Raw genomic sequence first — 125281 nt, 5'->3', positions numbered from 1 at the left:
TAGCTGTGACTCCTACAGTATCCATCCCATGTCCTCCAAGACCTCAACACCATCATTTTAAAAGTCTTCATGAGCCATTTCTATTAAAGAATTATGCCAAGGTTTAGATTTTTTTTTTCTCTCTAAGTCTATGTAACTGGTGGATGAGTAATAAATGCTAGACTGACACATAAAAAGCTAAATAATAAGAGGTCAAAATTACTGTAAGCTCTGCCGTAGCGGCTCATTGGTTTTCAGAGATGAGGGAAAGCTCAGGTTGAGCGAAGAAAATAAAATCTCAATCACAGCTGGAACTCCTGAGGCATCTGCCAGTTAGACATCACCAGTATCTGGAGGGCAGCCAATCTGACAGACGTGGATATGTGCATACAGAAAGTCAAGGTCAAGACAAAAAACTTGGAGGCAGCTGGTGAACTCAGCGGAGGAGTGGTGGAACAGTGAACCCAAAAGCTCCACAGGACGGGTTCCCGCTGATTGCTACGGTGACAATGTTGCCGCAGGTGCAGGACCAAAAAGAGTAAAGCCATTGAAGAACTTCTGGGACTAAACTGAGGTCAACTGTGAGTGAAAAGAGTATGATGGTATCACAGGAATTATTCCAATAGGACTTTGCTCTTTCATTAAGTCTTAGCTGAAGCTAAAGGCATTTAGAGACAGTTACATTCATCATCTATTAATCTCCTGATTATTTCTCAGGTAATCATTTGGTCAATCTGAAAACAGTGACAAATGCCCATCACAATATCCTAGAGCCCAAGGTGACATCAATAATAACTTGTTTTGTCCAACCAACTGTCTCCAACACAAAATATTCAATTTACTATGATGTAACACGTATTTGAGAACCTGGAGCCATGACATGATTTATAATATTTACTGATTATAAAAATATTTGTCCATTAATTTTCTTTTGATTAATTAATTACAGCTTTAACTGAAATTATCTAAAATTTTACACCATTTTCTCAGGATATAATATTAAAGGTAAATATATCATCTGACAATCGGTGCTCTAAACAGACTCTCACATCTTCAAAATCATTTTTCTATGACCCCAGATTTGGTGTGATTAAAAATATTGTATATTTGTAACTTTTTTTTACATTTTGTCATACAACAGGTGTCCAACCTAGCTGTCTTGAAAGTAATATGTGTCTTTTTGCCAAACAAAACTATACGAACTATACAACACATACTTCCTGATGCTGTATTAAGTGACTCCAAATTGAATTTTCTAGAACAAGTAACATTCTCTGGGTATAAATAACAGAATTGACTGACTGAATCACACTGATGTACAGTCTACGAACAAGTAGTTTTCAAAATCAAATGAACTTGATACAGTAATTCCACTATCCACTCAAATCCATGTTGGAAAATCCTGCACTTCTCTTTTTGTAACATTACATGACAGATAACATAGTCTTACAGTGGGAGAGTCAGTGATGCAGCTTAAAATGTAGAGCCAGGGATAAGATTGCTTACATATCCATAAAGTGATACAGCACATACCATCTGTTCACTAATGCAGCTTAACAACCCCAAATGTAGAGCTAGTGAAAACACAGTTGTCATAATCCTAGAGATAATAAAGCTACAGTATTTGAATGTTAAAATCCTGTGATATTCCTCTATACCACCCCAATGAAAGACAAATTAAAAGGGCCAAATTCCTCATTGGTGTTTTTACCACAAAGGTATATCACCGGCCAGCTCAGGTTCCCATTGTTGCATTTGTGTTTACACTCCCCATGTCTCTGGCTAATTCTGTACATCTCTGCTTATTCTATGTCTTCTGATGTATTTGTTTGTTTGTTTGCTTGTTATTCCTGTACGTGGGAGTTTAGCCAGGTGTGCATCTGTATCAGTCAGGAGCTGAGAGAGAACGTTTGCGCTCATGTTCAAAAGGAGTCACAGGAGTAAAATAAGACTGTGAAGCAGGGAGGGACAAGGAGGGAAACACAGCCAGCATTAATAAATCTGCAGACATCTCCTTGCTGCTCGAGTATCAGATCACAGGTTCCTTATTTGACTGTCCAGTGCCATTTGAGGCCATTCCCAGTGGCTGTAATCTTGGTTTTATCAGATGTCTTGCAATACATAATCCAATCAAAATTAGCCAGACCGCAAACAAAAAGATGTCACGTGTCTATTCTGTAACAAGGCCTGCCCCAATATCTGTAACACAGACCGACCGAGTTACTAACAGCTGAGATGGCTTGACTCAGCTTGTCTCCTGTAAGCTGATGGTCATCAACACGAACCCCCAGCATTCATTATATATACAGCCGTAACCATAACAATCAACTCTGACCTCCAGTCTGAAGGTGTGGCTGGAATGGTAGAGTAAAAGAAAAGACCAACACACTGACTATGAAATCCACACCTGGCACATTTTAAACACCTACTAATACCATCAACTAATACCATACCAATTTACTTAAGTAAAAGTACAAAAGTATCTGCATCAAAATGTACTTAAAGTACCAAAAGTAAAAGTATGCATTATGCAGAATGACCCATTTCAGAAAAGATGTATATTATATAACTGGATTGTAATTATTGATGCATTCATGTGTGCACATAACTTGAATAATGTAGCTGGTAAAGGTGGGGCTAATTTTGAGTACTTTATATACTGCTGGGTAGCTTTTATCTATAATAACTGATTGAAAATGCAAAGAAATCATGTGATCATAAACCAACCTATCATAACAGCAACATGTAACTAATAAAACTGCAGAATATTACCAAGAACTTAATATTTGAAAGGTAAAGAAAATGGATTAGCATCCTAAAAATCACAGGTTAAAGGAGTATTCCAGCAATTTTGTACTGCCCTTCCATTAATTTACAGAAGAACTTAAAAAGAATTGTCACAATTGATGCAGCACAGGCCGAAATATCCTGACTTTTAGTCCCTAACATGGTTGGTTGGTTGGTTGGTTGGTTGACCACCTTGGTCCAGCCTGAAATATCTATCTGGCAGAGTGTCATGAAAATCTGTACAGACATTCATGGTCCCTTCAGGATGGATTGTAATGACTTTGGTAAATCCCCTGACTTTTCATCTAGCACCACCTGCAGGTTAAAGTTTTAATGGTCCAATACTTTTATTTATGACCAAATACCTGCAAAACTAATGACATTGCCATCGGTCTCAATAGCATGCTAACATGCTAAACATCAGATGTTAGTATCATCATTTGGGGCAAGTTAGCATGCAAACGTCAGCATTTAACTCTAAGTACTCTTTTTAACAAAGGTTTTCCAGCAAAAAATTGATGTCTCGAAGCGCAACGTTAGTTTTTCAGACTTGAAAAAGCTCCTGAAAACCCTCAGGAAATGTTATACAACTGTTTTCACAAGTACTCCTCTTGAATATTGTCTGGTATGTAAAATCTGTGGAGTCACCCAGTAATAATCCCACTGACTTCCCTCTCACCACTCATCCATCAACCTGCACTTTGAATTCTTCCTGCAGACCCCTTTGTGGGGTCTCATGTCAACCTTAATGGACAAAATAATCCCCTCTTAAAACCATCCTCCCATCCCGGTAGTTACATGAGCCCCTCACTCCTCACTCTGAGTGCTCCGACCCCCTCAAGCTCTCCAATGTCTGCATCTGCCTTTAAGTGGATTTGTTCAGTCTCCTCCTATGCTCTGTCTTTCAGCCCCTCTCTCCACAGCAGAGGACATCTGATACATGATGCAGATGATGGTAATGTGGCTGGTGCTCATGTAAAAATAAAATCCCCATCACTCTCTTACACAGGCAAGACTATTACCAACTATTATGGAAATGGCTGACAGTAAATCATAGTCACACACGACTGAATGTTAAGTACAGTGATGTATTTAAAATAGTTTGGAAAGACTCAGTTGCTCTCGATTTCTGATGGAGCAAAAATAGAAACATTCATTAGTATTTTTTGCCTGGACTCGCAGGCTAAAACTTAAACATCCAAAACATAATTAGATGCGGAGAGAGGGGCTTTCTAAATTTGGCATGTGTGCATGAGAGGAGTGTACAGGACTGGACAAGATGATGGTCAGCTTGCCGACAGACCCACTGGCAATCACTCTCCCTCAAGAGTCTATTCACCTTGCTGGAACACAGTCACACACCTATGACTGAGCAGCTCGAGCCATTCAAGGTTAGGATTTGACTGGTACTCCAATTTTCTGCATTTTAAGCCATTTTTAGCTCGGAGGATGGCAATGTCGGTCTGCCAGCTGGTAGGTCAGTGGGTCGGTCCACCACTTTGGTCCCGACTGAAACACTCTTAACAACTGTTGGATGTGTAGCCATGACATTTTGTGCAGATATTCAATAATGAATATTACTGACTCAGGTGATCCTCTGACTTCTCCCTTTGTCTCCACTGACAGGTCAAAGTTTTAGCTTATGAACTTAGATGGTGATCATGGTAAATATTACACCTGCTTAGCAGCAGCATGTTAGTATTGTTGCTGTAAGCATGATAGGATCATAGATGCGGTTAGCATACTGTTAGTTAGACTCTTGGTCCAGTTGTTTCCTTGTTTTTGAGTTTGCAGCGTTACCTTTCTCATATCGAGTAATGAGCAAGGTTTTTATTTAATAATTATTTAATTTTGGTTAATGGTAATTTTGTCACTGACAAACTCTATTGACAAAGGCATTCTCCCTTCTCCTCACTACTGTCTGCTCTCTTGTTGTGATGTTTCCAGATATGAAAGCTGAATATTGCTGACATTATTCATCCTGCTCCAGGGAAAATAACATAGGTGACACACTTTGAACCTCAAAAAGCAAATAAAAAATATTGAGGAGTCGCCCTTGGGGAAATGTATTTGTTTACTTAGTTTATATTTTGTGGCGTCAGCATTCCCGTCTTCCTTCCCGGGAATTAAATGTGTGAACGGAAGAATAAAAGGCCTTCAACTCTTTTTTTTTTTTATAACTGACATTAAAGTGTACTAATCTGACAATCCAATAATATAATAAGTGGATATTTTCTTCTCTTTTTTGTGTGTTTGATGAAGCAAACAGGCTCACATAAAACTGTAGAGCTATCTTGTCGAACAGCCCTAGGGGTAAAAGCTAAGAATAGGTCCTTCTCTCTCTTCTCTCCAGATAAAAATAATGACCTCCCCTGTTTAATTTACTCCACCATAATAAATGTAAGATAATCTCATCCTCCTTGCCCATCTATCCACACCTCCTTTTCTTTGCAAATGTCCCACTCTGTTCTCAGCCATAATGGCACGAGTATTTTCAGCACTGTGGTGAAACATGGATGGATGATGAAGACATTTACCCCTATGATTGCTCATGCTTCTCATTCATCAGTTATCCCTCACTGTAATGTAATGTGATCCTTTATTGCTCTCTGTAGGGAAATTTCCTTTTAACTTTGTCTCTGCAAAAGAAAAAGTGCACAATCTGCTGCAGATCAGGTAGGGATTTGGTGTTGTGTTCAAGGACACCAGTAGGGATACTGCCTGTTGGTCCTCCTGTTGATAACTGGTCTCCCAACTGCAATTATTCCCATCAATACTAGCAAAAAAACATGCATCTACACATCATCTTGAGGTTCTTTCTCCCAAAAGTCAAATGCATCTGTCCTCACTGTTAGATAATTTCTACGAGGACTGTATGATTCCTAATGAGCTTGGTCAGATGGTTATCTGTTGGCAGTGGTGGAAGAAATACTCAGATCTTTTACTTAAGCACCAATACAACAATGTAAGAATACTCCATTGCAAGTAAAAATCCTTCATTAATTCTAAATCCTATTTAAGTAAAAGTTAAGAAGTATTATCAGCTAAATGTATTTAAAGTATCGAAGGTAAAAGTCAGAAAAATGTGTCCTTTGACTGATATATGACTGTATAGGACATTTTGATAGTGTCCCTACTGATGCATCAATATGTAAGTAGTGTTTGACTGTTGTCAGTGGTGGAGGTTCTTTTAATTGCCTTATATACAGTTGGTATTTCAGTGGTTCCCAACCTAGGGGTAGGTCACCCTGCAAAGGATCACAAGATAAAGCTGAGAGGTCGTTAGAAGATTAATGAAAAAGAAGAAGAGGACGAAGAAGAAGAAACAAAGTTCAGCCACATGATTTGCGTCCATTTTTTGGGACCTTTTTCTCATCATGTTTTTGTTGTTGGCTAATATAACCTCTCTGGGCTTTGAAAATTTATATAATAAAACTGAGAAATTTAGAGGGGAAATGTTTATTTGTTGGACCCACTAACAAGAAACATGACAAGGGGCCCCAGTCAGACACACCTTTATTGTAGGGGGTCACAAGCCAAAAAGGTTGGGAACCACTACACTTTGACAACACATTGTATTTTATAAGCTTATCATATGTTTTTGCAAAATAACTAGTACCTAAAGCTAGCAAGTAGTGGAGTAGAAGTATCAAGTACAAGAAAATGGAAATATTCCCGCGAAGTACCGAATACCCCAAATTGTACTCAAGTACAGCACTTGTGTACTTAGTTAATTTCCAACACTGTATGGCGGCTACTAACTTTCCTAACTACCCTCTTTCACAACAAACAGTCCCAGAGTTCTCACATCGCACATGTCTCAGCAGTTACAAATACATTAATTATTGAATAAATGAGAGACCAGAGCACTAGACTCTGGTCACTCGTCATCTATCTCCACAGTATCCCGCCGTCTTGGGTGAAGAGCAGATCAGCAGTGGTTTGCCCCTGAAAGTTCACCCTGACTGTGGCTAGAAGTGATGAGCAGTCTAGCAGCTGATGGATGGAGGGTACTCTGATTGCCTGGCCCGACCAAGCATAAATATTGTCCCTTACTTTGCCCCTTCAGGACAGCCTGCCAGTGCCAAGGTTTACTGAGATATGTTGAGGAAGTGATGTCAGGCTGGCTAGGCCACAATCAGCATGTGATTATACATACATGACTCTGTTCTGAAAAAATGTTCTTCTAGTCCTTTATTTTTCTTTTTTATTTACTATATTTTATTATATTTGGATAGGCCAGTGTTGGTATTTAACAATTAGGTAACCAAGAGTTTCAACAACATTGTAACTTGATTATCTGATCACCTCTAAAAAACTCTGGAAACTTAAATTTTTGACTTTAACCAAACGCAAACCCAAATCCTAACCCTGACCCTGGCCCACGTTAATCCTGACCCTAGTCCTTAACTTAGACCAGATATCAAATACCTGATGAACACTTATCACAGTATTATATCCCTGCAAAGCAGAAAGACTTAACTGAAAGGCTAATTTTTGCTTATATATAATATAGGACCACATTATCAAGTTCAAATGATTCACTGAGCACATTTTGTAACAAAAGAAAGAAAGAAAACATGCAATGCAGTAGCTGTAGCGCAATTATCTAACAAACAAATGGATGGAAATCCCATTTTCCAAAACATTTTGTCCGTATCGTGGTACTGAGACAGGATCGTGTAGCGCTGGGACTGACCCCTTCTAACAGGGCTGGCGGCAGGCCGATGTCTTGCCCGGACTCAGGCAGCTGATTCACTTTCCAAGGTGTCACTGATACACTTCACCCCCTTCAGCAGGAGTGTCTTAACTGCCAAGGGGCCTCGGTATCCTCAGTCAATGACAGCCAGAAGGACAAAAAACGGTCACCTGAACATCAGATATCAACCGTTTTGTAATTCAATCTAAATAGAGACATTCCAAGTATCCGTATCATTATCTTAGAAAGTCATGAATATCTGTTCACGTGTGTATCACCGCTTATCACTCATGAATTCCCCGATCATATTTGTTCACATTCAAGTTCTTAAATCTTAAGGGGTATATTTGTGACTAAATAAACAATGTGAATAAACATAATAGTAGTTTAAATGGGTATTAGAGGAACTACAAAAATATTTTTGACCAAAGCAATGCATTAATAAACCTGAAGGTTTGTGATTCCATTTAAATATCCTCTTAGCAGGCCAAGTGTCCACATCCACTGACTGTTACATGATCATTTCAAAGTCAGTGTTCTCACAGATACCTCAGTAAAACATTTTTAAAAAAAACCAAACTTGTTGGGGAAGACACTTTAAAGGCCCTATCAAATACTTGAGATCAAAAAATGATCTCCTCTCTTTCCTCTTTAATCAATAAATGTATGACTTGCTTGTGTGAAGTTGAATCACCTGCATATGCAATGAATACAAAGAGCCTCATATCTATTTAGAGAGGAAAGTGTGTGAATATGATCTTCACAGCTTCCCTGAACTATTGATTTCCAGATCATATGTCATTCAGACTATGGATTACCACTGAGTGAATATGATTCCTCAAATGAAAAGTACATACCTCCAGTCAAGACTGTAATTTGAAAGATGATAAATTTATGCACTACTCTGACTATAAATTTTGAAAAAATCCTTTATATGGAACCCTGAAATGGAATATTAACTTTTCATTATATTCAGGATATTTGGTATGCAAGTAAGATGGTTAATGGAATATCATATTATATCTATTATTACATTATTTAAATAAATTATTTCTTTATGACATACTTATATAAAGAGAAGAACGCAACAATAATAAGTTATGACTTATAGTTAGTATATATAGATAAAGTTATACTTATATAGCCTATATACAGCACTTTAGTTTGTTTTTAATTTTCTTTTATCTTGTTTTTATGTGCCACCTTTTTCTGTCTTCTAGTGCTTTTGCCCTATTTTTAGAGATCCCATATTAAATGTTTTTATGTCCTTTTTATACCCTGTCTCTAAAACATCAATATCATTTACTGCATGGACTCAGTGATTCCTGTGATCACTCTATAGTTTTCCATTCCAGGCACACATCGTGATCAGCAGCCACAGCTAACTCCTCTGACTGAGTGACTTGGCTCTGTTTGGCCTGTTGTGTCTGTCTGGCTGTGGCTCACTCCATTACAATTCTAAATTACTAATTAATGGTGCTGGGACAGGTGACACCGGCTCCTCAAGATCCATTTACACCCTGATCCCCACAAGGCTCTGACCGGACTCCACTGCACTTCTTCCTCTCTCATCCACCTCCATCCTTTCCTCTCCTCCCTTATCCCCTCATCTCTTATTCATTCTGTGGCGGAGTACTGTTTAAGGAGTAGGTCCGTGTATAGACAGATGGACAGATTGAGAGACAGGTGGACTAGACAAATAGAGGTGCAGACTGCATCTGGGATGGGATGGAGAGCAAAATAGAAAGAGTGAGGTGGGTGAGTGGGTTACTATCTTTACTGGTCTTTTGCAGTAGTTTACTCGGAGGAGAGACAGATGAACCCTGATCTCCACCTGCCTGCGAGCACAGCACACCCACACTCCTCTCTGGAGAGTTTTATATTGGGTCAGATAGATAGTAGACCCCATACGTGTGTGTCTGTGTGTTTGTGCGTAAACCACATTATTCGCAGTTACCATTCTCACCCGCGGTTTACCACGGTACGTCACCTTGCATCCATCACCGGGGAAAGCAGCAGAATAAGAGTGTGTGTGTGCCTCCAGCCAGTTATGACCATACACAGCTCCTTGCATCCTTTTTCGCAGCTAACTTATATCTCTAAGTCTCTGAGTCCAGAGGGAATGAAAGAAATGTTCACTTTTATTAAACTTAGTCTGCAGCTTGAACTCTTTTTTTGTCTTCTGCAAACTGTGGGAAGCATAACGCAGTTTGACATAATAGTTAGAGAGACCACTTTGTTATTGAAAGAACATGATTTCAGAATGGGTTTCTGAATGTTGAAGCTGGAAAGGAGAATTGGAAGTACAAAATTATTTCACGCCTTAATGCAGTGTAATAACACAACACCTAAAACTACAACCTCAAATATTATTTGAATAAGTCGAACATCTCTTTCACACTGTCACAGCACAGAATTGCACATTTTAAGCATTATTAGCACAGAGGTGATCTGCTAAGAATGTGAACGTGTACTCAAACACCCATGTGAGTTCTTTCAATAAAGGTACCGCAAAATTTTATAAGCTACAGTATTTTATCGTGCTGCATCTTGACACAGTATTCTCTCTGTGTGATACTCTGCCGGAGAGATCATCAAAGTGAAGGTAATGTTTCTGATGTACTGACACAATGTGTTGAGTCATATTGGGAGATCTAAGCTTACACTTCTGCGCATAGTGATACCCTCAAGCCTTGAAGACTGTTTCTGCAGTCTTTATGTGGCGTTTGCATGCTTGTGACCTTTATTTGCGCCGTATTGGATCGAATGAGTACGAGTAAGTCCAGCATGTGTCAGTCATGTGCCAGCTGGAGGGAGGACGAATTAGATACCAGATTGGCTGTCGAAACAAGGTTAATGAATGAAGAATGACGCAGCAAGGATGAAGGAGGTAACCAAAATGTGAGAGTGGATTGCAGGAGCAGTTTGTAGTGGACATATAATTCTACGCACAGCGCACTCAAAATGTAATCATGCATACATACTGCGCAGTACCGTGCACACACCAAAACAGCATGCCGCTGCTAATGTAGCATGTGCACCAGAGCTGTCGGAAATAACTACGCAACTGTGGATAGGAGGAAAACTCCACTGCCGAGGTTATTGGCAAGTGGTCGAACACCCACGAGTTTATGCCCACAAACACACACACACACACACACACACGCACGCGCACACTGTAGTCAGGAGATAGGGATGGGCAGTCTTGAGTAAATCAATTACGAGGTTCAGTGTCAAGTTGAAGGCCATGAGGAGGGCACCATAACAATATCCCAGGAACAGCCTGTGAATAGCCAGCACCACTAAATCAGCTCTCTGCACCGACAGATAGAGCGGACATCCGCGGAGTAAGCGCAGGGGTCCTGAGAGGAGAAGAGGAGGACTGAACAGATGTCCTTGTTTGTTTGGAGGAAGAAATACTATCCCATATGCCTTAATGGGCAAAACAACCTGACGTTAATATGGCCCTTTGTGCTTATCAGGGAAACCAGCAGTAGGGCTGTTCTCCATCATTCTTTATCTCTTTCCATCTTGTTGTCTCTCTGTCTCAGTTTCTGGTTCTCTCCCTCTCCCAGTGACTATATTTACAACCCCACCATAGCCATTTCTGTCCATCCGTCCCTGATGGAGTGCTACAAAAACACCAGGCCTAAATATCTTTTATGTTTCCTATTGTCCTCTAAAGGAATAGTTTGTCATTAAGGGAAATATGCTTATTTGCTGTCTTGCTGAGAGCTAGATGAGAAGGTCGTTACCATTCTCACATCCACATCAACTGCATTCCTATTTCTTTATGATATGAAAAGCGTCATTGAGTAAATTGTGAAGAATGAATATACTGTACGTACACGACAGTGCCAAAAGTATGAGGAAACTCTTGTCCAGAAAGAAACTGTTTTTGGTCCGGGGCCGTTTTTCATGGTTTGGGATCTTTAGCTCTATTTATGGGAAATTTCAGTGTTACAGCAAATACACTGGGGAAAGTCCTTCGTGTTTCAACATGAAAATGTACAAACCTAGGTTCATAAGGAATTGTATTTCCCAGTTTGGTGGAATCGAACGGGATGAATTGAGACCTAGAGAGGTTGTTGCCCAACATTAGTTCCCAACCTCACCAGGGCTGCTGTGGCTTCATTCACACTCATGCAGTGAGAAAAAGAGAAAAGGGTTTTAGTAAGAATGTTCAATAACTAATGACAGCTTACTGTTACTCTGCAGCTGCTCCAATGAAATACACCCCAGATCATTTGATTTGAACTGGGTTTGTCGATAGGCCACTGTTGCCAGGTCAGATTGAAAGCTATTTTCGTATCCAATGTCTATTAAAAATGGAACCACACTTGACCACGCTCGACAGTGAGGAATGGATATTGTTACTATTTGGCATTTCTTTCTTTTAACTATTTCCCGTGGTGCTTTACTCTTCTGTGCTATCCAAGGTCCTGAATCTCTCTGTCTTTGTCCTAAATAGACTTTCTTCCCTTCCACTTTTATTATTTTTATTTCCCTTCCTTTCTTCTCTTTCCGTCTTTCTCTCTGCACTCAGAACTAACTGCACTATGCTGCCATTTGGAGCTGTCCATGGTGCTCAACCTTTCGCGGTCATCCAACTTTTGCCCTGTCCCCTTCTTTAGATCTTTTTTCTTCCTTGGCCCATGTTGTACTTGATGTCAGTTAAGAAAAAACTAAATTTTCTTCGTCTTTTCTTACTTCCTTCCTTTCATCTTTCCATTTGTCACCCACTTCTTTCCTTTCCTCGTTTTGAACACAGAACAAGGCAAGTTTGTGCAAAGCGAAGTTTTGAACTGAATTGCTGAACTCAGTCAGTTTGACTATGAGCAGACTTTCTTTCTATCTCTCTCGCTCTCTTTCTTGCTGACTATTAGAATATTTTATCAAAGTAATACATTCTCAATGCTTCTCCCTTGTTCATGTGTCCTCTACTAAACACTTTGTTTATCACAGAATTATGTTGGTTGGTGGAGGAATAGTTGGAATATTGTCACGGTTTCCACTTAAGAAAAGCAATGTACTTTAGCAATGTACTTTGCCCTCATACTAAAGCTTCAAGCCACCTTATTCCTTAATTAGAGTATAATTCACTTCACCCTCATTACTTCCAGACTTAAATGTAAAACTCAATTGCTTCATCTCCTTGTTTCCAGCTGAGTTATGAACAGACAGATCAGTCCCACATGGCAGTCAGGCTCCATACCCCAATGCAAATCTCTGAGTTATGCGTTTGAGCATATTGATTTGTTTGCCAACTCTATACCGTGGACGTGGGGAGCGTGAGCAACACGCTGAAAGCAAATTTCCCTTCTTTGGAAAAGGGACGAGTCGGAAAGAACTGACCAAGGCCCCAATGATCAGGCTCCACTCCCTGCCTAATTACAGCTGCTGATTTGCAGCAAAAATAAAATGCTGTAAATTAAGGCCGCAATAATGGAGACTTGATGTGGAAAGGAAACAACCAATCCTTTTGGAGTTAAGTTATCCTGCAACAATCTGATCATGATAAATTAGGTCATTTGTGTTCATACTGGGGGAAGTGGGCTTCACAATTACATTTAACACAACAGTGAACACTTTTTGAGAGAGGCATCCTTTTTCCAAAGACAGAATGATGCCAGGATAACTCAAGAGTATCTCCTCAGGCAACACCAAGAGAACACTACAATCACTTCACTCGGAATAACTTTCAAGTATTCGTATATCCATATTACCTTCTCAAAAATTGGGATGAATTAAAAGAACTTGCGTTGCAGCGTGTCTCCCTCCCTCTCCCCCTCTTCCTCCCCCTCCTCTCTCTCTCTCTCTCTCTCTCAGTGACAGGCGTCAAAAATACCACCAAGGGAGCGCGGATCGGCAGCTTTTTCACGCAGCCACAATAGGCGGTTGTCCACAGTTCCCATGCGTAAATATCCCAAAGAAAACTCATCTTTTCACCAGACAGAGACGCGGGGCGCCGAGGTGACAATGGATAGAGCGTTTTTTGTGTTCTGATGGTTCAAAGTAACCGATGCCGGACTGATCCGACTTTACACACCTGGGAGGATTGTAGTCGGTCGCCCTTCATTGACACATACCTGCTTCGAGACTAAAATGAGGGAGAAGATGTGGATATTTCACTGTCCCGACCATTCAACGCGTCTCTTTCCTACTTGGAATCAGTGGTGCTTTTATTACGCTGCTGTGGTGTGTTTGTTGATTTCGCCCGTCAGGACGGATGATGAGTGCCCGTCGTCCTGCGTCTGTGCCAGAGACTCGGGGACGGTGACCTGCCGTGATGGAGAGGACACGGAGGTACCGGGAGACATACCGGAGTGGACGTCCACCTTGATACTCAAGGGGAGAAACATCTCAACTTTACGGCGTGGTGCGTTCATGACCAACGGCACGGAGTTGAAAATGACGACACTCTCGCTGTCCTATAACGAGATACAGACTATCGAGCCTTACGCCTTCCTGGGGCTCCCCGGATTGCACTTGCTGGATCTGAGCCACAATCAATTGGAGTCTATCTCAGCCAGGGCTTTCCACGGATTACCCGAGCTGCGCTCTCTGTACCTGAACGACTCTATTTTGCCTCCGGCCACGGCACAGCTCTCGAATGCGCTCAGCGCACAAAGTTTGCGCAACCTCCACAGACTGGAGTTGGCGGGAAACAGACTGAAGTCTATACCCCTGGTGAGATTAGATATCTACAACCTTCACGCGTTAGTGCTGGTAAATAACTCCATAGAGAGCATCGGGTGGGTAAACGTGACCAATCTGTACCAGGAAAGGCGCATACGCGTCTACTTGTCTTTGAACCCGTTTCGGTGCAACTGTGAACTGGAGGCGTTTTACCACTGGTTGAAGAACTCATCCCAGTGCCCGGATGCGGGGCGTCTTCTGTGCAGCGAGCCGGAGGCCAAGAGGGGGATTCCCGTGGAGAAGCTCCGAGGAGAGGACGTGGATTGTATGAACGAGAATCTTGAGGCGGTTTCATACGTCTTCCTCGGCATAGTGTTGGCTCTGATCGGGGTGGTGTTTCTGATGGTACTCTACCTCAACCGGGGAGGCATCAAACGGTGGCTCAACAACATCAGAGAGGCGTGCCGAGACCACATGGAGGTCTACCATTACCGCTACGAGCAGGACTCAGACCCGAGGCTGGCCAACGTGGCTGTTTAAACCTACTGAAACATCAGGCCAGCGCTGTGTGGTGGGGGGAAGCAGCGTTTCAGGAGGGATGGCGAGCTGGAGAAGTACTTTATCAAAAAGACTGCACCCATCCCCTGGCAGTGTCCTCTCACAATGAAAATCTGTAGTTTTTAAAAAGCAGTTTCATCCTTTTCAGTAGCTGGCCTATGAACCACAAGTGTTACACCCCCACCCCCCTCTCACTCTGGGACATGCACAGAGCCAAAGACAGTTAAATGACTATAAGAGACTATTAAGTGTTCATCTTGCACAACTGAATACTTAAACTGCTAAGCAGTACTGTAAATATTGTATATGAGTATCTCCTCAAGACAGGAACTCTTTTCATGCATCATGTCAACTTACTCAGTCTACAGCATCTCGTCAGTAACTTAGTGTTATTTATCCTATTAATCAAGAGACAAATATACAGTAAAGGCGGGTAGAATTTCTGATTTGAAATCCTGGAACTAAACAGTGAATCAGTGGTATTACTGAAAACTGCAATCTGTTTAATAGTCTACATTCAGGAAAACCCTGCAGGGAGAACAAGGTATTTCCACTTATAATCTACTGAGGGAATGCGTACTGCAAAGTGAGAGAGAGAGAGAGAGAAGCGAGAGGGCGGGAGGCTGGTGCAGCTGACATGTTTCTTGGAGTGCCATGTTCGTGCAAGCAGGCGATGCTGGAGTAAACGGTCATATTTCATCACCAACCACACGGGATAAGATAACAACCTTGTCAATATGAACAGTCCTTGATCTCTAAAATACACGCGTGTTTTATTGGACACGTCAGTTTATCGGACCTATCCAAAAGAGGAAGAGGCAAAATCTAACCATGCATGCGATTGTTGTAGGCGTAGGAGACCAACCAAAACATTAATAAAAGGTCAAACAAAAATGGTGAGTTAGCAGTGTTCTTTATGTCAGTGCATTTTATCATCACTGTCAGGAAATGTTGACTTCACGCAGTACTGTGCCAGACATTAAACAGGGGAAATGTTTCCCTGTTGTGTTTTATAAAAATAAAATTGTAAATTTGCTTGAAGCGTGTGTGTGTGAGTGCGTCTGCTCTCTGTGACTCATTCTCTGAACTACAGTAAGATGTCACATCGTCACCACCTTGGGGTTGCCAGAAAAAGGTAAAGACTATCTCATCCGCTCCCTTTTTGAAGCACCAAAGAGTGAAAGACTGGCAGAGCCTGGCAGTGTTAATCTCATCAGGACTGTGGATAATAAACCATGGAGAAAGACGATCGAACTGTGAAGTCAGTATCTCTCTGTGGCCCAGAGCTCATCAACTGTGTTAACTAAGGGGGCTACATTACGATCACAAGGATTTTGGAACCAAGGTCAAACACAAAATCCAGAGGAAAAAAATAGGAGAGTAGGCGTTGTGTGTGTCTGTGAGAGAGAATTCAAGTCCTGTATGTAACCTCATAGTAGCACAGTTCAACTGATGTAAGGCAAGGACTAGATGAAGTGAGAACAATTTTTTTTTTACGACTTTTGTTTCCTAAAAAAGTAATAGTTTGCCAGTCTTCTCATCTAACAGTGGAGGGCAGGAGAGTGATTGCTCGAGCAAGACTATCCAGAATCAGTCTGATTTCACCTTCTGTCACTGTCCTGTGAATCGCAATTAACATGATTAGATATATCAGATTTAAGACAATGAGGCGAGAAATTCATCATCATCTACAGTAGACTTTATGTACAGTTGTGAGACAAAGAGTGTGATGATGATTAACGCTAGACACCTCCAGCCACAAAGTCAGATCAAATAAATCAATAGACAAATACTTCCTCCTGGAATACTACCTACAAATAGGTATTTCTGTTCTTATCACCACATTACAATCTGAGATATTTGGAGATTTAAGCATAATCATCAGTTAATGGCATCAAAACTGTCATGCTGGACATGGAGCTAGAAGAGATAAACCCAATCATATGGGAAGCAGTGTTCAAGGATAAAAAGCATGTTGACTTGACTCATTTTGACATCATAAACTCATTGTAAAGTCATAAATGACTGAGATGAAAGGAGAAAATTTTAAGCAGGGCACCGTACAGTCCTACGATAGTGTTTTATGAGTTTAAGAGATACACAGCAAAGAGGTCCATTAACAAAGGAACAAAAAGAAAAACACCCACTTGTGCGTGACAGGGAGATGTAAAGTAAAATAAGTCACAAAAGACAGAGTATCTACAAGCATGGGACTGAAAAAAATACAAACATACAAATTACACATGACTGTGAATGAGAAATATGCTGTGACAGTGGCTGTAAAAGTTGGAGGAGTGTTTGTGCGCATATGCGTTTGTATGCTGTACACGCCTGTCCCAGGTAACAAGAGTCTACAGCCATGCTAGCAGCTCTGTGAGACTGCTAGCATGCAATGCTTGGAACTAAATGCTAATGCCAATATTCCAACACTCACAGCAACAATGCAAACATGCTTATGTCCAGCAGATACAATGTTTACCATGTTCACTATCTTAGTTTGGCATGTTAGCATGCTAACACTTGCCATTTTAGCGCTAAACACAAAGTAAAGCTGATGCTGATGTAAGTGCCATTACTTATGCAGGTATATGACCATAAACCAAAATACTGGACAAATTACAATTTTTGGCCTGATGGCCGTGCTAGAGGAAAAGTTGATGGATCACCGAAGTGATTAAAAATTCCTCCTGAAAACCACAAGAATCAGCTTTACAACAGTGGTGGAGGAAAGGTCAAGGGATTACCAACATCCCTAAGATTCAACCTTTGGAAACCATGAATGTTCCAACCAACAGTAGTAGAAATATTTCAGTCTAAACCAAAGTGGTGGACCGACTGGCCGACCAACATTGCCATACCTGGAGCCACGCCACTAGTGCAGCTAAAACTGTCTGGAGGCGTTATTTATATAGTCCAATGTTGATGTGCAGCTGCCTATAAATGCCTGCAATGTGGCACATACAGTAATGTGACTGTGTCAAAAATATTCTTGTTGAGGTCATTCTTAGAGTTTTGGGTTCATCTTAGAAATGGGCCCAGGTCAGAAATTCACCAAATAGCGACGCGACACATTATTCTCACCTGATATTACCAGATACCTGATAAATTCATGGGATGAAAACCCGAGACATATAGATGATAATTTTTTATCTCATCTTACCGCATCATATCTGCTCTTTTAAGAATTGATTTGGCTTCATGGTTCTGTACTTTACTTAATATCTCACAATAGAAGCCTCCAAGTTTCCAGAAACACAAACACACTTCAGTCGAACCACAAGCACTCGACTGATTTGGGGTCACATCTTCCAGACTATTCTCTCCTGTCTCCTTCTTTATTGCTCTCACAATTTTAATGTCAAAGAATGCATCATCTCTTAGGCAATTCTGCATTTGTTCAATGAACTGGACAATACTGTACATAAATCAATGATGTTTAATGATCTTTTCTTTGTTAACATAACAATTTTACTCCTGCCTGTCTTTGACTGCATCTCTTCCACCTTTCCTCTGTGTCATATTTATCTGTTCAACCAAGGGCTCTTTCTATATTTTGGGATTCTGGAATATAAATAAAGAAGTAGAGACAACACAATGTTCTGTTGCTGGTCAAAAAAAAAAAAAACTGAATTTTTTCTTTCAAAGTATTCAGGCTTCAACTCTGCTCCCATGCACTTCAACTTTTCATTGCTCCATTTCTATTGTCTTCTTCCATTTTACTACATTCTCCTTACAAATATGGCATTCGTCAAAGACTTCCTCCCTGCCCTACACAGCCCTCCCTCCCTCTCTCCCTCCCTCTGTCAATTCCCCTCTCTCACTCCTCTTCATCCAGGTAAATGACTTTATCCAGCTGAGTGACTTTGTTAGGACGTGGGGACAGGGCTTAAGCTGAGCCCAGCTAAAGGGAAGAACGGCAAAAGAAAGATAAAGAAAAGGGGAGTAGAGAAAAGATTCATTAGAGTTCTTGAGTCCAGGCACCAAATGTCCTTGCCGTATGCAAAACGATGACTCATCGTCTTGCTACGTATATGAATGTGTGCGAGCCCAAATCCCAACTACAAACTAGCGGAACTGTCTGAAGTGAACGCGAAAATATAATCTTCATTGTTGAACAACTGCAGAGAATTTAATCATATCTGAGCATCTTAACGTCAGGACACTTTTTAAACGGCCTCTTTCTTTCCTCCAGAGGAACACTTTCACCGTGATGTGCTGTAGGCGCGTCTCACAGCCCATCAGCCTCTGATTTAATAGTGTGGTTACCTTTACACATGCAGCACCAGGTGTTGGAGACTGAGGTTGCAGTGAAGCCACTATGCGTGCAGTCACACATAATGTTTACGCCTTTCCTCGGGTGAAATTGATGTCCTGGGATGCTGGATGTAAGAAGTTCATGATGTGACATATGGAAATGGGTTCGCTCGTTTGTAGTGTGCTGATTACTGGTTATTGATTGCTGGATGTGCCTCTACTGCTGTCTGAAGATAAGAGATGAGGTTTGGCACTTTAAGAGAGGAGAAGGAGAGACACTGCTGTGGGCAGGAGGAGGTAAAAAGTCAAATCTGTCTGGTTAGAAACTGCTTGAGTGAAACTTTCCCAAATGTCCAGTACCAGAGGAGGGTTAAATTTTTCAGAGCACAATTCCAGCAGTGAAACCTTACATTTAATGTGAGCTCAACGGCGATAGAAAAACTAAGTGACCTCTCTATTTGAAGGGAACTGTATAGAATGAATTGATTTGCTTGTGCTTCAATGTCCCCCACAAAACCAGGGAGTAGAATTTTCTTCTGCATCTCAAAATACACTCTTTCCCTTTAAAACATAAATCTTTAACACAATGCCACCGCAATCAGAAATTTACTGCAGTTCTGTTTCATTGTTAACAGAAAATGGTTATGGAGAGAAGGAGATAGCAGCTGTTACTCTGAATGAAAAAGGGGTCAATGGAGGACAGTACATGGTGCACAAAGACTGAATCATTTGATGTTGTCTTTTGCTTCTCCTCTGGGTATTACGGTACGTACTGTAGCACTGTAGGTCACACAGGCGTCCACTTACAGAGTGCAGGAGCAGCGTCTACAGGGCACAGAGGACCGAAGATTAGGCGTACCTCCCCCTTGATCACCTTGAGAGTGATTAAAACCAATTTCGAAAAGTAAGGAATACATTTTTGCAGACGGGTTAGTTTCAAGACTATAGTATTCAGTTTTCTTTGTCAGAGAATGGTCAGCCATTTGAAAATTACCAAGTGTACTTTAAATTAAGCAGCAGCTTTCAAGAACAACCTTAATGACCGATTATTAGTGTGCACCCCCAACAAATTTCTTTCCAGTTTTAACTGTAAGAGCGGAGGCCGGGGGCTCCTAATAGGTTCTTAGATTAATTATCTTAAATTTGAACACTTAAGGGCTTTTTTTGTTATAGGAAAGGTCATTAACCAGCATTCAGTAGTAATGTCATCACAAATGGAGCTCATTAGAAAGACTCCCAGGAGTGAAAAATGCACAAGTGAATCTTTTGTCTGGGGTCACTGTGTCCTGTTTGATGAGAAATGCACCCTCGGGGAATACTATGCATTTGGCATGTCATAGTATTATTTTGTTGACTTACTTCATACATGCAAAACTCCCACACAGTAAGATCCACAGTCCAACAGAAACTATCATAAAAGTATTGCATAAGACTGAAATAATATACATCTCAGTATGGGAGATAATTATGAAAGCATGCCGCAATCCCAGTTTACACCTGCACTACTCCGGTCAATATTTCCATTTTCTGTCCACTGCAAATCATGGGAACCAATGTATTTGATTCACATCAGGTTTTGAAGAGGATGAAGTCTGGTTTTTGATTCATCCCGGGCTGTGTATATACACAGTAAACTGGTCGATTGGCCTTTGACCGAGAGAACAGATTCTGTCTTGACAAGCTATGCAAGTGCCTCAGATCTATAAACTAATTAAGACCACTGACTTGCCTGTCAATTTCCAATTAGAAATAGTCAGCCCTGTATAGGATGAGGTGACGAGAAAGATACAGAGACTGAATTCTAGCCTCAATCTCTCACTGCAGGACAAACCTTAATTCCTCAGATTTCACATGTTAATTTCAATCATGTTCTTTCCAGCAAGGGCACAGGTGCACATTTTGGGTTAGGCAATTTGGTTGCAAGAATCCCAAACATCACAAATGATGATGCACAGGATACAGTCCAGGCACCGTGGCAGTTATCAAAATGTGTCTTTCAGAAGTCAAATATCCTCTAGAGCACTGTCTCCCAACCTTTTTGGATTGTGACCCCTGAAAACAAAGCAATGCCAACTAATGATCCAAGTCGTCACCAGTCTATGGGTTTTCGATGAGGTCATGTAGAAAGTAAATTTTTCCCCCAGCTTTATTTGAATCGTTTGTAAATTACTGAGAGCTAAAACTATTCAGTAATCTAAGAGAATAATAAAAAAATAAAAAATTAGAGGAATGTCAGGGGAAATAAATTGTATCGCATGAATGTTTCTTTCTGCTGTCTCATCCTGTTGATTGTTTTGTGACTCCCAAGTTGGGAACCACAGAACTGGACCTTACTATGGCCAACTGTGGGAGCCTCTCTATGCATTACAGACAAACCCGGTAATGACTTTATAGTACTGCCATTTCATAAAAGCCTGATCCACAGCAGTTTTTACAAGTTGTTGCCCACGGTACTGGATACTCCCCAGCAGCTGCCTCAGTGCTAAGAGGTATATAGTTCAGCTTTTGCTGTCTGGACTGTCCTGTCAAGGACAAGAAGGAAGTATAGCCGGAAATCACTCCGTCAGTATCTGAATGATTAATTAGATGACTTAGGTGCACTATTATTGTGCAACGCTCATCAGCAAATTTTAACAACAGAAAAACGCACACTTTTTGTGGCTCAGTCTGAAACCTGCATGATATCTGAAAATCAGTAAAGATGGTAGAAACGCTAAAAAAGATATTGGCATGCACTTGATTATTATTCTATGTCCAACTTATTTTATAGCACTTAAGCTAGACGGCTGCCATTCATTTATGAATACAGGTCACTTATTAAACAGTGACCTTAAAGCACAATCTGTACAATCTCCAGTTTAAGAAAATATTCTGGTTCAGGTGAGGAGAGATCCTCATCTAAACTGATGTCGAAAACACCCATTAAGGGTAGTGTCTTGGCCTTAACATACTGTTTCTGTATTGTACAGTAAGTACACACAACATTCATAGGCTTGGGTTTCTAAGTAGAAATATACTCTATATATCAGACAAACAGTTCTACATTTCTTACTCAGATTGTACATCCTTTACTCAATTTTTGTGTTACATTTGACAAAAGCACACCACTGCGACTTCAGTTTAATTACAGCAACACAAAAATATATTTCAATACATTGTTCTGTTCTTTTTATCACTGAACCATTTCAGGCATTTAGATGCCGTATGCCTAATTATTCATCCTAATTACTTTTAGGTGTTTAGGGCTCATTAAATCTCATTCTCATCAATCACACCACCATCTACTGTAGCTCTGCTAATTAGCTGCCAGTGAGTCGGAGCAGTATTTGTCTGCAGTGGGCTGCTTCTCATTCAAATGGCTGTGAAAAGATGCAGTCTCAGCAGTTTGAATATTTCATGCTGTCCTTCGCTCAAGAGAAGCTGCTGATCCTCTGATCAGTCACAACATTGGCCCGTTACCTCAGAGAAAACGGCATCTGCTCTGACAACCTGTCTGTCAATTTCTGTGCATTCGAAGAGCTCAGATATCTCAGTACAGTCTCAAGTCCAACCTGAATTTCAACATGTAACCACAAATTTTGTTGATAATAACAGAAGACTGAGCACTCCTGGATCCCGTACATGCTATTACCCTAGACTGATGCATGCAGGTCCAACATTACATCCTGTGGGCCGTAGTTTACTTTGTTCAGAAGACTGCAACCTTATTATATCAGTCAGTGTGCATATGAATGCACACTAACGTTTTGCACCCCCTCATGGCCCTTACCGTTAAAATCTGCCAGCTAGTGCCCTCGTGTGGCCATCTGGCTAAAAAGCAGCTGCACAAAGTCAACTGGCATGTGTTTCAACTTCCACGTCAAGGTGAGTGCCAAGCGAGCTCGCTATTGCAGTTAATCTGTCCTCATACCACACACTGCCTGGCTCACAACCTGTTCACTTATCCCAGTTTTTAGGGCCCTGACATGGACAATAAAAAGCGTTGATAGGATCATCTCACCAATTGGGTAATTTTCCAATTTGTAGTAACTCATTATGCTTACTTCTTTATGTAATAGCTATTATTTCTGTGTTTACTGTTCTGTAGCATTATGTACAACGACACACAATCAGTTAATTCATTAATTAATTGAGCCAGTACAGTGTGATAGTGTTATTATTGTTATAAGTGTAAATTATCCCCGTTGTATTTTTTCAGACTGACAGAGCCATGCTGAACATCTATGCAGAGAAATCCAATCACCCATGGTGGCCACATGGTGGTGCTATCGCAAAATTTCTATTCCTGTATTACATTTTAAGGCTACAACAGGTGTGGTCCCACCACCTATTGTGCAGTGTGTACTGTATACAATGGGGGCAAAAGAGACTAAAAAAGAGAATCTACATCTGTCTGACGGTCTCAACAAAAGCTGAACATTACAACCTGGAAGCTGCCAAGGAGTACCTGAGTCTGAACTGTTGGCCACCGAAGCAGTTTGAGGGTTAAGGTCTTGCTCGAGGACACAGTAGTGGTTCGCTGTGCCATTGTATTGCTGCAACAAATCAATCATTTTCAACTCCTACTTATTAAAGAATTTAACATTCTCATGTATTAGCAGCTATGCTCCCAATTCAAGTGTTTTCTTCATGCTTAACAGCCATGTAAGCCTGACTCATTCGTCGCTGTACACACCCTAAATCTGACATCAGTACGTCATGGCTTCGGTCATTCACCGATCACATGTTGTTAACCAAGAAATTGCATCACTAGCCATCTGTAGTGGGTTGTGTAGCCAAGTGACATTCAATTAACTATAATTAAATAATGCCCCCTGTAGTTATTTTTTTTTAATCTATTGCTAATAGATGTTTTATGACATTTGTAGTTTAAATTATGCATCAATTGACTTGTGACCTGGAAGAACTGTATGAAACAGCGACCTGATGATTTCTTATTGTATAAACAGTACATCCATACATATAATGAATGTAGAGACTACCTTTGTGTCTGTGTAATAATGTCCTGCTCCTGAAAACAACTTCCTGATTCCATATCTATGTTACTTAAGATCTTTCTGTACAAAAAGCATAACGAAAGCATAAGAAAAGATTTTTATTGGGAGATTCAATACCGTGTTCAGGTCTAAACTGTAAAAAGTTTGTTTGTTACAGGCAAGATCATTAACCAGCATGCTCTGGAGACTAGATCATAAGTGAATCATAAATGAGAATGCCTCCACAACTCAAAAAGGCAGGAGTGCGCTGTGTTTTCTGAGGGCACCTGTCCAGTGGTAAAGGTTGTATCAGGGAACACTAGGGAATTCCATCATATTGTGTTGTCATAAAAGCAAACTCTACACAAGTTCCAAAGTTTCTAAGTTATACAGTAAATTACATACATGTCTCTGTCGGGTGATAATTATGAAGTCAAAAAATAAGTTGCACACTGGCTTAGCTGTAAAAGCTGAAAAGCTGTGTAGTACTTTATGGTACTACGTAGCTTTTCTGCAATATTCAAGTTCATTTAATAACTGTATTGTGAAGAATCCAAGATGCGATGCTGGGTGAGGTTTCCTGTGAAGTTTCATGTGAGAGTTGACTGGCTGACGGACTTCTGAACAGACAAGGGCTGCTAATTTGAAAGGAAAAAATGTTCCTCCAGTGGTGTCTTATAGTGAACATATTACGTGGTTAATTGCATGTAGATGTTTGTCAGTCATCAGCCTAAAATCTCTGGTTGTATTCGGCCATCGGACGACATCTTGCAAATCAATGAGCAGAGGACGGCTTTATGACAATACTGAATTTACAAGATGTTGATATCAGGGCAGTCAAGGAAGTGTCTTGATATGTCAGATATTTAATTCACTTCGAAAGCCAAAACCATTCTCATTTGGTTATTTTATCTGTAAATGGTTTCTCTATTGCTTTTCCGTAAGATCGCCCATCCCCACCTGGAACTACCAAGACTATGGCTGTCTTTTCATCTGTTGACATTAAGATGGATATCATGTCCTTGTATTGTTTTTCAGATGGAACAAAAAACAGAAATAGGTAACATATCCACAGGTAAAACCTCTAATGACAGAGGTATATTGATGTACGGTACATCTTTTAGGCCGAGGATACACACTTGATAAACACCATAAAGCCGGCATAGCAAACGCTGCTTGTAGAGGAGTTAGTGTAGAATGGAAGGTAAAAAGTGCGTTGGAGCTGACGTGGCTGAGTGACACCTGCGCTGACCATCATGTCCCCAGAGAAAGTTAACTATATTATAAGTTTCATACATCAATTTGACACCTGCTCTCCGTATTGAGGATACAAGTGCTCATTTTACATAAATTGCCTTGGAGTGGAAAGAATCATAAATCAACGTCAGGACTAGAGATATGAAGATCAGGCAGTTTAGGCACAGCCATAAATCATAGACAGGGTTAGTTAGCAGAAGCAGAAGTTTGTTAAAATGTTATTCTCACATAAAAAGTTATCGATTTGGGGTAAAACATTAGATTTTGACAATGAGAACATGCCCTTCTCTTTGAATTCCTCCTATCAAGCCCGCGGCCAACTGTTTGACAAAAACCTGTGCTCTAAGTCGCTACCCTGCTCCTGCTCTTATTAATGCAATGAGGTTTTCTCTGTCTTACATTATCAGGAGCCTGCTATCCAGTCATCTATTTTCAACCAATGACCTACATAAATCAAAGCCTAGGCTAATCAGTTCGCTCCTGCTCCGCATTACAAATTAGCCAAGGTCAGTCTACTATTTAAAAATAGATGGGCTTGAACATACAATACATTTGCATTGCTGGGAACCCCGATGACATTAATTGTATCATTATTTATTGCCTTGTCTTAGATGCACTTATTAAATTTTGTCTTGTCTAGTAGTCTGACACTTTCATGAGATTCCCCCTTGGAATTAACAACTTCATTTTATTATCAAAAAAAATACATGATGACCCAACTCCTAAGAGTCTCTCTAATGAGTCCCAGTTGTGATGGCATCACCGGGGAATGACGCTTAATGACTTTGCCCATAAACAAACAAACCCGCTACTGTTGAACCTTTCGCCTAATTAATCTCTTCCCTCATTTATTAGAAGTGGAATTGTGGGGATGCCAATATATCAAAGAGACAATACATTTTGAGGAAACCTCCTTCAAAACGAGTGGCCAACCTTTCTCTAAACCCTAACAACCTGAAAGCTTAATGTTACAGTTGTCCATAAACAGTTAAAATAAATGCGTAACCAGTCTTTTCGTGTTATGTAAACATGAAGCAATATTAAAACAGTAGTTTAGCGCATTTCATTCACTTAACTTTAGTGCCGGTTTAGCATTTCAGGATATTTCTCATGGCTACTAAGTCATAATTTCACCTATTCACATGAAAAATCCCCAACATCTTCTCGTAGCAGTTTATACGTTGTTAAGGATAAACCCATATTAGCGTTAAGTAAATAGCCCGTTTATCTTATACCTTTTTTTCTTATCTGCTCTGTTCTCATGGATCCTATCTTATCACTAATTTTTCCCATTTTCAAATTCTCCTCAACACCCACCCACCTTTTTCACAACGGTCTGCCAACTTAAAACTAAAGAGCTACTTTCAATTGCTAGACCCTTGTGATGAATTTGAACAAAGACGTTTTCAAGAATTTATTGCACTGTTTGACTCCCGGACTGCTCTGAAAGTATGGAGACACCATACTATTAAGGTGTGAGCTGTATACTCTGCCATACCTGAAGTATTACCGAATATGACCACAAATGACTGAAAACACAGCAGCTGAATCCGTCATACATATACATACAGATGCATTTTGTTCACATTCAAGTAACCTCATAGTACCAGTAGTCTGTGAAAGTTCTACAAAGTGATAGTGTCCTGTGGAAAGAACAGTGGCTGGTACACAGTTACTGACTACCAAAAAGAGCTCGTTTAACTTAACATGTCATGGGGCATTAAATATACACTACGCAGGAAACCAGAAAATGAGTAGGGATGCACAGATCCAATATGCTGGACAAGTGTCTGTCCCAATATTGACCTGTATTGAGCAGATCAATTATCAGCCAGTTGAACCTGATCCACATTAAACACAGGTTGTTGTTTTTTTTTTTTGTTAATGTCAGTAAAAATTCTGTCTTTCTGCTATCACTGACACTCATTCAGTCACGACGGGCCACTGCCTCACTTTTTAGCCGCACAGCAAACTCTGGACACATATTACGTTATATAAAAAAATTCTCAATGAATTCCGCACAGCGAGGTCTACAGATTTTAAATTTAGTTGACGGGAAGCACTGGTATCGGATCAGTTCTCTGTATTGGCATTTTTCCTGAACCAAGATATCGAAATTGGCTTAGAGAAAAAGTTGGACTGGTGCATTCCTAAACATTATCTCTCACAAACCCAGCATCCCACCTGGATTGTTCCTGGCTTCTCATATGTTTACTCTCGTGGTGATCACACCAATCTCTGAACATGAGGTGAGTCCTTGAGGTCTAATTGAACAGTTGGTATCACATCAGTGCTGGCGCCAAAAAATATTTTTTGCCATTTTTATTTCATGCTGTGGACTTTTCTGAAAGCTCATTTACACCTCGCTTTTAATGCCTAACATTTACTGATTGATTCTGATCCCCCAGAACATCGGTACTGACTCCCCTTGACTTTTTCGGGTTGTTTGGAAGCATTTTCCATTTTTTGCTGCTGCACACAAGTAATTTCCAGATTACGTTGATTTTGATGCCTCTGCAGTGCACAGTTTGCGTCCAGTGCCGATGCAGCAAGTAAACGTGAAAACCATCTTAAGTTTAATGGCACCTAAAGTTTATTGTTTGTCACTCTTAATCCACTAATTATAAAAAAGCGACTTCAAAAAGGGCGTCAGGGGTATGTAGGGGCTGAGCTTGCAGCCCTAAAGAGAAGAGGTGACTACTAGACAATTAGGAGGTTTACTTGGGCTTTTCAAGAACACTAATGACTCATTAATATCAGAGTACACCCCTTCCCATTACACCCCAGTTTTAATTGCAAGAGTGCAAAACCTCCTAATGGATGCAGATGAGATTAATTAGGCTTAAGTCTGAACAATAAAAGGTTTGTTTGTTACAGGCAAGGTCATTAAGCAGTATCCTTTGGTAATGATATCAGAAATAGGGCTCATTAGCAGAGTTCCCCAGAGTCAAGGAGGCAGCAGAGAATCCTTTTGTCTGGGGTCACCGTATCCTGTTTGGTGATTAAAGCCCCCCAGGGAATACTATTCACCATCAATGTCATTATATTTTGTTAAGTCACTTTATCCACTCCAAGTTTATAACAAATTGTGCATGTTTTTTGAAGAGACTGATGAAATTGTTATTTTTTGTGCGTGAGAACAGCCTTGTCTAACTGTACGTACCAATCATTGAGCTCTCTACCGTATGTTTTCCATTATTAAACACTGTATCGTCACAGTCAAATAATATTGTATTTTTATTAGTCACGGTTGAATATGGGAGACCAAGGACACTTATGGAATAAGTGTATTAGCAGGTGACCTTGCTGTCGTGAAAATAAAATCACAGCTTTGATCATTTATTGATTGCCTAGTTGTGCAATCTATTGTGTGTCAAGATTTAATGAAGCCCCTACAAAAAAAACAAAACAAATGAAGTCTTACTGTATAGTCTGAAGAAAAATAACTTGTTATTTCAGAAGAAGGGAAAGGCTGGCGCTGCACAGCAGTCGCAATTTCCCATCTATTTCCCTCCAGTTGTGAGATTACAAGACCTGCTGATACATACAGGTGAAACTACGCTTAATCAGCAAAAGCTTTGTTTGTTATGGGCAGGGTCACCAGCATTCACCGATGATGAAATCTCAAACTGGGTTAATTAGAAGGCCCCTAAAGTTTCAGGTGCAAGGGAAAATCTTTTTGTCTGGGGTTAATTACGTCATGTTTGATGATTAATTCGGATTGGATGTTTTCCTGCTGTTGAGATAAAGAGCTGTGAGACGCTAAGATTCACAAAAACAATAATTAGATGTTCGTTTTATCTGCAAGATAAATTGGAAGGCGATACACTAATCTCAATGGATACATGTTTAATTTTCAGTAATAGGATACTGCTCATTACTGTATTGTTCATCCTCATTATTCTTAATTAGAAAGCTGGATGTTATCTCTGGAGATTAATGAAGAAGATATGTTTTCCCATGTACACAGGTCACACATGCAGTCAGTCAGTGGCTGCTACTGGTGTCAGCATCATATGGAGCCACATTGTGTATAATGATCTTCAACTAAACAGGTGCGCCAAGAGTGCACTGTGTTCTGTCCTGTCTTTTTGTCTTAATCGTAATAATACTTTATAGTCATCACTCAGGATGGGAAAATATGTTTTCAATAACAAGTTTATATGTGGTTGTTTGAAGTATGTGATTGGAAAGACAAATGCGATAGGTGATGTGTTGTTTTCCTCTTGTTCAGCCTGGAGAGATTTTACACACCATGGTCCAGGGGCCGACGCAGCCTGTGCAGTTCAACTATGTCTTTTCTCAGGACTGTTTTAAACGACTCTGTCATCATTCATCCTCCAGGCTTCTATATCATCGGATTTCAGACGTTTCCCTACATCAGTGTCTACATCATCTTTCTAGCCTTTGTCTATGTGGTTACAGTGCTGTTCAATATTTTACTGATATACATAATTGCCCTTGACAACAGCTTACACACTCCGAAATTTTTGGCTGTTGTCAACCTCGCAATAATTGATGTCATCTTGAACACAAGCACTATTCCCAGCATGATTAAGACATTCCTCTTTAAGGACAACTTTGTTCCATTCAACCTCTGTCTGTTACAAATGTATGTCCACTACGCCTTTGTATCTCTGGAGTCATATTCGCTCGCTATACTCGCCTATGACAGGTTGATTGCAATATGTTTCCCTCTGCATCAGAACTTATTCAACACACTGCCGATCGTGTCTTGTATTGTAGGTGTGACTTGGGTTTACAATCTGGGATTACTAGCCTATAGCACGGCAATCATGACTCGACTGTCTTTTTGCAATTCTCTGAGAGTGTTCAGCTATTTCTGTGACTATGCACCTGTGTTTAGACTCGCCTGTAATGATTACTCACTGCAGTGGTCTGTTGCATCAGCTTCAATTGGCAATCTGATTGGCCCCTTTACTTTTATTATTCTGTCCTATGTCAGCATCATGGTGACCGTGTTCAGGATGAAATCAGTAAGCAGTAGGATGAAAGCTCTCACCACTTGCATTGAGCACGTCATCCTTGTCGGTGTATTTTATATTCCTTTATTTAGCATTTACTTAATAGGACTGTTTATACGATCCATTGACCCAGACCAGCGCGTGCTGAGCCTGTCGCTGGCCTCTTGCATCCCCCCCTGCATTAATCCCATTGTATATTCCTTGAAAACAAAAGAGATCAAAAATAGAGCCCTGGCACTGGTGTGGAGAATGAAAACTAACCCTGTGAAAACAATGAAATGAGAACAATCCTTTTCCATCCTGAAGCGATCTGTGGAGGGTTTTAACATGAAACTGTCAAGACTGTGTTTGTGTGCGTGGGCTTGTTTTACTATATTTGTGGGGTCCGAACAACTGTATGATGTGGGGTGCAACAGCCAACCCCACAAGTTTAAATGGCTGTTTGAGGGTTGAGACTTGGTTGTAGGGTTCAGGTTAGAATTAGTGTTAGGTTAGGGTAAGGGACTAAGGGATGCATTATGTCAATGACAGGTCCCCACACAACAAGGATGTGTGTGTGTGTGTGTGTGTGTGTGTGTATGTGCATATGCATACACATACACATACACATACACATCAGCGTCAGCATTTAAAAATGACCAAGTTTCCACACATTTGCAGAGTCATGTTATTTATTCCTTATTATTCAATATGTTTTTCTTAATATTTATTTGTTGATATTCTGACATTATTTTAACAATCAGCAAACTCAACAAGTGAAAAAAATACATGTCCTAAGACCTTTTTAACCATACACTGCTGACTTATTTACACATTAAGTATACTTGTTTGTATTTGAATGTAACTCTATGATATTTACATGTTTGACTGCTCTCTGGACCTAATCTGTTACCAGCAAACTTCTCTCTGAAAAGATCCTTGACTTTCTTTAACTGTATCTCAGAAATGCATTTTGTAGAGGGCACAGCTCTCCATATGAAAACACAGGTTGACTTAAATGTTCTGTTCTTCTTGTCTAATAAAACATAATGTCTAGTTATTGAGTTTACCTGAGGTACTTGCAGAGCTTTTAAGTCAGTGTGCAAGTTGTTCCTCATTAAAAATGCATTTTGTAGTCATACTGTAGTAAGTTTAGCTAAGCTAGTTCCAATGGTTCATTACACCACAAAGAGGGCACAGCTCTCCATATGGAAATACAGGTTGACATATGTTTTGTTCTAATGTGGTTCTGTTTTGTAAAATTAGATAGAAAAACTACAATGGCACTCAGTATAGTGCATACCTCCGTTCTACTGAGTGCCTCTGTCTACCTCCAGCAGATCTGGATTATCATCTGGATCAGCACCAAATTGCAGAAACTCACTCAAACTCAGCAGCATAAATAAATCAGATTCTTTACATCTAGATCCGTATATTATTTCCCGAGAAACTGACACCAAGTGTGGTGCAAATCAGCTCAGTTCTTTTAGCATAATCCTGCTGACAAATGAACAAACAAATGAACAAACAGACACGGATGAAACCATAACTTCCTTGGCAGGGACAATGAAGACTTGCAGAAGGGAAAGGGGTACGTAGAGAAATTAACTGTTTTGGGGCTCAGATATGAACAGAATGCTGCATGATTGAAAGGAGCAGCATGTTGGACAAAATAAAACAATGACAAATATTAATTGAAATGAGACCCGTAATTTAAGCCCAGCTTTAAAGATCTGTAGTCACAAGGGGAGACTTGCCAGCGACTGTACAGTAACCAGTGGAAAGCTGAGTTTGAAGTCTGAATGGAAGTTAATGTTTGCAAAGTCTTTAAGACGGCCTACAATTCATAAAACAAAGCAGGACCGGTTGGTTAGAGCTTAAACATCTCATTTGATTGAACAAAGGATAGTCAGAGGACACTTGGTGAAGTGTCAGGGCAAAGACTTCTGGACTTTGTCTTTTGGCTCTTTGGAAGCAGGTGTAATTTGAATGAAATGACAGCCTCAAATACATTTGGACAAAATAATTTTGTAAAATGATAAAACTGAAATCTTGTCACTGTGCAGTTCCACTGAATGTCAGTAAACAATTACACTGAATTGTCACCTAGTCCCATTTGTACTCTTTGTTAGTGGACCCGTAGAGAGGCCTACTTTTATTTATTTATTCTTCTTTAGGCATTCCTGTCTGGTCGGAAACCTGTGGTCCAGTCCATTTTGTTTTTCTCTCGTGCGGCATAAATTGCACAGAACTGAGGACCATCCACATTGTACTCACTGGTTAATTTGAACAGTGAGGTTTGTTTTCATAAAATGTAGAGGAGGCAGAAATCATTATTGCATTGGTTTCTGTAATGACAAAGATGTTATGAGAGACTCTAGACAAGTGCAAAAACTTATACCACATTTTCTGAACTGTGTTTTTACAAAGTGAATGAACAGTCACAAACACATACTGTATGGTGACTTGTCTATTGCGTAATGTTCCCTGAGGATGCATTTATCATTAAACACGCCATTGTGAGCCAAAACAAAATGGCTCTAATGAGCTTGATTTGTGTTGCCATCAACACAGAATTTTGGTTAATGACTTTGTCTTTAACAAACAAACCTTTTACTGTATAAACTTCAGGCTAATTATTCTCAGTTGTAAATTTTAGGGATAAAAATAATTAAAAACGGAGGGGAATAAGGTGGGGGTGTATATCGAGTGTTTGTGTGAGGATGTCATTTTAAAACCGGTTGTAGTTAAAAATATAGGCCAATGATTTTGATGCTTGAACCGTCAAAGTACCATGTCTTCATGCTTCACCTATTAAACTTTATTTTCTGCATTATATTTTATTTTACTAAGCTTCCGTGTATCTCTAAATTATCGGTCAAATAAAAATGTAATGTTTGGTTTGAATGTAGGACAAGCTTGATCAGAATAAATAAACAGAATAAATAAACTACTTGTTTACTTGTTGTCGCTGCCCCGGGTGCCACCAAAAATCCTGAAAACGCCCCTGGTCAGCACCAAACCAACACCTATATCATGTTGGTATTTGTTTACCAATTCTTTATTTAAAGGCACACTCAAACAAAATCAGAATGGTCACCCTACCTCCAAAATTTGAAACACAAAATGAGGATGAGAAGACATCACTCCCAAATCGATTGACAGTTCTTTTAATACATGGACTTAAGAGCAGAAACGATTTTATTTCCAATAGACAACGCTAATCATTTAAATGTTTATTTAAAAGAATAACATTGGCCAGTATTTTTAATTACAATCAATTTATAAATGGTGATGTTTACCATATAGATAAAATCATGAGTCAAACAATTTTTAGTATGTATGTGGATATAGTTTAAATTTCTGTCCTAGTGCTGAGTGGGTTTCAGTGCTATTTATTATACTTTGAATGTTTTCCTGCTGTTGAGATAAAAAGCTGTGAGATGCTAAGATTCACAAAAACAATAATTAGATGTTCGTTTTATCTGCAAGATAAGTTGGAAGGCGATACACTAATCTCAATGGATACATGTTTAATTTTCAGTAATAGGATACTGCTCATTACTGTATTGTTCATCCTCATTATTCTTAATTAGAAAGCTGGATGTTATCTCTGGAGATTAATGAAGAAGATATGTTTTCCCATGTACACAGGTCACACATGCAGTCAGTCAGTGGCCGCTACTGGTGTCAGCATCATATGGAGCCACATTGTGTATAATGATCTTCAACTAAACAGGTGCGCCAAGAGTGCACTGTGTTCTGTCCTGTCTTTTTGACTTAATCGTAATAATACTTTATAGTCATCAATCAGGATGGGAAAATATGTTTTCAATAACGAGTTTATATGTATTAACCTTATATTAACCTTCTGTATTTCGCTCACAAAAATTTAAGTGTTGTTAATATGTAAATCACATTACCACCCGTCCTACGCTCACACACCCCGCTCCGCTCACAACATCATCTTATGTTTTGCTGTACTCCGCCATAGAAATTGACTGATAGATGAGACTGATTGGCTATTAATGTTCACCTGAGTCACCTGAAGGGCTTTTTAAGTCTGAGACCTGGTTAGATCAATGAAATAAATTTGAACCTTGGAGATTAGGGCTATAGTTTATTTATTCTGATCAAGCTTGTCCTACATTCAAACCAAACATTACATTTTTATTTGACCGATAATTTAGAGATACATGGAAGCTTAATAAAATAAAATATAATGCAGAAAATAAAATTTAATAGGTGAAGCATGAAGACATGGTACTTTGACGGTTCAAGCATCAAAATCATTGGCCTATATTTTTAACTACAACCGGTTTTAAAATGACATCCTCACACAAACACTCGATATACACCCCCACCCTTTTCCCCTCCGTTTTTAATTATTTTTATCCCTAAAATGTACGACTGAGATTAATTAGCCTGAAGTTTATACAGTAAAAGGTTTGTTTGTTAAGACAAAGTCATTAACCGAAATTCTGTGTTGATGGCAACACAAATCAAGCTCATTAGAGCCATTTTGTTTTGGCTCACAATGGCGTGTTTAATGATAAATGCATCCTCAGGGAACATTACGCAATAGACAAGTCACCATACAGTATGTGTTTGTGACTGTTCATTCACTTTGTAAAAACACAGTTCAGAAAATGTGGTATAAGTTTTAGCACTTGTCTAGAGTCTCTCATAACATCTTTGTCATTACAGAAACCAATGCAATAATGATTTCTGCCTCCTCTACATTTTATTAAAACAAACCTCACTGTTCAAATTAACCAGTGAGTACAATGTGGATGCTCCTCAGTTCTGTGCAATTTATGTCGCACGAGAGAAAAACAAAATGGACTGGACCACAGGTTTCCGACCAGACAGGAATGCCTAAAGAAGAATAAATAAATAAAAGTAGGCCTCTCTACGGGTCCACTAACAAAGAGTACAAATGGGACTAGGTGACAATTCAGTGTAATTGTTTACTGACATTCAGTGGAACTGCACAGTGACAAGATTTCAGTTTTATCATTTTACAAAATTATTTTGTCCAAATGTATTTGAGGCTGTCATTTCTTTCAAATTACACCTGCTTCCAAAGAGCCAAAAGACAAAGTCCAGAAGTCTTTGCCTTGACACTTCACCAAGTGTCCTCTGACTATCCTTTGTTCAATCAAATGAGATGTTTAAGCTCTAACCAACCGGTCCTGCTTTGTTTTATGAATTGTAGGCCTTCTTAAAGACTTTGCAAACATTAACTTCCATTCAGACTTTAAACTCAGCTTTCCACTGGTTACTGTACAATCGCTGTTAGCCTTTTAGGCAAGTCTCCCCTTGTGACTACAGATCTTTAAAGCTGGCCTTAAATTACGGGTCTCATTTCAATTAATATTTGTCATTGTTTTATTTCGTCCAACATGCTGCTCCTTTCAATCATGGACAGATGTACAGTAACAGCTGTCATTTATGTGTGTGTACAGTGACAAGATTTCAGTTTTATCATTTTACCAAATTATTTTGTCCAAGTTTATGAATTTGATCATATTTTGATTAAAAGTTCATAAAATGTGTTCCAGATTTGTTTTTTTAGAGGTTTGTCTCGTAAAAGGCATGCAAGTGTTGGAAAGTAACTAAATACATTTACTGATGTACAGTACTTAAGTACATTTCTGAGCTACTTGTAATTTTCTTAAGTATCTTAATGTTTTGCTACTTTATACTTAAGACTTCATACTCTTGCATTTCAGAGGGAAATACTGTCATTTTTATGGCATTACATTTATTAACAGCTATAGTTACTTGTTACTGTGCATATTAAAAATGTATATTGATATTTGAAACATATTTTTTTTAATAATAATGGTTAATAATTGTATTACTCAACCATAGGCATATTCCATGGCTCAAGAATTGCAAATGTCCACAACAATTACAGACCATCAGCAACTAAGCTATACGCTGTAGCAGCAAGCATAGTGTAATTATTTCACACTTATCGTTAAATCTGAACATTTGTCTTCATCAAAAATTATTTAGACTGAGTTCTTGTCAGTCTTTCTGACACTTTTACCTGTCAAAGCAACATGTCTGTCTCGATGACCTAGTTGCTCATTAATGTTGTATTTGATGAGATGTTTCACTAAAGAAAACTACTGCATTATTACTCTAAAAGACAGATCGATGCATCATAGAAGACGTTTTCATAGCAGCTTTGACGTGTCACCATGCAGCTAAGCCTATGAGATCATCCTGACGTCATAAACAACTATTTTCATAATTATTCTATTTACGACTTGAATACACCACGAAATGTTCTTAATAGGCTATAGGCATGTGTATTCTACAGGCTACATTAACATGTGAACATCGGACACATTTTACAGGTATGCACTGCAGAACATCACACAATACACTAAGCTGTCAGTAAGAGAGGGAACATGGACCACAAAATTGTAATGCCTGCCCTCTAGTGGCTTTCATGTGTAGACCTTGAGTGCAAGCACATACCAATGTGTTTGACTCAGGTGGATGGTGTGACAGCTACAGCTGGTCTACACAGCATTTCGACTTGGAAAGAATTTAAAACTGCACTCCAGGATAAGTATGAACAATAAGTTCAATGAAAGTCAGAGCAACATTGCACAAAACATAAACATGTCAGAAAATCCATGAGTGACTCTTTCTCAGTCTTGGATCTTAAAGTGACTTTTCCTAATCCTGTTTGAGATGCAGAATTGAAAGGGGCACAACCACACTTTGCACCATATTGTGTTATTCAACTGAATTCCTGCAAAGAACTTTCCTTTGGTTTTATTTTATAATGGCTTCGAAGTTCCTTATATTTTTTGTGTTTTTTATATTTATTATTTTTAGCCCACCAACCTTTAAACCGGGTTCTTGTATGTTAATAATCTGATAAACTCCTCACATTTCATTGACTCGTTTACGCCTGAGAGATTTGCTCGTTACAGAAACAAATTTGTTGTATTTTACTGGAAAAGACTGGGAAATGAAGGCCACCCCCACACAAATATTACTGCTGTTCCAGATACTATCCTTTTGCGGATAAAAAATAATGAAGATAGCACAATTACCGGGATTATAACACCTGCCGGTACAACTTTTAAAATTTTGTTGGCAATTTAGAAATACTGCGACCTTTTATATATATATATATATATATATATATATATACATTGTTTGGTGTGAAATTCCATAAGTCAAAGCTTCTCTTCAGCCACTTGATCTTAAAGGTGTATATTTCACTGATGGGTCGGCTACAATTAACGCACTAGACGATTTCCTCATCATTTGTCTTCTCGCCATGCAGCGGAACTGATGCCTGCATGGGCGGAGGTTTTTCACGGCTACACTTTCGTCCTCCGCTCAAATGTGTCCTCCAGGTAACGCTTACAACACTGACTGTGTGGTTGATTATGACCAGTCCGGAGTCGTGAGGGTCATGGAAACTTAATTGCAGTACCTCGACGGACAGATTCGGCCGGAGAGAATACGCAGGTGAGGAAAACGGAGAGAAACGTGAACATTTGTTGTTGGCTGGACCCATTCCCGATAATATTAGGTAACGTCTACGGAGTGTATGTAGCGGCCGAATGAAGCTTGACACAGATCGTGGCATGTAAGTATTGCAAAGTGACTATGATTAACTGTATAGCAGTTAAATGTATTGGACTAAGTGCAACGTAGTGCGGTTAAAGTGTCTAGTTGGATAAAATTTAAATGCACAAACAAAATATGACCAGATTCAAAGTGTACTTATACAGCACAGTACGTTCCACCACTGCCGTTGCATAAAGATGCGGGACACATTTATATTGTACGGATGATATAATTATTAATGAGAACAATAAATGCTTTTTTTGCAAAAGCATTTCCTGATATGTAATTAAAAAGGGCCATTTGAGACTTAAAACAAAAACCAACCATAACGGATAAGAAAATAGAATTACAACACGAAAATACCCAAAAAAAGAGCAGTACCTAATGTATCTAAATCCCTCTCAAAAATTTCAAAAAGGCTGTTTAAAGAAAGTGTGTTAAATTACTAAAGATTTTACTGCCAGAGATTTAGAGATATATTTCACTGCTTAGAGGGCAGCAAAGGCATGCTGAAGGAGCAGCTACGACTTTGTGCGGTCGCTGAGGACTCTATCAGTCGTCATATACAACATCTTGTGTTTTCCTCAGCAGAGAGTCAGCACGGTGCACTGAAACGGGATGGCGTCCCCTTCACCCCATGACCGCAGCCGGAAAGATGATGAGGACGACCCAGTTGAACGGATGATATCCCGCACCGGCTGCGCCGAGCAACATTATGCTGTCCAAGAGTGCATGGCTGAATACCAGGATTGGCGAGAATGCCGGAACCAGGTCCAGACTTTCAAAGACTGCATGATGAATTTCCAGAATGCCCGGAAAGAACAGCTGATGAAGCAGCAGACAACTTCCACTGAGTCTGCGCCCAGCTGAACTCACCAAATCACGCACACACTGGCTGGGGTGCGTTCAGGACCTGCTTCACATGGTTGAGGTGGAAAGACTGCACCTAATAATTTGTGATGAAAATAAAATATAAGCAGCTACATAAAATCCTGGCTTTAATTTTCCAGTGTGTGGTGGAGAAGGGACCAATAATGTGATTTGTCGGTCAACGTAAATGTATCACAGACTTTTCATATCAGTTTATACGTTGGCTCATAAGTATCAAGAAATTGAAGTACAGAAATGATACAGACATGTTTAAGGAAGTAAATTTTTCAATTGTACATCCCACTTAGTGCATATTTTGATAACTACTGTTTAAAAACAAATGTGAGGGTTCCATAAGGGTCAATAATGTTTGTTTACGGTTAAAAAACCAAAAAACTGATCTGCTTTAGAAATCGAGTATGTGTCATTTGGAGTGTATTGGTGGCGTCAGATTAACACTTCTTTCACAGATGTTTCAAAGAAGCGCAGAACACTTAGACATGCAGTTAACCTACATCTCTACTGTATTTCTAAGGTGAAATGTCATGGATGGGAAAAAAACCCCAAAAACTAAAGAAAACACTTCCACTGCTTGCTTGATAGCCTGAGGCTTGAGCGTACGTGCTCAGTTCAGGAGTGTTTGCTTATTTATTAATGTTCGGTCAGTTGTTCTGAGTTTGATTAACTTTAATATATTTATGGCCTCCAGTACTGCCTCTAAACCCCAGCATTTCTTCCTGGCTCAGTAACTCAACACTATGAATCTTCTTGTTAGTTTATTTGCATCTCTTTTAGCTGAAGAATAGTCTCCCAAGAGGCCAACCCTCACAGTTTCAAATCATCAACAGTCTTTTGTGTTTCAAATTTAAAACATTAACACTGAACTTGAAGACCTATTGGAAATTGGGGTTCCTGTGTGGCATAATAACTAAATCTGCGAATTTATCTTCACAATCAATTCACTTTGTTTCCATTTAGTCGGGCAATAAAGCATATGTCATAAATATAAAGGAATAAATAAGTAAAGATATTTAAATAAACTATGTTGTGTACACCATTTGTGTTATGGGGTGTAATAGTGTCAGTGAGAAATATTTAATCAACAATTCACATTTTACACTACATCAAACAAAAGCAGGTACAGTATCAGATCTCAAAGAAATCTTGAGTTGATTGTAGGATTTAGGGAGGATACGGATTGGCCGTACTGTTCAGTAAGAGTTTCACTGACTCCGTTCAAGTACCAGTGAATGCCCTTATACTGGTTTGCATGTATATGGCTCAGTGAGTGGAGAGATCAGATTAAAATCATCTATCACATCAAAAACTCAACTTCTAAAATATTGTCTGAGCAACAAACGTGCTTAAATAATGTCTCCCGTTACCAAAATGTAACTTCTCTATTTTTATTTTATAAAAACACTGTGATCGGTCTGTGAGCTGCAATGCAGGAAATCAAAGTGCTACCATGAACAACATAGCTCAACGACTCCAAAACACAGTAGGTATCATCAATTCAATAAAGGTTTTATTTGTGAAAAATGTCAAGGTTCCTCTCAAAGCCCAGAGGACATCACAGTGTGAATGGAAGTCAGTGATTAAAAAGACCTCTAGAAGGCCTACAGTGTTTAAACTTATGAACTTTGGGACAACAAAAAAATATATGCAGAATCAGTTTGATATAAGAGCGTCTTAGAACGTAGACTTGTCACCTCATTAAACATAAGCGTTGGCGGAGTGGAGAGGACTTTACTTTGCAGCCCTTCGTTTGTTAGTATGTTTGCTTTAAATAACAAATTTTAATTTTAATTTTTAGGTTTTTATTGTTAATCTTGTTAATAGGTCCAAGAGAGATTAATTAGTCTCAAATTCAAACTGTAAAAGGTCTTTTTGTCCCAGCAAAGGTCATTAGCCAGCATTCTCTGGCGATGGCTTTACAAATTGAGCCCCATAGAACCATGGCCTGTTTAATGACGGTACCTTTAGGGAACACAAAGTACCTCACTGTGTACAAAATAACACAAATGACATTTTGTAATTTCTTTAAGTTATATAGCATAAGAAATAGACGTGTCACAAAAGCACCTCTCTGTCCGGCGTATATTCATCAGCGACGTATCTATTCAGTCTACACAAGCCTCTGCCTCTTCTGAGCTCGCTGCCACTTAACCACATTCAGATCGATCAGCGATTTTATTGCAACGTTAGGAATCCTGGAAAGTACCGTAACAGTTGTTGCACTCCGTCTGCTGTCACAAGGGGTCACAGTTTGGATGAAGAAAGTTAGAATTTTTTCACTGAGCTTAGGTTACACAGAGTTTGGTGTCTGGGATGCTGCGTGTGTTTGTCTGTCCATCCCTCATGGAGGTCAAGTGCTTGGCTTCTTTCTCCCTGTGACACACAGACGAGAACTGAGAATACACATGGTGACCATTCTCTGTTCCTAAATTTGGAGTGACAAGCTTCATAAATGTCTTTTCAATCCCATTCTCAGAATAACGGTGTAGACCATCAGTGTAGGGATGGCCGCATATACTCGACACCAAAGTATAACAAAGTAATTTTGTCATATTTGTAAAATTAAAGTATTAGATTAGATTTGAGGTTTATGAGCCTGACTCAGCTGTCACTGAAACATTTTGTATGATGAGATATTATCACAGCTGACCTACTTTATTTTATTTTGCTAAGGTAGCATGGTCCCTAAATCATCATTCAGAACAATAATTAGATATTTATTTTGAACACGAGGGAAGTTCAAGTCAGAGTAAGCTATAACCCTGCTCTCCATGGATCAAATTAATGTCATTAATAGGGTACTGCAAAATGACTTTCTCTGTGACAGAAGGAAGCTGTATCTCTGGAGATCAATGAGGAAAGTATATCTCCCACTGCCCACGACTCAGACATGCCTGCTGCGTTTGGATGCAGCATCGAACAAAGCTGCTGCTAAACAACCCTTGACAGAGCATCAGGTATGTGACAGTTACAGATTTGTTTTATTTTTACTTAGCACATGTACACGTTTGACCTTACTGCGCATATATTTTATATACTGCTAATTTACACTTGCTCATCAAACTTGCATGATAATTACACGTGGTTTACAGCATTGATAGAGGTCTGTTGTACAATATGATATGATTTGTTCTTCAGACTGGAGAGCTTTTATGCAGAGACTGACCTCCAACACGCAGCCTGTGCAGTTCAACTATGTCTTTTCTCAGGACTGTTTTAAACGACTCTGTCGTCATTCATCCTCCAGGCTTCTATATCATCGGATTTCAGACGTTTCCCTACATCAGTGTCTACTTCGTCTTTCTAGCGTTTGTTTATGTTGTTACAGTGCTGTTCAATGGTTTGGTGATCTGCATAATTGCTTTTAATCATTGTTTGCACACTCCAAAATTTTTGGCTGTTGTCAACCTCGCAGTAATTGATGTAATCCTAAACACGTGTACTATTCCCAGCATGATTAAGATATTTTTCATTAAGGACAATTTCATCCCATTCAACTTGTGTTTGGTACAAATGTTTTTCTACTACACTTTTGGGACTTTGGAGTCATATGCACTTGCTATACTTGCATATGATCGGTTGATCGCAATATGTTTCCCTCTGCGTCAAAACACAATCAACACAATGCAAAACATGTCTTGTATTGTCGGCCTGACTTGGTGTTTTTCTCTGGGAATCACTGCATTTGCAACAAGTATAATGACTCGACTGTCTTTTTGCAAATCTCTGAGAGTGTTCAGCTATTTCTGTGACTATGCACCTGTGTTTAGACTCGCCTGTAATGATTACTCACTGCAGTGGTCTACAGCATCTCTTCTCACTATTTTGCTCCTTGTAGGACCCTTTACTTTTATTCTTCTGACCTATGTCAGCATCCTGCTGACAGTGTTCAGGATGAAATCATTGAACAATCGGTTGAAAGCACTGGCCACTTGTGTTGAGCATCTGATTCTTGTGGCCATATTTTACATTCCTCTCATTGCCATCTTTACTATCGGGTTTTATCTGCGACTCATTGATCCAGACCAGCGTGTGCTGAGCCTGTCGCTGGCCTCTTGCATCCCCCCCTGCGTTAATCCTATTGTATATTCACTGAAAACCAAAGAGATCAAAATCAGATTCCTGGCACTAGTAAGAAAAAATAAAATTAGCACAGACCAACATAAGCGCCTTGGAGAGCTGTTCAAATGAAAGAAAAATGTACTTCCAAAATGTTTGTGTAGAGGAAAGAGCAGAAAAAGGTTTAATTTTAGGAAAGTAACAGAGCGCTGGAACTGGTCAGAAAAAATCTAATTGGCACACAACACTGCCATTTCATACTTTAATAATTTATCCACTAGCCGCCTACGGTTTTAGTCATTTCCGATATTTCAAAATAAAATGCCCTGACTAAAAAAAGGGCTTTTACGGTAGGCCAAACTTACAAATATAAACAAATTACTGCATTACTTTACATTTTTTTCCTTTGAAGGCTTCACATAATAAATGTCTCCACATTCAAGGTCTGTGTGCTTTATTTCTTTTCAAATTTTAAATTCTTGCTAAAATGATCTCTCATTGAAATTGAGCTGGATACACTTTTACTGTACATGAAATTAGGCTTTTTTTGTGGCTGCTGAACATCAAGACTGATGTGTGAGCCAGAGCCAGGTCCAGATTGTCTGAGGCTGATTGACGACTTTCCACAATACATAGAACAAGCAGCTGATGAAGCAGCAGCCAGCCTTTTCAACAGAGCACACAGTTGACGAGGCAAAACACTCTATGTGGAGTACATAGTGTTTTGAGACGTCTTTCGGCTGAAAAGATTGGTCTCTTCACCCACAGACAGTATTTGATATAATTCCTCCAAATTATGTTTAACAAGTATAATCAGCTATATAAACCCTGGCTTGGATAGTTAAGAGCATGGGGTCTCAGGAACATTTGAGGTATCAAGTGAACACCTATGTTGACAGATGTTTGATAGCCTGCACTGCCACGTGTCCAGAAGCAGGTCCAGACTTTCAAATGATGCACGATGAATTTAAAGAAAAGAGAAAAAACAAATGAAGCAGTTGCCCACCTCCACATATGAAGCACATCATACATGATATGTTTTTGTAGAAAAGCCTACGACTACTTTTAACCATTTTCAGTGTCTGATATGAATATTTTGCATAAAATAAAACCCTGGCCTGAACTAATATGAGTGTGGGGGAGGTGGAACATTGGGGATATCAAGATGCCACTTTCTTCCACAGAAGAAGGCCCATCACTTTGCAGTTGCAGTTGTCCCATACCATGCCTAAAATATTTCAAGCTGCACCATGACAGAAGCTAAATTAAACACTTTCCCTGCAGGCTAGATGACCGGCTCAGAAGATAATACGTTTATTCTTGTTGAGTAGGTGCTTACTTCTGAATGTTGATCCATTCAGTCAGTTTTTTTTAGCACCCAGAATGACCCCAAAACCCCAAAATTTCCCCCGAGCTTACTACTGATGTTTTGAAACTCAACTGTGAACCAAGAGTTTTAAAGCATCAACACAACCCTCTGAGGAGAGAACGGATCGAAATTAATAACTCTGACTAGGATTTTAAGAGTTGAATCATGAGATCCGGTCCTACATCAGTGAGCCTCCCATCCTTCAACCTTGCTGGGGTTTTTTTTTTCTGTATCTGAAACAATCCTACACCCTAAAACCTTTCAAATCCAAGAACTAAAATTAATTTTTTGAATCTAATTTATTTTTTAATTTTGACTAAAAGGGCAGAAGCTAAGCACTTGCACTGCATATGGAATGGGGGGTGGTCAAACATGAGTGCTTAATTACTATGACACAGATCACAGCCATTATCAAAGCATGACTCCCAATTTTATTTTCATTAGTCTCACAACATATGCAACCAAAACCGTCTCGTTTTCAAAAACAGATATGGAAGAGGCAGGACATGCCATTCTACAGCCCTTTTAACACAGAATATTACTGATTACCTTTAAGCCTCCTACCAAAACTGAATGTATAGACAGGGGACTAAAAACTAAATAGCTACTGGTATACCTAGCTACTAATGTAAATAGACACATATTAGACATTGTGACACAGCAAGCCATCTTACTGTATCTCTGCTTTGGTTGCTATTTTATAATCCAGTAAAGTACAAGTACAAAACCACCAGATGGTGCAGACCCACCAGAACAGCAGACTCTTCCATCACTTCATCACTTTTGGTCAAGACTGTTTACATAATGTAAACACATCAGTCATTAGTATACCAACAGTGAAATTTGCAAAAATATTGCACGTATTGATGTGTTTACTTTTTCCCATCCTAGTGGAACTGATGGAATATAAAAGTATGATGTGATTGTCCTCTTACACCATCCAAAAAACAAAGTAAAACAGCTGCACCTTTGTCTCCACAGAGTGATATTAGCAAAGACTAAACACAATAATTATAGGTAAGATTTAAAAAAAGTAAAGGTAAGATAAGAAAAAAACTGATCCTGTGCAGGGAAATCAAAGTACCACAATGGCACAGCAGTACAATATAGGGACACATCAGACAGTATGGATTTATTAAAAGGGATAGATGTTTAACATGAATAATTAATTAATTAATTTTTCGCTGTGGATTTCGGTGATGATGTAGATGAAAAATGTACCTATGTATGATACTCACATGCCCATATGTATATGGACATGTGAGTATTCTATCAACATTTTATTCTATCAAGAATTTTATTTAAATAAATGTCTGCTAAGCCACTATCTGTCGTCGAATTTAGTTAACACAATGGTGACTGAGGGTATGACCCCTTGACGAAAGTATTGCAATATTTATTTATTTGCAGTATTACCAACTGGGTGTCTGTGGCAACGTTCCTGGAAAAAAAATGCTGTATTAAGTCACCGCTAGTGCAAACTGAACATTTCCTACTGCTGCAGCTTCACATTAAAAGCATCGAACTGGTACAAGCGGGTTGACTTTTATTATGGAGTAGTCACAGGAAATGCAAAGTGTTTGTCAGTGAGCTCAGCTCTTATTGTTCATCAAAAATGCGTCTTCAAAACGTACAAGACAACAGTCATTTTCAGGCATTTTGTGACAGCAGATCGATTGAAATATTGCAGGGAATAATGGAACAAGAAGTGAAGAGTATGATGTGATTGTCCCCTCACAACATCCAAAAAACAAATAAAACAGCTGCACCTTTCTCTCCACAGAGTGATATTAGCAAAGACTAGACACAATAATTATAAGTAAGATTTAAAAAAAAGGTAAGATAAGAAAAAAAAAACCCTGATCCTGTGCAGGGAAATCAAAGTACCACAATGGCACAGCAGTATATACTATATACTGTATACTATGGATATACTATACACCGATCAGCCACAACATTAAAACTGGTAACTGGTTGAAATGTTGTGGCTGGTCGATGTATATAGCAATAGATAAGTTGAAGTACTGTAAAATATAAAAACAAGTAGTTACTGTTCTTGGAGACACTCGCTGAGAGAGTTTGAGGAGTTCATTGTGTCACACCTGTTCTTTAAGATTACGGCAATAAAAGTCTTTTCAGAAAAGAACTGCATATGGTTTGATTCTTTTTCCTTAATTATTGTTATCTCACTCAGTGTATATTAGCAACATATGGAAATCCCAGATTTCATATTACATGGGAGATCATAGTACAACTAATGCATTATAATGAAACAATTTCCTTTGATATTCAGATTTAACAAAATACATTAAATAACACTCCTAATGTGTCAACACAGCAGTGGTAGAGTTCACCTTTTTGGAGAAGGTCGTGTTGCTAGGCCTATTTTGTTTGCAAACTTTCCTGATAGAGTTCAGCACTTCTTCTGTCTTTAAAGAGTATACAATAGGATTGAGCAAAGCTGGTATGGTGTGTGTCAAAGAGGAGTTTATGATCCTGGCATTGGGATGGATGTAGGAGGACACTGCAGCTATGTTGGTGCTCACAATTGGTATGAAGAAAATAGCCACAAGGATCAGGTGAGAAGTACAAGTTTTCAATGCTTTGAGTCGTTCTTCTGCTGATGCAATCCTGCTCAGTGCTATGGAAATGCAAACATATGTGAATGCTATCAAAATAAGAGGAAAACAGAGTACTATGATGAATGCAATCCAAGCCAGTATGTTATTAAAAGACGTGTCATTACAGGCAAGACTGAATACTGGTGCATGATCACAGAAAAAGCTTTTTATCACCACAGATCCACAGAAGGAGAGGCGGTCTATGAATCCAACAGTTAATGCAAATAAACTGGATAAAAAAACCACGCAAAAAGCAGCATTGCAGCAACAGCTGGTTTAGTCACAATACTATGGTACCTTAAAGGGAAGCAAATTGCTACAAATCTGTCATATGCCATAGTGACAAGTGTCCATGACTGCATACTTCCAAAGTACAAAACAAAGAACATATAACTTAAGCAAGCCTCATAGACAATGTATCTCCTGTCAAACAAAAATGTGTCCAAGAGTTTTGGGATGAGAGCAGTGCTTCCACACAAATCTGTCAAAGCCAGGTTGAACACAATCATGTATTTAGGTGTATGAAGAGTCTTGACCATGTAGATAACTGAGAGAAGGAGGCCATTCCCAAGAACAGTCATGATATAGACAAAACACAGGAAGACATAGTAATACTTAACATGAGGGATGTTGGAAAACCCACTGAGATAGAACTTTGCAGGTCGAACAAATGTGGCATTATACATGGTAGCAGCTTTCTCTTCTGGGTCCATTATGAATGTATGTTTCCCTAGATGTAAAAAGAAAAATTAACACAATATTTGATAAATGATGACACTGCTGCTTAATAGAAACTGTTGTAGCCAAACTCACCTCAGCAAATGTCAAGTGTGAAGTGCACTAAAGTGAGTTGTCTGTGAGAGCACTGTCATTTATATTTTATCCCTGTCACTTTGGGACAGTAGAAATGCAGGTGGCTGCGTCACATGTTCATGAATTAGATGCTGATCTACTTCAGTGTGTTACTGTCTCATAGTTTATGTCGTCGATGTGCTGATGCAATCGATTCACTCAACTGCTGACTAGAGGATACTTCATTATCAGTAAATAAAACTACCAAACCCAACAAAAATTCTAAACCATGATTAGTGATAAAAAATAGGATGAAAAATAAATAGATCATAAATTCTCAGGTGCTATGGTTTTTCAAAAGTGCTTCTATACTGTAGGTTCTTTAAAAACAGTCTGATAAGATCTAAAATCTTTGAAAATCGGAATTAATTTTTCACAGGGGCCCATATGTATATGGACATGTGAGTATTCTATCAACATAGACTCAAAAGAAATGTGATCTTATCCTTTAAAGTGGAAATCTCTAAGAATTTTATTTAAATAAATGTCTGCTAAGCCACTATCTATCGTCGAATTTAGTTAACACAATGGTGACTGAGGGTATGACCCATTGACGAAAGTATTGACATATTTATTTATTTGCAGTATTACCAACTGGGTGTCTGTGGCAACGTTCCTGGAAAAAAAAATGCTGTATTAATTACTGCTAGTGCAAACTGAACATTTCCTACTGCTGCAGCTTCACATTAAAAGCATCGAACTGGTACAAGCGGGTTGACTTTTATTATGGAGTAGTCACAGGAAATGCAAAGTGTTTGTCAGTGAGCTCAGCTCTTATCGTTAATCAAAAATGCGTCTTCAAAACGTACAAGACAACAGTCATTTTCAGGCATTTTGTGACAGCAGATCAGTTTGAAATATTGCAGGGAATAATGGAACAAGAAGTGAAAAGTATGATGTGATTGTCCCCTCACAACATCCAAAGAACAAAGTAAAACAGCTGCACCTTTGTCTCCACAGAGTGATATTAGCAAAGACTAGACACAATAATTATAGGTAAGATTTAAAAAAAAGGTAAGATAAGAAAAAAAAAACCAACTGATCCTGCGCAGGGAAATCAAAGTACCACAATGGCACAGCAGTACAATATAGGGACACATCAGACAGTATGGATTTATTAAAAGGGATAGATGTTTAACATGAATAAAAAACATTGGACACAAATGCTACTGAACTGAATCAACACTTCTCTCAAATAGTGCAAGCTTCACAAAGTAAGACACACACACACACACACACACAGATCAGTATTTGCACAGTATATACACATTGCATGTACATATACACACATATACATATATATATATATATATATACATATATGCTGGATATACTATACACCGATCAGCCACAACAGTAAAACTGGTAACTGGTTGAAATGTTGTGGCTGGTCGATGTATATAGCAATAGATAAGTTGAAGTACTGTAAAATATAAAAACAAGTAGTTACTGTTCTTGGAGACACTCGCTGAGAGAGTTTGAGGAGTTCATTGTGTCACACCTGTTCTTTAAGATTACGGCAATAAAAGTCTTTTCAGAAAAGAGCTGCAGATGGTTTGATTCTTTTTCCTTAATTATTGTTATCTCACTCAGTGTATATTAGCAACATATGGAAATCCCAGATTTCATATTACATGGGAGATCATAGTACAACTAATGCATTATAATTAAACAATTTCCTTTGATATTCAGATTTAACAAAATACATTAAATAACACTCCTAATGTGTCAACACAGCATTGATAAAGATTTCACCTTTTTTTCCACAAGTTTATATTTCTTAGCCTATTTCTTTTCCAAAGCTCCCTGATAGAGTTCAGCACTTCTTCTGTCTTTAAAGAGTATACAATAGGATTGAGCAAAGCTGGTATGGTGTGTGTCAAAGAGGAGTTTATGATCCTGGCATTAGGATGGATGTAGGAGGACACTGCAGCTATGTTGGTGCCCACAATTGGTATGAAGAAAATAGCCACAAGGATCAGGTGAGAAGTACAAGTTTTCAATGCTTTGAGTCGTTCTTCTGCTGATGCAATCCTGCTCAGTGCTATGGAAATGCAAACATATGTGAATGCTATCAAAATAAGAGGAAAACAGAGTATTACGATGAATGAAATCCATGCCATTATGTCATTTAAAGACGTGTCATTACAGGCAAGACTGTATATTGGTGCATGATCACAGAAAAAGCTTTTTATCACCACAGATCCACAGAAGGAGAGGCGAGCTAAGAATACAACACTTAATACAAATAAAATGGATAAAAAAAACCACGCAAAAAGCAGCATTGCAGCAACAGCTGGTTTAGTCACAATACTATGGTACCTTAAAGGGAAGCAAATTGCTACAAATCTGTCATATGCCATAGTGACAAGTGTCCATGACTGCATACTTCCAAAGTACAAAACAAAGAACATATAACTTAAGCAAGCCTCATAGACAATGTATCTCCTGTCAAACAAAAATGTGTCCAAGAGTTTTGGGATGAGAGCAGTGCTTCCACACAAATCTGTCAAAGCCAGGTTGAACACAATCATGTATTTAGGTGTATGAAGAGTCTTGACCATGTAGATAACTGAGAGAAGGAGGCCATTCCCAAGAACAGTCATGATATAGACAAAACACAGGAAGACATAGTAATACTTAACATGAGGGATGTTGGAAAACCCACTGAGATAGAACTTTGCAGGTCGAACAAATGTGGCATTATACATGGTAGCAGCTTTCTCTTCTGGGTCCATTATGAATGTATGTTTCCCTAGATGTAAAAAGAAAAAATAACACAATATTTGATAAATGATGACACTGCTGCTTAATAGAAACTGTTGTAGCCAAACTCACCTCAGCAAATGTCAAGTGTGAAGTGCACTAAAGTGAGTTGTCTGTGAGAGCACTGTCATTTATATTTTATCCCTGTCACTTTGGGACAGTAGAAATGCAGGTGGCTGCGTCACATGTTCATGAATTAGATGCTGATTTACTTCATTGTGTAACTGTCTCATAGTTTATGTCATCGATGTGCTGATGCAATCGATTCACTCAACTGCTGACTAGAGGATACTTCATTATCAGTAAATAAAACTACCATGCCCAACAAAAATTCTAAACCATGATTAGTGATAAAAAATAGGATGAAAAATAAATAGATCATAAATTCTCAGGTGCTATGGTTTTTCAAAAGTGCTTCTATACTGTAGGTTCTTTAAAAACAGTCTGATAAGATCTAAAATCTTTGAAAATCGGAATTAATTTTTCACAGGGGCCCATATGTATATGGACATGTGAGTATTCTATCAACATAGACTCAAAAGAAATGTGATCTTATCCTTTAAAGTGGCAATCTCTAAGAATTTTATTTAAATAAATGTCTGCTAAGCCACTATCTATCGTCGAATTTAGTTAACACAATGGTGACTGAGGGTATGACCCATTGACGAAAGTATTGCCATATTTATTTATTTGCAGTATTACCAACTGGGTGTCTGTGGCAACGTTCCTGGAAAAAAAAAATGCTGTATTAATTACTGCTAGTGCAAACTGAACATTTCCTACTGCTGCAGCTTCACATTAAAAGCATCGAACTGGTACAAGCGGGTTGACTTTTATTATGGAGTAGTCACAGGAAATGCAAAGTGTTTGTCAGTGAGCTCAGCTCTTATCGTTAATCAAAAATGCGTCTTCAAAACGTACAAGACAACAGTCATTTTCAGGCATTTTGTGACAGCAGATCAGTTTGAAATATTGCAGGGAATAATGGAACAAGAAGTGAAAAGTATGATGTGATTGTCCCCTCACAACATCCAAAGAACAAAGTAAAACAGCTGCACCTTTGTCTCCACAGAGTGATATTAGCAAAGACTTGACACAATAATTATAGGTAAGATTTAAAAAAAAAGGTAAGATAAGAAAAAAAAAACCAACTGATCCTGCGCAGGGAAATCAAAGTACCACAATGGCACAGCAGTACAATATAGGGACACATCAGTCAGTATGGATTTATTAAAAGGGATAGATGTTTAACATGAATAAAAAACATTGGACACAAATGCTACTGAACTGAATCAACACTTCTCTCAAATAGTGCAGGCTTCAATAAGTAACAGTAGTACTTGATGTGGGAATGTTGCACTGGCTGGATGTTGTACTGTGTTTCATAATATTTTCAAGAATCTTGTTTGGTGGAATAACTATTATTCATGCCTAAACGTGTCACAGACTGATTTTTATGTATTCATCCATATTGGGTGTAAAAAAATTTAGACCTAAATGAAACGGTCAGGAGCTGTGGATGACTGACTGATGATACAGTATGGTGATTAAATGATTGTATGACACACACACACACACACACACACACACACACACACACACACACACACACACACACACACACACACACACACACACACAGATCAGTATTTTTGCACAGTATATACACATTGCATGTACATATACACACACATATATATATATATATACACACACATACATGCTGGATATACTATACACCGATCAGCCACAACATTAAAACTGGTATGTGGTTGTAATGTTGTGGCTGGTCGATGTATATAGCAATAGATAAGTTGAAGTACTGTAAAATATAAAAACAAGTAGTTACTGTTCTTGGAGACACTCGCTGAGAGAGTTTGAGGAGTTCATTGTGTCACACCTGTTCTTTAAGATTACGGCAATAAAAGTCTTTTCAGAAAAGAACTGCATATGGTTTGATTCTTTTTCCTTAATTATTGTTATCTCACTCAGTGTATATTAGCAACATATGGAAATCCCAGATTTCATATTACATGGGAGATCATAGTACAACTAATGCATTATAATTAAACAATTTCCTTTGATATTCAGATTTAACAAAATACATTAAATAACACTCCTAATGTGTCAACACAGCAGTGGTAGAGTTCACCTTTTTGGAGAAGGTTTATATTTCTTAGCCTATTTTGTTTGCAAACTTTCCTGATAGAGTTCAGCACTTCTTCTGTCTTTAAAGAGTATACAATAGGATTGAGCAAAGCTGGTATGGTGTGTGTCAAAGAGGAGTTTATGATCCTGGCATTAGGATGGATGTAGGAGGACACTGCAGCTATGTTGGTGCTCACAATTGGTATGAAGAAAATAGCCACAAGGATCAGGTGAGAAGTACAAGTTTTCAATGCTTTGAGTCGTTCTTCTGCTGATGCAATCCTGCTCAGTGCTATGGAAATGCAAACATATGTGAATGCTATCAAAATAAGAGGAAAACAGAGTACTATGATGAATGCAATCCAAGCCAGTATGTTATTAAAAGACGTGTCATTACAGGCAAGACTGAATACTGGTGCATGATCACAGAAAAAGCTTTTTATCACCACAGATCCACAGAAGGAGAGGCGGTCTATGAATCCAACAGTTAATGCAAATAAACTGGATAAAAAAAACCACGCAAAAAGCAGCATTGCAGCAACAGCTGGTTTAGTCACAATACTATGGTACCTTAAAGGGAAGCAAATTGCTACAAATCTGTCATATGCCATAGTGACAAGTGTCCATGACTGCATACTTCCAAAGTACAAAACAAAGAACATATAACTTAAGCAAGCCTCATAGACAATGTATCTCCTGTCAAACAAAAATGTGTCCAAGAGTTTTGGGATGAGAGCAGTGCTTCCACACAAATCTGTCAAAGCCAGGTTGAACACAATCATGTATTTAGGTGTATGAAGAGTCTTGACCATGTAGATAACTGAGAGAAGGAGGCCATTCCCAAGAACAGTCATGATATAGACAAAACACAGGAAGACATAGTAATACTTAACATGAGGGATGTTGGAAAACCCACTGAGATAGAACTTTGCAGGGCGAACAAATGTGGCATTATACATGGTAGCAGCTTTCTCTTCTGGGTCCATTATGAATGTCTGTTTCCCTAGATGTACAAAGAAAAAATAACACAATATATGATAAATGATGACACTGCTGCTTAATAGAAACTGTTGTAGCCAAACTCACCTCAGCAAATGTCAAGTGTGAAGTGCACTAAAGTGAGTTGTCTGTGAGAGCACTGTTATTTATATTTTATCCCTGTCACTTTGGGACAGTAGAAATGCAGGTGGCTGCGTCACATGTTCATGAATTAGATGCTGATTTACTTCAGTGTGTTACTGTCTCATAGTTTATGTCGTCGATGTGCTGATGCAATCGATTCACTCAACTGCTGACTAGAGGATACTTCATTATCAGTAAATAAAACTACCAAACCCAACAAAAATTCTAAACCATGATTAGTGATAAAAATAGGATGAAAAATAAATAGATCATAAATTCTCAGGTGCTATGGTTTTCAAAAGTGCTTCTATACTGTAGGTTCTTAAAAACAGTCTGATAAGATCTAAAATCTTTGAAAATCGGAATTAATTTTTCACAGGGCCCATATGTATATGGACATGTGAGTATTCTATCAACATAGACTCAAAAGAAATGTGATCTTATCCTTTAAAGTGGAAATCTCTAAGAATTTTATTTAAATAAATGTCTGCTAAGCCACTATCTATCGTCGAATTTAGCTAACACAATGGTGACTGAGGGTATGACCCATTGACGAAAGTATTGCCATATTTATTTATTTGCAGTATTACCAACTGGGTGTCTGTGGCAACGTTCCTGAAAAAAAAAATGCTGTATTAAGTCACCGCTAGTGCAAACTGAACATTTCCTACTGCTGCAGCTTCACATTAAAAGCATCAAACTGGTACAAGCGGGTTGACTTTTATTATGGAGTAGTCACAGGAAATGCAAAGTGTTTGTCAGTGAGCTCAGCTCTTATCGTTAATCAAAAATGCGTCTTCAAAACGTACAAGACAACAGTCATTTTCAGGCATTTTGTGACAGCAGATCAGTTTGAAATATTGCAGGGAATAATGGAACAAGAAGTGAAAAGTATGATGTGATTGTCCCCTCACAACATCCAAAGAACAAAGTAAAACAGCTGCAACTTTGTCTCCACAGAGTGATATTAGCAAAGACTAGACACAATAATTATAAGTAAGATTTAAAAAAAAAGGTAAGATAAGAAAAAAAAAAAAAACTGATCCTGTGCAGGGAAATCAAAGTACCACAATGGCACAGCAGTACAATATAGGGACACATCAGACAGTATGGATTTATTAAAAGGGATAGATGTTTAACATGAATAAAAAACATTGGACACAAATGCTATTGAACTGAATCAACACTTCTCTCAAATAGTGCAAGCTTCAATAAGTAACAGTAGTATTTGATGTGGGAATGTTGCACTGGCTGGATGTTGTACTGTGTTTCATAATATTGCGGTCACCGTTCTTTCAAGAATCTTGTTTGGGTGGAATAACTATTATTCATGCCACCTAGGATGATTAAACGTGTCACAGACTGATAGCTTGTTTTATGTATTCATCCATATTGGGTGTAGCAAAAATTTAGACCTAAATGAAACGGTCAGGAGCTGTGGATGACTGACTGATGATACAGTATGGTGATTAAAATGATTTGGATTGATTCAGCCAGTGCTGAAGTTACATTTTAGGATGGTGTTTATTTTATTGGATAAATGAGGAGAATGTTTGGTGAGAACACTCTTTCTGACTCTTGACTTTTACATGCTTAATTTTATGACAGTATGAATAATGGTATGATTTCCAATGTTTGAAAACCGATGAAAGCAAGCTGAAGCGTTGGCTATTTGCTCTTATCTACTGTAACACTGAAACACACTCTCACACACACACACACACACACACACACACACACACACACACACACACACACAGATCAGTATTTGCACAGTATATACACATTGCATGTACATATACACACACATATATATATATATATATATATATATATATATATATATATACATATATATATATATATATATATATATATATATACATATATATATATATATATACATATATATATATATATATATATATATATATATATATATATATATATATATATATATATATACACACACACATACATGCTGGATATACTATACACCGATCAGCCACAACATTAAAACTGGTAACTGGTTGTAATGTTGTGGCTGGTCGATGTATATAGCAATAGATAAGTTGAAGTACTGTAAAATATAAAAACAAGTAGTTACTGTTCTTGGAGACACTCGCTGAGAGAGTTTGAGGAGTTCATTGTGTCACACCTGTTCTTTAAGATTACGGCAATAAAAGTCTTTTCAGAAAAGAACTGCATATGGTTTGATTCTTTTTCCTTAATTATTGTTATCTCACTCAGTGTATATTAGCAACATATGGAAATCCCAGATTTCATATTACATGGGAGATCATAGTACAACTAATGCATTATAATTAAACAATTTCCTTTGATATTCAGATTTAACAAAATACATTAAATAACACTCCTAATGTGTCAACACAGCAGTGGTAGAGTTCACCTTTTTGGAGAAGGTCGTGTTGCTAGGCCTATTTTGTTTGCAAACTTTCCTGATAGAGTTCAGCACTTCTTCTGTCTTTAAAGAGTATACAATAGGATTGAGCAAAGCTGGTATGGTGTGTGTCAAAGAGGAGTTTATGATCCTGGCATTAGGATGGATGTAGGAGGACACTGCAGCTATGTTGGTGCTCACAATTGGTATGAAGAAAACAGCTACAAGGATCAGGTGAGAAGTACAAGTTTTCAATGCTTTGAGTCGTTCTTCTGCTGATGCAATCCTGCTCAGTGCTATGGAAATGCAAACATATGTGAATGCTATCAAAATAAGAGGAAAACAGAGTACTATGATGAATGCAATCCAAGCCAGTATGTTATTAAAAGACGTGTCATTACAGGCAAGACTGAATACTGGTGCATGATCACAGAAAAAGCTTTTTATCACCACAGATCCACAGAAGGAGAGGCGGTCTATGAATCCAACAGTTAATGCAAATAAAATGGATAAAAAAAACCACGCAAAAAGCAGCATTGCAGCAACAGCTGGTTTAGTCACAATACTATGGTACCTTAAAGGGAAGCAAATTGCTACAAATCTGTCATATGCCATAGTGACAAGTGTCCATGACTGCATACTTCCAAAGTACAAAACAAAGAACATATAACTTAAGCAAGCCTCATAGACAATGTATCTCCTGTCAAACAAAAATGTGTCCAAGAGTTTTGGGATGAGAGCAGTGCTTCCACACAAATCTGTCAAAGCCAGGTTGAACACAATCATGTATTTAGGTGTATGAAGAGTCTTGACCATGTAGATAACTGAGAGAAGGAGGCCATTCCCAAGAACAGTCATGATATAGACAAAACACAGGAAGACATAGTAATACTTAACATGAGGGATGTTGGAAAACCCACTGAGATAGAACTTTGCAGGTCGAACAAATGTGGCATTATACATGGTAGCAGCTTTTCTGGGTCCATTATGAATGTCTGTTTCCCTAGATGTAAAAAGAAAAATTAACACAATATTTGATAAATGATGACACTGCTGCTTAATAGAAACTGTTGTAGCCAAACTCACCTCAGCAAATGTCAAGTGTGAAGTGCACTAAAGTGAGTTGTCTGTGAGAGCACTGTCATTTATATTTTATCCCTGTCACTTTGGGACAGTAGAAATGCAGGTGGCTGCGTCACATGTTCATGAATTAGATGCTGATCTACTTCAGTGTGTTACTGTCTCATAGTTTATATGTCCGATGTGCTGATGCAATCGATTCACTCAACTGCTGACTAGAGGATACTTCATTATCAGTAAATAAAACTACCAAACCCAACAAAAATTCTAAACCATGATTAGTGATAAAAAATAGGATGAAAAATAAATAGATCATAAATTCTCAGGTGCTATGGTTTTTCAAAAGTGCTTCTATACTGTAGGTTCTTTAAAAACAGTCTGATAAGATCTAAAATCTTTGAAAATCGGAATTAATTTTTCACAGGGGCCCATATGTATATGGACATGTGAGTATTCTATCAACATAGACTCAAAAGAAATGTGATCTTATCCTTTAAAGTGGAAATCTCTAAGAATTTTATTTAAATAAATGTCTGCTAAGCCACTATCTATCGTCGAATTTAGTTAACACAATGGTGACTGAGGGTATGACCCATTGACGAAAGTATTGCCATATTTATTTATTTGCAGTATTACCAACTGGGTGTCTGTGGCAACGTTCCTGGAAAAAAAAAATGCTGTATTAATTACTGCTAGTGCAAACTGAACATTTCCTACTGCTGCAGCTTTACATTAAAAGCATCGAACTGGTACAAGCGGGTTGACTTTTATTATGGAGTAGTCACAGGAAATGCAAAGTGTTTGTCAGTGAGCTCAGCTCTTATCGTTAATCAAAAATGCGTCTTCAAAACGTACAAGACAACAGTCATTTTCAGGCATTTTGTGACAGCAGATCAGTTTGAAATATTGCAGGGAATAATGGAACAAGAAGTGAAAAGTATGATGTGATTGTCCCCTCACAACATCCAAAGAACAAAGTAAAACAGCTGCACCTTTGTCTCCACAGAGTGATATTAGCAAAGACTTGACACAATAATTATAGGTAAGATTTAAAAAAAAGGTAAGATAAGAAAAAAAAAACCAACTGATCCTGCGCAGGGAAATCAAAGTACCACAATGGCACAGCAGTACAATATAGGGACACATCAGTCAGTATGGATTTATTAAAAGGGATAGATGTTTAACATGAATAAAAAACATTGGACACAAATGCTACTGAACTGAATCAACACTTCTCTCAAATAGTGCAGGCTTCACAAAGTAAGACACACACACACACAAACAGATCAGTATTTGCACAGTATATACACATTGCATGTACATATACACACATATACATATATATATATATATATATACATATATACATATATGCTGGATATACTATACACCGATCAGCCACAACATTAAAACTGGTATGTGGTTGTAATGTTGTGGCTGGTCGATGTATATAGCAATAGATAAGTTGAAGTACTGTAAAATATAAAAACAAGTAGTTACTGTTCTTGGAGACACTCGCTGAGAGAGTTTGAGGAGTTCATTGTGTCACACCTGTTCTTTAAGATTACGGCAATAAAAGTCTTTTCAGAAAAGAGCTGCAGATGGTTTGATTCTTTTTCCTTAATTATTGTTATCTCACTCAGTGTATATTAGCAACATATGGAAATCCCAGATTTCATATTACATGGGAGATCATAGTACAACTAATGCATTATAATTAAACAATTTCCTTTGATATTCAGATTTAACAAAATACATTAAATAACACTCCTAATGTGTCAACACAGCATTGATAAAGATTTCACCTTTTTTTCCACAAGTTTATATTTCTTAGCCTATTTCTTTTCCAAAGCTCCCTGATAGAGTTCAGCACTTCTTCTGTCTTTAAAGAGTATACAATAGGATTGAGCAAAGCTGGTATGGTGTGTGTCAAAGAGGAGTTTATGATCCTGGCATTAGGATGGATGTAGGAGGACACTGCAGCTATGTTGGTGCCCACAATTGGTATGAAGAAAATAGCCACAAGGATCAGGTGAGAAGTACAAGTTTTCAATGCTTTGAGTCGTTCTTCTGCTGATGCAATCCTGCTCAGTGCTATGGAAATGCAAACATATGTGAATGCTATCAAAATAAGAGGAAAACAGAGTATTACGATGAATGAAATCCATGCCATTATGTCATTTAAAGACGTGTCATTACAGGCAAGACTGTATATTGGTCCATGATCACAGAAAAAGCTTTTTATCACCACAGATCCACAGAAGGAGAGGCGGGCTATGAATCCAACAGTTAATGCTACCACAATGGATAAAAAAAACCACGCAAAAAGCAGCATTGCAGCAACAGCTGGTTTAGTCACAATACTATGGTACCTTAAAGGGAAGCAAATTGCTACAAATCTGTCATATGCCATAGTGACAAGTGTCCATGACTGCATACTTCCAAAGTACAAAACAAAGAACATATAACTTAAGCAAGCCTCATAGACAATGTATCTCCTGTCAAACAAAAATGTGTCCAAGAGTTTTGGGATGAGAGTGGTGCTTCCACAAAAATCTGTCAAAGCCAGGTTTACCACAATCATGTATTTAGGTGTATGAAGAGTCTTGACCATGTAGATAACTGAGAGAAGGAAGCCATTCCCAAGAACAGTCATGATATAGACAAAACACAGGAAGACATAGTAATACTTAACATGAGGGATGTTGGAAAACCCACTGAGATAGAACTTTGCAGGTCGAACAAATGTGGCATTATACATGGTAGCAGCTTTCTCTTCTGGGTCCATTATGAATGTCTGTTTCCCTAGATGTACAAAGAAAAAATAACACAATATATGATAAATGATGACACTGCTGCTTAATAGAAACTGTTGTAGCCAAACTCACCTCAGCAAATGTCAAGTGTGAAGTGCACTAAAGTGAGTTGTCTGTGAGAGCACTGTCATTTATATTTTATCCCTGTTACTTTGGGACAGTAGAAATGCAGGTGGCTGCGTCACATGTTCATGAATTAGATGCTGATCTACTTCATTGTGTAACTGTCTCATTGTTTATGTCATCGATGTGATGATGCAATCGATTCACTTAACTACTGACTAGAGGATACTTCATTATCTGTTAATGGCGCAATGTAGACACAGGACAAAAATACAATACCCATTAAAAATTCTAAACCTTAATTAGTGACTTTTTTAGGATTAAAAATAAATAAACCATAAAATCTCAGGTGGTATGGTTTCAAAATTGTGTTTGGTTGGCTGATAACAGAAATGGGGAATGTACATATGGGACTGTGTGTATTGCATTAAAACAGACTCAAAAGAAATCTGAACTTATCCTTTAATAATAAAGTACAATTATAAAGCACTAGATGGTGCAGTACTTGCAGAACTATATACTCTTCCATGCTTTACTTTCAGCCTGTGGGTCTAGAGCACAGCTGTTGGTCAAGTTTGTTTACATCATATTCACCAGCAAAAATTCACCATGCTCAAGTCTGCAGAGACAAAAATTCACAAACAATGTGTAACAGCTTGGGTCCGTGTTTCTTGGTTAAGGTAGCTTGGAGAACGTAGAAGAAGACAAGATTCAAAAACGCACAGCCAATTGCACAGACTGTTTATTACTAACATATTCACCAACCTTACCAAGCCCGGTTGTACGGCTACTATCTTATCACACATGAATAAAACAGAGGCCACACATAACCCAAGTATTACACTTGAGTCGAGAGGCAAAAGGAGATAGGAGGTCAGCAGTATTCATCCGTCCGTGGTAGGTTAAGCACTCTACTAACTAAACGAAATACGAGGCGCTGATTGATAATGTTGCTTCTCTTGTACCTAGGCAACACGGTATGTCTTAAAGGTACATTCAGAATTTCGACTGTAACAAATGTATGGCACCAAAATCACCTTCTCCACAAGAGATATGGGTGTAACAGGATATGCCGTTCTGCAGGAAAAAACTACAACTAGGAATTCGCCATCAAGTTTCTCTGGCCCCGATCCGAGTCCCCTAAATATTGGTTATCAGTCCAAATGGCACTCGTATTTACTTAAATGTAAATTAGATATGTATCTAACACACTGAAATAACAACTGCTTAATGTGATGCACGTTGTTTTTCACAAATTACTTGATCAAAAATACTGAAGGGTCTGGCTCAAAAATATTCCGTAAGCTTAAAATATTGATATGATATGAATTAAAGTGTAACTAGGAGAATGTTACTCCTGAAATACAGAGAAGACACGTCACTCTGTTGGATTTGTTTGAACTACAGACACTCTATGTCAACCTGACAACTGTACATTGGTGTAACAGAGTGCAATCTCTTCCCTCACAAACAATCTTTGCCTGAGTATACACACCAGCTTGTAGAGAACACACATACCAGACAACAGAAGAAGAAGTTTAAGTTTGGCCTCACAAGTTACTCATTGAGCTAACCTTAATTAGCAGCATCCGATCTGCCACCAGATGGTGTTTGTCATTTTAATTGGTAAAAAGCAATGGTTAGCGCCAGCTAAAAATGAAAAGCTGCTCAGGACATCTCTAACTATGACAGTCTTTTAATACAAAACATTACCTAAAATAGAACTCCATCATTTTTACTCAACAAGATTTACTCATCATTTAGTCAGAGTGTGAAATCAGTTTTTTAATGTCTTCGGTGGCAATGGGGGGAGCTTTTTAAAGTCTGAGAAAATAACTTTGATGTCATCAGGGTTCTTTTCATGAGTAAAGTAACCTTTAGACTGTGCAAAAACTATGATTGTGTAGGTTTATTTCACTGTGTGAAATGGTCTAATAAATCTCGGCTGCAATCCGTGTCAGGGTGTGCATTAGGCCTATCAGTTTGAGGCGTGTGTGTAAATAGGAACAAGACTAGGTCAAAGCCTAGTTTTTTAGTTCTTCTACAGAAAGTGGCTAAGGTTTGTCCAGAAAGTCAGATTATATTTGTTGCTAGGTGCTTTTGAGAAGAAAAGTCACTCAAAGAGTGTGAAAAGTTGGTAAATCTAGTGACAAAGGCAGTAAATTGGCAACATTACCTGTAAACGCCCTCTGATGATCCAATAGAAACCTGCACCACTCTTTGTTTTGAAAATGTAGCATAAGAAACAAGCTTTACCTCAGCTTCGCAAAGTTTTCTTCTTTGTCAGAGTCCCACAAATGTCTTTTTTGTTTCGCATTGTTTTGGTTTGTGTCTGTGAATGTATGTATTCTTTTCTCTAAACTTTATTCAAGATTCCCCCCTGCACTTCTCTGGTGCAGCAGGCTTAAATCTATAGTATGTAACTGTTTCTAATATTTTTAGTTGAATTATGCTCCAAAACCTATCTTAGTGTATAAAGGTGCTTTCAAAGACTGTTGGTGCCTGGCAGCATTGCAGAGAAATTCCCTTCAAAATTTTTTGAAAGAGCCTCGCTGTTGTAACCAATCAGAGAAGGCCAAAGTCATGGGCGGGAGCTCACAGCTGTTAATTGATACATGAGCGTGCTTCCCGTCTACTACTCCTTTCGCACAGAGGCTTCAAGCTAGTATTAGCTGCAGGAAGACGTCACTATGGCTGACTCACAGGCTATCAAGCACCTGCATTAGCAGAGACAAACTAGCAGAAGTCTACAAAGAGGCTCCCGTTATCACTATTATTAAGTCCCAACTTCTCACTTGATCACTGGAAGACTTGTCTGGAGGTGTCTGTCAACACAAGAACTCCTATGCATTTTTTTCCAGAATCTATGGGTTTCTCCAGTGGGCTAAGCTCCACTTGACCAAGGGAAGCATGGGCAGCAGTTGATGCTTGTGACTCTTAGGGCTCCGTTTTTCTGAATCTGGATGCATTGCAAAGAGTGCAGTCAAATGCACCCTCAGGGGCATTTTTGTGACTGGGCATGCTTGGTGCAATTGGAAACGGGGTGGGATCAAAAAGAATACATTATTATACATTATAGGAGAGTGTGTTTTGACAATCGTGGCTAGTCACCTTCACTACTTTTATCCCCTTTAAACAAAGGACTCTTCCCATCTGCATTGTCTGGAATGTACAGAATTTCAAAAATATGAACACAACGCAGAGCAGATGATTTGTCTTTTAGGCTGAATTTACTTTTGAATTCACTTTGGACACCTTGAATATCTCACAATCATAATGTTTTCTGTGTGTAATAATGCACTGTTTTAAATATCATACAATGCAACATCATCATCTGCCATAAAATACCACCGTAGTGCCATATGTAAAGTTAAAGTAGAATAGAGTAGAATCTATATCATATCATGTCGGGGATCCACAGCGACAAATTGACCTGTATTGTCATTAAAAATGTGAAGCTCCAGGTTTTACTTTGGCCAGACTTGTTAAAAGGAAGATGAGGCACACGCTGTTGCCCCAGTTACCTTGTATGTTGGTTGGAGACACCGGAGGAGGAGGAGGAAGGAGCGGACGGTCCGGATGGAGATATTAGCAGAGACAGCAGTATTAATTGATCTAGGATTTTCCATGAGACTATGTCAAGTTTTTCCACTGTGTCAGTCTCCAGCACGCTTGATGATTTACTGCAAAAACTGTCTTGTGCATGTAAGCACAGACGTTTCCGTGGTTATTTTGCAACATTCATCTGCTTGTTGCACAGTGCGCAACGTCACTTCTGTTAGAGACTGCAGATGGAGCAGATACTCTCTGCCTTCAGATGGCTGTAAACAGACTTGCCAGTGTGTCTTCCTACTAACTTTCATGGATGACAGAGCTGGTAAGAATCACTCATTAATCTGTATTCTGCCTGGCTGGCATTAATGCCATAATACATCTTTTTTTGTGTACATTATGGTACAAAAGCGTAATTGGAAAGGAGAGCAAAACATGACTGACGGGGGTTGTGTGATTTTATGGGAGGTTTACAGGGATGTGATGCACCAAATAAAGTAACAAAAATACTATAGAAAAAAAATGTGCTGAGGAGTTGACCTAGTCTTAGCAGGTGAGCCGCAGACTGAATAAAATACACTCATTCTTGGCATCCGCCGCACCTGTCCTCCCACCAGGGGGCACGGCGAGTACCAGAGATACAGAACTGGCGTAGCAAGGAAATAACCTCAGTGCAATGCAGGAAAATACCAGTTCACCGGTGTGCCACTGTGTTTCATGTCGTGCATCAGGATGAAATTAAGCCCTTAAATTCATGCTTCAACCCGCTGTACCATCTTGGAATGAAAGCGCATGTATGCTTGTGTGTATGTTACTATGTGTGATTCCAAGTGTTGGATAAAGTTGAAACAAAGGCTTTTTGAAAACAGGACAATGAGGAGTGTGACTACTTTCCAAGATTAAAAAGAAAAGACAGGTTAAAAAAGATTAAATGTGATCAAATAGAAAGTCTGCCCTATTTTGATAGCGAAATATTCTACAATTTACTATATTTGGAGCTCCCTGCCTTTGCAATTTTATCATATTCCAATAATAAAGTTGATCTGTCTTAACATAATTCATTTTGAAATAAAAAAAATAAATTTGTAGTTTAAAATTGTTTTTCTTGTAGATAGATCAGTAGATGACGGGCAAAAGGTCTTTTGTACAAATTCTGAAACACAAAACATGTTTTTTAATCAGATTTCATAAACACTAGACAGCATAACTTTGTCCAGTTATCATACGATAATAGTACATGCAATATCATGAGAAAAGAAAATATTTAAGATTCTATAGTAGTACCATCACAATGCTATGCATGACCAAACAAACTACTAAGGGAAAGAGAAAAACAGACTTCTGGGTTTGTAAAATGTGAGATTAAAATTAAATGAATTTCCTCACATTAAGGACAGTTAGTCATCGTAACAAATTACTCTTTGGTCACAATAAACCAGAGTGCTAATACATCATAAGAATATCATGTATCTGCTTATGGGTTATTGTGTATCTTGTATTATAGCTGATTAATTTTGAAAGCATTTGTTCTTTAAAAGCAAAAGTCAGTGCAATTGATGCGGTTTGAGCATAAGAAAAAATGACTACTATTACTGTTTATATGATGCTGATGCAAAATTTTAAATTACTGTTAATAAATGAATCTACTTCACCGTTTTACAGTGGATGGTACCATGTGGTACAAAACTTAAGGGCTAAATATTTTTGTTGCAATTTTGGATTGGCCTTTTATTTTAAACAACTTCTTCAAAGATACTTTGATTTCTTGTGTCTGCAGAACATAAATGATTGGGTTTAACATGGGAGGGATGACAGCAGTCAGAGATAGGTTTATGATCCTGGCATTTGGATGTATTGTTCTCCCAAAGCAATAAACAAATATGACAGGAAGGAAATAGATTGCCACTAATGACAGATGAGCTGTACAGGTTTTAAAGGCCTTAACTCTTTCCTGAACTGTGGAAATATTTGACAAAGTATAGACAATACAGCAGTAACTTACCAAGATAAATACCAGTGGAAGCCAAAGAATAAGAATTGGTGACAAACCAGCAATTGCACGGTTGGGGGTAACATCATTGCAGCCAAGCCGGTAAATTGGGCCATGATCACAGTAATAGCTGTTAATAACCACAGACTGACAGTACGAAAGTCTTGTGAGAAGGCCAACTGCAATGAGTGTAATAGTAATGACAAACACCCAGAACGAGCCAATCAAAGACAACATGAAACTGTGAGTCACTTTCAATTGATAGTGCAGTGGAAAGATGATGGCCACCAGTCTGTCATAGGAGAGTGCAACCAGATTAAGAGCCTGCATCGAAAAGCAGGTGAAGCAGAAAAACATGAATGTCAAGCAGTCGTTGTAGGGAATGTAGCGATGGTTAAACAGAAAGATGTCAAGAACCTTCGGCACCAGTGCAGAGCTACCAAACAGGTCCACAAAGGCTAGGTTAAAAACTGCAACATATTTTGGAGTTCTCAGATTATGATCCAAAATTATTACAGTCATCACAACTGTATTTCCCAGCACTGAAACAAGGTAAATAATCAAGAGAAAGACATAGTAATACTTGATATTAGGTATGCCAATAAAACCACTTATTATGAAATATGCAGGACGCACAAAGGTAATGTTTTTCCCAAGAGCTGAGTTGAAAAAGTCCATTTGAAGACTTTCTGTCAATGTTTTACTGTTTGCAGCAAAGGGGTCCATTAAGAGGCCTGTTCCCCTCTGTGTTTCAGTTGGTGTCCTGGTTCTCTAATGCAGAGAGAGGCAAGGTCCTCACCCTTTCTCTCTTTCTGACAGAGCTGTGTCAAGCCCGGACTGTCTAGTGAGGAGTTGCTAATAAGAGAAGCAGTGCTCGTCTGTGTTTCTGTCTGTTATATCGCCCTGTCTGTTCCCTTGTGTCTACTTTACACTTTCTCTGGGCTCAAGGCCCCCCATGGGTTCACTGACAGCGCAAGTAGGAGAGTGTGGCTAGGATACAATTGATTATTAGATTATTTTTCTAACATTACACCTGTTTTAAATATATAATTGTCTGTATATGGTCCATTTTGGACTCTCTCTACTTGTATATTCTTCAAAAAAATAAGCAGAAAAGAAGAAAAAAAGGTTAAAAAAAAATCTGGTCTAATGTATGCCAACTCAATAATCAAGGTATAGCTCAACTGCAAAAATAGCATTGATGAATCAGTTATGATTTTTAATCGTATATTGTATTATACTGGCCGAAGCTTCTGAACTTCTTATTTCAGAATAAAGCGTGTTTCTGTCTTTACAGGAAAAAGGATTGTACAGTCGACCATTGTGTCTGTGCTTGACTATGGAGATATCCTTTTATTCTTCTTGCTCTACTTTAAAACAACTTGACGCAATTTATCATTGTGCTTTGTGTGTCACTGCAGGAGATAAAAATTATACTCATCACTGTTTACAATATGAAAAAGTAGACTAGTCCTCATTAGCAACAAGAAGAGAACTACATCCTGTCATTTATATCTATGAAGGTCTCCTGCAGAAGCTGCCTCAGTACACCACTTCTCTCCTCAAATTTATACCCACCATCCACCAAACCAGATGTCAGGACTGTTAAAATCCAGTTACTCCTCGGATAAATACTGAACTTGGGAAAACTGCCTTCCACTACTTTGGACCTTATAAATGCAATAAACTACAGGAGATTTTAAAACTTGAATGTCTGATCCCATTGGATTGTTCTTCTCAAAATACACAGCTGCTTGTAATGATAGCAATCCTTTATAAGCACCAGCACAGAGATAATATCATACAAAAACAAGAGATTTATTCCTCTTCTGTGCAGTAAACTCAACACATGGAAGACAACTGCTATATTCAGAGCTTAACGAGATGCTACTACTGTGTACTGGCACATCCCAAACACACCGGAAGACCCTCTCATAGTAGAGGCCTAGCTAAAACACAGGTACCCTAGCAGAAACTCAGTCAAAGGGGCATAAACATACTTGTAGTGACTTTACAGTAAAGACATTAAAAGCCTGACAGAACCTGCTCATGAAAGAATAGTTCCGACCACCTGCACCGGAGTAATAAGTTTCACTATCAGCTCTTCATTATGCAGTTTTCAGACCATGGGTCAGACAGTGATCCCCACATCCCCAAACCAAACAACACCAGTCAACAACTACAGTTCCTCTTACAAATGCCTAGCACCGTCTGTTGTCTTACATCCAGTAGGCGCATGCAGCATTTCCTGTAAATTTATTCTGTGTGGGTATGCATGATGAGTAAAAAGACCAGCCAGCTAGGAAAAATTACAATTTTTCTTTAAAAATACTAATCAAAATAAGATTTCATATATTGAAAATAGTAAGAATTAAAACTTTAAAAATTAACCCTGCTTAAGAAAAATAAAATTCTCAAGAGGCTCTTACTGTAGGGTTAAGTGACATACTGAGGAATTTCTTGCAGTCCAGAATTAATACAGTAAAGTTTGCATTGTAACGTCATTACTGCTCAGGTTAGTCAAGTCATTTGAGCAAAGAAAATCAACTGTTTGAAACAAAATAATCCAAGATCAAAGTTCCGCTTAGTAAATTTCCAAAGCCTTCAACTGGTCAATACATCTACAATGGATAATTGCAATTCATTACACTTCGATTACACTTAAGTTAGGATACAACAAGAGAAGGTCTTCTTCAGAGAATCTACACTTCCTGTAGGTGCTTCACAATACAATTCTTCCAGTTAAGCAAATCTAGTGCTCGCTGAATGACTGGAAGAGAATTCAAATATGGCAGTGTAGAGTCTTCATTACAGTAATGACGTGCCTACACATGAGGTGTTCCAGCCATCTTTTTCAGCCGTTCGTCTCATGTGCGCCTTGCTGAAACAGATATGCTCCTATTTTGAATCAATCAAGCTGTCTACAGAGGCTGTGTAATGGCTTGTGTTTCACTTGCGCTAAACGTGACTAAACAGAACCTGAAACATATTTTTGAGATTGTCCTCCTTTAAAAAATAAGCCCATAGGTCATCTGTGAAAGCCTCTTATTAAAACCCACAGTTATGTTTCAATTATTAAGTGACCTCTAGCAGCCGTAGTACCTGTGACGGGAGCAAAGGAAGATGTTTAATCCGCATTAGGGCGAGGCTTGGTTCAATGGATGGGTCGACACACTGGACTATAGTCAACATTGTTTCTTTTATCCATGAATGTTCCACAAACTTAACTGCACGTTTATTATTGTAGCCATGACTATGAAGGCCCTCTAACCTTACAGAAGTACTTATTTTAACCCAAACCGCGATCTTTTCCTGAACCTAACCAAGATGTTTTTGTCCCTAAATCTAGTCAAATTATGACCATTCCATAAACTTAACCCCATGTTTATTATTGTAATAATGACGATGAAGGTCCAATATGCCTGCCGCCATAGGGGCGCTATTTTAGGTGACACTAAAAATACATTCACTGTGATTTTTCAGATATGCATACATTCTGTCATCTTTCTTTCTTTTCCCTCCTACTATTAGTTTTGAAAACTTCACAGAGGACAGAGATAGCATTGTCAGTCTTACCTCAGCAGTCTCACACACTATAACAGGAGTTTGTAGTTATTTTGGTGTGGTGCTCTCTTTAAAAATGGTTATTTGATTTCAATACCAAGTAAAAAAAAAAAAAAAAAACAGCTACTTGATTTATAGATTTGTCATCGAAATGTAATTATCGTTGAATTAATTCACATTATGTTTTTTTTTTTTTTCAAATTGTTATTTTGGATTTCCCACTGATTTTCAATAACCTTTTCAAGGATATTTTGATTTCTTGTATCTGCAGAACGTAAATGATTGGGTTCAACATTGGAGGGAAGACTGAGGTCAGAGACAAGTTTATGATCCTGGTATTTGAATGTATTTTTTCTCATAGTAAATGTGATTAACAGTGGGATGAAATAGATTGCCACCAAAGAAAGATGGCCTATGCAGGTTTTAAAGGCCTTGTACCCTTGTTTAACTGTGGCGACTTTAGCCATAGTACAGCCAATATATAGGTAACTTAAAAAGATAAAACCAAGTGGAAGCCAGAAAAATAAGAACTGGGAACAAAAAACTAATGACATAATTTGGGAAATGGTCATTGCACGCAAGTCGGTATACCTGGCCATGGTCACAGAAATAGCTGTTAACAACCACAGACCTACAGTCTGAGAAGGCCAACTGCAATTAGTGTTACAATAATGGCAAACACCCAGATCGAGGCAATCAAAGAAAACATGAACCTATGAGTCACTTTCACTTGATAGTGCAGTGGAAAGATGATGGCCACCAGTCTGTCATAGGAGAGTGCAACCAGATTAAGAGCCTGCATCGAAAGGGAGGTGTAGCAGAAAAACATGAACGTCAAGCAGTCATTGTAGGGAATGTAGCGATGGTTAAACAGAAAGATGTCAAGAACCTTCGGCACCAAAGCAGTGCTACCAAACAGGTCCACAAAGGCAAGGTTAAAAACTGCAACATATTTTGGAGTTCTCAGATTATGATCCAAGTATATCACGGCCATTACAGCTGTGTTTCCCAGCACTGAAACAAGGTAAATAAAAAAGAGAAAGACATAGTAATACTTGATATTAGGTATGCCAATAAAACCACTTATTATGAAATATGCAGGACGCACAAACGTGATATTTTTTCCAAGAGCTGAGTTGAAAAATTCCATTTTGAAATTTTTGTCAAGCTTATACCATCCACCGACAAGGGTTGATACAGAGAACAGTACCGCACCACAGCACTGTGTTGTGTTATGTAGATTGAAGTGAGCTCGTCTCTCTCTTGCTCTCTTTTGATGATGAAGTTCTGATGAGCTTTAACTGCTTTGCAGTTCTCTTCTCTGTGTATGTCAAATACGGTCAGTGTCTGTTCCCTTGAGTCTCTTGTATGTAAGCATAAGAAAAAAACATTTTTCATCAAATTAATTAACTGCACTTGTGCTATGTACTCATAAGATTCTCATGTAGCTTTCTATTGACAGCCTAGGGAGCATCTATTTTGATGTCGTTTTTAATGTATTTCAGTTGTTGACCTCTCAGTTAGGTTCCTGTTTTGAATGCATTTGTTTTCAATATACTGCAGGTATTCTGAGAGGATACAATGAATACAGTGTACAATAGATATAGTTAAGGGGAAACAAAAAGCCTTGAAAGGAAGGATAACAATCACATATTTTTAGGGATCTAATAGGTTGCCTGACCCACAGCCATAACACTGCCAAATACATATGAATTTGTTTATGTTATTTATTATCATATTATAATGTAATGTGTACAGCACACAACACACACACGACTACAAGATGATCATGAACAATATATCCATCTTGTGTTGCTTTGGAGATATCAACAGGAGAAGTCGGACACTGAGCTATGCCACAGGTATCTATGGCTGGAATCCTGTTAACCCCTTGCATCAATCATAAATCTAGCTTAATTTAGCCTCAAAAGTCTGTCAGTTGGACGGATTATGATGACCAGTTACTGCAGATACAGGTGCCAGAGCTGTTGCTCTGAGCATGCTCAAGCTTCTTAGGATCTTGTTCATGAATGAGATTACTACAGAGTGTGAGACAGGCAAGTTGGAGTTGTCTAGAGTCATGAAGATGTTGTACTGGACCCTCATGGTCAATTGGGAGCTAAACTTAAAGACTAATCAATTGATTTACGATCATTCGATGTTCCATCACTTGTAGTCATGACCTTTGGGTCCTAACCAAAAGGATAAGATCCTGCTGAGAACCTTCATTTGATGTGCACAGGTATTTCAGAATATGCTCGATGCTGGCAGGAAGTAGACCGTTAATGCATCTAATCATACTGCTATTTACATAATAAAGTACCATATGTCCATATCAAACTTTTGTTTTCTGCACTGTACTTCAGACTTTTTTTGACTACTTCTTTCTGATTGTTTGCTTCTTGCAGTCCTCATGAGGAAGAAGTTTACAACTGAACTACACTTAAATCCCTTGTTGAATGCTAGAACAACTCTGCCTAATGAGGCTGTTAATGAGTTGTTTGTTGAAACTGCGCCTGCAGGATGATGACACATCTAGAACAGGTTAGGTAAACACTCTGTCCCAAACTGCAAGGGACAGTCAAGTGGGGGCGGGCTAGGTAAGTTGTTTTGTTAGGTAACTTGGAAGTTAGAAACTTTCCATGACCTGGATTATTTTAATACGAACAGGAAGCAGTGAATAATTCACTTGCCATGTTGGCTGAGCTACTGGATTACTTGTTTTTGAAAATAATGTTAACCATAAGAAGACAGCTCTCCAGTAAATCGACAGTAAGGGAGCAAATGAGTAAAAAAAAAAAAAAAAAAAAAAAAAAAGATTCTTATTCCATTCCCCAGGTGTCACAACTCATATGAATTCTGTCCATGAACTGGGATTGTATATAATAGGTAAAGTAGGGATTCCCAAAGAATTGCAATTCTCATCAGTTACAATTCTGAATCGATCCACAAATACCTAAAATAATTTTTTTGTAATAATGTTGGTTGAAAACATTATGTAAACAGAACGGAAAAGGTGGAACTCAACCGCATGGACATAGTGCAGCACCTGCACAGTGTACAGTGTACATGTTACAGTTATGCAGTTCATCTTAATAAAGGCAGTGAAGTACTTTGTTAATACTTCACCTGCCATCACCTAATATTAAACAGAGTCAAGCATCAAACTCCAGCACAAGCAAACAAGACCGGCTGACCTAAACACATTGCACCACTTTACAAAACTTCAACCAACTCCGAACAGCTGTCCATCCCTCTGTTTAAAAAAATAAATAAATAAAATAAATGTTTCACTGTTCTCACACAGGCAGAAGATCACAAGATGCGTATAAATTGATGCAGTCAACGTTTTACTTTAACACAATTTTCTGTACTTCTTTTCTTTATCAAAAACATTCTGCTTAACTTCCATTAATGTTTCATATTGTATTTCAGTGGAGTAAGGACACAAGTGAATGGTCTGGCACCCAGTGCACTGAAGTCAGAGCCTAAAAATTGTACCACTCCTTCTATTTATTCAATCAAAATCTATTTTGAGTTGAGAATCAATTCTCAATCAAATTGGGACCCCAAGGATTGTAACCAAAACGAGTCCTGAGTTTGCCACCCCTAACACTCATGTACTTCAGTATGCTAAAGCAGTCACTGTCCTGTTGGTGGAAGGTTCAGTGCCTTGTTTAAGGTCAGTTTGATGAGAGTTTTTTTCCCCCTTTAGCTGGGTCCCCCTGTTTCCAGTATTTATGCTAAGTTAAGATGACCACCTGCTGACTAGCCCTACCTCCTGTCTTGGAGAATTTGCCTTCTAAATTCCTTTGATACATACATTCATACTTCTTATTAATTTCATTTGCTGGGACTAAAACAATATCAGAACCTACTCCAGAGACTACTGAAGCACTGGGGCTCCAACACTTCTAAACTCAAACTATTAAATGGAGTATTATCTGTAGGGATTTACTATTAAGGTATTGTGGCCAAATTAACGAGATTAGCTCCCTGGGTATATTACATGTGTTAAGATTCTCCCACAGGGAGACATCTCTGAAAATAAATAACAAAGAGGACAAAACGGTGGGATGCATCAACTGCCTCAGGCCTGCAGGGAACGGTTCATTACACTACTATATGTTCTGCAAAAAAAAAAAAAAAACTCAGAAATTAGCCTCTGGAGGGAAGCAGCCACCTGTTAATTTGACAACATGATGATGATGATGATGATGCTGTTTTATATGATGTCCAAGAGACCTCTAACAACACTGTGTTTGTACAATACAAAGCAGCAAGATGATTTTACTCTTTATCAATGTATCTCTCAGTTTATTTGTTCAACAACTCAGCTGATTGTTTCTTTTACAAAATTCCGGAAAACAAGTGATTAATTTCATAATTAGATAAGGTAAAAGAAAGTTGCAAATCCATACTCCTCAAACTGGAATCTACAAAGGCTTAGCATTTTTATTTTATAAATGACTTAAAACAATTATTCAGGTATTAAAATTGCTGTTGATTTATTTTCATTTTCAATCATTTCTGCACTCAGGTCAAATGTACTGTACATAAGAGTTACTTGTTGTCGTAGTCACAATGTAAGTACAGTAGTATTGCTAGCTTTAGATGCAGTATACATATTAAGAGTAGTGATACATCTAGCAGTAAATGAAGTTGCAGCAGTATTACTGGTATAGTTGCAATAATAGTTGTAGTAGTCAAACTTGTAGTAGTACTATTACTACTGAACATGCCCCCAGGAGAGACCTGAGCTTCTCTTCTCCTCATAACAGGCTGTTTCCCGCAAGACAACAGTCTTGCTTAAACCTGTTATGGCCAAACTGACTAATTGGTCCTGAGAGGGTTTGTGCTTCCCCCAAACCCCTAACCCTTGTACTTTTGTTTATGTAAGTCTCATAAAAGACTTTCCACCATAGGGATTTTTTTTCACTACGTGTTTTCTCTGACATTTCTGGTCTTTGATTAAGCTGTATATTATTTATTATTTTGGTTCATTCTGTTGAGCCATGATAAAGTGGAATACAGAAAACAAACTCATGTCCTTTTTTGTACAGGATTAAATGGGTGGCATTGTGGCACTGTGGTTAGCATTACATGAAGGGCCCTCAACACTGTGTGACAAAAAAAAACATCAACTAACTTCAACAAGAACATTAAACTGTAAAAAGAAAGGTATTTATCAAATGTTGGCAGGCTTGTGCCATCGGTGAAGTGTTCATCGGAGTATCGAGCATAAATAAAAAGAAAGAAATAAACAGAAATAAAGAAAAGAAACAACTAACCCAGAGATGGAAAATCCAGGAAAAAGGCATAGGAAACAGGCACTATCACTGCAGAACTTTTAATTTTGATTTCATTTTTAATTTTTAATATGACACGCTCTGGTGCGACTCTCGAATATAAGCGTGTTTAATTGTATTTTATTTGTGAATCTATCTTCTCTGGTCCTTTATCTGAAGCTGGTGATTTTTATGTAAACTGGTTGTGTTTAATCTGCCTGCACAGTCGCAATCAAGACTATTTAGCCAAAACATGTAAAATACTACTCCGATGATATTAAAACAAGCTCAGTACAGTTTAAAATGCATCTTTTGACAGCAGCCATTTAGGAAACTGGAACCCTGAAGTTCTTAAACTGCAAGACAGACGACCAAAATTTCTGCCAGAAATTCATCCAGTTTCCCAATAGCCAGATTTTTGGCCCTTCAGGGGCCTAATCAGGCCCCTCAATCCCCCTCAAACTGAACGTCAGACACCCCATCTGCCCAGCAGGTGTCGGAAATCTGTGTGACATTTCCTCAGCATTACTGTAGCGTCCCTTATGTATTCTTGGTAGTGCTGAATATGAAGCAAAAGCTTTGACTTAATTTGGTGATTTAATTATTAATTTCAGAAACCGAACTTTTGCTTTTTACCATGTTAACAGGGAAAGTGATCTATTGCTTTTGAAAACTCTCAAAACTCATCAGGACAGTTTTGGAATTTCTGTAGTCTATCTTGATTTTATACTTACTGCTCATATGTGGTTCAGGGGGGTCTTAGCTCACAGTGATCAAGCCACTTCTCCATTTTGGTCCTGCAGACTTAGCTCCCCAGCCGAGCCCACTGTAAGAAATGGGGACAAAATCTATGTTTTCCATTGTCAAGACAATGTGATGCCAGTTTAAGTGATTATCATCAAGAGTTGCAGTTTTTAGTATGAACTTCCCTTCTGTGTTTTAAGACCACTATGCACCGTGAATTAAATTGAAACTCTTTGTGATACTGAGATGACCGGATGCTTGACAAAACAACTTGGCCTTTAGAATCTTCAGTGTGTTGGTCTGACTCATATAGGCCAAAACAATTTAAAATGAAGTATACTCTACATCCTCATTTCACATTACGTCAAAATCCTGCCATTACAGACTGCCCTAAATCATCCAAGGTGGTTTAATTTTGCCCACCAAGGGGCAGAAATACAGAATAGTTGACACACAGTCACCATAAACTATATCACCAGCTTATTAAGTTAAGGCTGATGAGTTGGCAAGCAATTGTCTACTGAACCTGTAAGGGGTATATGGCTACACAACTTAACACCAATACACTAATCATCTATAATAATATATGACAATCCATTCTAATGCATTTTTAAAAGAACATGTAGTATCTTTTTATACTCCCTTGTGTAGTGTTGTCATGTTCTAGGCTTATTTAAGTAAAAGATCTCATTGGTTGCCATTGACTTATGTTCAGGTTTGTCCCAAGCTTAACAGGGATACTTCGGAACCATAAAATGTCAAGACAAAAGGAAAGACTTTTATTATATTATTGTGTTCAGTGCTGAAACTAATGATTAATTCCATCACCAATTAATTTGGCAATTGTTCTCTCACTTAATCATTTGGTCTGTGAGATGAACACTATGTGTTTTTTTGTTTTTTTTTATTATTATTCATTAGATTATCGTATATGATTAATACAGGTGATCACAAGGGTCACTAGGGATTCATCTCAGACAGTTGCTCTGTGTCTGCCGTATATGAAAGAAGACAACAAGTCAGCCTTAATATGCCAGTGATAAACTTTATGGTGACTGGGCAACTGTAGACTGTTCTAATGTGTTTCTGCCCCCTGGCGGCCAAAACGTAATCCGCCCTGGATAAAAAAAAAAGCCCCAGAGCCCAAGGTGACTTCATCAAATTATCCAAAAACATTTAATTTACTGTCAGTACATTTTCACAATTGATAAACTGGAATTAGTGAATGATTGGCATTTTTGCCTGAAAATGTACATACACGTTTAACTGGTTATTTTTTCTATCAAATACTTTCATCTCCTATCAAAACAAAAAATAACATATCCACACGTTGGCCAATGTGGTCTGGATGGAGCCATGGCAGTGACATTGTCCCTTTCCGTTTTCACAAATCAGCAGTCTTTAAAGTCTCCAATAAGTTCAGAGGTTTTGCGTGTAGGCCAGAGGTTACACAAAAACGGACTTTGGTCGTGGCTTAGGTCAAACTAATAGACTTCAGATAGACTCCAAATTCATCCGTTGCATAAAGCTATTTTAGGAGGGCCTAATTTACCATGAATTTTGAGTAAAATTAAGACTTCTGTAAGAATTTAAAAAAAAAAAAACAGGAAAAAAAAAAAAACATGGCTGACTGAGAGAGAAAAAAAACAAGGCAAACGTATAAGCTCTGTTCATTCCCTAAAAAAAATTCCCTTCGAGAAGAGTCCAACAACTACAGGACATTTTACAGGGAAAACAAATTCAGTGACGAGTGTAATAATTCAAATAAGCTCTATTAGCGTAAAATGTCGACACAGTGCAGACCTGCAGCAGGGTTGAGATGCTGTGGCTTCTTAATGTGGCAGGGCTCAGTAGTCAGGATAGTTTACTTAGATAATCAAAATTGACGACGTCGCCACTGCCGTCTCTCTCAAAAAGCTCTTCCTTTCTCATTCCTCGCTCCACAACAATGCTAGCAAACCACGGCTTATGAGCCATGTTTTCTTTTTATATTTGTCATTTGGTGCCACTGGGTCACCGGGTGTCACCGACGGTTACCTGGAAACACTGGCCAGCATGTGTCACCACGGAAACAGGCTTTGACTTCTGCGTTAGCGTGCGTTAGTTTTTTTTTTTTCCCACCGGAGGTGAGCAAAGACCCGCCCCTAACCTGCCTCTGGTTGGCTCGCCCTGATATTATTACACTACTCTGACCAATCACCAGTCTCAATGGCTAACCCTGACCTAAGCAATCCAACCAACGAAGGCAACGGGTACTAGCCAGTCAGAAGCAGGGTAGGGGCGGGTACTCGCGGACCTCGAGTGCGAAAAAAAAGTAAAGCAGCTAGCATGGGTGTATGGGGACTAACTTTTTAGGCTTAAAATGAGTAAGTCTTTTTTTTTTGGTGAAACAGTCTAACTTCCATTACAATAATCCAAGAGCAAAATTATGTTTGAACACTACAGATAAGACTAGGGCTTCAGATAGGGATTATTTTCATTCTTTTCTAGATTGATCGATTAAAAAATTTGTCTAAGAAATGACAGAAAATAGTAAATAATAATAATAATAATAATAATAATAATAATAATAAATTCGACTGTTATTTCCCGTAAACCAAACAGACGTCTTAAAATGTCTTTATCTGTCCAACCAACAATGTAAAAAAAGATATTCAGTTTACAATTACGTATCACAAAGAAAAACATCAAATCCTCAGAACTGAGAAGCATGGACGGACAAATTGTTGACATTTTTGCTTGAAAATGACTAAATCAGTTCTATTATTGTTAAAATACTTTCTGATTAATTTTCTGTCAATCGGCTAAATCAGTTAAATGACTTCTCGTTGCAGCTCTAACAGATAAGTGCACTCTTGATTGAGAAAAATCAGTAAAATCCCCTACTTCTTCACCACATTTCAGATGGAAATATTGTACTTTTTACTCCTCTACATTTACTTTATTTGACAGACGTATTTTGTCACTAGTTACTCTACAGATTAAGATTTTACATTAAAACATATGATGAGCTCATAAAACAAAATGCATTGCTAAAGATTGAACAGGCTTGAAAGTTTTAGGGACTATTACTCCCCTTGTCACTATTTAGATATTTAGGAGTTCCACCACATCTCCCCTCTAAACTTCTCAGACCGTTTCATTAAAATAAGTGTTCAAAGCCCTGAAAAATATCCATTATTTCACAAAAAAGCAGTTATTAGAGAAAATTAAAAAAAAAAAAAAAAAAAAAGAATACTAATATATGTAGCAGAACTTTGTTTTTTCTTCTTTTCTTACCCCATTAATCATCTCCCAACCCCTCAAATGTATCCTCTGAGCCTTTGGAGGGACCCAACTCCTAGAACTGAGAACCACTGGGCTGCAGTACACTGCCATATACAGTATACGAAGAAGTTAAAACTAACTACATCTCGACCAGCTACAACAGTAAATTTTTTACTTAGACATGGTTGCATTAGTATTAAAAATCTAATCCTGGGGGATATAATGAATTATCAGTCAAAGGGGCCATTTTGAGTACTTCCACTTTTGATACTTAAACCACATTTTTCTGATAATATTTCTGTACTTTGAGTCAAGTAGGAATTTGAATGAAGTATCTGTACTTGTAACAGAGTATTTTTACGTTGTTGTACTGGCATTTTTACTGAAGTAAAGGATCTTCTTCCACCACTAGGTATTCTGACACTGCGGGATGTCGCAGGCATATTGAACTTAAATTTAGACTAGACTAGAATTTATGAATCCTTGCAAGAATATAATAGCACATCTTGACTTTTCTTTGAACACTACTAGTGTGTTTAAACATATTTGCAGTGTCCCTTGTGTACAGTGTAATACAGTACATTTTGTTTTTTGGGTTTTTTATTTTTGTTTTGCTTTTTTAAGATCTATCCAAATTTACTGGAAACGTTTCCATACCGTGCCCGTTGTACTTAAATTATAGCAATATTTCATTCTAAACTCACCACATCAAAAAGATGTCCCTATGTTTAATTTTGGCAGAGGCTAAATCTATTTGAGCCAACATTGCATTTTATTATATACATTTTTTTTTTCTACCACACCATTATGTTGCATGGTTCATGGTGCCATGGGAATTGTATTGAAAAAAGTGCATCCATATTGTGCCCATTATAACACACTGGCTTTGTGTCATTGAGCCATTAGTCAGGTTTTGCATCCCGGGTCAGAAAATCACTGGGATTCTGTTTAAAAACAAGAGATTACAAGACTTTATTATTTCTTACAACAATACATTTATTATGGAAAAGTTACTTGGACAACCTGAGCGTGCTACTGTTTTTTTTCCGCCTCCACTGGGACAAACCTGTATCAACATACTTCCTGGCTGTCACAAAGACTTTATAAAACCGAGAGGTTGCTGCTTGTGGTTGTCACACCGTCAAGGCTATCCAGTGAGGTAAGCCCTGTTATCCCTCTAGGTCATGTCCTGTAACTGTACTGGTTGTATCACCTGCCTACCTCTGCTTTCAGTATGTTTCGGGTGGATGCGAACTGCACACGTGTGTCAGAGTTTGTTATCGTGGGCTTCCCGAGTCTCCGCCCGGAGTATTTCGACCTAGTGGCGTGGTTCTTCTTCTTCCCCTATGTGGCCACAGCGGTGGGCAACCTCCTGCTGGCAGTGGTGTTTACTTTCGAGCACAGTCTCCAAAAGCCCATGTACATCATCATGCTCAGCCTGGCCCTCTCAGACATCGGTAAATATGGTATTGTTTGTGTCACCTGCCAGGATCTGGTGTGTTAAGTCTTAGCCTGCTTTTATATAAGATATTACTCTTAACTGTCATGACTTGGCTATTAGAAAAAGTAGAGCAAACGTCAATGGTCTTGGAAACTGTAGAAATTCCGGTTTTGTTTAGTAATTGGTGTTAAGGATTTCAGGCCGTGAAGTGTATACTGACCAGTATGAATCGGTCTGCCCTTTAGTTTAAAGTAATGCATTTAAGGGTGACATGACATCACAGGTTTGAAAATGAATGTGATCCTGAAATTGAATGTATGTGGTCTTTTAATTTGTTTTGGTTTTTTTTAGAAAAACAGAAGAACGGTCACGTGATCTGCTTTGCCTTGTCTTTCTCGTTTTTCTTTTCCCTTTCTCTCTTTTCCTAAAGGATTTACCACAGTGGCTTTACCCAAACTAATTGCTCACTACTGGTGGGATGATGGGAGTCTTGGCTTTCACACTTGCCTCTTCCAAAACCACATGATTCACTATTTTGGCTCCTTGAACTCCCCGATTTTATTGACCATGGCCCTGGACCGATATCTGGCCATCTGTTTTCCTCTCAGGTGAAAAAAGAAAAAACACAATTTGACTAATCTCACCTTTAAGTCCTGGAATTCATTCTTTTTTCTTTCCTCCTCACTCTTCTCCTGTACATCATTCCTTCCGTGACTACCTCCCTTTCTCTGTTCAGGTACCCGACGGTGATGACAAACCAAACCATCTGCTGGTTGGTGGCACACATCCTCCCTGGCATTAGCACAATCAACTTTGCCGTGATGCCGTTTTGTGGGCCCGACCAAATCATGCATGCCTTCTGCGACACCGTGTCCTTACACCTCTAGTGTGTGGAGACCCCAGTCAACGATTCAGCTGGAGCGATGTTTATTTTTTATGTTCCTTTAGCTTTCATCATCCTCTCTAACATTTGCATCATCATCTCAGTATTGCGCATGGCCAGCGGACAGGTATGGTTAACCTCTTTTTACCCTAATAGTGTATTTTTAAATCTTTTATGTTTGTCAGATTAAAACAGATATTTTCATAATTAAGATTACAATGCCACAAACGCTCCATCCTTAAATCTTCAAGGTCATAGACATTGCCAAGCTTAAAGTATTTTATCTTTTGTGCAGCAGCTACTTCTTTCCTAAATTTGACATGTATTTGCTGTCTTTTTATTTTATTATTCATAATTCATTTTAACCCCTAAGCTGCTGTTCTCCTCAGGGCAGAATGAAGACCCTCTCTACCTGTGGCACCCAGGGTTGTATCATTTCCATCTACCACATACCACGTTTCTTTGTCTACTCAACACCTTTCTTTCCTTACCTGACGATGACCCCTGACAAGCGCATAGCCACCACCCTCTTCACCAGTCTTTTGCCTCCACTGATCCACCCTGTTCATCCACTGTCTGAGAACCGAGGAGATCAAGCAAACATTCTGGCGCTGGGTCCAGAATCAAAAGGGCATCATGCCTACGAAACATAGCCAAATTGATGCTGTCACCATGTCACACTGACATCCTTGACCTTGTGTTGTTGTTTTGGTGAACATAAAATGAAATAATTTATGAGTGTATATGGTGATATACATGGAAAGAGGTTAAAAAGATAAAAAAAAAAAAAATAGTTTCCGTGGAAAACCAAGGTATATGTCTATGCACCCTCCTAAAACATATTTCCCTCTTTTTGTCCTGCTTTCACTCTATCTCTATGTGTACCAATGGTGTACCAATAAAAAGCCATTCTGCAATTACCAGTATCCACCTACTGTGTTTGAAATGTAAACAAATGCCATAACAAAAAACAATATGATTCTCTGTTAGTCCTGTAGTTGCAGACTGAACTGTTAAGATGTGGAAGACGGTGGGAAGAAGCTGAAGGTTTGGGGGGTTCTGGGACACAGATGGCACCGACATAGTTTGAAACATCATACTGCCTGAATAATTTGGTGCTGTGGTGGGACATACCGTATGAAGCAGACACTCGCGGACATATCAGATGCGGCCTGTCAAAACCAAACAACAGACAGTAGATATATATATAATCACTGCATAAAAGAGAAACAAAAGCAAAAGGTATAGACTGCTAGCTATTTGGGGAGAAAAGGGAGGCGAAAACTGACTTAAAAGAACTCGGATTATCATGCATAACTGCTCCAAATAGTATGGGTATAATGATATGCTGATATTAAAACTAATCCATACACATGACCGTGGAGTTTACAAAAAGTAAAAGGTTCCACCTGGTTGCCTTTACACTCCTGCATTGAAACCAGGAAGCTGTTTTTATGGAAATCCTGAATTTTTTGTCATCAAAACTCAAATCAGCATTATTACCGCAGGAGATAGATCTTTAGCATACTTTTTTTTTTTTAAAGATCCATACATTCTCATTCATTCAATTTTTTTTCAACATTTCCAGTAGAAAAATGTGGAATTCAACACAGGGATGAAAAAAACCTTCAGCCATGATCCAACTATGTTATTTTCGCAGTTTAAATACAGAGAAAACATCAAGATGACTTCTATAGAGGGTTATTTCAAGGTTCTTGAATACTTCTAAAGGAAAAGCAATGCAAACATATTTGGAGTGCAGTGATTTGACTGACAACATGATCTGAAAATGAAGCTGTAATGAAAGAGGTTATTAAAAGGAACTTCCTTGTCAAATGAGAAATTAAGTAATCTTCAGTAAGAACTGAAGCAAACATAGCGAGACTTCAAAACACGAGATAGATTAAAATTTAAACAAGCTTATAAAATACATTTATATATTACACAGAGACACTTTAATCATATTACGTTGTTTTAAATGTAGATAATGAGATGGTTACTTAAAAAAAAAAAATTAATCAACATATATGCCAATTGGTGGAAGATTTTATCCAAAACCCCTTCTACTGAGTGTATTTATAGCGTTAGCAGTTCCAATGCTGCTCTACAGGTAATTTGCCAGAAGATGGCAACATCCTCAAGTCTCATGCAGTCCGCGGTTGGTCCCACACAGAGCAAAGAAAATCATGTCTTGCCATGCTGCTTAGCTCGGTGGATGTCACCCCATAGTTACCGTTTTGCCTATGTAATCCATCCAATCATGAGCAATGAATGTGTAGCTTTATGAACGGGGTTCCCCCTACATGCCCACCCTGCCAGTCCTGCTCATTTTACACTCTGTTGTCGTAGTCAGAAGTTAGCATCAGCTACATTAAAAATGATCTGTTTCATTCGTCTTTATAGATGTAGTCCGGCCATATGCCTAAATGTCACTGCTCTAAATGTCACATATATTTAAATGGTACCGCAAAATGTTCACTCATGCAGACCCACACTGCTTTTGAAACAATAATTTGTCTGTATAAAGAGGCTGGTGTATTGTTCAGGGGCCAGGCAGCAGCAATGCTGAGGGGTTTAATGTCACACAAGAATGTCAGCAAAAAGAATGTGCTGTCCTGAGTGGTACTGCTGTAACCACAATCCTCTCTGCCTGCACCCAGACTCTTTCTCTGCATATGTGTGTGTGTGTGTGTGTGTGTGTGTGTGTGTGTGTGTGTGTGTGTGTGTGTGTGTAAATAACAGAAGAATAGTTGCATTCATGTTGAATATCTGTCCCACATTACAGTCACTGTGTGGTGGACAAGGCATGACTGCAGGGAGGAGGAACAGGGAGGAGGAGAGGAAAAAAACTACAGTTCAGTGAAGGCAACACTACCACATTCATCATCTTTTAATAAAAATTTTTTTTTTAGAAAATCATACTCATACTGTGAAGTCAAAAACTCCAATCTTTGATTTCTTTAATTTAAAACTGCCCTCACGGTCACGTAGCACCTGTTTCTTCCGCGTGTCTTTGACAAAGTGCGAGGCTTGACACGTTTGCTAAAACTGCTCTCGGATCAGCGGGCTGAACTGTACTCTTGTGTTCCACACTTTCGTTTTCCCTGCTGCACTTTGGCCCACTGACTCTTATACAAACTGGACAAGTGGCTCAACAGCATCACAAGTTTGCCACAGAAAAATGATGCAATTTGATTTTATTCTTTTTTTTTTTTTTTTTTGCATTAAGACTTCATCGGACTTGAATGCTGAGTGAGTGAAAAGTAAGCAGGCTTCGGTAAGTCTCTGACGGTCCACTGCTGATTCTCTCTCATCTAAACTGAGCACTGATCGACAGACTTCATCCGGTGAGAATCTGTTGACTGTCAGGTGACAAGAGACACATTCCTACACACAGTGCCGGGATATAGAGTGCATTTACTGAAGTGTACAGTTTTGAGATGCTTGCACTTTACTTGAGTGTTTTCATTTAATGCTACTTTATACTTCAGGTCCACTACATTTTAGAGGTAAATATTGTACTTTTTGCAAACCACTTCATTTATCAGACAGCATGAGTGACTTTACAGATTAATATTTTACACGCAACACATATTATAATCTAATACAGTGGTGGAAAAATTATTCAGATCCTTTGCTCAAGTAAAAGCACTAATACAACAATCTAAAAATTCCCAGTTGCAATTAAAAGTCCTTCTCTCAAAATTCTACTTTAGTAAGAGTACAGAGTTGTTAAGCCTCATAGGTAAAAGTACTCATTTCACGGAAAACTGCCCCTAGTGTTACACTATTATTACATTATTAGATTGTTAATCCTGATGCATCAATGAATAAGCAGCATTTTACTGATCTTCAACTACTGTGATGTACAATTACAGTTATTAAGTGGTTCCCAACCAAGGGGTCCTGAGATGATTAATGGGGCAAGACAGAGGGAAAAAAAAACTAGTTGTGAAAAAACTGTGAAGTTCTTCCTCACAAATCTGTATTAGCTTTTTTTTTTTGGACCTTTGTGAAATATTGGATAATTTGACCTCTTTGAGCTTTGAGCACATATTAAAATGAAACCACTTGAGAGGTTTAGAGGGGAAATGTCCAACAAGAAGTGTGACAAAGAGCTCTCCAGCCAGGCATTTATTTTTATAAAGGGATCCCGAGCCAAAAGGGTTGGAAACCACTAATATGTGGACCATACAGTTCATTATATAAGATTGTGGAATGTTATTCTTTTTATGAAGGCTCTTAATCTGAAAAGTAACCATGTTCCATTTGACATGTAGTGGAGTGTAAGTATAAAGCAGCATGAAATGGAAACACTCAAGTGAAGTACCTGTAAAAATTAACACAAGTATAGTACTTGAGTATGTACTGACATTTTACTATCATAGCTACCCAGCGGCTATTAGTTCCTATAAAAGGAGACGTAATCGAAGTCACCTCATGTTCTGTGGTATAGTCACCGAAAAGTACATAAAGTATTAAAAATGAGCTCCACCTCAAGATGCACATTTAAATGCTGCGGACAAGTTAATGCATCAAATAATAATAATAATAATAAATAAAATGAATGTAAGATCAATGATAATATAACACTCTAAAAGCAGTCAGTCTGCATATTGAGTACTTTACTTTTGATACTTTTGGTACATTTTAGTTGACCACACTACTTTTATTTAGGTAAAATTTTGAATGCAGGACTTTGACTTGCGATGGTGTATTTTTACAGTGTGGTATTCCTACTTTAAGGTAAGTAAGGAATTCAACTACTTCATTCATAACTTCAAATAAAATGTGTCAGCTGCAGTGCTGCAGCTGTACTCGTGTGCATAAACCACGGTCTCTCCTAACCTCATCCGCTGACGAGTTTCCCACCAGACTACCAAGTAAGAGTTCTCCATAAATGCTTCACAGTCCACTTCCAGGTAGTTGTAGATGAACCTTAGTTGAGTCAGCAAAAAAAAAAAAAAAACACTCGCGATTCCCATTGATCTGCTGAAATATCATTTAGCGTCAGCAGCACCCTGTCAAAACCAAATGATACTGAAGAGTTTTATGGTTTAAGTGCGGAGAGTCATGACAAAAGGCAGCACACTTCAATAACTTTTATTTAGTTTACAGATGTATTCCATTTTGAAGTTTGGAGGAGGGAGAGGGAGCATTAGTGCTATTTACAATTGGTTTGAAAATGTTTATCTCTGTACAGATTTGAACCCTGATCAATATAAACAATATTTTTTTTTAAGACCTAGTGCTGTTACAAAGCGATTATTTTAAAGCAAAAAAACCACAAAGAAAAAGGATTACATTAAATTATAAACATGAAAAATAAAAGAAGAAAGAAAGAAAGAAAGAAAATAGAAAATAAAAATACAGTCCGTCCATGATTAGGGAGGTTTTGCTGCTGTTAAGCACAAGACATTGTCAGCGAGTGACTGTGAACTGGCTAGAAGCTAACCGCATACACAATCATAGACTAAACACCAATATACTGTATATCAACAAGATCTAGAGTCATCATGATCTATATAAGATTCATATTAAATATATTCTACACATTACCTTAGTTTGGAACATTACTTCCATTGGAAAAATATAAAATAAAACCATAAAACTTTTTATACATTTTTATTAATCTGATGAAGGAGCACATGCTTCAGTTGTGCAAAATGGACTTATTAATGCAGAAAGAGAATTAAGGAGAGAGTAAGAAGCAAATTAAGACAAACGAGGAGCACTGTGATTCAGAGTTAATTTCCCTGCTAGGACAGCAGTTGTCAGAGAGATCCTTTGCAACACTGTTAAAAAAGGAGCACAACGAGCCTTTCCTTGAGGAGGGGGATGGTGCGGCGGGGATCAGGGAGGGAAGAAAACGGGCATGACGTCTTACTATCACAACACTGGTCGGTCAGTCATATGCACGGACTGTCAAAACACAGTCACAAATGTCATGGACAAACAAGTAACCAAAAACAAGACCACCAGCACTGGTTGTCCGTCTATTTGTTTGTTTGTTTAGGCTTTGTTTGGCTAAAATGTGACGACTGAGAGAGTACAGCGCTCTGCAGATAAAACGGAGTGATTTCTCTCCTGTGACCTTCCAGGGCACATGCAGAGGAGGGCAGTTTAAAGGACACAGGTGTGTGTGTGTGTGTGTATATTTGTGTGTGTGTGTGTGTGTGTCCTGGTTCGAGTTCTCTGATCAGGCACGTCTAAGCTTCATCTGCTGCACTGAGGGACATCACACAAGCACATATGGCTGGATGTGTAGACAGGGCGTCACTGTGTGTTTGTGTGTGTGTGTGTGTGTGTGTGTGTGTGTGTGTGTGTTCGTACGTTGGTGAGTTGTTAGTGGTTAAAATTCTCAGCGGTCTGTAGGAGAAAACAAGGCCACACACACAAACTCTGGCACTGCATTACTATTACAACCAGCTAGATTGAAGAGCCAGCTGGAAACTGACTTTCAACAGACCAGCTGGGATGGCTTGACAATGCGTGTACGTCTATTGTATGTGTGTGTGTGTGTGTGTGTGTGTGTGTGTGTGTGTGTGTGTGTGTGTGTTTGCATGTGTATGGCGGAAGGCTTAAGAGTTTGTGCATTAAGAAAAGAAAGAAACAAAATTCAAATCCAGTTCTTTCCTCTAATTTTCAGTTATGACAACAAATCATGTACAACAAAGGAATCAACTCTATCGTTAATCAATATCCTGCTCCCAACTCTGTGTCCCGGATCAGCCTGACTGAGCTTTCTGTCTTGCCATGTATGTGTGAGTATATGAGAGAGGTAAGAAAAAGAAAAAGGGAAGAGTGTGTGTGTGTGTGTGTGTGTGTGTGTGTGTGTGTGTGTGTGTGTGTGTGTGTGTGTGTGTGTGTGTGTGTTTGTGTGTTTGTGTGTTTGTATGTATGCATTTCCGCTTTGTGGAAAGGCTCCAGGACAGGGGGACAAGCTCATTAGGTCCACAATGTTGAGGGCGAGAACGGACGAGAAGGGTGTCGGGACGGGAGCGGAGGTGGTTTTTTTTTTTACAGAATGACACAGCAGTTACTCTCCCCTGTCTTCTCTCTATTCCTCTGACCTGGGGACACAGACACACACACACACACACACACACACACACACACACACACAAACACACACACACACACACACACACACACACACAAACATCATCATAAAGACAAACACTGATTCTACACAAACAGGTACACAAACAAATACTGTATATATGGTGAGATATCATATGAAAACGAGTTACTTTTAAATGTGACATGACGTCAGTTTCACTAACATACTGGTAGACTGGTCTACAGAGTTAAGCCAGTGGAGTACATCCACATTAAGCCTCTCCCTCCCAGCCGTCTGTCCAGACTAAAACAGGTTTTTTTTCTGCCCTAAAATGGAGCTTTTCCTAAACGGGAAAACAGGCTGTCTAAAAAAAAAAAAAAAAACACCACGCCGGCGTTTCAGTGTGAAGGCATCCTTTAGTCGACTCTAAATTTCATCGTGATCATTCATTCTGAACACCGATATAGCTGAATTAGCAGCAGAGCTGTTGTCGTTACCCTGGATTTATGTTCAATTCTGTCAGAGGACGTCGTGATTCTATCACCGCAGCTCAGCAGCGTCCGACTGACTGCTGGTTAACATGTAGTGTTTCAATCACAATTTCATACTTGTTGAGTTGTCTGACAACAAAAAGAGAAAACGATGTAAATGAGAACAAATACATTTGTGAATTGAGCTGCATGAAAACACAGTGCAGGTGAACACAGAAGCAGGCGGACACCGAATGCAGGCGTCACGGGCTGAAACTTGGCAGAATAACCGGCTGTGTGTGGAGCTGTGGCGGGGTTTGTGTGGCGGTGAAGTTAAGAGGGATAACGAATAAGTTAATACATTTTTCTGTAATCAGGCATTTTAAAAGTCAACACAGCCAATGATACAGCCAATGATTTGTAGAGGCATATCTTTACGATGTGATAAGACAGACTTTAACACCAAGGGGATGCTGACATTTAATGCACCCAATCCAAATAGATTACTTTGTAACGCCTACGCCGTATTTAAACTGTCTCAACCTCGTGATCGTTGCGACGAAAGATGAAATAACTGACACCGTGATGACTTCCCGTCTCACAGTGTTATAAACCACAGAGCAGCATTTTGGTGTCTGACAAGCCTTCGAACACTCATGGTTTTGTTTTTCTCGAACAGGACCTCCCGGACTGTTCCTCGTGTCTCACTGTTACCTGAAGCGATATGCCCCCGGCAATGCAGCCCCTTGTGTGGTTCTGTTCTTCTAACTTAGAGGGTTTCGTATAAGAAAAGAATGAATGCTTAAAAAAGTTTACTACCGAACCTACAGGCAGTGTCAGAATCAAGAGCTGTGTTCCTATTTTGACCTTCTATTGTAAAACCTCACCTCCTTTCAAATGACAAAAGAGGGAAAACTATTCTAACTACTCTATTTGTGGAGCACTAACAATGTTATGGAGCGAGAAATGTGAAGGGAACAAACAGGGAAGAAAACGGGTGTTTCTTCCTGGTTTTTCTCCACCTGCAACTGAACTTTGCCTTTTAATGGTTCATCCGCAAGGCACAGGTTTTTCTTCTGGAGCACAGTGAGGTAATCATTTGTTGTACCTTACATCACCTTTCCCTCATTTTACCCAGCATGCAAAAACAATTTAGTCCTACTGAAGAGAGTCACTGACTACAGCGCTCTGAGCCCTGCAGCTCACCTGTCTGTGTGCCGGGCCTGAGAAACCCAGACATGCCTGACATTAACAAAGAAACGCTAGACAAGGTGTGGCTATATTTACCTTATAAATAATGTTCATGTCTTAATGACCCACATGCTGTAATAACGTTGCGCTTGATCCACTTGGGTTCTTCTTTAAAGAGGACCCGATGTCCTGTGAGGCATTTTCGACCACAGTGATAACGTTGTTTATTAAAATGACATGTCCGGGCAAGGATCACAGATTAACAACATATAACTCTTGATATTTAAATAATGTTAGTTTTGTCCATTGACATGTCCCCACTGTCCACACCCAGATCTACGCCCAACTCTCTATTTGTTTGGACTAATCCACAGCTGAAGTCAAGGTCTATCACAGATAGACCCTTAGGAGACCTGTCGCCTAATATGACTTATACTAGTTGTGTATTCGACACATTGTGCTGTATCTTGGGGATACATTTAAGGGAGCCAATTATTTGCACCAGTGGCTGTGCCTAAAACAGAAGCCATGTGTAGAGATAAATAATGGCTTGGAGCAGACCGTTTAAAAGTTGTTCAGCGTGGGGAAAGGCCTCCTGAAAAGGAAAGAAGGGAGACAGAGAGCTGGTTACCTTGGGAATTTGGCTCAGGCAAAGTCTCTCTGGCAACTAAATGCATCACTGTGGTCTTCCCCAAGGGCAGTTTGAGGGCTAGTGGGGGAGAAGTGAGGGAGACAGACAGAGAGTTAGAGGTTATTCAGTGAACAAGAGAATATCTGTCTTTACAAGGTCATTCACCATCAGTATCACCTGTCTCTTCGGCTTCCCCTCTGAAATAGCAGAATATAAATCATGCTACACTGGAAAGAGTTGAGATAGTCAATTAATCATTGGTAAGAAAAAAAGAGAGAAAAGCTACTAACCACATTTAGGCAGCTTTGTGAAATAATAAGCTGTGGCTGAAGTGGACAAAATATATGACTTCAAGTGCATTTTGTTGCAGAATAATAATCTTTGCAGGTAAGGAAAGAAATGGCCAAGAATGTAAACCTTTATGTAAACCTAATATTTGCCATTTATTTCACACAGGGTGATTGGCTGCTCCTAAAAGTAAAAAATGGTTCTATTTCCCAAAATAGCTTGAACCATTTCCCACTGAATGAAGTGTGTAAACTAAATCACTCGGCAAACTGAAAAAAATTCCAATGAATTCACTTTCAGCAGCACCGGGGGACACATCAGTACTGAAAAACGAGGATTGAGGATATATTGTGATGACATAATCATCTGTTATTTATGTTGTCCAAATCAATGATTATCAAAATCAGCTGCTGGCAGTTTCATTTTACACACAGGAAGAGTTTGATTTAATGTGATTGGAACATTACCTTACATTGGAAGGCAGTCATTGCTTTGAACATCTGTGATTTTTTCATGTATTTGCCATAGTGCCATGTCGATATCAGCAAATATCCTTGTCAATATTGTAATATTGATTTGATCCGTACTGTATTGTCATGTCATGTCCTACTTTCACCTCCATTACCACACAACAATACTGTAACTTTGGAAAAAAAAAACAAAACACAACTGACCATGATGTTCACTGTGATGGGTTACCTATCTAAAGCTGTTTAGCAGATTCTTTTGATAGCAAAATCAAAGGAAATCAATGGCCGCCAGGAAGACGGGTAAAATGCATTCTACTCTATTTTATGCTCTGTAATATAACAAGTAGCACTAGTCAAGTAGGGATGTACACCTTAACAATCACACGGTGAACTTTACTTGTTCTCTTGGAGCTCCGTTACGCCCCAAAACTGCTTATCAGTCATGGGATGAGCGCGTTCACATGTGTGCGCGGTGTCCGTGTTTGCGTTTCAAAACCACTGGGAGTTTTGGCTCGACTTTAAGAGGATTCCGTGTCATTGTGCAAACACGTTAAACCGGCGATAAGGGAATTAACAGATAGATGGCAGTAATGGGATGAGTGTAAAAGGGTTAGGGACTGCCATAACCCCATTAACCACACGAAAAACACCAGCCAAATCAAAATTGGGTTAAGTAGACGAAAAAGCCTAAAAGCCAGGGAGTAGTGAAGAGGGCCGGCTCAAAAGAAGACATCCCTCTGTTTCTGTTCACTTGTGGCATTCATTTTCATGCGCCCTCCCTTTCTGTCTCTTCTTTGTGCCGCCTGAGGTCTGCTCTAATGCCAGTCTTGCCCCCTTCCTGACTAGTCTCTTTCCCCTCTTTTTCTGTATTTCCTCTCTCCTCCCTCTCTCCGTCAAAGCAGGCTTGTGCAGAGCACTGAGGTACCTCTGTTCTGCGGCTCGGGAAAAGGATGAGAACAGCAAAGAACTTTCCAGCAACACACTGCTGTGATTTTGTTTGTATGTCTTTGAGCACATAAGGTTTTATTTTTGGGTTGGTTTTTTTTAAAACTTTTTTTTAACTTTTTTTTTGACTTTCTGTGTTTTCTCACCTCCTAGTGTTACGTTGCCATGTAGAAAACGTCCTTGGTAGATCAGCCTCAGGATGTTAGGACTGCTGACCTGCTCTTCCTCCCAGTCTGAAAGAAAAAGGAGCAGAAAGGGGTGGAAAGAGAGTGTTAAAGAGAAAAGTCAACATGGAGAAATATCAATAAAAAAATTCATATATTTTTCCCTTTACTGCTTATCTCTCTCCACGTTATTTTACCTCTTTCCCATGAAACGTCATCATCCTTATTATTATTCTATAAATCTATAATCCATAAAATATACACTGAGAACATGCAGGTTAAATTTCACAACCTTTTCATTTCTGAGCGCGACTGAATTTGCTTTAAAAAAACATAATAAACACAGTCAGGTTGCTAATGAAAGTTCCCAGACTCTGGTCTACCAATTTAGAAAAGGGTCCAGGGAATTTAATTGTTAAGGGGCCCTGACTTCAGTTCAGCAGAGTAGATATGATGAAAAGCTCCTGTTTTGTGCAAATCTAAGACACGCAGAAGAGTGAGAAGAGATCTGTCATTGCATCGTGGAAAAAATTACCACCAACAACCACACCGAAGACATTTTAAGACATTTATGGCCTTTGTTTTAGATTATTACATGCAGAATGTATATGATGTGGGCTCTCCGGGATGCACTACAGAATGTGAGAAAGACAAAAGAAGAAAAGGTGTGGCTTGGGAAGAGCTAAAGACAAAAGTGAAGGCATTAAATGAAATAGAAAACAGTGGGAGGGGGGAGTAGCAGAGTCTGGCCACCAGATGTTTGTCTCCAGCTAAACAGAGGGTGTTGGTGCAGACGTAGTGCCTGCTCTGGGTCTCACAGGGTTCAGATCTGTTGTCTGGGAGGAACACCTCCAAAAACCGACTTGAGTGAAAGGAAAACTCCTCTTGTCGATGGGGAATCAGTATAATTTATAGTTTTTGACGCAGGGTGGTCTTCTCCTAAACTGGACTACATCCGCAGCACTGTGGGAAAAGGGTTTAAGTCTGTTCAGATCTAGAGGTGGTGTAAGGTCGGCAGTATCAAATGAATTCTAACCCTGGTGTAGCAGCACTTAGGGAGCGGGGATATTGTAGAAAGGAGGTGGCTGTACTGCGATCCCACACTCCTCTGTGCAATGATAATTAGACTTAGAGGAGGAGTGCGATCTAATGACCCCACACCAAAGATTCACAAATTCCCATACTGCTATGTAGACCTACATGTAAGTAATTAGCAGTCGGTTTGAACGTGATCTCAGCTCTCTGGGAAACACAAAATAGCTCCCCAGCTGCCTTTATCGTTGTTTAAGAAAACACAGCCAAGATAAGTCCAATCATCTGGTTACCAAGTACATTAGCAGCTAAATCGTTAGCGATTGCAACTAATTCAAACAAACTGCAGCTGTGCTTTTGCAGTAAATTGATTTATTAAATAAAAAAATAAATAAAAAAACAAAACAAAACACACCCACACACAATATGGGACTATGTTATCAATGTGGAGAATGTGGGAATATGGCAAATGTCCCAGTAAGCATACCAAAGACTGGACACTAATATCTGGTAAATGCCCACGTTTTGCAGTTGATGTGAAGCATTCATGCTAGTCACAGTAGCACAAGCATCTCTCACCTAAAATCATTTAAATAATACAGCTCAGAGACAGGTATGTTCTGTGCGTCTTAACACACAAGGAGAGAGAGGTGTGATGTTGGCTTCCATGACCGCTATGGTGATAGAATTAAATCATCCCCACAGCTACTGTAAATCTTAAATGCTTTCTTTGGGAAATGTATATATTTAGTAACCTGTTGGCAAAAGAGGCGCGGAGGATAATTTTACTCATCACATTTTCATTGTCGTCACCATGTGACTCCACACGCTTCTGTAACGACTGCTACTTCTTTAATCAACGACCATTGCCAGGAACCATCACTTGAGGTATCTGAAATGGAGATGCTTACCCATCGGCCAGTTGTCATAGACGTGTTTGGCAATGTCTGCAGCCGAGTCATTGGGAGAGAAGAGGAATTCTTTCGTCTTCCCACTGACTAAAATGAGCCGCAGGTTTATCTGCAACACAGATTAAAAACAAAATAGGTAAACTGTATATGAGAAACATTACTGGACATTTCAAATGGGACATAACACAAACAACTGTCCAATGTGTCACATTAAACATAGTCGAATCAGGAAGCACAGGGATTCAAGTTAAGTCATTTAATTTATTTCATTTAGAGGAAACAGGAGAAGGATGTGAGGACCCTGAGGAGTGTCTTTCCGGAGGATCAGCTCCATCTGTCTCTCCAACTTCCTCTTCACTTTCCTCTCATCCCTGTAACCCTCGTGTTTCTTTGTCCTTGGTTCCCAATTCCTTCACTTACTGGCGGTTTACCACCTTCTCACCTTTACCACTCACAAGCCAGATGTCTTGCCTTGCCTTATTCACTTTCCTGTATGACGGTTTAAACATCTACTTTATCATGTGATATTCTCCATAAGACTAAAAAGTTTTCTCCGAGCAACATTTAACTATGAATTGAAGGCCATGTGCACATTTTGTCAGCTATCTAATTTCCTTCATTTATACTCAGAAGGCTAACAGCATTTTCCAATTCCATTTTCGCTGCCTTTTGTATTATTATTATTTTGTATTGCATTTCTAAGGTTAATTTCCTGGCTAGGAGTGCAATAATAAAACCCTCTGGCTTGCAGGGCATACGGTAAAAATAGATTCGTATGATTTCTGAATGAGACTGTGAGTGCCTGTAATTTCAAGACAACCAAAATCAGCTGTGTAAAACAGCCCACAAAACTTGAAAAATTGGCTGGTGCGGAATACCGAGGGCTTTTAAAATGTGGAACCTGCCCTGAACAACCTACCCCAGTAGTCAGTGATGACGGCCAAGTATAATAATAAACGACTAATAGGGTGAGACTCTTGCTCCCACTTGGCAAGACCTCTTTCCTCTGTCCCCTTTATATGGATGTAAGAGGTCAGAGTCAGCTACTGAGCAGCACCTCTGGAGCTGGTAGGGAACCAGTGTCTTGCTCAAGGAAACTTCAGCATGTCACTATGGGGACTACTTCATGATTTTTAAGGTGGGACCAGACCTTAACATTATTAGCATTACTGAAACCTACAGACATGAGATACCCCACTTATAGTCTGTTTCTGTATTTCCACCAACAGAAACAGATTTCTTCTGCACTGACAGCCAGAAAAGAGCAAATATTGAAAAACATTCCTATGCCAAAACAGAAAAGAACATCTATCATAAATGGTCCGCATTGCTAATTTATGCTGCTTTTTTGGACAGAAAACGTAGTGAGAATGCTCGTTTTAAGTGAGATGGTGGATGGACAGACAGTAAACTCTTAAACGAGACCTGGAGGTCAGAGAGCTTCAGCTGAGACGTAGCTCTGTGCCGACACTCACTGAACTGGATTATCCTCACTCACCGCACACTGCTATTTTTCCTGATTCCTCACCGTCTGACTGTTGCATTATGTGTTTCTCCAAACCAACTATTGTCAGTGGTCGCGACTCCAGCTATGAAAATCAAACATTTTAAAAATACTGTGAATGAGCGAGGGGCAGCGACTTGATCACAGGTCAAACACTTACAATCATCACACGCCACAAACTGTCTGAGTATCAACACTAGCTGACTCCAATCATTTTCTGTCATCCGATTTATAGCTATAATCGATCATAATGTATGTTGCTTTTACTGACTGTGCCACCCTCCTGGTCTAAAATGGCATTGTCATTTTAAATAGGCCAACAGATAATGAAGACAGACAGACAAATTCAGTGTTTACAGTTGATTGGTGCCATTTTCCTGGAAATAAATACACAACAGAGCAGATGCGCAGATGTGCCACTTCTCTTTGTGTATATCTCACCTTAAATCAGCCAAATACAGAGGTGAACACGGTGAGGTGTTTCTCTTTTAGGACCGTTAATCTGAATATCAGCTAAATTGTGTGGCCTCAATTTAATCGATTGTGTGAAAACGGTATGCTTCTCTGATGCAGATCAGAGGTTATCCCAGGATGTGTGTTTAACAGTGGTACTGTACGCCTTTCAGCACCAGAGCAAAGGTCCGCGGTGTGTTTGCCCTTTGCTTACTGTATGTGTGTGTCTGGCCCGCAGTGCGCGCATGGCACAGGCACGTGAGCGTCATTGCCGCCGGTGCGTTTCCATGTGCCGAGCGTCTGTTAGCCTTCTGCACCCCCCCCCACACACACCCCACCAAACCCACTCTGCTGAGCGACACACCCACCCACACGCACACGGGAATACGCATGCACGCACACTCACACACATAGCCGGCTGCAGTGATGTAACAGAGCTAACACCAGCGGATTGAAACGGAGATCTCTGTAAGCACGTTATCAAATCAGCTTATAGGTTTAAGCAGGGAAGAGCCATACAGAGACATGTTCACACACATACACATATACAAAACAACACAAATATATACAATGATAGTCAGAAAAGAGTCATATTAGACCGCAACACTGTGCATACACATGGGTAAAGTTGCTACTAAGAGATAAGATGAATTCGATAAGTTTTGTGCTTCTGTATTTTTTCTTTATATATATATATTGTATACACACATACACACAAGACACACACACTTAAATGCAAAATACTCACGACCTTAAAAACACACTGTATGCACACTATGCAAACACAGGCAGCCAGGCCAAGAGTCAGGTGCTCCTACGAATGTGTGCGCTTCTTACATTGCATTTTAAAAACCGGCAACGATTAACTGCTGCTCCCTGCCATGTTTCACAAGCGACGCTTTTAACTGCACAGATGAGATACAGAATTTGCAGAATGTTGGTGAGTGATTTGCTGAATGGAAAAACGAAGGTTATTATATCTTCTAACTTTTTTTTTTTATATACATACAGCCTTAAAACAAACAAACCAGAGACTGTAACTCTGACTGAGACAAATGGAGACAAATAACGAGGAAGAAACACACAGAGGAAGTCCCTTTACATAAGCAAGGTCTTTCTCCTTCCTGGTTGAACACCTGGTCGTTACCATGGTGTCACCATGGCGACACAGCGGTGGGTGGCTTAACCTGATAACACCTGCAAGATAGCTTTACCCGCTCCCTTCTCCCTCCTGCCCATTTTCCGTTGTGTCACATCGTATTGTCTCCCTCTTCTCGCAGCAATCTTTGCATCCCCTCCCTGGCTCTGTCTGTTTCACTCTGCCCCCCCCCCCACTCTGTCAATCTCTCACACTGCACAATATACAGTGGAGGAATGCACAAGGCCAGAATAACAACAGTAATCTCATCCTTTCTCCTGTTATCATCGACCCACACAACTTTCAATCTCTTTATTTGCTTCTCTCCCCCCTCTCCATTCCTCTTTTCTTTCAGGTCATTTTCTCTCTATCTATATACTTCCTGGAGTCAGGTGACAAATCAGAGGAAAAAACCTACATAGAAACATGTGAAATGAATGCAGATGCTTCCACGCAAGAACGTAAAGTTTGCCGACTGGTTTGATGAGCATGGAAATGACTAGAATCCTGTGCTGTGGCCTTTGCAGACACCAGATCTCGACCCAAACACCTAATGGAGACAGCACTCTCTATCATCATCCAAACACCAAATAAGGGAATGTCTTTTCAAAGAATGGTTGTAATCCCTGATGTAAGTCCAGAAACTTGTAAAACATAAGCCAAGGAGCATTGTAACTGTTCTGGCAGCTTGTGCTGGAACAATACCTTACTTAAAAAAAATTAAGGTTGGTTTTTCCATTAATTTAGGGCGAGCTTTTGCTGTCCATTTTGTTTTCTTTTTTCCTCCCTTCACTCTTTATTCGGATTCTGATTTTAACTGAATCAAGGTCCCTCTTTCTCTCTCCACTCTCCCTCCACCCTCTCCCGGGGGGTCACTGTGCACTTCTCCCTGGACTCTCTTCCGCAAAGGGGCTGGTAATGTGGTTTCACTTCCAGCTCAGGGAGGGTATATTCAATTACAATCCATTCTCTGTAGCAAATACAACAGCTCCAGGTATGTGGAGAGCAGTGCTTCATGCATCCATGCATACAAATGTATGTGCAGGCCACACAGATATATCAGGCAAACTGTCAGTTAGTGGTGCATACACACAGCATGTCCTTGCCTACGACCAATCTCAAACGTCAGCTGTATGAAGGCTTCTCGAGTGTGCAGAGCATGTGGAGAACTGCAAGAAGCACCATATTGAGTATTACGCTTTCCCAATGCGAGGATGTGAAAGTATTTTCGTTCTGGTATCAGAATGATGAGACGTCGGGGCGCAGCAGCTTCGATTCCCGGCGCGGCTACCTCCGAAAATAACGAATAACAGGACAGGCCACTTGCGCGTGAAATACACAGGACACAGCTCCCCGCATGTCGAGCCTCTTCTGCGCACCAGACATTCGGACACACTGCAATAATGTGACCCTGCTGCCAAGTAGTGCCATGGTGTAAACATGTGAAGTAAGCAAACCCTCTTGGCTAAACACTGTTTGTACACAGTGGGGAGCAGGAAATTCAATGCCATCTATAATTATTCCTCCCGGAGTACCGCTCTCCACTCTTTCTCAAGGCAATACCGTGTTTGTGTGTGTGTGTGCGCGTGTGTGTGTGTCTGTGTTTATGTTTATGTGTGCCTGTGTTTATAAGAGCATTAAAGAGTATTGCTGCTCTTTAGACCCTCTGCAGCACTCAATAAATTACAGAGTGGGAAGCCTTCCTGCGGAAATATATTACAGCAACTTGATGTGTGGTCAACGCAGTAAGTTTAGCCACTGCTGTCAGTGTGGATTCCTAAATGTATGAATGAATTTAAGAGAGGACGTGGGTGATTAGCCCGACTGTGGTCTGTTTATAACAAGCCAGCTGGATCCAGCCGTGCGCCTGCTTTGACTTGCCCATTAAATCTGGAGAAAATTCTACTCTCAACTCAAGAATTTTAGCATAAGAAAAAGCCTGAGAGCAGCCTGAGAGTTCAGCTATAAAACGATAAAACAAAAAAGCTTTGCAAGATCTTTGTGATTTCGCAAATTATACTGCAATTATTGGCTCCCATTAGCATACAAATTCTATCAAGGAGCAATTGCTTTTGTTAATTAAAAGCACACTGAAAAGGGTGTGTTCAGAGAATCACTGTACATGATGGAGCAACTGGCTGAATGCGTGTTTCGGAAACTGCAGCATCACTTCCTCAGATGTTAAAATTGCAAGCAAGCTCACAGGAAGACAAACTCTTTTGATTTGTCAAATAGCCTAATTTTGAGTTTGACAAACAGAATCCAATGTTACAAATAGAGCTTTTTTTGTTTGTGTGAGTTCCTTCCTTGGTGTGCACACATACGCACAGAGCAGTTACATAACAATGGCTTACTGATAATAATGTGATAAGAGAAACAAACCCTAAGGCAAGGACGGGTAATCTCGAGAGTTTCTGTGCGGGAGTAGTGCATTACTGCAATCGGTTTTTAAGGCACTTTCTCAAACTTATTTTTTCTTATTTTTTTTATTTCCCTTCCTCAAATTCTTGTCTCTTTAATAATCATTTTAAGGCCTAACACTTTACTAACTGAAGATAAAAACACCAGTTGAGACTACCGGCTGGCTATTTTCATCCTGGGAAGGAGGAAGACCTTCAAAATAAAAGCAGCGAAGGTTGGACAGAAAGAGAAAGACGGTTTTGTCTTAGTTCAGAATTTCTTTACGAGGAAATCCATGACACTTAGCTATGTTTATATTTCTTTCAAAAAATGTTCACAAATCAGATTGTCAATAGCCAATTGTACTTTACAAGATGAAAGCATGCAGCAAATGCAAACTCCAGGCTTCAAAACTTCATTTTAGCAACTTGTGAGTGACACTGTGTCCATGCTTTTGTACCATGTATGATTCCTCGATAAAACTTCCCCCATCTTTACAAACACAATGTGTCCATGTTTAAAAATAATGATAATAATAATCTGGCTTCTGTCATTTACTCAGTCTTACGTTTCCTGAATTTCTAACTCTTAAACTGGATGATATACAGACAGGAACAGGGATAGGTACTGGGAAACGTGGATTAGCGCATTTTTTAACAAGCACAGGCGACATTCATGGTAGGGATAACAAAATAAAGACACAGCACGTACGCTTCAGGGGTCAAAACAAAGTTAAGGTTTGAGTGAGTTTGTAGGCTACCTAAATCTAGCGTTGATGTCGAGACACATAACCATCTGTGATCAGCACAAACATCTGCCTCACTATAGTCTGCTAAGGGATGCAACAGACCTTTCCCCTGCAGTAAGGTTCTAGAAATAAACAGTAGGACCTTGACCTAGCTGACGTTTGTTTATTATTAACCTAAAAATCTTCATAGGGCACTTATCTCTAACCACTATTGTGCCAGGGTTCGTTTTGACCTGCTTTTACCCACAACTTGTAATAAGCAACTCACACCACATGCAAAACACTGATTTCCTATTGGTTCCATGACATTATGAGAGAACCGCTGAACGATTTCAGGGCAAAGGCTGAAGACACATCATACGTACATACTGTATATAGATCACATGCCAAGTCATGTTCTCCAAACATTCTATCTCGAGACAAACTGTCTTTTTTTTGCTATTACACAAGCAAAAAGAAAAACCTCCAGCCAAGCAATCTGACTGATCAAGATTTATTCCAACTCTGCTGATTATGCAGAGTAAGTCATGCTCTGCTGGTTGCCATGCCAACACTTGTGGTAGCCAGGGAGCTAGTTAGTCATCTGTGCCGTTCTGCCTGTTTTTATGCATGTACGCTACGTGGAAGCCGTCTCAGACACTGCTCATGTTATCAGTGCAGAAAATAATAATAAACCACAATATTACAACAAGACAGACGGGTCTTAAGTAGGATTACAGGGTACTCTGGTACTTTTGGTGATGCCGAAAAAGCATCTTGTTCTATAAATTGTCTTGACAATGTTTATTTCTTTACAGATTTCCAGTAGGCTTTTGTTAGTGTAAATCATGACTACCTTAGGTTCAAACTACTGAAATCTGGCATTGATGAGAAATTTTATAAAGCTGAGAAATCTCTCTATCAGGACCCAGTTGCACATGTGCAAATTAGAGACTATGGGACAGGTTTATTTCCAGCTCCTTTTGGTGTGAATCAAGGGGATGTGCTCCCCCCGACAGTTTGCACATAATTCAAATTATTTACTTGTTGAAATTAAAAAGTCAGGTACTGAGATAAGGCTTTCTGATTTTAGTGCATTTTATGCAGATGATGTAGTTCTTCTTGCGGAGACTGAACAGGATCTTCAGACTATGCTTAATATTGTACATGGCTGGTGTAGTAAATGGCAACTGAAGACAAATGAAAATGAAACACAGATCATCCATTTTAGATAAAAGGCAATATGTGTTTCATATATGTTCCGTTTTGTTTTCTTTTTTAAGTCATGCTTGTGGAGTTACAAATATTTATCTTTTACCATAGATGATCAGCTTTTCAAACAGGAATAAGTATCCTGTCCGACTCTGCTGGTACGGCTCTGTGAGCTGCTCTAAATAAGATTAAGCTTTATAAAGATATTGGTTCCAATACATACACGCAACTGTACAAATCTTGTGTCAGCCCAATTTTGGATAATGCTGCAGGGATCTGATGTTGTTGCAGACAAAAAAAAAAGTGAAAAAGTGCAAAACAGAGCTATGCGTCGTTTCTTCGGGGTGCATAAAATGGCCCTAAAACTCTCAGTATGTGGTGATAGGGCATGGGAGCCATGTGAGGTGGGGCAAAAGGGTGACATACTGCGATTGCAGATTATAGATTATACATCAATTAACATGCCTGACAACAGATTAATAAAACAAATCTTTTATTGGAATTGCTTAAATAACTTGCCCATGGATATATTTTGATTATGGTATTATATTTAGAAATAAGTTGCTTTGTAGTGTCAGTTATTTTTAGTCTCCGTTATTTGAAAATGATCAAGAAAAATGGTCAGAAGAAATATCAAGCAAAGCAAAGCGGAGAACATACTGTGTTATTAAGCGCTCTTACCATCCCAAGCAATATTTCACCTTTAACCTGACCACAGGTCAGAGGTCTGGTTGTGAACAGTTAAGCTCAAGCATCTGGCATCAGTTCAGCTCCCGAAGGGGTAAACAACCTTTGTTGTATACTCCATCTCTCTCCCCCCACATTTCCTGTCTATGCCTATGCCCCCACTGTCTAATAAAGGGAAAAAAAAAAAAAAAAAAAAAGGAACTGGACGCTTCCTTTTAGTCCCACAGTGAGACAGAACATGTCGCCTGTGTTATTTGGATAAGGTTGAGAATGAAATGCATTGTCTGCTGGGCATCCAAGTCTGGATGATATGACAGATTTTAAATGTTTACATACAGGCCATTTGACATAGCTGAGTTTTTATTAAAGGCCTATCATTGTGGTATGACAGTGTTATATGTTTAATTTGTTCAGTTTATATCTGATATAATGTTGGACACACGTATACAGTAGCAATTTCTTGTTGTGTTTGCTCTTGCCTCTGAAGGTAATGCAAGTAGAGTCTTTCACGCCTACGTGGGCTTATTACTAATATTAATATTAATCATTAATATTATTGCACATTGGTGAAATCTTAGTGGCAGATCTTTTGTCCGTGCCTCAGCATAGTTAAAATTTACCATTTCTAACCTGATCAGTTACAGTAACTTGGCACCGGCAGGAAATACATGAAAAAACCACCTTCAATAGTGGCGTTTCCTCAAAGACACGAGCAATTTATTATTTGTCAGGTAGAACTGTGCATAATCTTGCAGACCTCAAAGCTGGAGTTTAAACGTGACACATGCATTGAACTCAGTATGCCTGTCTTCTGCCTTTCAAATCAATAAAGTCCATTCATCTAATGTTTTTGCTTCATCAGTCTACATCCGCCCCAGGATGATCAAACAATAATTTCAGCCAAAGCAGTTTGTCCTTGCTCATACTGTCCTTCAAATCATTAGACATGATTCAAATTTAAAAGATTTTAGGAATACCACAAGATGTTGTTTTTTTTAAGTAGTTGGACAACTTGTCATCACATATTGTACTATTGTACTTGTACACTACATCACAGTTTTCCAGGGGAAAGTTCACTAACTGTGTGTATTCTTAGTTGATGATTGCTCTGATTGGACACAATGTTAAGAGTGTTTGTTAAAAGACTCCAGTATATGGCTCAGCAACGTTTGATGAAAAAAAACAACAAAAAAACAAAAAAAACAACAAAAAACAAAACAAAAAAACACTACACCAGCATTCAAACTTTCCATTTTAATAAATGACATGGTCCTTCAGCATGAACACCATCAAAATGTCTACCAACATAGAATTTAATATCTTTAGATTCGATCAGTCATAAATATACACGTTTTATAAAGCCGTTTACTTCGACAGGATGTGTACACCTGTTACGTTTCATACATTTCACAGTTCCTTTCAAAAGGATGCAGCTGCTATATTTGCCTCTACTTTACATGGCTGAAGCGTAAAAGAGTGATTAAGTTTTATGACATTAATAACAAGCAAACAACTGGTTCTTCCTTTAAAGGGGACGTTGTGTTTTTGTGTCAGTTTAAGAAAATGTGAATGATCCTTGGCTAGCGTTTATGCTACAGTTATTCAGGCATAGCAGCCATTCCCAAATATTCACTACAGTACAGTAACATGGCCTCAGCATCATTTAACTCTGGGTTCAAGAAATTGAGACAGCAAAATCTGTAGCGCCTCCACTGCTCTGGTTCGCTCTCACTGCTCTCATAGCGTCGAAAAAAAGCTCTAAAAACCCACAACACACCACCTGCTCAGCACCAAACAGCAGACAAAGTTAGCCGCTACCTGCCGCACAGCTAAGGAGCCAGATGTTTCTCCCTGGAGTTGGTGGCGACCAAACACAATGCTAACAGAGAGAGAATATTGGACTTTACACTCACCAGGTGGACGGAAACACAACTCACAACGGACAGTGTTACTCTGTAACTGTTGGATGTGTAAATAAGCAGCTGTCTGCTAACATGTTCGCAGCATCTACTTAATAGGTGATAACATGTCACTGTTGTGTTCACAACTTGTTTCCACTGCCCCCCAGTGGCCAAAAACTCCGTTATTGCAAAGTAAAGCAGAAACATGATATTAAGCCTTTAATAATTCGGCGGTTAACTCTCCAACTTTTGAAACCCCTTGTGGGACCCTGCCGTCTGGACTCCCATCCCAGAATCCTTTTCTTTCCTGTGGTTCCCTGTTTCTGAGTAAAGAAAGCAGCCTGTTCAGTGGACATAAAACACAGACTTCCTTCCTGTTGGATTCTATTACAGCCATTAATCATTAAACAGAGAATCTACTGTAAGAGAGACTGTAAGAGCCAGAACCACAAAACCTTTCTGCACTTTCTGGTGCCACTTGCTAACTTCCTGTGGCAAAGAGAAACTAATGACTACATTAGGTCTAATAGCGTTTTTAAATTAAGGTTTCATTTCTCCGCAATAGCATCAAACATTCTGTGGCAGATTAACTGTACAAAGTAAAGAGACCCTCCACATTCAGCTCTTCTGCAAATACTAAAAATGTCTGCTTTAATTATTAGAGAAAAGTCATTATTTGACATTGAGTATTTTTTAATTTTAATTTTAGTGTCCATTTTTTTTCAAAGTTTAACTCTGACCCTTGAATGTCCTGAAAGTGTTGGGTTTGCTGTCAATTATTTCACTGCTGCAATTATAAATCTCGGTTTTGGATCCAGGAGATACTGAACACCAAAAATTCTCCATTCTCCTTTAAGCAGCTCTCGCCACTATCAGTCACATGTCTCATTACTCACTTACCGCATCATACCTCATGTCTCTCTCCAAGCCCTTGTCCTTTTGTACTGTCATTCAAAAAGACCTATGCTTTGATGTGCTGACGTCCTCATCGCAGCCAGAATCCACGCCGCTCCTCTTTTTTGCTCCCTCTCCTTCCTGTCACGAGCATGATCAGCTGTTACGGCAGCACTCCAGCCGGCACTGTACTTGACAGCTCTCTGCTTTCGGTCCCCTTGCTACATCACTCGCTCCTCTCCGTTTACGTGCAAGATAACCCTTTAATCCATCAGCCGCTTCTCCTATCTCCAGAAACCGGTAGAGCTCCTTTTCATGCTCTCATCTCCCCTCCCAGTGTCATCTTTGAAAATTCGCCTCGCTTAACTTGCATACACACGCCCAGGGCTGCATTCCTCTCTCCTGACAGACACCAGATAGGCGCGTTTGATCACAGGTTCTTCCTATCGCTACCTCCGTGTGATCGGAGCTTACACAAGAGGTTGACACAGGTATTCAACGCATTGCAGCCTCCAGCCACTCCCTGAACTCTGTGCCTTGCTTCTTCGCACTGAAAAAATGGCTGTTCAACACACCAGGGCCAAAGGAAGTAACATGCCAAATGGACGCTTTGCCAACACTGGGCATTACCCACTGGCAACCCGCACACTGAAGGGGTACTGTGTGCGGAGGCAAAGCGACCAAAGGGAGCTTTAGCCAACATTACTGTGCTACATTACAGAGTGAGAAAAGGTGTGATAAAGATGGCACCACACAATGCAGTGTTAGCTAGCCTGGTGAAGAGGTTCAAGGCCGCCTAAATATTTACACAAAAGCACTCATAGCAGCTTTCGTCTCTTTGGCTGCCCTCATTGTTATGCTTCCTCCCTTTTCCAGAGCAAAAGCCAGAACAATAGGAAAACCATATCAACTAGTTACAGCATGTAGGCATTAAAGGGGAAAATAAAAAGTGGCCAGAGTGGAGAAATTTCAGATAGTGAATAATGAACAAACTGTACGACTCATGATATAACATGGTAATGAGCTTGAGCGGTACTGGAAAATGTATTTTTCAGCTATGGACAGGCTAGCTCTTTCCTACTGTTTCCAGTCTTTATGCTAAGCTAATGGCTACTGGCTGCAGGTTTATACTTGTTGTTTTATCAATCGTTTCATCCAAGTCTCATTAGGAAAGTGAAACGAAATGTCAAACTATTCCTCGAACATAAGATGTGGATTTAGCGTCTTAAACAGTGTCAGTGGATCAACCTGACTTGACTTTACTCTCCACAATCATTAACAACACAATGTTAGTCCTGTTGTATGACTGACAAAACAGGTGTGACTTTAAACGTGTTTGAAGAGATGAAGAACTGATTAACTTTGGTGCTCGGACATTTAAGGTCACAACAGTCTTCCCCAACCCAGGTTCCTGCTTTTGACGTTCACTGTGAAACACAAACATGTCAGCTGAAAAAAAAACCACAAAAAAAACACAGAAAGTGCATGATACAATGCGCAATGCACATTTAGCATTAATTAAAGAATACAACTGCCCTGCTCTGCCCAAAGTAAAATCAGTTTCCCTTGAATTAGCTGCTCTGATTAATGACACAACTTCCCCCCAACATGTTGCTGCAAGCATGGGACATATCACTCCAAAGTCAAATACGCCAGTTCTTGGAACCCCGTGTATGACAGACTGTCAAAACAGATTAGGGCCAGTGTCTGGCAGCACCTCGACTCTTCCCGGTCACTCGTCTGTGAGACGAATGCCCACTGACCGTCTACACAAGTAATAAGGACACTTCATAAATGTCCAAAGAAAATGAGAGAAACATGGAAACGTGGGTAAGTGAGAAAGAACGTCATTTAGCAGAAAGAGATGACGGTTTCAGTTGAACATTTCCACTGTTTTTTTTCTGTCTCTAAGCATCTGTAACCGTTCAAGGCTCGAAGACATCCCCACATCAGGCTCTGCTGTCACCATTGCAACAGGAAGAACAAAACCCCAATAAATACTTTCAGAAAGCAAGAAATGAAACATATAACCGGCAACGACAGCGTGACATGAAAACACAGGAGTAAAAAAGATAAAGAAACGAAGTGGAGGTGACCAACATAGAGAAACATTTAAGAGTTAGAGGAGAGAAAAAGATTCGTTGAATCCTGTATCACACATCAGTACCAAAGTGCTGATGCCGTGCAGACGCCATGACAGTGAGGACAGGGTCTAATACCATAGGAGGGCGGAGGAAATGCTGACACTTCTGAAGGCAAGCCCAAGGGACCGAGGGAGGAAATGAGAGCGCGAGACAGGGAACGGAGAGAGACTCAAAAAGACTTCAAAGAGAGAGTAACGAAGGTCGGAGAGATAGGCGGCGAGAAGAGGAACCGTGAAGGGGAATAAGGCGATGAAATTCACTTAGTTCTTTCAATTATCCACTAACTATTTCGTGTTCTAACTCACAAACATTTACGCATACATTAACAAACAAATATGTGCGTGCACACTCAAAATGCCTGCTGGTGGGGCTGCTGAGGCTCTACTTTTGAAGCCCTTGGCCGAGATGTGAAATTGCTCGATCGATTCTACTCACATCCCTCTGTCGGCGTCTAGACTGTCTGTCACTATCTCCCAGTGACGCACAAGGCAAGAGATGAGATAGAGAATGACAAGGTGCTAAACGGTGAAACAAAGATGTATTTGTGGTTTCCATCATTGGTTGAGCAAAAAACAAAAAAGAAACGATGCGATATGGGTAGTGAAAACTATCCTTCCCCCGGTTAGCGAGAGAAAGCACCTGTGGAGCTGATGAGGCCTGATAAGGATCGATCACCCTGCTTCTCCAGATGCAAACTGTGTGAAAGCAAAGGAAAGCAACAACTGTTTTGAAACTGTTCTCGGGATAGTTCTGGCTGCGGAAGGGGGCAACACGGACCGTGCTAAGGATCTGCTTTTCAGGTGGTCGAATAGCGTCAGAAATCCTGCCTGACTCTTCTTTCCCAAAATCTGAATTTTCAGTTACTTTCCTGAAAACGACAATCTGACACTCACTTCCACTTTACGCAGCGATTGGCCAGCTGTTGTGCCAGCTTCTTCTGACATCCAAGCCAGATTTTCAATTTTGCAACTTGCTCTCGTTTCACAGCACAGTGCGGAGTTACATGAGGTCCTCTGTGTCAAAAATTTACCCTGCCCTAATTTATGAGCACGATGGATATTTACATACATTGTTTTGTGTCTGGCAAATGGACGGTAGATTGACTGTTGGCTGGGAAGCAGAAAGGAAAACGGAACTGCTTCAGGAAAGAAGAAGAGGCACCTGAAACCCGTTCAGCTGTTCAGCAAAACAGTTTGTTAATACAATATTATTTCAAGATTAATATTCAGAGAAAACTTTCAGAAACTGTTTTGAACATAAAGAGATGGTCTTGATTTAACAAAATCACTACAGAATTTGACTTTCAGTTGTGCTTTATCTTAAAAATGCCACAAAATACTGTTGAATGGGAAACTGTAACTGAAAGAAGACACATGGGCTGTAGTATTGTAGTATAGTTTAAAATCTGTATTAAGCTGGATTTTGCTTTGTTTCCTTTGTGGATTCCAGTTTCCCAAAATGGACGTTATTTGCTGAGTTCTGGCTCATGGTCTATATTCTACCTGTTGAGGAACTCGGAAAAAAAAAAAAACAGCTACCAGCAGACACACAAACCCAAAGGCCAACATGCCAGACGTCGGCATGCTGCTGGTGTGAGGGGACCACACAGAGGGCTGATGGTCCCCGATGAAGGCTTTGATGAAAGGACCTCTGCTCCTTTACCTCCTTGGTCCTACCATTTGCTCTGCAGCAGCCCTGTCTGTTCACTCCTCCTCCTCCTCCTCCTCCTCCTCCTCTCCCTCTCCTTCACTTCCATCGCAGGGTGTTTCACCAGTGTGACTTCCTCCCCCATGCTTTCCTGACCCCCCACCATGTGAAAACCCTGGAGTCAAATAAAGCATCCCCATGCTGTTCCCTCCCTCCCTCCGGGGAGAACTACCTACTCTGCGGTGACCTCTACCTTCCGCTGCCACCCCCCCCTCTGTCTCCACACACCCACCCCCATCCTCTTTCCTAGGTGGTCTCCCCAGCGGTGTGTAGTCGATGCCCTTCAGTCAGGATTAGCTTGATTATAACCTTTCAGGCTGTCCTTTCCAAGCACAAGCTTTTCCCTGATTTTTTCTCTTTATCTGTGCTTATAAAATTGTAGTTTGGGATACTGGAAACTATTTGCTCTTTACAGATAAATCAATTTCATGCATTTTTACTTTCAAAGCTGGCCCCAAAGAAATGTAAAAATAAGCCTTGTGGTAAAAGTAATGCTGAAATTATAAGTCAAGTAATTAAAGTCAATCAACAGAAAATAATTTTGATAGTTGATCAATTACTTAAGACATTTACTGAACAAAATGGTGATTCTTCATTGGTTCCAGCTTCTCAATATAAGACTTCTTTCCTTTATTCTGCTGTATATGATTTCATATTGAATATTTTTGGACATTTTGTCAAAGCAATCACCTTGTGCTCTGGGAAATTGTGATGCCATATTTCGTAATTTTCCAACATGACATACTAAATAATTAAATTATTAATGAAAACAACAATCAACCGATCCAATAATGAAATAATTATGAATTGCAGCCCTGCTGGCTTTTCTATTTGTCTATGCGGGTAGTAATTGGTAAAGGTTTGGATGGAGACAGATAAATGTAACACACCAGTAACGTAATATTAATCGTGGGTCATCTGTCATGATCCTGTGTTTAACACTGCTGCTGACAGGTATAAAAATGTCGCTCCTTTTTTTGGTGAGCATTAAGAGTAAGAGAATTTAAGAGTACAAGTCTCTCTGTGAGTTGTGAAGACCCTTTAAATATCCATTATGTCACAGTGCATGGTTGCCTGGTAAATCCAATTCCATTCCTCAGTTCCTGACAAGTTGTTGTTTTTGTAATTTGTTTGTTTTCCCCCCCGTAAACGAAGAACAGCACAATCCTCCACATGACTAGGTTCCAAAAACTACTACTATCTCTGTCCCTTTCCTCAGATAATATATAAAGTCTTAGCAGAAATTTAAAGAATAAACAGATGGAACACGTGATGGAGAAAGAGAGAGAGAGAGAGAGAGAAAGGAGGAATGGCTGCAGGACAGCAGTTACATTCACAACACTGCATTTCCTTTTCTCCTTCAGAAAAGAGCACTGCCCCACAGTCACAACTCACGTGATGCCATGTGTGTGTGGAAGGAAAAATGCGTGTCTACGTGCGTGTGTGTGTGTGTGTGTGTGTGTGTCAGAGAGGGAGTGAGGGAGAGGCACACAGATAGAGACTGCTGGCAAACTAAAACGCCCTCTGTGCTGGAATTTACCAGATGGCACTGGACAGAAACAACCAGGGGTATTATTACCACACACACACACACACACACACACACACACACACTGTGTTTTCTAGGTCTGTTCGGGAATGAAGAAGCATGCAGTGACAGGAGTAGAGTCCCCTGGCAGTTTACACCTTAGAGCAGACATATTAATCACACAAGTGAAAAATAAAGCAACTAACACTAAACCTTGTAAAGTTAGGCAATAGACACTGACGTTTGCAAAATTGCTAATTCTGGCGCAAAGGGTAGGTACATTACAAATTGCAAATTGACAGAAAACACCACGAGCCTGTATAATATAATATAATGCAACATCCCAGAAAAATGGTCTTTGCCATTCCTGCAATGTTCTCTTTCCGGAAAGGTGTGTATTCACCTCTAAGGTCATTCTGAGGCAGTTTGTGGTGTTGCTGTATAAGATTTCATTGTAGTTATCACTATTATTTGGAATACATTTTACAATACGGTGCATTCATTCTACTGCAACACCGTGGCCTCAATCATTTTCAGAGTGGATTCAACAGAGAATGCACCTTGGACTACCAAGCCCACAGGATACCCTAGTTCTAGTAATATGTTTAGAAATTAGGCAAAGTCATCTACATTCACATTTAAGTAAAAATGAAAGTACAAAAAAAACAATTAAATGATCAAAACAGACACAAACTTAGTGTGCGAATGCCCGTGTGCGCAGTGTGTAAGACGTGCATCTACAGCAGTTCGCTTTTAAATCATAATCAGTTTGCTTTTTGTTGTTTGCTGTGTTTTTTTTTTTTCCATTGTAGTCTGGTTAGATATCTGATCTAGCCGCTGCTTATGTTTGTCTTGCGCACAACAGGAAAAAGGCAGCCTCAGTGGGGAGACAGTGGAGGCAACCGGTTACACAAGCAGGAGGGGGGGGAGCGGCTGGGGACCCAATCAAGATCTCGGACAAACATACAGATGATATAATCAGCCAAGGGGTGCTGTTTAGGGGCTGTTATGCTGCCTGGTACGTGACCATCCTAAAGATGTTTACAGACGTGGTATAATAAAGAATTTGCTTATCATAAAGGCACCTCGGAAGACGGGGTAGCTGAAAGGTTGAGGGCGTTTTGAAAATGCAGCACACTTTGGCTTCACAGATAAAGTCCCGTCTTTACAAAACACTTTCAGATTAAAAATTAGTCAGGATTCCTGTACCTGCCATCTCTGAGCCTTAATGGTTATTGTGGGCCTTAAAACCCGCTGCATTATGAACTGTAACTGTACTAAGATCAGCTGACTGAGCTATTCTGTGCCAGGCTAAATGGAAGTCAGCTAAACTAAGCTAAACCATGCCAGCCTTACTCACCCACAAACATCCAAGCTTTCAAACCCACTAGCCTACCGAGTGGCATACAGTCAGTATAAAACACTGCTGTTTTGCCCCTAACTGTATATGTAGTCAAATGTTGTCTGGCTCAGAGACGCAACTTCACAAAAATGTGTATTGAGAGGTCGATATCTAATGTTCTCTGCACAAGTCAAAGTTCTGCTGCTTCCCTCAAGATAAACCAGTGCTTCCTATTTATGAGAAAAGTGAGAAAAAAGAAATGAATGAAAAGCTCTCAGTCATTCTAGTCCAAGGTCCAATGCTTCATTACTGCCAGCTCGTTCTGAACACACACACACATACACATGAAACACACACACACACACACGCACGCGCACACGCACGCACACACAACCCCTGCTGGGATCATTAGAGATATTCATAGTCTGAGTGCTCCATAACATCCAAACATGCAATGACAAATTTGTGCAAGACAGCGTGAAGGCCAAATATACCCTTTCTCCTTGCTCCCTAGTCTCTCTCTCACACACACACACACACACACACACGCACACACACTTCCCTCATCTTGCAGCTCTATCTTTAACTCTTCCGTAGCCTCTGCTTCATCATATCTCTCTCTGTGTTTCTGTGTGAGCATCATAAAATCCAAGAAAATGGAAAGATGGCGAATTGGCTGCTTTACCATCCATCTCCCTATGACTGCCTCCTCTGGTATCCAGATAACCTTTCAGCCAACAAGCAGGAACACATTTCCCACAAATTTTCTTCTTTCAAGCTTGCCATAACAGCTCACGAATTCACATACTAAGTCCATGACCCGTGCAACGTTACATCCTTTTTCCAAATAAGCCTGACACGGTTTCAGCATTAGGATCAGAATCACAGGAGTCTTTGCCCTGTTATGTTCAAAAAAGTCCGCTGCTGTCGACACAGATTGCTCACATAGTGGGGAAACCACTAAAAGCCTCAGTAATGAAGCTGGCTCGGGGCTACCGGTTGAGGATTAAGGCTTTAGTCTAGATGGTGCTTGGTAGATATAGACAGACGAGTTTCTGAGATGGTTACCTGGCAACCGTTGCTCTGCTACAAGTCAGCGAATAGAGTTGTATTCTGATTCTCCTCTAAATAATATCCTCGATACTTCCTTTACTAATACCTACTTACGTTACATAGAAACACGTAACTGTCATGGATAATGTAAGGATCCCGTAGGTTAATGTTGTGTGGCCTCAGGTTTTAAAAATCTCAATTCTGCTTCTGAGAAATCAGGCTTTTTTGTCCGTCAGTTTGGAGCTCTAATTACTGCCGTGCCCACGAAGTTCGGCCATTCAAGCCAGACAGAGGCCTGAATAGTTGCTGCAGTGGATTCAAAGAGCACCAACGTTGACTGTGTGATCCAAACACAGCGTCACAGTTTCTGTATTTTCATCCAAAACTGACTCGCGAAACCTTGAGCTTCATCATTTGAGTCGTTTATCAAGCAACGTCTTCCAGCCCCTGAAATGTGATGCTTTGCTTCTTTTTGTTCTGTTGATATAACAAAACAAAATGAATATCTTTGGGTTTTGGACAGACAACACAGGCAGACTGACTAAACAATTAATTAACCACAAAAGTAAACAGACTAAATTATTCTGAAAATAGTCATTAGTTGCAGCCCCTATTAACTGCAATACCAGGAAGAAAGTCACCTCGTGTCATGTTGCTCCGGAGCCACGCTGAGTTGGTTTCAAGTACAAACACTTTTACATTTTCAAAGCATGACAAAGTCATACTCTAACTGACAGCCACAGCAGTGTAAAAGTGTGGGTTAAGGGCATGACGGTGAGGACTGGAGGCCAGCTGATCCCGTTGGAAAATCCAGTCGATGAGGCTTGACCTTTGGATGACTGCTCTATGGCTCATGTCTGCCCTGTCTGGGACCCGAAGAGTCTCAACACTGACCCTCTAATTCCCTCAGTAAGTGTTGTCTGTCTGACTGCGCTGGCACAGGACGTTCAAATATCAGGACAGATTTAAGCACTGATTTAGAAATGGCAACCTGTCCCCAAAATGTATCAGGAAGAGGGACAGTTGACTCTTGGTAGCTAGCAGCTCTGACGCACTCACTCACACACACGCACACACACGGGCGCGCACACACACAGACACACACACAGACACACACACAGACACACACACAGACACACACATAGACACACAGACACACACAGACACACATTCAGTCTGTGCTGGCAGGGCAAAGCTTTAATATAAATGTCCCCTCAGCTGGAAATTGTTTCCAGTGCAGCTGAAAGGCTCCTTTTATTGAGCTAGTCAAACACCAACCCCCATCCCCTACTTCTCCTACACACACACATGCAGAATCTCTTTCTACTCAACATTTTGACTTACAAGGATATACAGTGTTGGGTTTTTTCACTTCAGTGCTTTTGTTTTAAATCTATTTAACTTACATGGAAGGGAAAATTACAGCCACATGGCATTATGGAAAGTTCCCTTCCTGTAACATCCCTCGAATAACATTAAAAACAACAATCTGTATCGAGATGCCCGAGTTTGTTAATGCATTAATGCCGGGTGTAAAACTGAAAATCGATACACGCGTGCACTGTATATGCAGAGCGTATTGATTGAGCACATTTCTTGTGAAGAAGTTTCACTGGAAAAGGAACACGTTAGCCACTAACCGAGCGACTCCCCGTCTGCCTTCGTGATTCACATTAGTTCACATTACTGATTGCCAAAAAATGTCCGTGAGAAGAATATCTGATCAGGCTAACATGGCACTCCACACAACTGCCTCAATTAAAGGAAAAATGTATCAAATGAGCAAATTGTTTTCACACTCTTTCCTTTTAGAAAACAAGACTTTCCTAATTAAAGTAAAACGAGCTTTTGCTTGACTCTTCATCTTACTCTTTACGTGTCGTGTCTCCACTTTCTCAACTCAAGTTTCTCTTCCTCCTTTCAGTTTCTCAATTCAGTCAGACCACAGCATCTCCTGTATTTCATTTGAATCAGGAGACAATAACTCATCTTCCCCTTTTTTTTTTTTTTTTTTTAAAACCAAAAAGCTGTTGTTTTGCCCATTATGTGTGACCCAGAGTCACGGCTGTAGCTCCCATGGAGGACACAAGGGTCATGGCCTCGATATCATGTTTGGGTATCTGGGGGATTTTAATGACCTGTGGATGAGATTACATTCACAATTACACACACACTTGGCTTGTTTTAGGGCAAAAAGAAAACTGTATTTGGAGCCAGAATCATATTCCTGCCATTGTGAGGAAGGCTTTCAACAGCGTCATGTCGGGAGATAACATTTTTAGAAAATATAAATGAGGAGCTAAATTAATAAATAACATTTGGAAAATAAATAAAAGGTCAAAGAATTTTTGCTGGCTATTCAGACTTAGCAGAGGGACATAAGTGACCAAATGGCACAGTGCCAAGCATAGACAACACTATTACATGCAAACAATGGCCTTTAGATGCAGCTTAGTTTGTGCTGGGATCTGGAGCAAGAGCGAACTGGAGTGGGTTTTACTCCACTGGCAAAGCCAACAGCAAACACGTCATCTTAACAGGAAGAACAGGTTGTGCTTTAGCTGGTGTTCTCTATGCAAATCCACAAATGCCTGAATACGTTGACAAAATACACACACACACACACACACACCCCTCAAAAGTGGCTGAAGGCATACAGAGTCGAGTTAGGATTACTTTGTTGTGTTAGTGCCATCTGAGAGCTTGCATATTACTCACACTGACTCCCACTCATTTATGGCATGCTCCGACTCTGTACCACTTGGCATAATACCCGAAGCGTACCCTCACTATACTTCTGTCCCGCGGTGTTCAGTATCCCTCATGTACCGCAGAGACTACTGCTGTGAAAGTGGGGTACATGATGTCACTATCACTGCTCCTCTCGAGTTTTGTATTCAGAGACACGCAGCATGCAACGAGTGCCTATTCACCGTCGAGAGAGATCAGGACCAGAATCCATACCGTAGACCAGAAAGTTTCTCCTCGAACCGGGACCATGGGGCGGTGAAGTAGTTCAACACATTCCTCAGCCAGAGCAAAGCCATACCTGCCAACAATGACTGCTGAACTGACTGCTGAACAGAGGGGGAATTTCCAGCAGAGTAAGCCCTTATCCCAACATGTGCGCACACAGACGCTTTTTCTTAGAGACCGAGAGATTTCAAGCCTGATGCATGAGGAAATCTAATGGCTACCTTCATCCTGAAGCTCTCATCTCGGTGGCTATTGAAGTTTTTCTTTGTGACATGTGTCTCTAGCCGAAAATTATCAGGAGTGCTACAGTAAAAAAAAACTTCTTAACTCCAGTTTTAACATGATTACCCGCTGCAAACATTATGGTTAGGGTAACAACTTAATTGAGACATCTACATGTGTCAAAATAAACCAAGTTTAAATAAGTTGTTTAGTGGATTACACATCTGGAAGCACGTGTGACAGCCCCCAGGATACGGGAAAATATGGATTTTGCTTAAAGTTGTGGTGACTTTGTTAATGTTCATTGTTTTTGCTCTGAGCTGATTTCGAACCAACCAGCATGTTCAGCTCCTCTGAGCATCAGGACAACACGCCAGCTGTAAAATGAGGGCCCCCCCCCCCCTGCAACTGCTACTAGTGGCACAAACTCTTCACCCATACCACCTCCCTTTGGTTCACTGTGTTAGCCTCGTGCCACATGCACAGAACAGCAAAAGAAACCAGGTTTAACTGTGTACAAACACAGTATAGCAGCCGGGCTCTAGTGTGATTACAACCCTGATACGAGCGTGACATACGCTGCGTGTAAATGCACTGTGCAGGTTCATAAAATCTAAATTTCATAGTTTTAAGAAAGTTAAACTTTATTGGCTCGTTTTTCACTGAAAGCGCAATTTATAATCAATAACTCCATCATACTGACTGACTCCCATAGAGGAAACGCGCAGACGTAGAGCATATTATGAATAATTTATCAGCAGGAGCAGATATGAAAGATGGAAAAGGGAAAGCAGGAGTGTTGACAGGTATGTACAACTAGATCTGTGCAGCAGGGTGTCATTATTCACCGAGCAACACATAGGATGCACGTGCACAGACACATGCCACGATGAAGAACACACAGGCAGACATAGGCAAACAGTTACGTAAAGAATCAATGGATGGGAGGCTCTCAATAGGATTTCCTGTTGGTGCTGGTTGCCAACATGCATCAATACAACTGAATTGACTCTGCACAGTCACAGAGGACTGCTGGACATACACATGGACGAAAGCTTTGCTAATTCCAGTAACTGTCAATACAAATATGCAATGTACAACCCCTCTTACAGAAACACGGCAGTCTCACAGATAAGAGAAATGCCACCACACAGTCTGGAAGCACTGCAAACTTTCACAGTTGTATTCAGTTCATTTTCTATTCATAACGATAAAAATGAAAAAAAAAAAAAAACATTCAGCTCTCTATTATCAACAGAACCGCCATGAAGTCATTTACCAACTCGGTGTACAGTAACACAACTGCTCTGGGCAAGACGGCCAGACTCAGAGTAAATGCTTTACGACGCCAGGTGTATACCGTTCGCCTTGCCTGGCCGATGTAGTGCCAGCGAGATGTCTGTGACCAACTGTACCGTCCCATCTGATGCCTTGATGAGAAAAACGTCCGTCAAATCTGTACAGCGTCCACACACATCTAAAAATCACATCACTGACATATTTTCAGATGCCGCTACTGTATCTTCCGCCCCTACTGGGCCCACTCTGTAAGTCTGCACATCATCATTTTTTGTTTTGTTTTTAATCTGGTCTTTCCTTACGTATTATTTGTATTTATGCACTGTTTGTTCTAAAGACCAGAGGTGCCTTTAATAAACTATTATTATTATTATTATCATCATTATTATTAATACCGTGAACAACTGAGTATTCACATCATTCATCTGAAGTAGAACACATATTTTTGCTGCTGTATTACACATCGCTGCTCCGTCTAAATTTGGAGTCATCAGTTTCCTGAAGTGCTGGAAATTAATATGAATCGAGCGCAACTCCTGTCGGGACTTTCCGTGGCATTCCCAGGCCTACATGTGACAATGTCGGAGTCGATATGTCAACTCCTGCACCCAGGCGGGATGATGTAATCCTGATCCGTGACTCAGACTCGCAACACATGGCATCGGTAACACACACGTCTTCACTGACTTGCTTAATGCAGCTAGCGCTGTCAGGATTCGAGAGTGTTCTCTCTCCCTCTGAACTTGTCAGTCCTGTTAGCAGCTCCGGGCCGAGGATGAAGAACGCCTGCGGACCTCTCTCTCTGTCTCCAGCTACTCGGTGTCATACATGCTGAGCTAAGCTCGAGCGGGAAGAGGGACGGGGAGTGCTGTTCTCAGCAGCAAGGATTCCCCACCCATTGTTCTGTCATCCGTGACCAACACACCGCTGACCTCTGGCCCTAACCTCTGACTCCTTTGTGTGTGTCTGTGTTTCTGTGTACCCAAAAGGGGACTCTTAACAATGTGGGGATGAAGTATAAACTGCTTTCAAAGCACCAAATATGTAATCAGCCACACACAGAGTAGCAGAGATAATTAGCTTTAAGCAACACACTGTTGCGGTAAAACAAAACTCCAGTATTCGAATAGAGAATACTGGACATAAGCTTCTGGATACTAGAAAAGAGTTTACAAATAGATATACTGACACATTTCTTAAGTGTACATATGCTTGAGAATTTGGTCGGACTAGAGCATTTGGTCGGACTAGAGGAAATCGACCGACCAATCAAACAATCGGTCAGTCGACCGGGAGACTACAGCCCTAGGTCTGAGGTCTGAAGTATAAGCAAGTGCAAGTGGTCAAGTGTGCCAGATTCTTTGGTTCAGTCAAGAGTTTAGTATCCTACGCGCTTGTTAGAAAGAACTTTGGTGTGCAAGAAGTTTGTCAAAATTGTTTCCTGTTGTACAAAGTGAAAACTTCTTTTCAATTTTCAGAATTCCAAACCGCAAATGCAAACCAACTGATTATTACAGATGAACAATTTCACCTAAAGGGGTTAATAGGTTCTATCATACCTCCCGTTCTGGTTGGGTCAGGGCTGTGATTGCCACCTCCAATGCAAAATTAACACGTACTGCACGAAGGATGGGGAGTTTGAATACTGCCCATAGAGTGTCTGTGAGAGTGTACATGTGGTAACAGAGTTTAATTCTTCATGTGCTGTCAGTAACCATTTCCTAGCAGGAAAGAGAAGCCACACAATCCTGTTGGTGCGGCTTTCTGATGAAGCAAGGTGTAACTATTGGTTTATACAACAGTCACCGCCATTAAAAAACTTTTGTATTGCCAGGTGGTAGAAAATTCTGATGAAAAGCACAGGTATATCACCACTTTACCTCTGGAATATCAGAAATATGTTAGTTTATGAACTACTATTTCCGTACTTTACCTTATAACAATTTTGTATAGCTGCTGTGATCTGACAGCTTCTAACCCAAAAGTTCTTCTTAGTGAAGGCTTATAACAAGCATTAGTAAAAAACAGGGGGGTGCGATGATATGATCTGGCACAATAGCGACAATGAGTAATTTATGATAAATGTGTCTGTTCTGCATTTGAGTCAACCCTCATCTGCACAATCACTCCATTAGGCAACGGCAACAGGCTTACACAGCTGACAAGTGTGAGGCCAAAACAAGGAAAAAAAAAAAAAAAAAATACACGTACATGTTGTTTGGAAACGCTAAAGTGAGCGACTGTGATAAGAATGAGACGTCCACACAAGATGAGGAAACTGTAGCAGAGAACAGTAACACAACATTGGCGATTTGGAAATGGCTCAGATTTCTAAAGCTAGATAAACAACAGAGCGATATCTGTTACAAAATATGCAGGCGACCTGTGCAGAGGAGGACATAAAACATATCAAACCGGCTCCACCTTTTGAAAAGGTATCATCCCTACGAGTCTACTGAAAGACAAAGTCTACGCTCCTAAACTGATTTCACCAGAACTGACAGCCAAGCTCACAAACAAGCCTCTCGTGGTAATTTTAGTTCAAACCCCAGCCGAAGTCGCTCCTTCTCTGCCTTTTCAGTCATTACAGAGTCGGTTTATAAGTCACATTTTTCTAATTTTTAGATTTTTATTTAGTATTATCGTGTGGCGCATCAAACTAGAAAGTGGGACCACAATGTACTTCCCTTTGTCTGTACGTGTCTATGTCTACATAACGAAAGCAGCGATGTTTGAAATTCGCTCTCTCTCTGTGGGGCTCTCAGCCTTGCCCGGGGTGTATTCATTCAGCGGGGGTTGATCTGAAGTGAGGTGCCTCATCTTCTCCTGCTTCTGTGCCACCCGCTCTCATCTGTGCGTTGCTACAAACACACACACACACACACACACACACACATACCTGCAGTGCATCTCGATCCAGTCCCCTCCACACACTCGCGCGGGCAACCAGACTTTAGATCTGAGCGTCTCGCTGTTGCCATGGGGACCATTTCGACCCTGTCAGCACTTCTGAGATCTGCCTGGGGCGAGGTAATTTGCCCCCTCCCCATCCTTCACTCTTCCTTTCCCTCCTCTTTCTCTCCTTTGGAAAAAATTCCCATCCTCCATTCTCAAGGGGCACGACTGTTCCTTTCTCTCGGATTCATTCAGCCACAATGTTTGGCACCAGCCATCTCCTCTCCTTCTACTCTCACTCCCACTCTATACAGCTTTTATATGTGTGTGTGTGTTTGCATACGCTTACTTTTTCCACAGACCGAGAGGCGATTTGGGGTGGGGGGCAATCTGCCGCTGATTTCAACCACGCAGGATGAGTTAAATGCAGATAGCTGATATTTCCCCATAATTCCTCGGGGAACACAAAGAGCTAGTTTGATGTATAGACCGAGCTAAACCACAAAGGGGGGCAATTGCTGCGAAGATTTACACTGGCAAAAATCCAGTAATGTCTTACTTATGTAAAGAATTTGACCTTTATGTTTCTGCTGCAGGCACTCATAACATGAGCCAGAAGACGGGAGCTCTGGCATGAATAAAACCCATTCAAAAGAATGTCTTAGAGTTGGCAGTTGAAAAAAAAAAAAACGTATTATTTTACCGTTGGAGAAATAAACTTCATGCCCACACTGGAATAAAAAGATGCGATAATAATGTGATACTTCCCCCACAGGGAAATACTCAGAGCACAGATCAGGCTGAGCTATAAACCAGCTGGCAGGGATTCAGTGTGTTACTTAAAGACACTTCAGCAGGGTGGCTGGAGGCTTGAACCAACCTCCTCTGGCTGAGGGATATTCTTAATACACAGGGAAAATACTATTATGAGGAATATTACAGTCAACACTAGGGATTAGGTTTGATAGCATTTTTATGAATCTGAATCCAGTTCCAAATGCGTTTATTGAATCTTTTTAAGTAGTTTGTTTGGCGGGGAATGAAGACAAATGTCACTCAGTAACAAAATAAATTTCAGTTGTTTTGTGAAGCAAAAGATGTAACTTGGTATTTAAGAATCCAGCCTCCTCTGATCCTGTTCATAACATAAAAGGTCATTTTAATTGTGACTGATCAGCAGACAAGAATGACCCTGACACTAACAGAAACGATGGTAATTCACTATCGAGCCTAAACCCTGGTTGTACCATGTTGCAGAGTTGTCGGGCTTTCACCGCGTACTTTGTGTCTCTGCTCTGTGACGTTCATTAAACCTGCCCTTACTCATCTTGCTCCTCACTTGGTGGCTGTGCATCATCTGCAGAAGCCACAGGAAGTTCTGTGGCTTCCAAAAAAGTCAAAACAACAGAGAGAAAACAGTACCATTTCTACTTTATCATTCGGTGAGTATCAATTCAATAGAATCCGTGACCTGCGGCAAATATTAAATATTGTAGTTTTCTTGTTGACTTCCGGATCCAAAATCGAACCGGCTATCGGAACCCATCCCTAGTAAACACGACTGGACACTAACCCATGACACTGTGACCATATGAAGCCTCACACATCCATACCGTTGTTGGAATAACACAAGACCATCTATGAACGTTCTTCGGGATTCATGAGGATTTAGCCACCGGTCATGACAGATCGGAAAATGAAAGATTCAGCTCGATTGTGTCCATAATCCATGGAAATGTCTTGCGACGTGCTATACTTAAATGCTTTAGCTTTGACTGGGCCACGTATACATGGAGGCCGGCTCACCTCATTATCCCAACATCCTGACGACATAATGGACCTGCTGTTCAGGGGATCAGCCGAACTTGGACAGGCAGGAGTACAGGCACAGCTGGGATAGCTGATCTCTGCATGGGGAGGGGGGCATATTACGTGGTTTATCCTTTCTATACATAGACCTGAAGGTATTCTTAGAGCCACCGCACACTAGCGGCAAAGACGGCAGACATAAAACTGCCATGCAGAGGGGAAATATGTCTAAGATTGGGTCAACCCAACTCAATGCATTTTATACGCCCCCATAATTTGTGGGAAAAAAATTACCCATGGGAGGCTGACCAAAATCTTTATTATGAGAGATCATAACACACACAACAGTCAGTAAGCTAGTGTAAAACCGGTAAACAAGCCATTTGAGGATAATACCTGGTGGGAGTAAACCGGTAAAATCACCTGATGACGACCACAGACTTAAGGTTGCGGTTTAGCCTCCTTTTTTTAAAGCACCACTACGCCAGCAGGTATGACATAATGGGGTTGTGGCAGCAGCGCAATTACCAGTCTCACTGCGCACTCGAAAACAGAAAAGGAGCGCCTATCCTGCTCCTAAAACTCCCGTCTCTTTCCAAGCGTTGCCTTGTGTGATGCTGTAGGTTCACAAAATGTCAAATAGAAAACGCACAGCAGGCACCAGTGAAGGGACAGAGGCTCGATTTGATAAGAGCTCGATGGGCCGATCTGCGAGGAATGCCAGTTTTGGGTGAGGGGAGTTCAGACTATCAATTCCCCTCTTGGATTGATCGATACTGTTTCACCATTTCGCCTCTGGTGAACACCCATCCAGTTTGCGTTATCGTCAGGAGGCAATTCCGACTTTTCAAATCCTCCTGGATGTAAAATGCCACACGCCAGACAATGATAATGTGAGCCACAAACGTGAGAGCAGACTTGACAATGGATTGCAGGGCATGAGCGAGTTTCAGGACTGTGCAAATAAAGTTTCGTACTGTAGGGAAATCAATGGCAGCCAGTGACTGCTTGGAACTGAGGGGAAAAAAAATGGTATATAGCGTAGTTGGGGAGGTAAAACTTGCAAACACACTCATAAGGACCATATCAGTTCAATTAAACTACAATCATTTACAAACCCAACTTCTAGGCTTTAAAGTTTAAATTCACTGCCACACTGGACCCATACAGTCTCAAAACCGTGGGGACATCCGATTAATGAAACCAGCAGCAGGATCCTTGTTTGAAGAACAGCCTTGCACGCTGCCGCATGAATAAATGGATGTAAATGGTAAAAGTGTGAAGAACGGACAGTAAATCCTCTCACCATGTCCGCTGGGGTGCTGGCCGTCATCGCGAAGGGTTATCCAGTCCTCGGAGGTGTTCACACACACACACGCATACACACACACCAGCAGACACACACACACACACACACACACACAAGGCAAGGACACGAATATTCCCTCTTTTCGTCTCCGTTGTAATAGCTGTCACAAGCTCTGAAAAACGCGTCGTTGTTGGGGTTTAGAAGAGGAAACAAAAACACAATTTATCCCTGGTGACTTGCTCTCTCTCTCTCTCTCTCTGTCTCTCTATCTCTCTCTAGCTCTCTCTCTCCGCCTCTCTCTCTCTTTCTCCACAGTCAACACAGAGGTAGTCAAGACGTGCAGCGCTTCCTCCTCTCTATTGCACAATCATGTCGCTGATCGTTTTCTTCCCCAAATCGGCAAAATGTAGAGGTGGCGTGTCTGTTAGTGGGGATACGCTGGCGACCCGGGGGGGGGGGGGCTCCTCCGACCCGCCAAACGTCAAGAATATCCCGCTTCAGAAAAGGTTGCCTACGCCATGCGAAAAAACCCGAAACTGCTGGCACATCCGGACACGGATCTTTTTTCGCTCTCGGTTAAAAAAGAAAAAAAAAAAAAAAAAAAAAATATATATATAGCTATACACACATATATATATACATTTATATATATATATATTTATATATATATATATATATAAATAAATATATATATATATATATATCCGCAAAGGTTTAACGGTTACCGTCCTCTGATAAACTCAAAGACGTCCGCCCGGTTGGTAGAGAGAGGCGTCAAAATCTGTCGGTGCTTCACTTTAAAAACGAGACTTTGTAACGATTGTTGTCAATGTTTCCGACTGCGCTGCTGCGCCTCCACTACCAGTCCAGCTGTCATCCTGCCTCTCAACTAACGACAAGCCCCTAACGGGGCGGGGGGAAGTCACACGGAACTTCCGGCTTCATTTTTCAAAATAAAACACTTTACTCTTTCATTTTGCAGCGTTCATTTATTTTTCTTATATATGTATATATATGTATTTGTATATATATATATATATATATATATATATATATATATTTTTTTTTTTTTTTTTTTTTGGAACGTATTAACTGTAGATACAGACATAATTGGAAATTGACGTTTTTTGTTTTTTTTTAAATGAATTTGCTTTCTTTCTTTGGAACCAGAAAAACATTCAGATGAAGTGGACAGTCAGAGTACACTGTTTAAGAGATTTCAGTGAGGAAACCACACAGAAACTTTAAAAATCGGTAGACATTACACCCTTCATTATATATTTTTGACTTAACACGTAACAGTTTCTGTATATGTGTGCATGTAAAAAAGAAAAATCCAGAAAATGGGAGCAACACAGCAGGGAAAATAATTAGCAAGAAATGGGGTTTGCATTCATCCAGCTCCTCATTTTGTTACTGAGAATGATTATTCAGATGTTACATTAATCAAAACAATCATGTTATATAAAGTCAACATATTTTTCCTTATGTAGCCTTTTGCAGCAGTGGGAGATACATTTATATAATTTGAGCAATCAATAATTCACAATGAAAATACTTTACTACAATTGCATTAAAAACTGTTTTTAATTAACAGAAATAGAAATACTGATCACAAAATGAACTTAAAGTATGAAAAGGTTAAATCAGTCAAAATGCAGAATGGTTCCTGTCAGTGTTACATTGTTATTGTATTGGAATATTATCACTGATGCTTTAACATGTAAGCAGTACAGTAAACAGTACCAATAATCAGGTCCTTCATATAAAAAGAGACTCAGAGAGTAGAAATGGTGTCTGGGGAGGAAAAAATTGAAATTCCTCATATTTAATCATTGACAGCCTGCTATTATTGTTCTCATCCCAACCTCATCCATAACCCAAGAATGAAGCTTTTAGTCTTTGTTTTGCTGCATTAGAAAAATTAATCAAGCCTTTTCTGGACTTTTTTTCCTAATAGCAAACAATAAGAACATGATACTATATTGACCAAAGAAAATAACGTTTTTTTATGCCTGTAACCTCTGGGAAGGCCAAAGTTTATCGTCAGCTACAGAACAGCACTGATAGAGCTGGATTTAATTTCTTTCAACCTGAGTCTTCTTGGATTTCAGTGATACTCAAAACGGAACTGTTATATTTGCAGTCATGCACGGGGGCAATTGGTCTATTTAGAAGTGATCGGTGGTCAGAGAAGACAAAGCCACAAGGCTGGTCATCCTTGATCCTCCAGTGACTTGATCAATAAATTAGTGTTCGGGATTTCATGTTCCGTCATGAA

At 39.6% G+C, this 125281-nt stretch overlaps 10 protein-coding genes and 1 pseudogene across 12 annotated transcripts; 5 read left to right on the top strand and 6 right to left on the bottom strand.

The window, feature by feature from the left end:
* Positions 1 to 13570: 13570 nt before the first annotated feature.
* waif2 (Wnt-activated inhibitory factor 2) lies at positions 13571 to 14644 on the top strand. The gene has a single exon (XM_040151292.1). The coding sequence runs from the start codon at positions 13571 to 13573 to the stop codon at positions 14642 to 14644; it is 1074 nt and encodes a 357-aa protein (XP_040007226.1).
* Positions 14645 to 29441: 14797 nt separating this feature from the next.
* On the top strand, positions 29442 to 30416 carry LOC120802852 (olfactory receptor 1M1-like). The gene has a single exon (XM_040151028.1). The coding sequence runs from the start codon at positions 29442 to 29444 to the stop codon at positions 30414 to 30416; it is 975 nt and encodes a 324-aa protein (XP_040006962.1).
* Positions 30417 to 37416: 7000 nt separating this feature from the next.
* Positions 37417 to 39631, top strand: LOC120802234 (cytochrome c oxidase assembly factor 4 homolog, mitochondrial). 3 transcript variants are annotated; one of them, XM_040149815.1, is made up of 2 exons: positions 37417 to 37619; positions 38310 to 39631. In XM_040149815.1, the coding sequence occupies exon 2, from the start codon at positions 38340 to 38342 to the stop codon at positions 38589 to 38591; it is 252 nt and encodes an 83-aa protein (XP_040005749.1). In that variant the 5' UTR covers positions 37417 to 37619; positions 38310 to 38339; the 3' UTR covers positions 38592 to 39631. The 3 variants fall into 3 exon arrangements, with proteins under 3 accessions (XP_040005749.1, XP_040005748.1, XP_040005750.1); XM_040149814.1 differs by having other exon boundaries at positions 37420 to 37619; positions 38313 to 39631; XM_040149816.1 differs by lacking the exon at positions 37417 to 37619 and adding an exon at positions 37626 to 37740.
* Positions 39632 to 41789: 2158 nt separating this feature from the next.
* On the top strand, positions 41790 to 42800 carry or41a3 (odorant receptor, family 41, subfamily A, member 3). The gene has a single exon (XM_040151027.1). It carries the CDS (start codon positions 41805 to 41807, stop codon positions 42798 to 42800), a length of 996 nt encoding a protein of 331 aa, XP_040006961.1. The 5' UTR covers positions 41790 to 41804.
* A 3558-nt stretch (positions 42801 to 46358) lies between these two features.
* LOC120802231 (olfactory receptor 1L4-like) lies at positions 46359 to 47371 on the bottom strand. Its single transcript, XM_040149811.1, is given in 2 exon segments — positions 46359 to 46900; positions 46903 to 47371. Coding segments are annotated over 2 exon segments (1011 nt in total).
* A 1890-nt stretch (positions 47372 to 49261) lies between these two features.
* LOC120802232 (olfactory receptor 1-like) lies at positions 49262 to 75104 on the bottom strand. The gene is made up of 2 exons (XM_040149812.1): positions 75035 to 75104; positions 49262 to 50265 (listed from the first exon to the last, which is right to left on the bottom strand). The coding sequence occupies exons 1-2, from the start codon at positions 75039 to 75041 to the stop codon at positions 49262 to 49264; spliced, it is 1011 nt and encodes a 336-aa protein (XP_040005746.1). The 5' UTR covers positions 75042 to 75104.
* Positions 52370 to 53410, bottom strand: LOC120802804 (olfactory receptor 1L4-like). The gene has a single exon (XM_040150972.1). It carries the CDS (start codon positions 53408 to 53410, stop codon positions 52370 to 52372), a length of 1041 nt encoding a protein of 346 aa, XP_040006906.1.
* LOC120802340 (olfactory receptor 146-like) lies at positions 55924 to 57623 on the bottom strand. The gene is made up of 3 exons (XM_040150046.1): positions 57620 to 57623; positions 57491 to 57535; positions 55924 to 56918 (listed from the first exon to the last, which is right to left on the bottom strand). Exons 1-3 carry the CDS (start codon positions 57621 to 57623, stop codon positions 55924 to 55926), a joined length of 1044 nt encoding a protein of 347 aa, XP_040005980.1.
* On the bottom strand, positions 58829 to 75088 carry LOC120802233 (olfactory receptor 146-like). Its single transcript, XM_040149813.1, has 2 exons — positions 75035 to 75088; positions 58829 to 59832 (listed from the first exon to the last, which is right to left on the bottom strand). Exons 1-2 carry the CDS (start codon positions 75039 to 75041, stop codon positions 58829 to 58831), a joined length of 1011 nt encoding a protein of 336 aa, XP_040005747.1. The 5' UTR covers positions 75042 to 75088.
* Positions 75105 to 77339: 2235 nt separating the features above from the next.
* On the top strand, positions 77340 to 81319 carry LOC120802961 (annotated as a pseudogene).
* Positions 81320 to 85756: 4437 nt separating this feature from the next.
* ubl3a (ubiquitin-like 3a) lies at positions 85757 to 123569 on the bottom strand. The gene is made up of 5 exons (XM_040150259.1): positions 122998 to 123569; positions 93801 to 93909; positions 91840 to 91926; positions 89991 to 90068; positions 85757 to 87708 (listed from the first exon to the last, which is right to left on the bottom strand). The coding sequence occupies exons 1-5, from the start codon at positions 123022 to 123024 to the stop codon at positions 87656 to 87658; spliced, it is 354 nt and encodes a 117-aa protein (XP_040006193.1). The 5' UTR covers positions 123025 to 123569; the 3' UTR covers positions 85757 to 87655.
* Positions 123570 to 125281: the final 1712 nt, after the last annotated feature.

The sequence above is a fragment of the Xiphias gladius genome, chromosome 17 (assembly GCF_016859285.1).
Source record: "Xiphias gladius isolate SHS-SW01 ecotype Sanya breed wild chromosome 17, ASM1685928v1, whole genome shotgun sequence".
NCBI lineage: Eukaryota > Metazoa > Chordata > Actinopteri > Istiophoriformes > Xiphiidae > Xiphias > Xiphias gladius.
This window is presented reverse-complemented; position numbering and strand designations above follow the sequence as displayed.

What these genes read in the sequence shown, in the direction of transcription:
- waif2 (XM_040151292.1), top strand. Translation starts at nt 13,571, where the DNA reads ATGAGGGAGAAGATGTGGATATTTCACTGTCCCGACCATTCAACGCGT.
- LOC120802852 (XM_040151028.1), top strand. Translation starts at nt 29,442, where the DNA reads ATGTCTTTTCTCAGGACTGTTTTAAACGACTCTGTCATCATTCATCCT.
- LOC120802234 (XM_040149815.1), top strand. Translation starts at nt 38,340, where the DNA reads ATGGCGTCCCCTTCACCCCATGACCGCAGCCGGAAAGATGATGAGGAC.
- or41a3 (XM_040151027.1), top strand. Translation starts at nt 41,805, where the DNA reads ATGTCTTTTCTCAGGACTGTTTTAAACGACTCTGTCGTCATTCATCCT.
- LOC120802804 (XM_040150972.1), bottom strand. Translation starts at nt 53,410, where the DNA reads ATGGACCCAGAAGAGAAAGCTGCTACCATGTATAATGCCACATTTGTT.
- LOC120802340 (XM_040150046.1), bottom strand. An exon ending in CACATTTCTTTTGAGTCTAT is followed by an intron (nt 56,919 to 57,490) that starts GTTGATAGAATA and finishes GACCCAGAAAAG; the next exon opens with CTGCTACCATGTATAATGCC.
- ubl3a (XM_040150259.1), bottom strand. Translation starts at nt 123,024, where the DNA reads ATGACGGCCAGCACCCCAGCGGACATG. An exon ending in CCAGCACCCCAGCGGACATG is followed by an intron (nt 93,910 to 122,997) that starts GTGAGAGGATTT and finishes TCTGTGTTGCAG; the next exon opens with ATAAACCTGCGGCTCATTTT. An exon ending in GCCTGAGCCAAATTCCCAAG is followed by an intron (nt 87,709 to 89,990) that starts GTAACCAGCTCT and finishes CTGTGTCCCCAG; the next exon opens with GTCAGAGGAATAGAGAGAAG.